This window comes from Theropithecus gelada, chromosome 16 (assembly GCF_003255815.1).
Source record: "Theropithecus gelada isolate Dixy chromosome 16, Tgel_1.0, whole genome shotgun sequence".
In the NCBI taxonomy this organism is placed as follows: domain Eukaryota; kingdom Metazoa; phylum Chordata; class Mammalia; order Primates; family Cercopithecidae; genus Theropithecus; species Theropithecus gelada.
In genome coordinates, this window is record NC_037684.1 from 47,811,749 (window position 1) to 47,954,210 (window position 142,462).

General features: G+C 48.3%; 5 protein-coding genes across 6 annotated transcripts; 1 reads left to right on the forward strand and 4 right to left on the reverse strand.

Moving 5' to 3' along the window:
• Nucleotides 1–7,409: 7,409 nt before the first annotated feature.
• CD300C (CD300c molecule) lies at nt 7,410–12,927 on the reverse strand. 2 transcript variants are annotated; one of them, XM_025362594.1, is made up of 4 exons: nt 12,485–12,927; nt 11,538–11,876; nt 9,205–9,316; nt 7,410–8,079 (listed from the first exon to the last, which is right to left on the reverse strand). In XM_025362594.1, exons 1-4 carry the CDS (start codon nt 12,543–12,545, stop codon nt 7,935–7,937), a joined length of 657 nt encoding a protein of 218 aa, XP_025218379.1. In that variant the 5' UTR covers nt 12,546–12,927; the 3' UTR covers nt 7,410–7,934. The 2 variants fall into 2 exon arrangements, with proteins under 2 accessions (XP_025218379.1, XP_025218378.1); XM_025362593.1 differs by having other exon boundaries at nt 9,205–9,339; nt 11,534–11,876.
• Nucleotides 12,928–26,617: 13,690 nt separating this feature from the next.
• Nucleotides 26,618–33,358, reverse strand: CD300H (CD300H molecule). The gene is made up of 3 exons (XM_025363622.1): nt 33,298–33,358; nt 29,823–30,179; nt 26,618–26,742 (listed from the first exon to the last, which is right to left on the reverse strand). The coding sequence occupies exons 1-3, from the start codon at nt 33,356–33,358 to the stop codon at nt 26,699–26,701; spliced, it is 462 nt and encodes a 153-aa protein (XP_025219407.1). The 3' UTR covers nt 26,618–26,698.
• Nucleotides 33,359–45,480: 12,122 nt separating this feature from the next.
• CD300LD (CD300 molecule like family member d) lies at nt 45,481–60,453 on the reverse strand. The gene is made up of 4 exons (XM_025363615.1): nt 60,391–60,453; nt 54,473–54,811; nt 47,994–48,084; nt 45,481–45,620 (listed from the first exon to the last, which is right to left on the reverse strand). Exons 1-4 carry the CDS (start codon nt 60,428–60,430, stop codon nt 45,509–45,511), a joined length of 582 nt encoding a protein of 193 aa, XP_025219400.1. The 5' UTR covers nt 60,431–60,453; the 3' UTR covers nt 45,481–45,508.
• On the forward strand, nt 60,275–61,081 carry C16H17orf77 (chromosome 16 C17orf77 homolog). The gene is given in 2 exon segments (XM_025363614.1): nt 60,275–60,580; nt 60,582–61,081. Coding segments are annotated over 2 exon segments (726 nt in total). The 3' UTR covers nt 61,002–61,081.
• Nucleotides 61,082–81,138: 20,057 nt separating this feature from the next.
• On the reverse strand, nt 81,139–92,661 carry CD300E (CD300e molecule). Its single transcript, XM_025363105.1, has 4 exons — nt 92,491–92,661; nt 85,996–86,343; nt 82,815–82,923; nt 81,139–81,664 (listed from the first exon to the last, which is right to left on the reverse strand). Exons 1-4 carry the CDS (start codon nt 92,651–92,653, stop codon nt 81,544–81,546), a joined length of 741 nt encoding a protein of 246 aa, XP_025218890.1. The 5' UTR covers nt 92,654–92,661; the 3' UTR covers nt 81,139–81,543.
• Between the last annotated feature and the right edge of the window lie 49,801 nt (nt 92,662–142,462).

Below are 142,462 nucleotides of genomic sequence, written 5' to 3' on the forward strand. Positions count from 1 at the left end.
CAAGCTTTGATATGCAAATACAGGCCATCAGAAACTGGGTCCACCCAAACATGGAGACTCCTGCAGTCTTCTTCTTGTCCCCACAAGTGCCTGGCAACATGGCCGCCCCTACAAATCCCCATGTGTGTAGAACATCATGGCGCCTGTATTTGCATATTAAAAGGCTAGGGTAGCAGGGCTAGGTTTTTCGTGGGCTACTTGAATGACATACCTGGTCAAACCAATCCCCTGGGCCCTATGCAAATCAGGTACCGCCTCCTCCAGCCTCCTCATATAACTGGCTGTTTTGCACCACACTTGAGGTTCCCTGTTTCAGCTTGGAGCCCGCCTCCTTCAGTCTCTGTACAGGGGGAGCCTCTTCCTTCCTTCTTTCTTGTCTATTAAATTCTCCACTCCTTAAAACCACTCCACATGTGTGCATGTTGTTTTATTAAAACCAGCAGGAGACCAAGGAACCTGGTGTTCCTCCAGTCATCAGAGCCATATCATTTTGGTGCATTGGCCGGAAATCCAGCATTCATCGGAGTGGTAAGTATGGGAGTGAGCTTAAAAACTGTTCTGTCATTCCAAGGCACTCTTAGCCTCTATTTTAAAATAAAATAAAATAAAATAAAATAAAATAAAATAAAATAAGTCAGTGGGCATCCGTCAGCCGGCTACCTACACTTAGTGTTGGCTGCCATACTAAAGACTCGAATGTGAGGCTTGCTGGTGAGAACACGGAGAACCCCCCAATACCCCTGGGTCATTGGGAATGTTGGCCATGTTTCAAATCAGCTTCTTTTCACAGGAAGACCTCGCCATTGTGCAAGGCTGGGAAAAGTTCTCAGGCAACTAAGAATTTCTGGGCAGAGCACACCCTAGCATGAATCAAACGCCCCTGGACTGGACCCAGCCTCTGGTGGCCCATTCTGGGTGTTGGCAAAGAATCCTCAATCTTGTCACAAAACTCTCCTTCCTTCTCTATCTGCGGTCTCTTTCACTTTCTCTGTGTGAAATGTGTAGCGATTTTTACAGCCTAGGAAAGTAATCCTGTTAGGCAAAATCAGGAAGATGCGGTTGCAATCTTCTAGGAACAGAGTTCTCCCCTTTCTCCCTACCACGTCTCTGTTGAGCACATAGTATTTCTAAGTCAACAGTGCCACCTAGTAGAAATAGAAATCCTCTACATAAAGCATATTTTTTTTCATGGCAAACCGCAGCTTCTTTTTGCATAATTAGAGATCAAGCTGGGCCGGGCGCAGTGGCTCACGCCTGTAATCCCAGCACTTTGGGAGGCCGAGGCGGGCAGATCATGAGGTCAGGAGATCGAGACCATCTTGGCTAAAACAGTGAAACCCCGTCCATCTCTACTAAAAATACAAACAATTAGCCAGGCGTGGTGGCGGGGGCCTGTAGTCCCAGCTACTCAGGAGGCTGAGGCAGGAGAATCGCTTGAACCCGGGAGGCGGAGCTTGCAGTGAGCCAAGATCATGCCACTGCACTCCAGCCTGGGCAACAAGAGCGACACTCTGTCTCAAAAAAAAAAAAAAAAGAAAGAAAAGAAATCAGGCTCTAGGCCTCTTCTGAAAGTTCTGCCTTTAGCATTTAGGAGTTAAGATGTCTTCCATAGACAAATTTTAGTCTCAGTATTGTCCCACCGGCAGGAAAATGGCCATTCGGTTCCTACATTCCTTTAAGTCACTTATTCTGTTTCCGATTAAGATGGTACTTAATTAGTAAGGGGGTTTTTAAGTCTAGAAGTTAACCAGAACCATTTTTCTAAGGGTAAATTCTTTAGCACAGGCCATAATAATAGCAAGATATAAAGTTCAATCGAGCATGCGCCTTCCCTTAAAGAGGCCTTGCCCAATTATGTAGTTTTTCTTTTTTCTTTTTTCTTTTTTTTTTTTTTGAGATGGAGTCTTGCTCTTGTCACCCAGGCTGGAGTGCAGTGGTACGATCTCAGCTTACTGCAACCTCTACCTCCCGGGTTCAAGTGATTCTCCTGCCTCATCCTCCCAAGTTGCTGGAATTACAGGCGCCCGCTACCATGTGTAGCTAATTTTTGTATTTTTAGTAGAGACAGGGTTTCACCATGTTGGCCAGGCTGGTCTCGAACTCCTGATTTCAGGGGACCTACCCACCTCGGCCTCCCAAAGTGCTAGAATTACAGGTATGAGCCACCTCCTCATACCTGTATGAGTCCTCATAGGACTGCAGCCTAAATTCCAAATACCAAAGACTGAAATTTTCAGCCTTGCTAAGGGAACACCTCAATGTTTGAACCTTTGTTGTGTTTTGTACAGGGCATTCTCTGTACTAGTTTGTTGTGGTTATAAAACAATTAGCAGAATAGCCTACATTTGTAATTATTTTCTATTCCATGCTTCTGCCCATGTTGTTTTCTCTCAAAATCCATTCCTTTAAAAAATCTGTTGCAGATGTGAAAAAAAAGAGAATGCTATTAAAAGACATTTTAAAAGCTCATAAATAATTAGAATTACATGCCATGTTCATAGAGAAATTATCATAAAGATAAATTTTATACATTTACATTTAAAGTCTCAACAGAGTTTTTTTTTCTTTTTTAGAACATTGACTCGTTAATTCTAAAATTTCTGCAGAAGAGGAAATGACCAATATTTGCAAAGACATTCCCGATATCAAAGAACAATGTATAGTGACGTGCCTTACCAGATGACAAGACATTTAAACACAGCTGTAGTAATTAAAACAATGTTGCCTGGGTTCCAAAATAGGCAATTAGGCAAATTCAACATAATAGAGTGGTTAGAAAAAGGTCCAAGCATATATAGAAATAAATACATGCCAGGGGTTTCTTTGCAGATTGCTGGGGAAATGTGGATAATGTTTATCCAAATGGAAGACAGAAAAATGGATTATTATCTCAGCCTAGAAACAAAATTATTTAGAAATGGGTCAAGGACTTACCTGTGAAAGGGAATATTTTAAAAATTTTAGAAGAAAATATAGGAGAATTTTTTTTTTTAATTTGGGAGTATCCATAATTGGTTAAACAAGATGAAAGTATAAACCATTAAGGAAAATGAATAATTTGTACATTAAATTGAAAATCCTATTTCTCAAAAGATATAAAGCCAATAAGCCAGGAAAGGATATGTGGAGCACGGTAACTAACAAAAGACTTGCAAAGAACTTCTACCAATCGGGTCAAGAGATCAGGAGATCGAGACCATCCTGGCTAACATGGTGAAACCCCGTCTCTACTGAAAATACAAAAAATTAGCCGGGCTGTGGTGGGCGCCTGTAGTCCCAGCTACTTGGGAGGCTGAGGCAGGAGAATGGCATGAACCCAGGAGGCAGAGGTTGCAGTGAGCCAAGATCACACCACTGCACTCCAGCCTGGGTGACAGAGTGAGACTCTGTCTCAAAAAAAAAAAAGAACACAAACAACAGAAAGTAGATGAAGATTAGAAGAGGCCTTTCTCAAAAGAGAAAATTAAAATAACGAAAAAACACATGAGAATGAGTTTAATATTAGTAATCAGATAAATTCAAATTAAAACAATGAGATATCATTTCATATCTATTAACTTGAAGAAACTTAGAAAGTCTAAGATTCAAGCAGGAGCACTGCTGATGAGGAGCAAAAGTTGGTGTAGTTACTTTGGAAAATAATTTGCAATTGCCTAGTAGAGCTGATTACACACATGCAGCAAAACCTAACAATTATTTGCTGAGAACTCTACTCTAGGAGACACTTTTGGACAGATAAAATAGGATATATGTTCACAATAACATAAGTAACGGCAACAAAAAAAGAAGAGGAGAAGGAAGAAAAGGAGGAGGAGGAAGAGAAAAAAGAAGAGGAGGAAGAGGAGGAAGAAAAGGAGGAAAAGAAAAAAGAAGAAAAGGAGGAGGAGGAGAAGTAGGCAGGAAGAGGAGGCAGAAAAGAGTAGGAGGAGGAGAAAGAGGAGGGAGAAGAGAAGGAGGAAGAGGAAGGAGAAGACGAGAGAGAAAGGATGGAGAAAGAGAAGGAGGAAAACAAGAAGAGCATAAAAAAGAGAAAGAAAAGAAACAAGCTAAACACCCGTTCAAGCAAGAGGGATGTGCGAGTTGTGGTATGTTCCTACAACAGAATGTAGACCAGTACAAAGAAGTGACACATCAATGCATCAACACATCAGCATGGATGAATCTCAAATATAAAGTGTTGAATGGTCCAGGCACTGTGGCTCACGCCTGTAATCCCAGCACTTTGGGAGGCCGAGGCGGGTGGATCACGAGGTCCGGAGACGGTGAAACCCGTCTCTACTAAAAATACAAAAAATGAGCCGGGTATGGTGGCACACGCCTGTAGTCCCAGCTACTCAGGAGGCAGAGGCAGGAGAATCGCTTGAACCTGGGAGGCAGAGGTTGCAGTGAGCCGAGATCTAACCACTGCACTCCAACCTGGGTGAAAGAGTGAGACTCCATCAAAAAAAAAAAAAGGGTTGAATGATAAAATCCAATTGCTTAGAAATAAAAATGCCTAATACTATTCACAGAAAGTTCAAAAACAAAGCTAAACAATATACTCTTTGGAAATCCATACACATGTATAAGGCAAATTCCTTAAAACAAGATGATGATGAACATAAAAATCGGAATGTGAGCCGGGTGCTGCAGTGCATGCCTGTAGTCCCAGCTCTCCAGAGGCTGAGACGGGACCATTGCTGGAGCCTAGGAGCTCAAATCCAGCCTGGGTAACATAGTAAGACCCATCTTTATAAAAAATAATAATAAAATAAAATGTAGGATGTGGTTTTCTGAGAGGAGGATAGAAAAGAAATTGCATAAGATCAGAAAGCGGTTTGGGGCTTCATGAGTATGAATTATGTTCTATGACTTAAACTGGACGGGGGGCACACACGGGTTAAAGAGTATTCTTGGTTGAAAGTGCATGTATTCTTTTGTGTGTCTGATACATCACGAGAAAAAAGCTTCCAAATCTTCTAATAGAAACATGGATTTGTTGGTCAGAAGGCCATTCCCATACGTAAAAGGGAGTGTGTTGCTTGGCAGGGTATTGATGGGCATCAGTTACTGTTTCTCACAATCCAGCTGACTCTGCCTCCCCACCGAGCTCCTCTGAGCCCCGTTCACCCACAGGACAGCCCCCAGCATGTTTAGGAGCAGGGGCAGCTCCAGGAGGGTCAGGAGCAGGATGTGGAGGCTGCTGAGCAGGGACTTGTGGGGACACAGTGACAGGCAGTGAGTCACCTCCACAGGGGAGGCCCTGGTGCCCTCCACCTTGCCCCATCGCCAGTGCCAAAGTACTGTGGCCACAAAAATCAAGAACTAACCTGGACATAGCAGCCAGACACATAAAACCAATGCCCTTTAATTATCACCCTAAGAATTGCCTTGAGACTCGGGGCTGTGGGCTGAGGCAGGGCAGGGCCATGACAGCAATCTGAGGGGACACCCAGGACCTGGTAGGACCTGAATCCACAAGAATCTCTACCAAAGCCCTTTGTGTGCAGGAGCACACCCTTCAGGGTGCAGAAATCAATAACCCAGATATCTGTTGAATGCCTGCTCCTCTCCAGATGGCATTTCCCGCAAAGGCAGGAGCCCTGTCTTGTCCTCTTCACAGATAAACTGGCACCTGCCCTGTGGCTGCAAACATCAGTCTGTAAAATTCACGGTTGTTGAGCAGCGGCCGCTAGTGTCTGTCCTGGGTCCACTGTGATGGTCACGTGCCTCCCCAGGGAGCAGACATGGCGGACAGGCCTTCCCAGGAGGCGGGGACCCAGGTCTGTCCACACTTAGCATGGCTGGTTCTCCTGACATGATGGGCTCAGGGTGTCTTTACCCTGGAAAGGGCAAGGAGGCTAGTCAGGTGCAGGGTTTGCCTCCTGTTTGTCCTGAAGGGCATCACCCCTTCTCCACATTCTTATGCCTTAAGCATATTCCTTGACTCTCCCAACCCTCCTGCAGATTTCTGTTCCTTTCTTCCTATCAGAGTTAATAGCACCAGTATGTGCACACAGCCATGAAGCCGAGTGGAGAGTGACAGGGGAATCTGGGTGGAGCCAGCACCATGAAGGGGTGACTGCACCCTCGTCCTGCCCTGTCGTCCCTCCATTTACACTCTCAGGGACACAGTGTGCACTGGAGTCATTGGTGCTGATGACCCCAGACTCACATCATGGGACTGTCATCAGCCCAGTGCAATCTGAGGCCCTCCCACCTGCCCAGTGTTCATGTCTGGCTTTGGCTCAGCTTGGCAGTAGCCAGCCCTGCCATGAGGAACTGACCTGGTCTCCCCTTCTGCTCATTCCATTCTCCCCAGAATCAGCAGCGTGATCCCTGACACACACACACACACACACACACGTGGCCCTGGGGAGGCGCTGCTCAACTCCCAATGGCTCCTGCTGTCACAGGATGGCACCCACCTGACCTGGCCTCGGCACACAGGTCCTGGCAGCCCCCAGTGCCCGGCAAGCGGCTCCCACCTGGAGCCACTGGATCCAGAGAGGGATCTGCTTCTTGTGTTTTCCAGATCCAAGTCTAAGATGTCCCCTGGCAGGACACGTGCACCTGCTGCTCTCTCTGCCTCAGGACTCCTCCTCCAGGGATCCTGGCGCTCACCCCCTCCTTTCTCCTGATCCCTGCTTGCTCATCGCCTATTAGAGGGGCTTCATAACGGACCCCTCCGCTCCTGCAAAGCAGTCACCCCACTTCTCTTATTTTACTCCGTGGCTCTTCTCACCTCTGTGTTTTACATTTACCTCTGGAACTTATTCGTGTATTTTTGCATGTGTTTATCATTTCTATCCCCCACCTGGAATATGGGCTCAATGTAAACGGAGTTCCTTGCCTGGTGTATCATGGTCTGATACACCAGAAGCTCCCATAAGTATCTGCTGAATGGAAAAAAAAGTAAGAACCCCCAGCGAGGCCCTCCTTGACCAGGAGGACTCATGGGAACCATCTGCCTCACAGGTGTTGGCCAGGTCATCATGGCGACCCTGGAACAGAAATGGTGGGCAAATGATAACATCTTCTTTCATCTGTATAGGCAGACATGGTCTACACTACTGAGCAAAAGACTCAGTTAACTACCACATCAAGGAGTCACAGCCCTCAGTCCATTTCCAAATTTGCACCAGTTAAAACCCACAGCCCTGGAATGAAGGAGAGGTCAGGTCCCCTTGAAGAAGGAGAAAGGGTAGACCTGGCAATGCTACCAGAGTTCACACGGAGAATCTTCTACCAGCTCTCCCAGAGGGACCTAGAGACACTGGCCAGGATGCGTCTACCTGAAGGAGGGAATAGTCAGGCTTTGGGGGAAATCCTGGATCCTTTTCTGCAGGGACTCCCCATTCTGAGAGGCCTAACATGGGGCTTGGTCCACTATTCTCAGCAAAGGCCTGTGGAGATCAGGGAACAATGGATTTCTCACTCAGGTCTGACTTAGTAGGCCTGATACATTCCAAACCTACACATTGTCATTTCTTAAAGTTTGAAAGCATCATGGAATCGACACACTCAGTAAATGGAAGCAGCCATATATTCTGCACTCCTGGACCCAGGGAGTGTGGGCGATTATGGTGGCAAAGGTGCAGGGGAGTCCTGGACCTGCCTCTCCCCGTAAAAACGGTGGAGGAAGCAATGCCAGGCTCCTGGAGAAAAAGGAAGGGTGCAGGGAGGGCATACGGGCACTCAGATGTGTTGCTGACAGCTTGAGGCTTAGCTGTCCAGGGCGTGCACGTGAGACGTGGAGTCACAGCTCAGGGTGTCCATGTCCATCAGGTTCACGTGTGACACATGAGGACCGGGCACAGGGAAAAGGCTGAAGGAGGCTCACAGAGGATTCCGGGAGATGTGGGGAGAGCAGCCCGGGAGGGAGCGGTCAGGTCATTCCAGTCCCGCAGCGGGGCTCTGTCGCAGCGCAGGGCCTTGATGGACAGCAGATGCTACTAGTTCTCACCCTCGGGCCACCTCTGCCTGCTTCTAGAGCTTCTCTGAGGTCTGTTCACCCAGAGGACGGCACCCAGCATGCTCAGAAGCAGGGGCAGCTCCAGGAGGACCAGGAGCAGGAAGCGGACGTTGCTGAACAGGGAGCTGTGGGGAGACGGTGATGGGCAGTGAGTCACCTCCCCAGGGGAGACCCAGGTGTCCTCCACCATCCCCTGACCCTTGCGTCCCAATCCTGTGACCACAGCCAACCACATAAGCAACCCCACTGGACAGTCCATCCCATCTCAGCATCACGGCCCCTAACCCTCAGCCTCAGATTTGCCCTTGACCTGAGGACTGTGACACAGGAAGGGCAGGACCGTGAGAGGATGTGAGGTCACGCCAGGGATCCAGGGAGAGTCTGTGTCCAGGACGCAGGTGTCTACCTCTGTGTTCCCCATGGAGGGTTACCCAGCTGGGGTCCCGGAATTCACAAAGGGTTATTTGTTTGGTGTCAACTCTCCTGTACACAGCGTTTCCAGGAGGGCAGGGACCATTTGTTTCATTCGCAGTGAGTACCTGGTGCCTATCCTGAGTCTCCAATAATCTGCCCTACAACTTCAGTGCTTGCTGAAGGAACGAATGAATGGACAGCTCAGCTCTCAGCTCCTCAGAGGACTGGGCTTATCAAACAGGATGAAACTCTGACAAGGGCTGTGAGGGAGGCAGAGGAGGGGACCGGGACCACCAGACCCCAGAGCATCTGTCCCCTGCCCTAGCCTGGCCAGGTCCCAAGGCTCCTCGCAGGACATTTGCCTCGCTCCTCCCTCTGCCTGGACCCCTCTTCCTCCAGACCCCAGAGTGCCCAGCCCCCAACCCTTCAGGTCTCCATGCTCACGTCCTCAAATCCTCAAACCCTCTTCTGACCATTGTCCGTGAAATAGCAACTCCAGCACCTACACACGCTCTCCCCAAACCCAAGAGACAAACATCTCATCCCAGCATTCATCACCGTTTGCTGTATTTGTACATCAGCCTCTGTGCTGACTTGGTCAATGCGTGAATTCACGCAGTAGAACTCAACTTCCACGAGGGCAGGACAGTGGCTGTGTGGTTCCCTGCTGTGACTCAATCCCAAAAGAAGAGCCCGACACTTCAGAGAACCTTCACATTAGGTGTGGGAGGTGTGAACAAAGAAGGGACTGGACGAAGGGAGACCCAAGTCCCCTAAACATCACACGCAGTGGAGAGGCTGCCCGCGAGGCCCAGTCCTGTGCACAGGCACCTTACCCAGGGTGTGGGCTGGGTTCGGGGCTGTCCTTTCTGGTCACGCTGGGCCAGGTGTGCACTGGTAGCTTCGGGGGAGGACCTGAGGTGCCCATGGAGCTCTTGGGGCTGGAGGCTGTGGGTGAAACACGGGTCAGCCTTGATGACATCACATGGGTCTCCCACTTACTCTCACCTGTTCTCGCTCCGATTTTCACAGACAAGGTCACCAATGATGTGCTGGACAGACACTCTGCGTCCAACATGCCCCACGGCCACACCCAGGCCTGACCAGGGTCCTGGGCCTCTCCTTGTCCCATCCCTAGGTGCTGCAGAGCCAGGACGCCATTTCAGATGTGAGAGCTGCCCTGCTCACCAGCGGGAAGGAAGAGTCTGTGGCAAAGGCACGGGGCTCCAGGTTCCTCCCCAGCCAGGAAAGGACAGGGTGACCTGGGGGAATGGGGTGATGTTTATTCTGCGAAGGGTGACCCAGAGTGACTGCGGCACAGCAGTGGTGGGAGAGAGGCTGGAAGCGAGGACAGGAAGTCAGCAGGGTCCTCCCTGAACAATGGGACCTGAGTCCACTCAGCCCCAAATGGCAGCCACGCTGCGGCCCCACAAGGCCATTGGACCATCCTCTTAGGGGGAGGGAATGCCCAGGAAGAAAGATCTGGAGAGGGGACACCCGGTGGAGCCTGGGCGGTGGCCTGCGGTGAAGACAGCTGGATAAGGGTCCTTTCCTCCTGCCCCTGGTGCCCTCAGGTAGCTCTTAGTTCCTCACTCCTAGATGGGAAGGCACAAAGGGTGCAGGAGGGACATGTCCCCCCCAGGAAATGGAGAACAAGAAGACGCTCAGAGGAACCTGGGACATTGTCAGAAGAAAACGATGGAAAAGCAACCACACTGAGGCCACTGGGTTTGTGTCTCGTGAGACAGGAGCGGGGCTTTGAGGGAAGAATGGTCTGCGGCACGGGGAGGGGCCCTCAGGTCCATGGCAGCCTCAGAGCTCATTTCCATCCGCAGGTCCCTCTGCCTGAGGCGGCAATTTCTGGGGTTTCCCTGGGTTCCCTCCTGTGGTAAAAGGTGTCAGAGAATAAGGGGGACACACAGGTCAGCCTGCGGGGCAGGATGCGGTTCCCAGGAGCATGGGAACCCCACCCAGGGCTCTGGGGCCCCTTCCTGTGGCCTCCAGTGGCTGCTGCAGGAGCTCCCAGAACAGGGTTGTGAGGCTGCGGCCTCAGGACCCTCCAGACAGGGCGGCTTCCATGCAGTCCCCAGGGCAGGGGCAGCCTTGAGTGAAGGGAGCCAGTGATCTGGTGGTCCCATTCCGCATGGGGAAGAGCAAGTCAGACCCAGGCAGGACAGTGGGTGCCCTTCAGTGTGGACCCGGCCCTTGTCAATACAGGGAGATAGCAAGGACCCCAGAGTCAGGGCTGGCCTCGCAGGCCCCACCCAGGAAAGTTTCAGGCCTGAGGCTGTGAGGGAGGGCACACAGCGGGGAGGTCTCCAGCCACAGGGCCAGGGGGCTTTTGTGGGTGCCCACCCTCCCAACACAGACGTGCAGGTGCACACACACACACACAAACCACATCACACTCCTATGCAGACACCCACACACAAAGACACACTCTCACTCATCCACACACAGCGGCACACAGTGTCCTGAGTCACTGACCCCCAAGCTCACACACTCCTGTTCCACTTCTTTCCTCAGGGACAGAATGACCAGCCCTAGACTCAGGCAGGCCTGGTGCTAAGAAAAGGAGGGGCTCACCTGGGAACACGGACACCTCAACCTGGACTGTGACCCTTCTGGGCCAACTGGGCATTTCTGAACAGGGCGCAGGTGCCACTCCCAATGGTCCTGATTTTCCATCCTGCTGATGAGGGTCCAGGTCTCCTGCAAGCCTCCCTGCTGCAGAGGAGTCTGCCTACACTGCAAATCTCACCTGTCTTGTGCTAAGGCTCCCCCTGAGGGCAGCAGCTTCCCATCTGGACCCCCAGCCTCTCTGTGCAGCCCCACCCTTCCCCCACACAGCTGCACTTCCGTGGGGCTGAGCCACAGGTGCGCTCCTGGCTCCGTCACAGGCAACGCTCTCTCAGCCCCCCGTCACCGGACCCTCCCCTTCTTCAATACTGGGCAGACATGTCGGCTGCTCCAGGAGAGATGCCTTGACTGTGTTCCCCTGGCCCCCACCTCTCTCTCTCTCTCTCTCTCTCTCTCTCTCACACACACAAACACACAGACACACACACACACACACACACACACAGTCGGCTTCACGTCTCTGATCTGATTCCTGCCCCAACAATTCCAACCTGAGCCTATTTAGGTGCTGAGGGAAGGAGGGGCTCACCTGGGAACACGGACACCTCAACCTGGACTATGGGATCCTGAAAGTCTTGGAACAACGGTATATCCACCCCACACCAGTATATGCCTGTGTCCTCCTCTGTGAGGTTCTCCAAGGTCACTGTGAAGCTGAGGTTTTCAGGACTGTCCCTGATGGACACTCGGCCGTTCATTTTTCCTGCTGGCCCTTTGGTCTCCACAATCTTGTCACATAGGAGAACCCGTGGTGGTCTGCACCAGTATTTGTTGAGAGTCTTGTATTTCTCCTCATACCAACACTGCACGCTCAGGGATCCCCCCACGGGGCCGTCCACGGTGCTGGGGCCTCTCAGAGCAAAACAGCCTGAAAAATACAAGCCCGTCTCCTTACCAGAGGGGCCTGGTCCGGGGTGCCCCGGTGTCAGGCCCTCATGGACCCTGGGAGTGTGGAGAAGCCAATGGCAGGCAGGCAGGCTTTATCCACCCAGGAGCAGGAACTGAGGGTCAGAGGCTCCCTCTGTGCAAAGGCGGGAAGGGCGTGGGAAGTTTCCATGGAGACTGGAAAGGCCAGGCTAGGGAAACACTGGATGTGTGCAGGCCTGTGTGTGCATGTGAGTGTGGCTGTGTGAGCGTGACTGCATGTGTGTGTGACTGTGTGTGTGAGTGCGACTGCGTGTGTGATCGTCCCAGATAAAATGTGTGATTTGATAACTTTGGCAACGACAGTCACAGCATCACCTCCCACCAGGGCTTCCTGTCTCAGGCACAGAGAAACAGGCTTCCCCCGCGATGTGCCCTGCGGCCTGCTGTCCCCTGGGGAGGCAGCTGCTGACCGCTCTTGGATGCTCCTCTGCCCTCCTCCCCTCTGCCCACCCCTGCTCCCCTCTGTGACCGCTACTCCACTACCTGCAGCCCGCCCTGCCCTCTCCCACTCAGGACAGAGCTCCCTGAGTCCAGGGCCAGACCACTCACCTGGGACAAGCAGGAGGAGCAGAGCTGAAGGCCGCCATGAGGCCCAGGCCCTGGCAGTCATTCCTGTAACACGGATGTCACCTGCCACTGTGCAAGACCCCAGGAGGAGACAAAATGGAGCCTCGTCCCAGCAGATCTGAGCTTTGCTTCTGCTTTTCTTCTGCTCTCTGCTTCCTTGTCCAGCCCTGTCTCAGGTCTGAGGCTGGAGAGGATCAGGGTGCAGGAAGCTCAGGGAGAGAGCCGCCTGGGCTGAGGCTGGTGCTGACAGCTCTGGGATGGTGCTAGTGGCTCCTCTCAACCCCGAAGTCTGGCAAAGTCCAGGGTCCCTTGGGTGGGAATGCAGCCACTTCCCCACAGCCCACAGCTTCTGGCTTCAGTGTGTTACTCACACAGCAGAAGGCAGAGCCAAGCCGGGCCATTTCCTACCACAGGGGCTGCTCCACCCTCCGTGACACGTCACTTCCTGGTCAGGATGGACAATCTTGTGGTTGGAAGCTAAATCTGCCATCTTCTTCAGCTTTGGAGGTGACCAGAGAGAGGCTGTGTCCCTTAATCTTCAGCTAGGTCCCCGCCGAGAGCTCTGCCCCTAAGACCCCCAGCTCTTCTTCTGGCCTCAGAAGTTAGCACTATGAACCCAGACACCATCTGCATGTCCCTTTTTGGTGCTGAGTCCCCAAGTAGGTTAAAATCCCACAGGCTTGGGGAGTTTTCTTCTTGTGCCCCTGCCCCCAGACCTAGACACAGAGCAGCATCACCCACCCGAGACTCTCCTTTTCCATCTTGTCTTCTTGCCGAAATCCACGCCCCAGTGAGAATCAGGGCAGAGAACTGAGAAGAGAGAGACAGAGAGTTCAGACGCGTGAAGATGCTGAAGTGGGACTTTGTGGTCAATATGAGGCTGCGACTGAGCCAGCACACACCCCAGGGCACACAGAGGGCGGTTTGGTGACTGAGAGGACAGCTTGTCATGAGCAGCGGCTGCTGGTGTCTATCCTGGGTCTACTGTGATGGCCAGGGGCTTCCCCAGGGAGCAGACATGGGGGACAGGCCTTCCCAGGAGGCAGAGACCCAGGTCTGTCCACACTCAACATGGCTGGTTCTCCTGACGTGATGGACTTAGGGTGTCTACCCTGGAAAGGGCAAGAAGGCAGGTCAGGTGCAGGGTTTGCCTCCTGTCTGTCCCAGAGGGCATCACCCCTTCTACACCTTCTCATGCTTTAAGCATATTCCTTGACTCTCCCGACCCTCCTACAGATTTCCGTTCCTTCCTTCCTATCAGAGTCAATAGCACCGGTATGTGCACATAGCCATAAGGCTGAGTGGAGAGTGACAGGGGAGTCTGGGTGTACCTGGCACCATGAAGGGGTCCCTGAACCCTCGACCTGCCCTGTCCTCCCTCCATTTACACTCTCAGGGACACAGTGTGCACTGGGGTCATTGGTGCTGATGCCCCCAGACTCACATCATGGGACTGTCGTTAGCCCAGTGCAATCCCAGGGCTTCCAATTCGCCCAGTGTTCAGGTCTGGCCTGGGCCTGGCTTTGAAGTATCCCGGCTCCGCCATGGGCTGACCTGGTCTCCTCTTCTGCTCATACCCAGCCCTTCCATTCTCCCCAGAATCAGCAGCGTGATCCCTGACACACACACGTGGCCCTGGGGAGGCGCTGCTCAACTCCCAATGGCTCCTGCTGTCACAGGATGGCACCCACCTGACCTGACCTCAGCACACAGGTCCTGGCAGCCCCCAGCGCCTGGTAGGTGTCTCCAGCCTCCTGGATCCAGGTTCACCATGGTGCCGCCGCCCTCCCGACTCGGACCTTTGTCCAGACCCTCAACCTCCCACTCCTCTGCCTGGCTCCAGCTGACAGGTTTGCCTGCGTGTTCCTTGACCTTCCTGGGTTATGGTGGCTCCCCTTTTAGGGGTCCTCATGACCCATTTCACACTTCCCTCTTGTCTTCCTCAGTCTTTCTGTTGGCGGGTCAATGTCTGCTCCCATCTAGACTGGCCACCCCTTGAGAGCAGGGGCAGCCTCTTGTCTCATTCACTGCTGCGCCCGCTATTATTCCAGGGTCTGCCAAATGCAATTTAACAAACTGGCTGTTGAACGGATGAATGGGTGAATGGAGGCATGGTGTCCTGATGTCCCACTGCCTCAGAGGACTTAGTCATCCAAAGTTGGTGCATGATTTCCTGCCTAGGCTGGGGAGGAGACAGGAAATGCTGTCTGGAGGCCCTGGAGCCACCTGACCCAGGGAGGTGTCTGCCCCTGGCAGGACATGTGCACCTGCTCCTCTCTCTGCCTCAGGGAGTCACCCCTAAAAGGGAGTCCTCTTCCAGGGACCCCGGCGCTCACCCCTCCTTTCTCCTGATCCCTGCTTGCTCAGCGCCTATTAGAGGGACTTCATAACAGACCCCTCAGCTCCTGCAAAGCAGTCACCCCACTTCTCTTATTTTATTCTGTGACTCTTTTCATCTCTGACTCTTATATTTCTTCTGGAACTTATTCATGTATTTGTGCATTTGTTTATCTTTTCTATCCCCCACCTGGAATATGGGCTCAATGTAAACAGAGCTCCTCGCATGCGTGTTCACAGCTGGACTCCAATGCCAGGTCAGTGTCTGATACACCAGAAGCTCCCATAAGTATCTGCTGAATGGAAAAGTAGGTGAGGACTCCTCGGCATGGCCCTCCTTGACCAGGAGGACTCATGGGAACCAGCTGCCTCATAGGGGTCTTGGGTGTGGCATCCCTGGAACCTAAACGATGGTCGGCTGATGACGTCTTCCTTTGTCTGTATAAGCAGACATGGTCTACACTAGTGAGCAAAAGACTCAGTTAACTACCACATCAAGGAGTCACGGCCCTCGATCCATTTCCATACTTGAGTCAGTTAAAAGCCACAGCCCTGGAATGAAGGGGAGGTCAGGTCCCCTTGAGGAAGGAGGAAGAAAAGGTCTGGCTACCATGCCACGATTCACACTGAGAATCTCCTACCAGCCTTCCCAGAGGGACCAGAAGACACTGGCCAGGACGTGTCCACATAAGAAAGGGAATTGTCAGGTTTTGGGGGGAATCCTGGATCCTCTTCTGCAGTGACCCCAATCTCGAGAGGCCCAGCATGGGGCTTGGTCCACTATTCTGAGCAAAGGCCTGTGGGGACCAGGGAACAATGGAGTGTTCACCCAGGTCTGACTTAGTGGGCATGATAGATCCAGAATCTATGTATTGTCATTTCTTAAAGTTCAAAAGCATCATGGAATCGACACACTTAGCAAATGGAAGCTGCCGCATATTCTGCACTCCTGGACCCGGGGAGTGTGGGCCATTATGGTGGCAAAGGTGCAGGGGAGTCCTGGACCTGCCTCTCCCTGCCTCTCCCTGTAAAAACAGTGGAGGAAGCAATGCCAGGCTCCTGGAGAAATGCAAGGGTGCAGGGAGGGCGTCAGGCACTCAGAGTTGTTGCTGACCGCCCGAGGCTTAGCTGTCCAGGGCGTGCACGTGAGACATGGAGCTCAGGGTGTCCATGTCCATCAGGTTCACGTGTGACACATCAGGATCGGGCACAGGGAAAAGGCTGAAGGAGGCTCACAGAGGATTCTGGGAGATGTGGGGAGAGCAGCCCAGGAGGGAGCGGTCAGGAGGTCATTCCAGTCCCGCAGAGGGGCCCTTGATGGACAGCAGATGCTACTGGTTCTCACCCTCGGGCCAACTCTGCCTGCTTCTAGAGCTTCTCTGAGGTCTGTTCACCCAGAGGACGGCACCCAGCATGCTCAGGAGCAGGGGCAGCTCCAGGAGGACCAGGAGCAGGACATAGGGGCTGCTGAACAGGGAGCTGTGGGGACATGGGGAAGGGTAGTGAGTCACCTCTCCAGGGGAGGCTCGGGGCCCTCCACCTTCTGCCTGTCTGTGAACCCAGGTGCTGTGGCCGCACAAACTCCTGTAAGGACAAGCTCTGTAAATGACAACTCCTCTAAAGGAATCGTTAGTCCCTGACCTTCAGCTGGAGAGTCCCTGGAGTCTCAGGACTGCCTATAAGGAAGCACATGGCCGGGAGAATGGTGCATGGGGACAGGGAGGGATCCAGGTGAGAACCACGCCCACAAGATCTCTACATCCTAGGGTTACTCACTGGCGCATGGAATCAGTCATGTAGTTTGATGTCCGTATGGCCATCATTTCCCAGGAAGGTCAGGACTATTCATGTTATTCACAAGTAACTGGCACCTGCCCTCTGGTTGCAAACATCAGCCTGTAAAATTCATGGTTGTTGTCAGCTCAGCTCTCAGCTCCTCAGAGGATTGGGCTCATCAAACAGGATGAGACTCTGGCCAGGGCTGCAAGGGAGGCAGAGGAGAGGGCCAGGGTCACCGGACCCCAGAGCTTCTGCCCCCTGCCCTGGCCTGGCCGGATCCCAAGACTCCCTTGTAGGACATTTGCCTCGCTCCTCCCTCCGCCTGGATCTCTCTTCCTCCAGACCCCAGAGTGCCCTGCTCTCAAACCCTGCAGGTCTCCACGGTCATGTCCTCTAATCCACAAACCCTCTTCTAATCATTGCCAATGAAATAGAGACTCCAACACCCACACACATGCTCCCCAAACCCGAGGCACAAATACCTTTTCCCAGCAGTCATCAGACTTTGCTGTATTTGTCTGTTGGCCTCTGTGCTGATCTGTTCACTGTGTGAATCCACCTGGTAGAACCCAACTTCCACCAGAGCAGGACAGTGGCTGGGTGGTTCCCTGCTGTGACCCTATCCCGACAGGAGTGCTGGCACTTAGTAGGACCTTCACATTAGATGTGGGAGGCGTGAGCAAAGAAGGGACCAGAGGGAGGGAGACACAACCGTCGCATCTCTCCCCAGCCTACAGGAAAGGCTGCCCATGTGGCAGTCCTGGGGGCATGAACCTTACCCAGGGTGTGGGCTGGGATCAGGGCTGTCCTGTCTGGTTGAGCTGGGCCAGGTGCACGCTGGGAGGTAACAGGAGGACCCAAGGTGCCCGTGGAGCTCTGGGACTGGAGGCTGGGGTCAGGGCTGCAAGGGCATCACAGGTCAGTCTTGGTGACCTCACTTGAGTCTCCCACTCATCCTCACCTGTTCAGCTCTGATTTCCACAGACACAATCACTCAGGACATGCTGGACAGATGCCCTGAGTCCAACATGTTCCATGGCCACGCCCAGGCCAGACCAGGGCCCTGGACCCCTCCTAGCCTTATCCCCACGTACTTCATAGCCAGGTGAGCACTTTCAGGTGCGAGAGTTGACCTGTTCTCTAGGGGAACATGAGAGTCTGTGGAAAGAACACCTGTCTGCAGACCCCACCCCAGCCAAGGAGGGAGGGGTGACATTTACTCTGTGAAGCATGACCCAGAGTGACTGTGGAGCCTGGGCCCTGGGCATGGCAGTGGCTGGAGTGAGGCTGGGATTAAGGACAGGCAGTCAGTGAGGTCCTCCCTGAATGATGGGACCTGAGTCCACTCAACCCCAAATGTCAGCCAGGCCGATGGACCCCACAAGGCCAGACACTTTCAGAGTGGGGCACACAGAGGAGTCTCGAACAACAGATGCAAATGTGCTTTTGTGCATGTCAGCACACACACACGGGTGCACACACACAAACACACCACACATCTGTGCATGCACACGCACACACACCACACCTGTGCATGCACACACACGCACTGCAAATACACCTCATACCTCTGCACGCGCACACACACACCTGTGCATGCGCACACACACCGTAAACCCATGCACGCACACACACTATGTCCTAAGTCACTGACCTGCAACCTCACACACTTCTTCCCATTTCTCTCTTCAGGGACAGAATAACCAGCCCTAGACTCAGACAGGCCTGGTGCTGAGTGAAGGGGGGCTCACCTGGGAACACCTCCACCTCCACCCGGAAGATGAGGTCTTGGAAGACGAGATCTTGGGAGACGAGATCTTGGGAGACGAGATCTTGGGAGACGAGATCTTGGGAGACGAGATCTTGAAATTCTTAGAGCAATAGTCTATTGACCCAACACCAGTATCCACCTGCATCCTCCTCTGTGAGGCTCTCCAGGGTCACTGTGAAGCTGAGGTTTGCAGGATGGTCCCTGATGGACACTCAGCCATTCCTCACTTCCTCTGACTCTCCGGCCTTTACGGTCTTGTTGCATAGTAGAAAAAGTGGTTGTCCGCACCAGTGTTTGTTGAAAGTCCTGTATTCCTCCTCATACTGGCACTGCACATTCGGGGATCCCCACCTCGGTGTCTGTCATGGTGCTGGGGCCGCCCACAGCAAAACAGCTTGGAAAACACAAGCCCAAGTCCCAGCTTCTCCTCAAATGGGCCTGGGTCAGGGATGCTCTGGGGTCAGGGCCTCTCGGACCCTGGGGTTGTAGAGGAAACAGTGGCAGGCAGACAGCCCTTGTCCATCCAGGAATCTGAACTGAGGGGTGAGTAGCTCCCTCCCTGCAGAGGTGGGAATGGGGAGGGGGGTTTCTGTGGAGACAGGAAGGGCATGGACTGGGAAAACACTGTGTGTGTGCATGCATGTGTGTACATTGCATGCATCTATGATTGTATGTGTGGTGCATCAAGATGGCATTTCGGATTGGATAACTGTGGCAATGACAATCACAGGCATCTCACCCAGGGCCTCTTCTGTCGAGGATGCAGCAGGACATGACTCGCCTGCGCTGTGCCCTGGAGCCTGGTGCTCAGCTGGCGAGGCAGCGGCTGACAGCTCCTGGGTGCTCCTCTGTCCTCCTGCCCTCTCTCCATGTCCTTACTACCATGTCCAGAGCGCACCCACCCATCTGAGACATTCAGGAGGAACGGAGCTGCCAGTATCCGAGCAGCCTGATCCCTGGTGGTCATTTCTCAGATGTCACTGGTCGCTGCACCAGGCTCTGGTAGGACAAGGTGGAGTCCCCTCTCCCAGGGCCTGAGCCCCATTTCTGCTTTCTTCCCCTCTCTGCTTCCTTGTCCAGCTCTGTCTCAAGTCTGAGGCTGGAGATGGGAGATTGCAGAAAGCTCAGGAGAGAAGCTCCCTGGGCTGGTGCAGGCACCCCCAGACTCAAAGGGCCGGGGACCAGGGGCCAAGGTGCAACCTGGGTCTGAAGCCCAATGGGCAGTTCCGACCAGAGCAAGGTTCATCCCTAAAGACAAGTGCCCAGGGCAGGGGGTGGAACCAGGTGCGAAAGAGGAGGACACATCTGATTCCGGCCCATGGCTTCCGCTGTACTGAGAAGCAGCGCACACACTGCATGTTGAACTTCTCACTTCTGGGAGAGGAAGAGACACCCAGTGTCCCTACTGAACATGTTCACCTAGGCTGGAACTTGATTTGCTGACAATCTTCAATGCTTCTTATTTGTGAACAAGGGAAGCAGTCTTTGAAGCACTAACTATAACCAGTGCCAGACCTAAATTAAATTATGCAACCTGTAAACCCAAGAGTATCTGAGACAAGTCTCAATTAATTTTGGAAGTTGATTTTGCCAAGGTTAAGGGCACATCCATGACACAGCCTCAGGAGGGCGTCACAACATGTGCCCAAGGTGGTCAGGGCACAGCTTGGCTTTATACATTTTAGGGAGACATAAGACATCAATCGGTATATTAGGTTGGTGCAAAAATAATTGCAGTTTTGCCATTACTTTTAATGCACTCCAGCCTGGGCAACATTAATTTTAATGGCAAAAACCGCAACTACTTTTGCACCAACCTAATATGTAAGATGTACATTGGTTCGGTCTAGAAAGGCAAAACAACTCAAAGTGGGAGGGGCTTCAGCTCACAGGTAGATAAGAGACAAACAGTTGCATTTTTTTGAGTTTCTGATTAGCCTTTCCAAAGGAAGCAATCAGACATACATTTATCTCAGAGAGTAAAGGGATGACATTGAATTACGTCTGTCCTTTATCCGCAAGGAATTTCCTTGTGAACAAACTGTGAGAGAGGTATTGTCAGGCCTCTGAGCCCAAGCCAAGCCATCGCATCCCCTGTAACTTGCACATATACGCCCAGATGGCCTGAAGTAACTGAAGAATCACAAAAGAAGTGAAAATGCCCTGCCCCGCCTTAGCTGATGACATTCCACCATAAAAGGAGTGAAAATGGCCAGTCCTTGCCCTAAGTGATGACATTACCTTGTGAAAGTCCTTTTCCTGGCTCATCCTGGCTCAAAATCTCCCCCACTGAGCACCTTGTGACCCCCACTCCTGCCCGCCAGAGAACAACCCCCCTTTGACTGTAATTTTCCTTTACCTACCCAAATCCTATAAAACGGCCCCACCCTTATCTCCCTTCGCTGACTCTCTTTTCGGACTCAGCCCGCCTGCACCCAGGTGATTAAAAAGCTTTATTGCTCACACAAAGCCTGTTTGGTGGTCTCTTCACACGGACGCGCATGACAGGTATATAGCTTTTTTTTTTTTTTTTTAATCTTAGTAGCTATCTTTTTTAGAAATAGAATGGGAGGCAGGTTTGTTCTAAACAGTTCCCAGCTTGGCTTTTCTCTTTGACTTGGCGGTTTTGGGGTCTGGAGATTTATTTTCCTTTCACAAACTGCAGGGCTGGTTGGCGGAAGTGCTGAACCCACACATTTGTACGTGTCCTTTTTCCCCCCCACTGCAGCAGACAGCGTCTTGCTTTGCTGCCCACGCTGGAGTTCAGTGGCACAATCATAGCTCCCTGCAACCTCAAACTCCTGGACTCAAGCAATCTTCCCACCTCAGCCTCCCAAACTGTTGAGATTATAGGTATGAGTCACTGCATCCAGCCACAATCTTCTTTTTTATAGCTCAATTAATGATACTTTATTGCTTTTTGTGTACCAAGAAATTGATCTGTGAACTTCCCTCATTGAAAATATACCACAATTTTTGTAACCTTGTTTTTTTCGTATCTCTCTCTCTCAAAAATAGAAGTGGCCCAGGCCTCTCTGGACCTTAGGGAGGCCCTGAGAGCCAGAGAGGAATAAAGTAGATGCTTCTGATTCCAGCCCGAGGAAAGACAGTAACTTTGGGCTTTAACTTTTATCTTTGATTAATTATTTTTTCCTTTGCAAAAAAGAAAGGGACTCAATTTCCTCAGTGGATGGCTCTATGATATTAAATGTGCAGCTTGTTGACTCCTTAGGCGTTATGTTCTAAGTCTCTCTATGGCAGGCCTTGAAACCCAAACAGTTTATCAACGCCAGGCAATGTCTGTGGGGAGGTCACTCTGCAGGTGAGAGGAGGGCCTCCCTGGCCAGAGTCTTCCTGAGTTTCTATGTGGATCTTCCTGAATCAGGTCCTCATGTACAGGCTTGAGAGTCGAAGAAAGAAATTCCCACAGGGCACGGTGGCTCACGCCTGTAATCCCAGCATTTTGGGAGGCTGAGGCAGGCAGATCACTTGAGGCCAGAAGTTTGAGACCAGCCTGGCCAACATTGTGAAACTCTATTTCTACTAAAAAAAAACACAAAAATTAGCTGAGCGCAGTGGCTCATACCTGTAATCCTAGCACTTTGAGAGGCTGAAAAGGGTGGATCACTTGAGGCCAGAAATTCGAGACCAGCCTGGCCAACGTGGCAAAACCCTGTCTCTACCAAAAAATACAAAAATTATCTGGCATGGTGGCATGCGCCTGTAGTTGAGGCACAAGAATTGCTCGAACCCGGGAGGCAGAGGTTGCAGTGAGCCAAGATCGAGCCACTGCACTCCAGCCTGGGAGACAGAACAAGAGTCTGTCTCAAAAAAAAGAAAGAAAAAAAGAAAAGAATGAAATTCCCACAGGGTCACATACACACATACTCAAACCTAAAGCCAAATGTGCACTCTCAAATCACCATTGCCTTTGCACTGGTTCCCTGATGCAAATTTCAATCTGTCAGCACAGCCAGGGACCAGCACAGGCTGCTTTCAATTGTGAAGTGTTTTCTGAAAAGCAAAAGGCACTGGGGAAGTGAGAGGGGAGGGAGGGAGAGTGAAGGGTGGAAGGACTTCGAAAACAGTGACTCCCTGGAGTTTCTCAGTTTCGGTCACTTTGGCCCCCTCTGCCTAACACACCCTTCTCGTTCTGTTTCCTGGGTCTGAGGATTCTGCTTTTCCCTTTTGCCATCCCTGAGCCACTCTGTCCTCTTCAGTGTCCTGGTCCAGTGAAGAGACTCTAGGGCATCAGTGCCAGAGAAATGCTGACACCATCACTTATACTGTATGCTTTTGGTCAGATTCTTTTTTTTTTTTTTTTTTTTTTTTTTTTTGAGACGGAGTCTTACTGTGTCTCCCAGGCTGGAGTGCAGTGGCGCGATCTCGGCTCACTGCAAGCTCCGCCCCCCGGGTTCACGCCATTCTCCCGCCTCAGCCTCCCAAGTTGCTGGGACTACAAGCGCCCGCTACCGCGCCCGGCTAGTTTTTTGTATTTTTAGTAGAGACGGGGTTTCACCATGTTAGCCAGGATAGTCTCGATCTCCTGACCTTGTGATCCACCCGCCTCGGCCTCCCAAAGTGCTGGGATTACAGGCTTGAGCCACCGCGCCCGGCCTGGTCAGATTCTTTACTCTCTCAGAGCTGTTGGTGAGGCAGCTGGAAGGAGGAGAGATTAATATATGTAAACTTTTCCTTAGGTAGAAAAAATATCAATAAACTATAACCAAAAAAGAAAGTCAAGCAAACTTTCAGAGGTATAACTTCAGGTTTTGGTTTTTAAATTCTCTGATGGAAGTATAACATACAAACAAAATAATGCGAATCATAAATGTACAGTTCAGCAAAATTTGAGGAAATGACTATCCTTGCCTAAGAGCCACCCAGATCAGACACCCACGCCCTTGACGAGTCTCCTTCTGTATGTTATTGGACGGGCTTCTGTGATCCATAGATATGGGCCATGGGCTATGACTTCTCATGCAGCAGGAGGAGCTGCAGACAAAACCTCTCAGACACTGAGTTGTAGAAGGAAGGGCTTTATTCAGCTGGGAGCATCGGCAAGCTACTGCCTTAAAATCCGAGCTCCCAGAGTGCACAATTTCTGTCCCTTTTAAGGGCTCACAACACTAAAGACTTCACATGAAAGCGTTGTGATTGATTTCAGCAAGCAGTGGGTACGTGACAGGGGCTGCATGCACTGGTGGTCAGAGAGAAACAAAACAGGGCTGGGAGTTTCACTACGTTCTTTTATACAATGCCTGGAATCTATGAATAATATCGGTTTCTACGTTATGGGTTGATTTTTAACTACCGGGTTTAGGTCAGACAGGCCAAGGTCTGGTTTTGGGTACCGGGCTGCCTGTCTTGTTTTTTTCTTAAAACAGGTACTGAGTATAAAACAATATAAAGCAATATGAGAGGGTCTCTCTCTCTGTCCTCACTAAGGATAAGCCAAAGGTGCTGTGCCTTGCTCTCTCTTGGATCACTTTCTCTGGGGAAAGCTGGTGGCTATGTCTAGAAGACACACAAGCAGCTCTTTTGAGCAAGGAGCTGAGGCCTCCCACCACCAGCCACGTGAATGCGTGACACGGGAAGCAGATCCTCCAGCCCCAGTCCAGTCTTCCGATGACTGCAGCCCCGGCCAACATCTTGACTAGAACTTAATGAAAGACAGATCTTGAGCCAGCACCATCCACCTAAGCAACTCCCAGATTCATGACTCTCAAAACCATGAGATAATGAACATTTGCTGTTTTTGGCCGTGAAGTCATGGGGGAATTTGTTATGCATCAACAGATATCTAATATAGTTGGGCCACATTTGCCCAGGGCCAACCTCTGCAGCCACATCCAATCCTTATTCGTTTACTCACTCAGCAAGTATTTTTTTTTTATGCCAACCATTACATCACCATACTCTGTAGCTAGACGCTGGGGCATTCGTGGTGAACGAAGCTGGCCCAAATGCTGCTGTGATGTAAAGGGAGATGGATAGAAACCACCCAAAGGAAACACATTAACAGCATTTGGCAAACTGTGGAGGAAATAAACAGGGACCCATAGTCAAGACAATCGGAGTGATCCCTCGAAGGATGATCACAGAGGCCTTTCAGAGGAGGCAACGTCAGAGGTGAAACCAAAAGGATAAGAAAGAACCAGAGGTAAGAAGATCTGGGGGAAGGGATTCAAGGGGAGGAACAGCAGGTGCTAAGGCCCTGGGGAGGGATGCACACTGTGGCTAAAACATAAAGACCACATGGGGACAGGGCAACAAGATGAAATGGAAGAACCAACCAGTGGCTGGGTCCCCTCAGATCAAGTAGGCCAAGCAATGAGAGTGGGTGCTATGATTTGGCTGTGTCCTCCCTCCAATCTCAAATTATAGCTCTCATAGTTCCCACGTGTCGTGGGAGGGACCTGGTGGGAGGTAAATAAGTCATGGGGGCAGGTCTTATGTTGTTCTCATGATAGTGAATAAGTCTCACAAGATCTGATGGTTTTACAAAGGGGAGGTCCCCCGCCCTGCACATGCTCTCTCTCTCTTGCTTGCCACCATGTAAGACATGACTTTGCTCCTCCTTTGCTCCTCCTTTGCCTTCCACCATGATTGTGAGGCCTCCCCAGTCACGTAGAACTGTGGTCAATTACACTTCTTTCCTTTATAAATTACGCAGTCTCAGTTATGTCTTTTTTTGGTGGGGTGGGGACGGAGTCTTGCTCTTGTCACCCAGGCTGGTGTGTAGTAGCACGATCTCAGCTCGCTGCAACCCCCAGGTTTAAGCAATTCTCCTGCCTCAGCCTCCTGAGTAGCTGGGATTACAAGCACCTGCCACCACGTCTGGCTGATTTTTGTACTTTTAGTAGAGGCGGTTTCACCACGTTGGCCAGGCTGGTCTCGAACTCCTGATCTCAGGTGATCCGCCTGCCTCAGCCTCCCAAAGTACTGGGATTACAGACGTGAGCCACCACGCTCAGCCTCACGTATGTCTTTATTAGCAGCATGAGAACAGACTAATACAGTGGGTTTCATTTGAAGAACATGGAACAAGAGGTGACATGATTATTGCAGAACCGTGTCAAGGTGCTCTCTTGTTGCATTATGTAGAAGAAAGAGAAAAGGTGGCAAGAGGGATTGGGAAGAAAGTGGGAAGTCACCGTAGTATTGAGAGGATAGAGGACTATGGTGGCATCAGGGAAAGCGAGGGAATGGGAATATTGGAGAGATTTATATAAGGATTGACGAGAGATAAAGGAGAGAGGAATAAGAGATTAAAGGACTTGGATTGCAGCAACTATCATGGAAAGAAAGCGTGGAAAAATAACAGATTTGTGGGACAGAGACAAAGATGTGGGGGAAAGTCAATAGACCAAGTTTGTGCATGGCAAGGTTGGGAAACTGTGGCACATCCAAGAGAGACATGAAGTAGTCCCTGGTCCTACCTTCCTGCCTTTTCCAGGGGAAAGTGATCCTAAGCCCATCATGTCAGGAGATGCTAAGCCAGGGCCAAACGACCCTAGGGAGCTTCCCCACCCCGCACGATAGACCCAGCCACTCCACCCACTTCCTGCCCCTGTACCCCTTTCTCCTTGTTTCTTATCCCCACAGCTGCCTTCCCTCAGACCTTTCCTGGCACTGATTATAGTTAGTGCTTCAAAGACTGCTTCCCTTGTTCACAAATAAGAAGCATTGAAGATTGTCACCAAACCAAGTTCCAGTCTAGGTGAACATGTTCAGTAGGGACACTGGGTGTCTCTTTCTCTCCCAAAACTAAGAAGTTCAACGTGCAGTGTGTGTGCTGCTTCTCAACACAGCAGAAGCCATGGACCAGGATCCAATGTGTCCTCCTTTCTCCTGCCTGGTTCCACCCCCTGACCTGGGCACTTGTCTTTAGGGATGAAACTTGCTCTGCTCAGAACTCCCCACAGGTCTCCACACCCAGGTTGCACCTTGGGCCCTGGTTCCTGGCCCCTTGGCTACCGTCCCTGTAGTCAACAATGCTGTATTGTACACTTAAAATTTGTTAAGAAATCACGTCGATCTCATGTTAAGTGTCCTCCCAAAGTGCCGGGATTACAGGTGTAAGCCACCGCACCTGGCCTACATTTTTTTTAACTTTTAAAGAGTATCCAGCGATAGGGTCAGGGTCAGAAGTCCTTTTTGCAGTCAGAAGGGCTGTGTCTCTGGACAGGGTTCCAGTGGGCATGGGGTGTGGCAAGTTCTCCTGTTCATGGACTCTGTCCAAGGAGTCCTCCAAGGCCTGTTCACCCAGAGGATAGCACCGAGTATGCTCAGGAGCAGAGGCACCTTCAGGAGTGGGAGAAGCAGGAAGTAGGTGCAGCTGGGCAGGGACCTGTGAGATGGAGAGAGTGACCAGTAGTAAGCTGCCTCCTCTGGGGAGTCCCAGGCTCTGCCTCACCCCTCCTTCCCTCGACGTCTGGTCCTATGCCCTCAAATCCAATGTCAGCATCAAGCCTGGTGGGTACCAGGGTCAGGCAGCTCCATGCTGAGGGTCACAGGCTCCTGACCTTCATTCAGCTCAGAATTAACCTTGAGTGTCAGGACCCAACAGATGCCGGAAGGTGAGGGATAGAGCAGAAGAGAGATATGGGAACCCAGGCAGGAACTGGCTCCCAGAAACAACTTCCAGAACAGATCCTTCAGCCACTGACGCCTGCAGGATCTCTGCTCTTGCTGGGAACAATCTCAAGGATGAAATATTGCTTTACAACCACCTTCACTCAAATTAAATATGATCACAAGAACAGCTCTTTCGCTTAAACTGCTTAACCATCTCAACCCCAAGGAGTGACCTCTCCGAGCTCAGCCCATGGCCAATCCTCCCATCCCTTGGGTCCCACTACACTGCCCCCATTCCAACTTCTCAAGTGCTGCATTTTCTCCCCAAAACGGGCCGTTGTGCCATCTCTCCACCTTCCCAGCCCCCCACCTGTAGGACTTGTCTGACGCCCTCCCTGATCCTCTCTAAGACGAGCCCCTGTAACAAACCCTGTTGGCGCCCTGCCCCATATCCCCTTTGCCCACTTGAGCTCCTGGCAGCTGCAGGCAGTCTTGGCCCCACCAAAGATTTCCCAGTTCAGGCTCCCCTTCTCTGCCTGAGGTTATCTACAGGAGTGCACACATTTTCCTGTGCAGAGCAGGCCAGATGGGCCACAGAATTCATGCCCCCAGGAGTGCCTTCTGCCTGGAAGATTCTGTCTCCAGTTCTGAGGAACTTTCTACACAATCTCTCATAGGGTGCCCAGAGGGACTAAGCTCCAGTGTGTCCAGTTACTACAGTGTTAACCCCTTCATTACAGTGCATTTCATTTCCCTTTCCCTTTCCTGGTCTCATTTTCTGCTCTCTCAATGTACTTCCTGAGATTACCTCTCAATAAACAAATTGCTCCTAAGTCCCTGTCTCAGGACCTGATTTGGAGGAAACCCAAACTAAGACAGTCCCTTTGTTCTTCGTTTCTGTGGAACATCTTGTATTTCCTTGATAGCCCAAATCATGCCCCACCAGCTTCCCACACACCCTGGCACCCTATCTCTTTACATCTGCTTTATTTTCCTCCATAGTTATTATCATTAGTTGACATATTTCCTTGATCTATCATCTATCTATCTGTCTCTATTACATATCTCTCTCTACCAGCGATCATCTCCATCTGTCTATTCAGCCAGCCAGTCAGCCATCTCTATCATCTGTCATATCATATCTCTATCTCTATCATCTGCCTATCTATCTATCTATCTGTCTGTCTGTCTGTCTGTCTATCTGTCCGTCCGTCCGTCCGTCTGTCTGCCTGTCTATCTATCTATTTATCTATCTGGCCACTGTCTGAATCTACCTATTTGCAATTTCCTCAAGAGCACAATCTTGCCCCTTTGTTCACTGCTGCATCTCCAGAATCTCCACCAGTTTCTGGCACATAACAAATAAATACCTGTTGAGTGGGTGAATAATCGAGGAAACCTGTGTCTAGGAAGCCCCACCCTACGAAAGAAGCTATACACATGGCAAAAGACAATGGGACATGTGCATTTTACCCTTCGCATTGGCTGGGCCTGGTGGGAGATCCAGGTGTCTTCACAGAGTTCTCAGTACTGGAGGCTGAAGATAAAGAACAGAGGCTCAGTGTCCTATGCCTGACTCTTCCCAGCTGAGTACCTGCCGCCTGCATGGTTCTGACTTCATAAAGCATAGGACGCTCAAGGAGGCAGCTGGACAGATGTTCTAGGACCATCATCTCCCCATAGGCAGACCGAAGCCCGGCTAGAGTCACAGAGCATCCCCCTCCAACCCCGTCCCAGTGGATGCCTTGCCCCGCTCTGGGGCCAGGTGGGCATTTTATAAACTCAGACCAGAGGACGACCAACGTCTCCCATGTTGGCATCCCCCATCTCGTTGAAAATCGACGTGCTGAAGGTCAGTTAGGCTTAGGTTCCAAAACCCCCCATCCTTGCCAGTGTATCCACACACCGCCACTACCCTCCAGTGCACACTGTCTCTCACACACACATTCTCACACCTGCACACACACTCTCACATGTGCACTCACGCAATGTGGTCTCATTGCGTGAGAGCTGCTCTCACACACTCTCACACATTCACTCATACACCTGCTCTCGCACACACACACACCTGCTCTCTCACACACTCACTCACACACACCTGCTCTCTCACACACTCTCACGCACTCACAAAGATCTGCTCTCACACACATTCACACACACCTGCTGTCACACACACTCTCACTCACACACACACCTGCTCTCACACTCTCACTCACACACACCTGCTCTCACACACTCACACACACCTACTCCTGCACACACTCACACACACTCTCACATACACCTGCTCTCACACTCTCACACACTCACACACCTGCTCTTGCACACACACACCTGCTCTCACACACACACTCACTCACACACACCTGCTCTCACACACACTCTCGCACACTCACTCACACACCTGCTCTTGCACACACACACACACCTGGTCTTGCACACACTCTCACACACACACACCTGCTGTCACACACACACACCTGCTCTCACACACCTGCTCTTGCACACACACCTGCTCTCACTCACACACACCTGCTCTCACACACTCTCACACACACTCACACACACCTGGTCTTGCACACACTCACACACACCTGCTCACACACATACCTTCACACCTGCACTCACTCTTACATGTTTGCACACCACTCACATTCACACACTTAAACACACTTACACTCTCTCACTCACTCACACACGTATTTCCCACACACATTCACACAACACACTCTGTCCTGCTCTGATGCACCACACTAGGCCCCCACACGAGGCCCAGTTCTTCTCTCCTGAGCCAAAATTTCCGTGGCTGCTCTGCAGAGATGGCCTCAGACGCCTGAGAAAAGAGGCTCTTACCCGAGGAGACCAGCACTTGAACCTGGAAGAAGGGATCAGGCAGGAAGCCAGACAGGCCGTCTTCCTGCAGTATTGTTGCAATCCCACATCGGTATTTTCCTGCATCGTCTGCCGTGAGGTTCTCCAATGTCACGGTGAAGGTGAGGTCCCCAGGATGGTCTGTGATGACCACTCGGTCACTCCTCACCATTCCCTCGGATCCTCTGGTCTCCACCATTTCATGCCAAATTGGCAAGCATGGTTGTCTGCACCAGTATTTGTTAAATGTCTTGTATTTCTCTTCATACTGACACTGAACGCTCAGGGACTCCCCCACGGTGCTCATCACAGTGCTGGGGCCACTCACAGTCAGACAGCCTGGAAAACACAAGTCCGTTTCCCCGTCTTCACCTGGAAGAGCCTGGACCAGTGGAACCTTGAGTGTTAGGTCCTTTGCACACCCAGTGTTGCCTGAGGCTGGAGGAGGGAGCAGTCAGGAACCAGGGAGCTATGGGCTATTTGCAGGGGGACACCCAAGGAGATGCCCGGTGTGGGATGCTGAGACTCCAGAGGCCATGCCCAGACTGGGTGGGCTCAGCCATCTTAGAGAGGGGAGAGGCTTAACCTCGATGGCCTCAGGCAGGTTCTGGGTCCCCCAGAAGTGTCAGTCCTGAGAAGAAACACCTGTCTTCATTGAACACCAAAGATTGAATGAAGCCACTAAGTACACTCTGAATAAATGGATGGTTGGAGAGATGGATGGATGGATGGGTGGATGGATGGAGAGATGAATGGATGGATGGATGGACGGACGGACGGATGGATGGATGGATGGATGGATGGACAGATGGATGGATGGATGGATGAAATAGGAAAGGAAATAATATTGAGAACCAGGAAAAACCAGAAGCAGCCCAGTACAGAGGGCAAAGAGGAAGCCTGGGGCTTCTGGCTCTGTCTCCTTCCCAAATCATCTGTGGGCCTCATACTTGCAGTCCCTGCCCATATAGATGAGACCTCCTGTTTCCAGGTCTGGATCACAAAGAATATGGGGGCTGCCCGTGGGGATATCAAGGAACCATGTAGAAAGGGGTTGTTCTTGTGATTCAAGGACATTTACGCCTGGATTTTTCCCCCGGGACAGAATCCTGTGGCAACACTAGCCATTGCCTAACATCTGTAGGGCTCAGCTCCACGCTGACACCCGTCAGAGCTTCCTTCCCATCCCCACTTCTCTGCAGCACCCACCCGCCTTGGCATGTCCTGGGCCTCTTCTCCAGATCCTCTGCCCCCTCCAATATTTTGACATTACTCCCCCTCTTCCAGTCCCCTCTTTCATTTGTCCACCCACTCTGCAGGCTCTGGGTCCAAATGATTAGGACCCAGCCCCATAAACTCTCTGTTTCCTGCCTCAGGGGCCTCACCAGTCCTAAACAGCTGCTGTCTCATCTGCTCTTAACAGGGAGGTGGTTAACAAAGGGCAAAACGCTATTGAGAAATGGTTTTGGCAAAATACCAAGCTCCTGAAAAGGAATTGTGGATGTAATCTGTCTGCCTATCATCTATCTATCCATCCATCCATCCATCTCTCATCTACCCACCCATCCATCTAGGTAATATATTGCCATCCAGTGATAGCGAGGCTTTGCTATGTTTTATTGTGAATTAAAAGAAAAATCTGGCCGGGAGTGGTGACTCACACCTATAATCCCAGCACTTTGGGAGGCCGAGGCGGGTGGATCACCTGAGGTCAGGGGTTTGAGACCAGCCTGACCAACACAATGAAACCCTGTCTCTACTGAAAAGACAAACAAATTAGCTGGATGTGGTGGTGGGCGCCTGTAATCCAGCTACTCAGGAGGCTGAGGCAGGAGAATCACTTGAACCCAGGAGGTGGAGGTTGCAGTGAGCCAAGATCGCACCACTGCACTCCAGCCTGGGCGACAGAATGAGATTGTCAAAAAGAAGAAAGAAAGAAGGAAAGAAGGAAAGAAAGAAAGAAAGAAGGAAGGTAGGAAGGAAGGAAGGAAGGAAGGAAGGAAGGAAGGAGGGAGGGAGGGAGGGAGGGAGGGAAGGAAGGAAGGAAAAAAAGCAGAAAAACTGTATCTTTTGCATCTTCATTTTCTTGTCTCACGTTTTCTCACTGTATTTCCCAGAAAGCAGGCTCAGGTGGCCCACTGACGTATTCTGCATTAGAACGCTGTCTGCCTCTCTGAAGCAGTGATTCTCACCTGGGTTGGAGGGCGGGGGGAACATTTGGCAATGACTACAGATATTTTTGGTTGTCCCAACTTAGAGTGGGGAATTGCTGCTGGCATCTGGTGGGTAGAGGCCAGGGATGCTGCTAAACATCCTACAATGCACAGGACAGCCCCCAACACACAGAATAACGCAGCCCCAAATGTCCACAGTGTTGAGGTCCAGGAGCCTTTTCCAGGGAGCTAACTGCCTCCTAGGCACAGGCTTGGGGGCAAGGAAGGGGTGGGCACCCCCTGTCCTCTCCTGCTATTGCTGCTGCTCTCAGCTCAGGCTCTGGGGGCGCTGTCAGCCTGCTCTTTCAGGTCCTTAAATTTCTCTCTTGATGATTTGGGACTAATTCCACAGATCTGGGAGGAAAAACACTGTGGGGCACACACTGAATCCCACCACAGAGTCTCCCTCCCCTTGGATATTCAGTCCCGACCCTGACCCTGAGCCAACATGGGCAGCCCCCTCCACCTCCACCCCGACCCCGCTGCCACCCAGCAAACTCCCCGCCTACCCAGCCTTGCAAAGAAACTCACTTTCTCCCTCCACCATCATTTACGGAAATTCTCGGACCAGGGCTGACCACGAGTTCCCAGCTGTCTCACCCTTCTGGGGGCCCATTATGTAGCAGCCCTGGGGCCAGCCCAGACCTGTGGGGACACCCAGGGTTCCCACACAGGGATGCAGCAGTGCCTCCAGATAGGTAAGTGAAGCTTTACAAGGAGGCGCAGCAGAAACTGACATTGAATTATAGAAGGAACAATGATCTTGGAAATAAAAGTATGTAGGTTTGGACCTTGACTGTGCCTTTTATAAACTGTTTAATCTAAATTATTTGCACCTCTATAAGCGAGCCTCAGTCTCCTGTTTTCATCAGGACTGCAATGAGAATTAAATTAGGTAATGGGAAACAAGACATGTATTACAGTGATTAGACTAGTAAGTACTGGTTTTCTGCCCCCATTTCCCCTTCTTTTTGATGGATCGTGGAGGCATTCCTGATCTTAATAATGACGGTAATAATGATTAAAGTTGCCAAATCTACTTAGGGCTTACTGTGTGGGAAGCAGTTTACCGTTTAATCCCCACCCTATCCCGATGAGAAGATTTGAGAAGCTTCTATGCACACCCCACTCCCTCTTTCTTGATATCATTTCTTCCTCTTGCCCCTTGCCAGCCTTTTCTCATGCCCGCCTCACCCTGACCCGCCAGAGCAGACCCCCCTGCACCCAGGACCTGCCCTGCTCACCTGGGACACAGAGAAGGAAGAGAGCTGACGGCAGCAGGGCAGCCCCAGCCCTCTGGGTCATCTCACCAGCATGGACGTCCCTTGTGGCAGCAGGGTCTGAGGCTGGAGCCCAGTCGCAGAAGGTCAGCTCGTCTGTCCCCTCTTCTGTCCCCTCTTCTGTCCCCTCTTCTGCTGTTCTGGACACTTCCTCTTCGTTTCCTTCTCCGGCCTCTTCTGGGTTTGGTTCTCAGAGCTGGTGCCAGGATGGAGGAAGCTGGGGCCACGGGGCGCTATGTGGTTAGGTGAAACAGTTTTGAGAACTTGGACGAAGTTCTTCCTAATAAGATATGTTTGCATTTGCTGTTCCCCTTTCTGTTCCCAGTAAAGACAACGCGTCCCTCCCACTACCCACAGCTGACAGGCCTGCCCTTCTCCAAATCACAGCACGGCCCAGGACCAGTGAGACTGGGCCAGCTGCCATCTGGATTTTCTGGGCAGGTCCTCCCCTCTGTGAATGGCCAGTTTTCTGTGGCCAGCATGAGCCGCCCCAGGGTATGGCTCAGCATTCACTGGATAAGACCAGCTATTTGCAGAGCCTAGTGTAAAATGAAACGTAGGGTTCCAAAATTATTAAGAATTTCAAGATGGTGACAACCAAGCATTAAACGTGGGACCCTTCTAAGAGCGGGGCCTGTGAGACTGCACGGGATAGGGGCACACGCACAATGCCCGCTGGTCTATCTCTGATCCTTGGTGGTACAGATAGGCTGGGTGCAACCTCAGAGCCTCTGACCTCTTAACCCCTTGGTCTTGCTCTGACCTCAGCAGACCCCAGAGGTCCTTGTCTTGGTCAAGTGCCTGACCGTTTCCACAGACCTGGCACCAGGCAGAGCTTGGTGGACCATCTATAAGCCTTGCTTTTGACCTGTGTGGCTCTTTTTGTCGCCCAAGATGACCACATATAACAGTTCCAATATATCAAGAGCTAACTCCGGGAACCTGGCCAGCAGTGTGCCCGATATACACAGAATGGCTGTGGAGGATTTATAAATGCAAGCACAGCCTCAGAATGCCTCATCCGGGGACTTAGATTCCTGGAACTAGGAAACTCTAAAACCCTGGCATTCTGTTATCAAATGTCTCCTCTTACTTTGGTGTTTCAGTAAATGTATTTCCTGCTTGTTCATTTTTTGCTGCATTCGGAGTCCTCATATTTCTGTGTGTGTATATGTGTGTGGTATGTGGGATATGTGTGTAGTGTGTGTGGTGTGTGTAGTGTGTGTAGTATGTGTGCTGTGTATGTAGGTACATGTGATGTATGTGCATGGTGTGTGGGATGGTGTGTGTGTAGTGTGTGTATGTGTGGTGTGTGGTGTGTGTGGTGTATGTGAGATGTGTGTAGTGTGTGTATATGTGTGTGGTGTTTGGGGTCAGGTGTGTAGTGTATGTGTGTGCATGTGTGGGGGGGGTGGCGTGTGTGTTGTGTGTGGTGTGAGTGGTGTGAGTGGTGTGTGTGGTGTGAGNTGTGTGGTTGTGGGAGTGTGTGGGGTGTGTGTGTGTACACGTGGTGTGTGTGTGGTGTGTGGGGTGGTGTGTACATGTGGTGTGTGTGTGGTGTGTGGGGTGGTGTGTGCATGTGTGGGTGTGGGGGTGTGTGGGTATGTGCGTGTACATGTGGTGTGTGTGGTGTGTGGGGTGGTGTGTACATGTGTGGGTGTGGGGGTGTGTGGGGTGTGTGTGTGTACATGTGGTGTGTGTGTGGTGTGTGGGTGTGTGTGCACATGTGGTGTGTGTGTGGTGTGTGGGGTGGTGTGTGCATGTGTGTGGAGGGGAAGCAGGAGCTGGGAGCGACAAAGATGTCTCCTCTTGCAGCAGCCACAGCCGGTTGCAAGCCCCACCCTCTGTGCCTTGCTCTGGGCACTAAGGAAAAGCTTGCCTGGTCCTCAGTCTCCCTGACTCTGTGTCAAGGGCTGCTCAACGCACCTTTCTTGGGAAGCAGGGATCTGAGTCTGTGAAGGAGATGATGCACAGCTGCAGACTTCTCCAGAAAGCACCCTCACCATCCTCGTCTGGGCAAACGGCCGGGTGCACGCGGTTGTATTAGTTAGCTCTTTCTGACTCACACTGCCATAGCAAAACTCCCAAATCACCGCATGCTGTAACCACAAAAGCTTGTTTCTCGCTCATCTATACGCAAGCAGTGAGTCAGCATTGCTTGGGCACCAGGCTGCAGGAGCCCAGTCCGCTAGAGGAGAGGGAAAGCACTGGGTGGCATGCGGAGCCTCTGCTCAGAAGGTGCACATGCAGCTCCTGCTCACCGTTCATTGTCAAAGGGTCAACCCCGAAGTCAGTGGGAAGGAGAAGCGCAGTCCTCTTACAGGGTGAGGCAGTAAGTCACTGCCCGCAACCACGGAAACCACTACCGGAGGTTCCCTAACCGGGCTGGAAGGGTCCCCCGCAGCACACCGACTCCGTGGCTTCTCGCTCATCCGAGGTCGGGACAGGGAGAGGCTGCAGGGTCTGCTTAGAAACAGCTGGTGTGTGTTCCATTTTTTTTTAGCTAGGACCAGACACTTTGCCAAATGCGAAGGACATGGCAATGCCACAGGGAACCCACCTTTGAAGCAGATGTGCTCTGAGCCCTGGTGTCCTCCAGGAGATGACAAATTCCTTGAAGAGATGGCCCACATCTGGGACTCCCAGGCTTTTTCCATGTCAAGGCCAGCATCTGGAGCCACTGTCCCCTCCCCAGGAGGTCCTTGTCCTGTCTCTGAAACCTGTCCTGGAAAATGCTCTCCTCTCCAGGAGGGCAGAGCTAGGGGAGGACTGAGAATAATGAACACTGGCCGTGCGGCACCGAAGGGTGGGGAGCCTGGGGCCCTGCCTGGCACTGCACCACACTGAGACGCCCACCATCGCTGCCCTGGGGGGACAGCTCTCGGGGCTTCCAGAAAATTCAGATCTCATCTGGGAGGGGTGCATTCTTAGGGCAAACTCTGGGCATGTGATGTGTAGGACAGTGTGAGCAGCCCACACACTTATCCCTGTTATCCCTGCCTTTCAAGGCTGTGCTTGTCTTTCTGCTTCCTCGAAGACCGTCATCCTCCCTTCTCATTCTCCCAGGATGAGCTCAGGCCACATCTCTCCTGGAAGGCATCCTTGACTGCTCCAGGCCTTCCAGACCCCTCCCTCTGGGGTCCTTGTTGCCTGCAGTGCTTATTTCTGTATTTAATCTCATGTCCCTATGTTGTCATTGTCCTGTTGCACGGCATCCATTTCCAGGTAAGGCTGTAGCCTCCACAAAGGCAGGACCGATCTGGGCACCCAGAGATGCAGATGGAGCTCGGCCCCAGCCTTGTGAGCTGAATTGGAGGGTGAGAGCTCTGATCCTTCCATATTTTCCAGGAAAGGGGATCAGGAATGTATGAAAGCATTGGGCCTCTCTTCTCTCACCTCTATCCATTTGGGGAGTGGTTCTCAGTATCCTGTGCATCATGGTGAGAATGGGCAAATGCCCAAGGGTGGTGGACCCCACTGCCCGCTTTCCTCCCTCCCCACTGGCACTCAAGGGAGACGTCACCAAGAAGGCAGCCTCCCGACCAGCTCTGGGCAATGGATGCCTTTTTGGGATCTTGTTACAAATACAGGGCTCTCTAAGGAGCAGGGTGTGGGGAGGGTCTTCCCAACATGGGGGCTGGGGCACTATAGGGAGCCTGGCTCAGAGAGGGTCTCTACTTGACTCTGATGATGTGGGCCATGTAGCAGAGTGAGGAAGGTTCTGGCCATGAGCTGGGAGCCCTGGCTCAGAATTTAGGGTCTGCTATTCACTAGTTATATGACTTCAGGCAAATCAGCAAAAGTCTCTTAGCATCAGTCTCCTCATCTGCGAAACAGGAATAAAAATATTCACCCTGCTGAGTACCAGGAGTTGAGCAGAGGTGTTTGAAGGTGGTGGCATCCCTCTGAGAAATCTTCCTCTTTTGATCTTCTACATACCATGCAGTCTGTATATTTAAATCCTGCACACCCATCCCAACACCCCTGCCAGGTCACTTTTAAATAGGATGACTGGAGCTGGAAAGACAAACTAAACTGTTGTGATGGGAAGTGGGGAGGTCAGGATTTGAACCCAGGTCTTCAGTCGGGTCCCACCTCTGGCTTTCATGATGCAAGGTAGGGATTGCAACACTCAGGCAGGGGTGCGATGGGTGGAGAGATGGCAAGTGGAAGAGGCCTCCCTCTAAGTCTTATTTCATTCAATATCTATTTGCAGAACAGCAGGAAGTATCTTCAGGGGAAGTTAACAACACAACAAAGCCTGCTTCTGGGTGTTTGCTACGGATTGATGAGCTCCCCCAAAATTCATATGTTGAAGCCCTACCTTGTAATGTGGTGATACTTAGGACATGAGCCTATGGGAGGTAAATAGGGTTAGATGAGGTCATGAGGATCGGGCCCTCGTCATGGGATTAGTGCCCTTATCAGAAGAGGAAGAGAGATCTCACTCACTTTCTTAGTCCATTTAGGCTGCTATTTTAAAATACCATAGACTGGGTGGGTTATGAACAACAGAAATGTATTACTCACAATTCTGGAGGCTGGAAAGTCCAAGATCAAAGTGCTAGCAGATTCAGTGTCTGTTGAGGGCTCACCTTCTGGTTCATAAAGAGTACTTTTTTTGCTGTGTCTTCACACGGTGGAAGGGGCGAGACAGCTCTCTGGGGTCTCTTTTATAAGGGCACTAATCCTATTCATAAGGGCTCCATTCCCACAACTGAATTATCCCCAAGGATCCACCTCCTAATACCATCACACTGGGGATAGGCTTCAACACATGAATCCTGGAGAAATGCAAACACTCAGACCATAGCACTCTCTCTGCCATACGAGGATACAGAAAGATGGCAGCCATCTGCAAGTCCGGAAGAGAGTCCTCACCAGACACCAAATCTACCAACATCTTGATCTTGACTTTTCAGCCTCCAGAACTATAATAAATAAAGATCCCTTGTTTATAAACCACTCGGTTTACGGTATTTTGTTACAGCAGCCTGAGCTGACTGAGACAACGTCCTGGTGTCTGTCCCAATGCTTCACTGTTCTGGCTTTTCAGCATGAGTCACCTGTGCTCCTTCTCCCTGGAGGAGCCCTGTCTGGGGCAAGACCTTTGCAGAAACAGTGAGGCTTCTTGTCACTTTCCTCATTTGGGAATCAGGGATTTGGATGACGATTGGATTCCACCAACTAAGGTGTCTCTGAGGCCATTTGAAAGGCCCAGTTAGACAGAGGTTATCCTCCATGGCTCTTGGCCATTGCTGTTGGCAAACAAGGATTAGAAGAAACAGGAGACTTTCATGAAACAGAGTTCCAGGATATGTTTTCCAGCTTCCTGGGTGACAAGAGGCAGTGAGAGCAGTGACAACTTCTTTATCTGACTTCCATTAGGAGGATTCCTTGGATTGCAGTTTCATAAAATTATTCTCTAGTTTCCTGGATGTGGAAGGCAGTTGCTTGGCAGATACCAAGACTTCATGCTCCTTGTGTAACCCTAGGGGCCTCAAAAGTAGGCTACTCTGGGTGTGAGGGAGGAGCGGGGGACAAGCTTAGGAGCAGCTTCTTCAGCCCTTTCCACAATATTATAAGCACCTAATTCCCTGAGTACCTTCCAGCTCAAAATACCTAGAGTGGGCACTAGACCTGAGTAGATACATGCTCTTGGAAAGATCCAATCCCAGCAATAAGGTTATTACTAAGATAAAGGGAGCCCACATTATACAGCTCTTCCTGTTTCTGGGTCAAGGGAGAGTGGGCAGGCAGGAGGGTCATCTTACAACCTCATGACATGTGTTCTCATTCCATCTAGCAGGTGACTTGTGCCAGACATTGCTATACGAGGAGACACACTGGTGAACAAGACTGAGGCCCTGCAGGCTCCTGATGGATACTAGAGGCTCTGGTTCCAACGTGAGGAGGGTAAATACTTCAACACAGTTTTCTTTTTAGTAGATGGACCAGGAAATCAAAGGAGCTCTGTGTTACTCCATAAGGGCTGTGATTCTCAATAATAATTAATGACTGTTGTTCTCAATAGTGACCAAAATCCAGCAGCAATGCATTATAATCAATGGTAGAACACTGCTGCATTTTGGTCATTCCTTGAAACTCATTTGCTTGAAACTCAGTTCTGCTACAAGTGCAGGGATGCATGCAGGAGAAATGTTAACTCAGCAGGCTTAGGTTGTCCAAACTCTGCATCTTCCCAAAAAAGGCTTAGCCCTTGCTTTGCTCCTGGGAGATAAGCTCTAAACCCTTGGAACATCCTGCCTGGTTAGAGTGTCTTTGTTTATCTGGGAGCTTTGACGCCATGCTGGATAGCTCATGTTAACAATGTGATTACGGCGGGGTCTTCTAGCCATGCTAGATGGTTGATGCCGTCAATGTAATTCCTGGGTGGGTGGCGGAACTCTGAGCTATGTAGTTTTAGTTTCATCTCTGGAGACTTAGGCACTGAGGTCAGTTCTACAGGTGTTCCATGACTATGTGACTGACCCCAGTGAACTCTCTGGATACCAAGGCTTGGGTGAGCTGACCCCAGTGAACTCTCTGGATACCAAGGCTTGGGTGAGCATCCCTGGTTGGAGCACTTCGTGTGTGTTGTGACACATTGTTGCTAGGATGGGAGAATTAAACACTGTCTGCAAAATCCCACTGGGAGAGGACAGCTGGCAGCTTGCACCATGCACTTTTTACCTTTGCTGGTTTTAATCCATATCCTTTCAGTGTAATAAACCATAATCATGAGCATAACAGCTTTTCTGAGTTCTGAGTCCTTCTAGTGTAGCCGAGTCCAAAGCTCAGACTGCTTGCCGAGCAATAGCCAGTAAGTCGAGAGACAAGCTGTTGGAGCAAGGAAGATGGCTTTACAAGCCAGCAAACCAAGGAGATGGTGGACTCATGTCCTAAAGAACAGTCTTAAAAGGCATGAATCTCAAGCTTCTTTTTATATTGGGGAAGGCAGAACAAGGAGGAGGTTGAGCCAGGAAATGACAGGTGACAACAGACATCTGGGCCTCAGTTGAGGAGGTTGCATTACCTTGTTTGTCCTTGGTCAGGTCATGATGCTCCTATAAATCTTTAGCATAACACTGTTACTGTGTGTATGTCTGCCTTATTGCTTCAGGGGTGTTGCAAAGGGACTATTATTATCCTTGTTTTAAAGTTAAACTATAGTGAGGAGCAGTGACTCATGCCTGTAATCCCAGCACTTTGGGAGGCCAAGGCAGGCAGATCACCTGAGGTCAGGAGTTCAAGACCAGCCTGGCCAATATGGTGAAACCCCGACTCTACTAAAAATACAAAAGTTAGCCAGATGTGGTAGTGGGCACCTGTATTCCCAGCTAGTCAGGAGACTGAGGCAGGAGAATTGCTTGAACCCAGGAGGCAGAGGTTGCAGTGAGCCGAGATCACGCCACTGCATTCCAGCCTGAGCAACAGAATGAGACTCTGTCTCAAAAAAAAAAAAAAAAAAAAAAAGGTAAACTAGACACTAAATTCTTCCCACAGTTAGTTTGGGTTATATGCTAAAAGACATTGCAGGGTAGGGGTGTGGTCAGGAGCAAAATGGAGTTAGTTATTCTAGACCTCCTTTTCATGGTTATGCTTGTGAATCATTAAGCCTGGGAGTGGTCTTGGGTACCCCCAACAAGAGATGGAAAGTTTGACTGAATTTTAGCGCAATATGATAACAGAGGGGAGAGCCAGCTGTTGTGATGATAGGGAAGTGGGATAAGGTACCATCAAGCTAGCTTCCAATGAAAAAGAGTGTTTACCTGGGAGTACTAGGTCCCACAGGTATAGGAAGGAGCATGGCAAATGAGGTGAGAAATTCTACTCAAATAGTGGCCAGGCACAGTGGCTCATGCCTGTAATCACTGCACTTTGGGAGGCCAAGGTGGACCAATCACCTGAGGTCAGGAGTTCAAGACCAGCCTTGCCAACATGATGAAACCCAGTCTCTAATAAAAATACAAAAAATTAGTCAGGCGTGGTGGTGCACATCTGTAATCCCAGCTACTCAGAAGGCTGAGGCAGGAGAATCACTTGAACCTGGGAGGCGGAGGTTGCAATGAGTCGAGATCGTGCTACTACACTCCAGTCTGGGCGACAGTGAGACTCCATCTCAAAAAAAAAAAAAAAAAAGAAAAAAGAAAGAAAAGAAAAAGAAAAGAAATTCTACTCAAATAGTGATCTTGTTGGGAAGATGACCAAGTTAATTCAGTTATAGAGGTCAACATCATATATCTTTCATTTCATTAGACTTGCCAACATCTTTCCAAGGAAATTGTTTTTGGATTTGTCATGGATATTCGATTTTGCTTTATTTGTTTGCTATCATTTTTGTAATTAGTTTCTGCTACACTAGACCCTTTATCCATCAATACCACAGTGTTTATTCAAATACATTCCCACTACTTGTCTATGAATGTTATTGATTATTGAGTATTGATTAGAGAAAGAAAGAATCTCTTATATGGGTAGCAGGAACAGAAAAGTTAGCTTATAGAAAGAATTAAATCAGTAAATTTAGATACAATTGTGCAAATTAGCTAGTCTTGACAGGAAAGAGAAACCCTGGGAGATTCAACAAAACAAGAAAGGAAAATGGCAGAATGAGAATCGATTTGTGTTCTTTCAACCATAAGAATGAGGATGTTGATCTGGTTAACTTCCTCTTGCTAGTAGGTCTGGGGAGAAATGTGAAAGACAAAGATTGAGATCGTGAAGGGCAAGAATAAGACAAGTAAAGCACAGTCACGTTGAGCTGCTGATTTTGGTGACCTATGGCTCCCCGGCGACTATGATTGGAGTCTGAAGCTGAGAAGTCATGAGGCTAAATGTCCCGATTGTCTTGCCCAGCTGCTTAGGCCTTGCTGCTTGGAAGGAGACAGCAGAAACCAGGAACCTGAGACTGGGATAAAGCAGATGCTTTCTCTCCTGGTGCTCTGGAAAGGGAGTTTGAAGTAATCTAGGCGCTTGCTGCTTGTGCCTTCATCTCGGCGGGTAGAATCACCTTGAGTGGAGGTAGAACACGTGTATCTGCCAAACTGTGATTCTCTAAGGGCAAGGATTACGTCTCTGGTTTTGTTGTTTGTTTGTTTGTTTGAGACAGAGTCTCGCTCTGTCGCCCAGGCTGGAGGGCAGTGGCACGATCTCGGCTCACTGCAAGCTCCACCTCCCGGGTTCATGCCATTCTCCTGCCTCAGCCTCCGGAGTAGCTGAGACTACAGGTGCCTGCCACCACTCCCAGCTGATTTTTTTTTTTTTTTTTTTTTTTTGTACTTTTAGTAGAGACGGGTTTTCACGTGTTAGCCAGGATGGTCTTGATATCCTGACCTCGTGATCCGCCCACCTTGGCCTCCCAAAGTGCTGGGATTACAGGCGTGAGCCACTGCACCCGGCCCCCAAAAGGAAACTCTTGATTTGACCTCCTGAAAACTCCCAGCCTGATCCTCTTCTCATCACAGTAAATTACACCCATGGTCCCCTTTTTCTCAGGTCAAACTCCAGTCACCTGGGCAACATCCTTGGCTCATCCTTTTCCTCATGCCCCAGCCATTGTGTTACCCCAAGACCCTCAGATCTGTCCACTTTTCTCCATTGCCCTCCCACCCCCCTCTTTCTCCCTGATTACCACAGGGCCTTCCCTCTTGAACAGGGACAAGAACTCCCCAGTCTGACTCTTGTCCCTGTTCACTTTGGCTAGATTGAACTTTTAAAAACAGTTACCAGAGGTGGGGCGGGTGGATCACCTGAGGTCAGGAGTTCGAGACTAGCCTGACCAATATGTTGAAACCCTGTCTCTCCTAAAAATACAAAAATTAACTGGGCATGGTGGCATGTGCCTGTAGTCCCAGCTACTCGGGAAGCTGAAGCAGGAGAATTGCTTGAAGCTGGGATGCGGAGGTTGCAGTGAGCCAAGATTGCCACTGCACTCCCACCTGGACAACGGAACAAGGCTCCATCTCAAAAACAAACAAACAAACAAAAAACCAAATATTATCAACACAAACACCACCATACCGACAATATTAGTACAGGTAAGGGGATGGTGGGAAAAGAGGAAGATATAGAAGTTCTCATATTTTGCTGCAGAGAGTCAATAGTAAGATTCAATATGTTGTTGGAAACGAGATGCAAACATGGGCGCTCAGAGAATGTTATGAGTTGGTGGGATGTCCACGCTGGATGGGGACTGGGGGCAGCGCTGGTCAGAGCCTGGGCAGCAGACAGGACACGGGTCAGCCCAGAGAGGAATGGCAGAGCTCATGAAGGGTGAGGTTGGGGGTGGGGGAGTCTGGAAAATAACCGTGATTTCATCATTTTCTAGCCAAGTGATCCTTTATCTTTGAGCCTGTAGACTGCCTTCACGGCATTTACCCAGGTCTTTTTCTTTATTTCGGTGATACCCATACTTGAACAGTGCCTGGTACTTAGTGGATGTTTAATAAATGTTTTTGTTTATTTTTTATTTATTTTTATTTATTTATTTATTTATTTATTTTTTATTTATTTATTTTTTTGAGACGGGGTCTGGCTCTGTCACCCAGGCTGGAGTGCAGTGGTGCAATCTCGACTCACTGCAACCTCCACCTCCCAGGCTCAAGAGATTCTCATGTCTCAGCCTCCCACGTAGCTGGGATTATAGGTGTGCACCACCATACCCAGCTAATTTTTGTACTTTTAGTAGAGATGGGGTTTCACCATGTTGGCCAGGTTGGTCTCGAACTCCTGGCCTCAAGTGATCCACCCACCTTGGCCTCCCAAAGTGCTGGATTACAGGAGTGAGCCACCACGCCTGGCCTTTTCGAATGAATGACGGTGGGGAGTGAATAAGAGTCTCACTTGGGTACAGAGATTGACCTGACAGAGGGCAGCTGGGTGATCCTGGTTCATGTTCCCAGAAGGGAATTTCTGTTACTTAACCTCTGTCCTAACCACCAGATGGTCCCTCTGGGCAGGGGGCTCAGTAATTAGAGTCCAAGATTGAACACCACCCCGGGGACCCAGGCAGGCGGTACTGAAGACCCTGCCAACCCCAGCTCACAGTTCTAGCTCTGGCATCTAGTTTATGGATTATGTCACAGTCCCCAAAATGTATGGGTGATCTCCCTATATACCTCAAATTGAGAGTAGCAGCCAACTGCAATGCTCTTAAAAGAGGTAAGAAAATGTAACAGTCGACAAAAATAGAAAGTGTTACAGTGACGAAAGGAGGCTGTGATGTCCCAACATCTTCAGTCATGCTCGTCTAGGAAGCTCCCGACTTCCCTTCCCCACAAGTGGCAGGAGAGCAGCGGGCACGGCAGCCCGGAAACCTCTGCTCTCTTCTGTACTCGTCTTTCCTTAAGTTGGCCCATTACCAGAGTTTGGTTCCGTTTTTCTGTTTTCATGGGTTTAGGATTTTGAAACCCATTATTGACTGGAGCCTTGAACCCCACGGAATGCAAAGACAGGTCCGTTAACATTGCAGGTGGCTCACAGACTTAAGATCACGAACATCCACTGTGGCACAGGCGCCTCAGAAAACACATTCTTCTTGTGTTTTCTTCTGTGTTGGAGGCCTCAGAAGGAAGAAGGGCTCTGTCGGGCCCTAGGGACTGTGCAGAGAAGGGAATAGCCCCAGGTGGCACGGCTGCAGGAGATAAGGGACTAGGGGGCTGTTCCCTGAAGCTGGGGCCAGCACTGCCTCTAGAACCAGTCACTTCTCCAAAGAAATGTTGTTTCTCTGCCAGGTGTGGTGGCTCACACCTGTAATCCCAGCACTTTGGGAGGCCAAAGCAGGCAGATCTCTTGAGGTCAGGAGTTCGAGACCAGGCTGGGCAACATGGTGGAAGCCTGTCTCTACAAAAATATTTTAAAATTAGCTGGGTGTGGCGGCATGTGCCTGTAACCCCAGCTACTCTGAAGGCTGAGGCAGGAGGATCGCTTGAGCCTGGAGGGGAAAGTTGCAGTAAACAGAGATCACACCATTGCACTCCAGCCTGGGTGACAGAGCAAGACTTTCTAGAAAGAAAATTAAAAAAGAAAAGAAATTTTAAAACAAGAAAGAAAAGAAAAGAAGAGAAAAGAGAAAAGAAAAGAAAAGGTTCTTTCTTCTGTGGGAGGGCCCTTCTCCCTGGACAGGATGTCAGTGGGCATCGGGCTTCTCATCATCGGGCTGATTCTTCCTCCCTCAAGACCTTCTTTGTGGCCTGTTCACCCAGAGGACAGCCCCCAGCATGCCCAGGAGCAGAGGCAGCTCCAGGAAGAGCAGGAACAGGAAGTGGGTGCTGCTGAGCAGGGACCTGTGGGAACATGGTGACAGGAAATGAGCTACGTCCTGGGTCAGAGGTCTCAGGTCTTCTCAACTCTATGCCCAGATCCTGGCTTCCAATGTCTATGTGAGGGCAAGCCTGGAACCCCAGCCAGGACAGCCCCCTTGGCGGTGCATGGTCATGCTGCTCACCAGCGAGGCCTCCAGTCCTCCCTACACCCCCAGTCAACTCAGCCTGGCATTCAAGGTCCTGTCTGCCAACTCCCATCCGGCCTTTTTGGCTGGTCTCCCATAACTCCTCCTCACCTATCTTAAAGGGGTTTAGCATTCCCTGTCTCTTCTTACCTCAGCTTCTGCTGCATTCTGCACCCAGAGGGCCTCCCCACCCTCATCGCTACCTGTGCAAATGTTACCTACCTTTCAGGTGTCAGATCTGACGTCTTATCCTTGAAGGCCTTGGAGGATGACCTTGCTCTGACCCTCTGCCTGTGGACCAGCACCTGACCCTGGGGTTCCTTATGTTCCCTGTTACTTTCTATGGGTGTGTAAGGCCCGGAACCTTATTGACCATCAATTCCACCCCCTCACCATCCTCCACTCACTTCCCAGGGTCTTGACCTCCCAACTTGTTTCTTTCACCTCAGCGCAACTTGAGGCCACTCTCAGCTCACAGATACATTTTAAAAATCAGACCAGGAGTGGTGGCTTGCACTTGTAATCCCAGCACTTTGGGAGGCCAAAGCAGGCGGATTGCTTGAACCCAAGAGTTCAGGACCAGCCTGGGCAACCTAGTGAGGCCCCATCTCTGAAAAAAAAAAAGAAAGAAAGAAGGGAAGGAGGGAAGGAAGGAATGAAGGAAAGAAGGAAGGAAGGAAGGAAGGAAGGAAGGAGAAAGAGGGAAGAAGGAAGAAAGAAGGAAGGAAGGAAGGAAAGGAAGGAAGGAAGGAAGGAAGGAAAAAGAAGGAAGGAAGGAAGGGAGGAGAAAGAAGGAAGAAGGAAGAAAGAAGGAAGGAAGGAAAGGAAGGAAGGAAGGAAGGAAGGAAGGAAGAAAGAAAGAAAGAAAGAAAGAAAGAAAGAAAGAAAGAAAGAAAGAAAGAAAGAAAAAGAAAGAAAGAAAGAAAGAAAAATCAAAATTATATCCAACCCCAGAATGCTGGATGAGCCCTCAGATGGGACTGAGGGTATTTGGGGGAGATGGAGGAGGGACTATACAGCAGGCCACAGGTCCAAATGCCCCCAAAGGTCCTTCCCAGCTTCTTCACTCTTGGGGCTCTCCCACTACACCTCTGGAGTCCCTTGTCCTCTGTCCCCTGACAGCTAAAATCCCATCAGTTTGCACAAAAGCATGGAGGAGGAAAAAAACAAAAAAGAAACAGTCAAGGAGTCCTAAAGCCAGCTCCGCAGGTGGAGCTCTGCAGACACATTCGCAGAACTCAAGATCGAGTGAATGAAAAAAAAAAAAAAAAAACAGAGTTGAACTGCAGAGGGAACTGGCAGGCCTTGAGTTCCAGGAGGACTGAGCCAGAGACACAGGCCTCTGCGCTGCGCTCTAGCAGGAGCAGGAGGGTCTGTGGTTTGGGCTTCCGCCTTGACCTGGGGGACTTGACCACAGCAGGCCGTGATGGAACCCAATAGCTAGCTCACAGGTGCCGACCTCTGGGGACTCCTCTGGACACCTCCAAGGTTGGTGAGCATCAGACTAATCCTCCAGACCCCTCTTCCAGCTTGGGAGGGCGAGAACACTGAACTTCCAGCTTCCCCCTTTCCCTCTAGCATTTTCCACTCCCCTACTCTGGTGCCTGGGGAGAGGGAGGCTGGAACAATATTTGTTCTTGGGCAGAAACTAGGAGCAGATGACAGAGGTGTCTCTCCTAACCCACTAGAGATCAAACCTCGATATGCCCTCTTGACCCCAGGAGGCAGGTAGGGCATGTTCAGGCCCCTCTCCTGCCACCCTTAGTCATGTGGTGGCTCATGCCTGTGTTGCAGAGTTTGCCTTCATGTTGCCAACGCTTACATGGGAAATCTTATTTTCCTCAAAGGTAAACTGAGGTTGGGGCAGCCCAACTGAGGTTTGCAGTGACTTTACTGATACAAAGATGCAACAGCGGGGGCCTATGGGGGTTTCAGCCTGAGTACCCCCAGAAGACAGGGTTATCAGAGTTAACAAATAAAAGCATAGAACGCTCAGTTAAATTTGAAGTTCAGATAAACAACATATGCTTTTTTAGTATAAGTATAGCCCATGAAATAGTTGGGATATACTTATGCTAAAAAATGTTTTGTTGTTTGTCTGAACTTGCAGTTTAACTGGGCATGCTGTTGCTGTATCTGGCAAACCGTGTTAGAGGAAAGGCCATGGGGCCAGACCTGTGGGAAAGTGGTGGGACCCGACTCCACCTACCTGGTGAGGGGGCTGCTGGTCTGGGTGGCTGCAGGTGTGAAAGCCAGGCTTGCTGTTGCAGTTGTCCATTCCAGGACTGGAGTTTTTGTGTCTAAACATACAAAGCAGAACACGGTTCACCCCTTCCATGGATGGCCCAGCTCTGGCTGTGGCCCTAAGACTTCTCCACCTAGGAATTAAGGAGCCTCTGCCTTGGGGTCCAAGACTCTCTGGTCAGTATCCAAAATATTACATGAATTATTTTCTAAAGAGAAGTTACTGAAGTATTACCATGTGAGAAATTCTGAGGAGCAGACTAAGGAGGGAATTTGCAATCACCAGTTGCATGGCACAGCTTAGCACACTCGACAGTGTTCTGCTCTCCTAGGGCTAGGCTAGCTCTTTTCTGAGTCTCAGCCACAGCCGAGGTGAACTCCTTATGGCCTGTTCTGTAGTGATTCGGCCACTGGGCTTGTGGCCCCCTCGCTGAGCCACCTCTGGGGATCCCGGGATTCCTGGCTCTCTGCAGCCAGGCCCAGCGCCCTCCACCTCTGCTCTTCCCTCTCTGGCCCTTTCCTGTCTTCCAGCAGCTTTGAGATCTCACCCTCCCTATCCCCATTGAAGTCTGGCTATATTAGATGCATCCCAGCCTCCACTGTGTGCCAGTTCCTGCTGCACCATACCCTTCTCACTCTGACGGTGTGTGGTGAGTTTTGACATTCAAAGTTTGCTTCTGGAGCAATCTAAAAATAAGAGATCATAGCATCATATTTGTCTTTTTTTAATATCATTTTCCTGTGATTAAATCAAGGTATAACTCACACATAATAAACTGTAAATATTTAAAGAGAACAATATGTGAAACTGATGTATGTGTATACCTGGTAACACCACCACCGTGGTCAGGACTGTGAGCATATTCATAATCCCCAAGACTGCCCTCCTCCTTACTCTGTCCCCAGGTGTTAGGGATTGAACTGTGGTCCCCTAAAAATTATATGTTGATACCCTAGTCTCCAGTACCTCAAAATGTGACTGTATTTGGAGCTAAAACCTTTCAAGAGGCAATTAAAATGAGTCTGTTAGGGTAAGTCCTAATGCCATCTGACTGGTGTCCTTCTCTGAAGAGGAGATGAGGACACGTGGGGAGACACCAGGGTGTGCGAGCACAGAGGGGCAACCTCAGGAAGGGGTAGCAAGAAGGCAGCCACCTGCAAGCCAGGGAGGGAGGCTTCAGGCTCAACTGAACCTGCCAACATCTTGCTCTTGGACTTCCAGCCTCCAGAACTATGAGAAATACATTTCTGTTGTTTATGCCACCCAGTCTGTGGTATTTTGTTGTGACAGCCTTAGCTAAGGGATGATAGCACTGATCCATTTTCTCTTACTATCAATGAGTTTGCATTTTGCAGAATCTAAGATAAATGGAATCCTACAGTGTAAATCAAGTTTTTGAGCTGGTTTCTTTCATTCAGCGTAACTATGTTATCATTGGTATATCAGTAGAATGTTCCCTTTTATCGCAAGTTGTATTCTATTGTATAGGTAGTTCACTTTTTTTGTTGTTGTTTGTTTTGTTGTTGTTTTGTTTTGAGACAGAGTCTCTCTCTGTCGCTCAGGCTGCAGTGCAATGGCATGACCTTGGCTCACTGCAACCTCCACCTCCCAGGTTCAAGCAATTCTCTGCCTCAGCCTCCCAAGTAGCTGGGACTACAGGTGAGTGCCATCACAGCCAGCTAGTTTTTTAAAAATTTTTAGTAGAGTCAGGGTTTTGTCATGTTGTCCAGGCTGGTCTCAAACTCCTGGCCTCAAGCGATCCACCTGCCTCGGCCTCCCAAAGTGTTGGGATTACAGGTGTGAGCCACCACGCCCAGCCCATATTTCACATTTTAAAAAAAAATTCCACTCACTTGAATTGTTTCCAGTTTTTTGCTATTACAAATAAAGCTACTATGAATGTTCACATACAAGTCTCTGTGTGAACATAAAACTTTATATCATTTTGACTAAATATGGAAGAGCTGAGGGGCTGGATCATCTCTGGCAGGCATACGTTCCATGTCTGAAGAAACTGCAAACTCTTTTCCCAGGTGGTTGTATCATGTGCATTCCCACCTGCAGGGTGCGAGGCTCCAGGTGCTCCAGAGTGTCTCCAACACTTGGTGTCAAGGTCACTAATGTTAACTTTTGTTACAGGCTGAAAGAATAAGAGTCATGACCAACTCAGTATATCACTGGAGGCTATGTGAGCGAACAGAAAACTGTTCTTTTGAAAGCAGGATGTTGGAAAACTAGCAACTGCATCTGCTGCCAGAAGGGGCGCTGAGGGCAGTCACACCCAAAGTGCAGTGTTCCTTGTGATTATCTATACGAACACCTGAAAACTGTTGTACAAAGAAAGCAATTATGTGAACCTGTGATAAATCAAGCAGCTAACCAACCGTTACCTCTCCCTCCCTGCTCTTTCTACCTAATAAATACGAAGGGCTGTAGAAGCTCAGGGCCCTCGTTCACTAGAAGCAAGGAGTTCCCTGACCCCTTCTTCAAAACAGATCTCTTTGTCTTTGTCTTCATTTCTGCATTCGTCCCCCTTTGTTCAATCCTGTAGCAACCAACAGCGACAAGTGGTGGCCGGGACAGGAACGTGAGCAAAGAAGTTCTGCTGGAGCAGAGAAAGAGAAACTGACAAGACGAATGAGAAACCCCGGCACAAGTCAGCCAGCAGCCAATATAAGGTCAGTGGCCTAGAGAGGTACTGGGAATGGGAAGTTTTCTGAATCAGGGTAACATGGAGCAGAATTTGTCTATTGAGGTGCAACATTATGTGCATTTGCTTAAAGTTTTACTTAAATAATCTGGTGCTCAGGTTAGTTCTCAAACATTAACTAAGATGCTAAAGAAGGTCACTACACATAACCCATGGTTTCCACAGACAGGCAGTCTCGATGTAGAAATCTGGGACAGAGTAGGAGAAGGATTAAAACGGGCTCACCAAAAAGGTCTTAAAGTTGATCTTTCTGTTTTTTCTGCTTGGAGTTTTATCCATACAGTCCTCCTGCCATTATCTCCTTCTTATTCTGCTAGACAGCAGAAGTCATATTCTGAGTCTAAAAATCTGAAAGAATCTTTTGTCTCACCCACAGTACCAATTAAAAATAATAAACAGCAGGAGGATGAAAATTGGCCTGTGTCGCCCCCTCCAGTAGCAGAAACATCTGTACCACCTCCTTCAGTAGCAGAAATAGAGACCCCAGTACAAAGAATTTTACGCTCTGCTGCTATAGCTGGAGAGCCCTTAGGACCCTGTGCTTTTCCTATTTCCATAAGGCCCGATCCAAATAATCCACAGCAGTTTATTCATGAACACACCCCACTACAGTTTAAGTTGCTGAAGGAATTGAAAGCTAGTGTAGTTAATAATGGAGTACAAAGCCCATTTACTTTAGGATTGCTAGAATCTATATTTGACACTATGCACCTTCCACATCAAATGCTTGATGTAAAGCATTTGGCTCGCACTTGTTTGTCTGCTAGTGCATACCTGACATGGAATTTAAATTGGCAAGAACCGTGTGCAGACCAGGCTAGACAGAATCGTGCTGCTGGACACAGAGACATTACAGAGGATATGCTGTTAGATAATGGTCCTTATTCAGATCTGGAACATCAAATGGCACTCACAGACGCTGCTTACAAGCGGTGTGCCTTGGCTGCTAAACGTGCCTGGGCCACAATTCCTGAGGAAGGGGTCCCACCCAGTACAATCTTTTTTACATATCATGCAAGGGTGGCTTATGCATATTTTCTTGCAAGATTACGAGAGGCAGTGAAGCATCAGATTCCTCATACTGTGCCTGCAGAAATGCTAACCTTAACTCTAGCTTTTGAGAATGCAAATGCAGATTGTAAATGTGCACTGGCACCTGTGAGATGTCTAAAAAACTTGGGAAATTTTCTCAAAGCTTGTCGAGATGTGGGAACGAGCTTTATGGCTCTACAAAGTTGGCTCAAGCAACGGCTAATTAATTTAGTAGCGGACAAATCTAAAAAGGGCCAAGGGGCGAATCCTAAAATGGAAAAATGTTATAATTGTGGAAAAATCGGACACTTCAAAAAAGAACACCGTCAGACCTCTGGGCAGAAGGGATCTTTTTTTTTTTTTTTTTTTTTGAGACAGTCTCGCTCTGTCGCCCAGGCTGGAGCGCAGTGGCGCGATCTCGGCTCACTGCAAGCCCCGCCTCCCGGGTTCCCGCCATTCTCCTGCCTCAGCCTCCCGAGCAACTGGGACTACAGGCGCCGCCACCACGCCTGGCTAATTTTTTGTATTTTTAGTAGAGACGGGGCAGAAGGGATCTTATAATGCAGTTCCCTGCACCCCCCAACAGAAAAAAACACGAGGATTTTGCTATCACTGCAATAAAGGAAATCATTGGGCTAGTCAATGCCACTCAAAATTTCATCAGAATGGCACCCCTTGTGGGGAAACGAGAAGGAGACCTGGACCCGGGCCCCACAAACAATGGAGGCATTCCCCATCCAGCCCACAGCCCCGTCTCAGGGATGGGTTGCCAGAGGCACATTGATTCCCACTCCCCAGGAACACCCTGAAGCGCAGGATTCGATCTCCCAGTCAGAGAACAGGTAACGTTAGTGGGAGGAGACAAACCCACCAACCTTCCCACTGGTATTTGGGGACCTTTGCCAACAGGATATATGGGATTAATTTTGGGTAAAAGCTGTCTTAATTTACAGGGCATTACTATAGTCCCAGGAGTTATGGAGGAGAAATTCAAGTAGCGGTAATGTCACAAGATCTTTGGGGTTTTGAACCAAGAGAATGTATTGCTCAGCTACTGCTTATTTCCTGCAAGTTACACCCTTCTCCATGGAGGTCGGGAGTTCGAGACCAGCCTGTCCAACATGGAGAAACCCAATCTCTACTAACAATACAAAATTAGCCAGGCGTGGTGGTGCATGCCTATAATCCCAGCTACTCAGGAGGCTGAGGCAAGAGAATCTCTTGAACCCAGGAGGTGGAAGTTGTGGTGAGCCGAGATCTTGCCATTGTGCTCCAGCCTGCAGCCTGGGCAACAAGAGCGAAACTCCATCTCAAAAAAAAAAAAAAAAAAAAGAATTGATATTATCTGGTCCTGAACTCACCAAAGGTCCATCTGAGCCTGACATTTTCTTTGTGAAAAGACTGCAAAAGACAAATTCTATTTCATTAATAGATACAGAGCTATTCTAGTTATCTATTTCTTCTTGTGACTGGTAGTTTGCATCTTTCAAGGATGTTTTTCCATTTCATTTAACTTGTTGAATATATTGACATAAAAGTTGTTTACGACACATATTCCTTTATTATTCTTTTAGTAGCTGTAAAATCTGTTGTAATGCTACCTCTCTCATTTCTGATGTTAATAATTGACGTCTTCTCTCTTGTTTTTCCTGATCAGTCTAGCTAGAAGTTTAACAGTGTTTTTGATGTTCTCACAATGTGTGAGATGTATCTCATTTCATTTTTTCCCCATTACTTTTGTTTGCGATTTCATTAATTTTTCACTGTGGTCTTAATATTATCTGTGTTCTGGTCTTTGCTTTGAGTTTACTTTAATCTTTTTTTTTCCCCTTGTTTCTTAAGCTAAGGCCATTGACTTGAGGCCCTTCTCCTTTTCTGACACAGGCACTTAGTGCTATAAAGAAGTTCCAAGAAGGCACTGGCAAGGACTGGGGTCTCTGGTTACCAGGGAAAGGGGTCCCTTTGGCCCATGGGCTGAAACTGGAACCATCACCCTGTCATCTGTGGGCAACAGACTCGGACACTGAGCTGTTCAGAGAAAAACAAAACATGCCTAGAAAGGCTTAATCCCATCCTGGAGGGAGCCCTGGGAGCCATGGGGGCATTGAAGAGATCCCCTCAATCCCAAGCGGTCCTTCAGGGTCCTATGAGACCTGTCTTAGTCTACTTTTTCTTGGTTATAACAGAATATCTGGAATTGAGTGATTTATAAAGAAAAGGAATTTGTTTCTTACAGTTATGAAGGCTAAGATGGCCGAGGTTGAGGAGCCACATCTTGGGAGGGCCTTCTTCATGGTAGGGACTCTGCAGAGTCCCAAGGTGGTTCAAGGCATCTCGTGGTGATGGAACTGAGTGTGCTAGGTCAGGTCTGTCTGCCTTTTCTTATAAAGCCACCAGTTCCATTCCCATTATAACTCATTCATTCTTTAATCCATGAATGGATTAATTCATTCATGGGAACTCTACCCCCATGACCCAGTCACCTTTTAAAGGCCTCGTCTATCAATACTGCCACATTGGGGATTAAGTTTCAACACGAGTTTTTGGGGGGACAAATATTCAAACCATAGCAAGACCTCAGGACTCAGCCACCCTCTGTCATAGGTGACTCTGAGTGACAGTTAATTTACTCAAGTGGGACCTCAGGGACCAGGACAGAGCAGGACCTGAGAGACACACACGTATATACACTTCCTCTTACCTGGCTTAATGGTCACTTGAACTTTGACCCCAAGATCAATTCCAGTTTTCTCAATCCCACACCAATAACTGTCAGCATCATCTCTTTTAAGATTCTCCATGGTCACGGTGAATATGCGGTTTTTCTGATTGTCCCTGATGGACACCCGATTCTTCTTTACCTCCTGCTCTGATCCATTTGTTCTAACAAGGATGTTACAGCCATTCCAATCAGCTCCTCGACACCACCACTTCAAGTAAGTTTCCCAGCCTGAGCCGTAAGCACACTGCACAGTCAACGAGCCCCACTCCGAGCCATTCACTGTTGTTGGACCAGTGATTTCAGTGGCAATGGAGTAGCCTGGAAAACACAAATTCATGTGCCGTCACCTCCCACCCCAAGGGCAGGGCCACAGCCTCCTGCATTGGGAGTAGTGGCCAAATCCAACTGCCTCATAACAGTCAAGGAAGGAATACATTTTCCACAAGACAAATCTTTGTCCTTCAAAATTCCACTGGGTCAAAGTCACCAGGAAAATCATTGAAGAGCACAATTGCAGATCCCCCAACGAAACACAAATGTTGACACTGAGCAATAATAGCTTCCTGCAGTTCACCCCTCTCCCTCTCCCTATGGCCAACAAATCATTATATTCCAAGGAACGCTCTTTTGCAACCATCTTTGTGTTATACTGGTCTGATGGGGAGGAAATTGCAGAAGACCCTTTTCCAGGAGAATGATTGCTGCCTTGACGATTGGCTATTCCTGGTGATTCTGATGGTTTCTGGTGGCTCTGCTGTAGTTAATCACCCTGAATGAATCCCTTTGAAATTGACCAAATAGTGATACCAACTGGTCTGTATGTGCTATGGGATCCACATCACACAGATCTCCATTTCGCCATACATTGTTATAAATTCCAGTTCCAAAATTCCTAGGAAAAGCTAACTTAGATAAACGCAAGTAAAGGTTAGGTATAAACAAAGCGGCACCCATTCCACACTCTCCTGCATCTTATAAGTTCTTCTCTAAACATAATGGACATGATTCAAGTCAGCTAAAGGGTGAGGGATGGGGCATACCTAATTAGCTCCACTTTTCAAACAATTTGCTCCAGGACAAGACTAGTCTGCATGAACTTGTCGGCCTAATCTTTCACTTGAAAACAATTCAAAACAGTGGAAATACCTTAAGTGAGACCTTTGTCAGAAAATCTTTAAATTCAACTGACCTAAAGGGAGACCCAGCTAAAGAAACGATTGATTTTGATTATTTGTGCACCGGTAATAAAGCGTAGCTGTGATTACTGCAGCATAAACTTGAGATCAAACTAGAAGCACATTGGAGCACTTGAAGAAGCCCTGGGAGCAATTCCCATGGAAGGAGAGAAGTTGTCTCTGAAACGCCAAGAGACACCCAAGGTCATGGTTAAGAGCTCAGGCTGTTCCAGAGGGCTTGGGTTTGAATTCTGGCTCTACCACTTACAAGTTTTGTGAACCTGGGCAAATTAACCTCTCTGTGTGATATGGTTTGGCTATGTCCTCACCCAAATCTCATCTTGAATTGTAGCTTCCATAATTCCCACGTGTTGTTGGGGGGACCCGGTGGGAGATAATTGAATCATGGGGTGGTTTTCCCCACACTGTTCTCATGGTAGTGAATACATCTCACGAGATCTGATGGTTATATAAAGGGAAACCCCTTTTGCTTGGCTCTTATTCTCTCTCTTGCCTGCTGCCATGTAAGACGTGCCTTTCACCTTCCACCATGACTGTGAAGCCTCCCCAGTCATGTGGAACTGTGAGTCCATTAAACCTCTTTTTCTTTATAATTTACCCAACCTCAGGTATGTCTTTATCAACAGCGTGAAAATGGACTAACACACTGTGCCTTCGTTTCCTATAAGTGGGAATAATAATGGCATCTACCTCTATGTTACTGTATTATGTTTGTTATTATTATTATTACCCCTGGAGGAATGAAAACTTTAGACTTCATTGGAATGTCTTGAAAAACCAGGGTTCATCATGGTAGGAGTGGAAGACAGTTTCACCACAAACAGGCAGAGCTGCACAACCCAAGGAATTCCTGGAACAGAAATTGGACTCCATGCCCAAATCTGCTTTCTATGGCATCCGAAGGGAACTAAGAAACTGCACACGACCTCCTGGGGAAAGATGGATTTGGGGGCTTCATTTGTTCACTCTGAAAAAAGTACTGCATCAGAATGGAAAAACAACAATTAAGGTAAATATTTAAAGAAAAAATACATCTGGAAGTTATATAGGAAATAAGAGCTGGGTGTGGTAGCTCACACCTGTAATTTCAGCACTTTGGGAGGCTGAGGCAGGAGAATCGCTTGAGCCCTGGAGCTTGAAAGCAGGCCTGGAAACATAGCGAGACTAAATAAATAAATAAATAAATATTAGCTGGGTGTTGCACTGTATGCCTGTAGTCCTAGCTACTTACTTAGGAGGTTAAGGTGGGAGGATGGCTTGAGCCTGGGAGGTCAAGGCTGCAATGAACCCTGATCCCAGCACTGTACTCCAGACTGGGTGACAGAGCAAACCCTGTCTCAGAAGGAAGGAAAGGAAGCAGAATACATCTGAAAATTTTTTACAGAAAATAAATTTGAAGCCAGGCATGGTGGCTCACACCTATAATCCCCACACTTTGGGAGGCCAAAGTGGGAGGATCACTTGAGCCCAGGAGTTTGAGACCAGCCTGGGCGTTAAAGTGAGTCCTCATCTCTACAAAATAATAATAATAATAATAATAATCGACTTTAAAAGAAAATAAATTCGAGATTGGAAGGAAAAATTTTCTTACAAAGCTTGATCTGAGTGTAGATAATATAAGAAGTACATAGATTTGTTACATTTTAGCAGAAATGAAAACACTGCATATCAAAATTTGTTGACATGACAGCCAAAGCTGTACTCAAATATATATCCTTGGAAAAAAATGTTTGATGATTCCTCAAAAACTTAAACATAGAGTTAACATAGGATTCAGCAATTATACCCCTAGATATATACCCAAAAGACCTGAAAACATATCTCCACACAAAACCATGCTATGAAAGCTCATAACATTATTCCTAACAATTTTTAAAAGGTGGAAACAACCCTAAGGTTCATTAACAAATGACTGGAGAAACCAAATGTGGTATATCCACTGTGAAATATTATGCAGCCATGAAAAAGAATGAAGCTCTGATTTGTGCTACAACACTGAGGAACCTTGAAACATAATGCTAAGTGAAAGAAGCCAGACATGAAATGTCACATGTTGTATGATTCCATTCATATGAAATGTCCAGAACAGGCAGACTCCTGGAGACAAGAAAGTAGATTAGTGGATGCCAAGGGCTGGGGAAGGGGTTAACTGCTAATGTGTATGGGGTTTCTTTTTGAGGTGAGGAAAATGTTCTGGAATTAGGTAGAGGTGATCTTTGTACAACTTTGTGAATATACCAAAAGCCACTGAGTTACACACTTTGAGTAAATTTTATGGTGTATGAATTATATCTCAATTGGACAAAACTAAATTCTTAGTCTTAACATAATTTAATTAATTTAGAAAGAAAAATAATCACAATATTTCATTTATTAAAGATAACAAGTGCTAATCCCAAGGAAATAAGAAGAAATTATACCTATAAGAAATGAATAATTAGATAATAAAATCAGTTAACATTAACCAACCAGATCTCAAGACTGACTAGTTCAATGTAGGAGAAAAGAGGATGTGGGAAAAGGAGAAGCAATAATAACGTGGAAAATCTTGTGGCACATGTAATCAAAATGAGCACCGTCATTCCTCGATATCCAGAGGGAATTTGTTCCAGGACCCTGTGGCTATGAAAATCTACAGATGCTCAAGTCCTTGATATAAAATGCCATGATATTTACATATAACCTACACACATCCTCCCATACACTTTAAATCTCTCTAGATTATTTATAATTCTAATGCAATGTAATTGCTACGTCACACATAGTTGTTAGACTGTACTGTTCAGGGAATAATGAAAAGAAAATGTCTGTACATGTTCAGCGCAGGTAGAGGGTTTTCTTTTCCAAATATTTTCCACCTGTAGTTGGTTAAATTGACAGATGAGGAACCCATGGATATATATGTAGGGCTGACTGTATATGACAACACATATTAAAATTTTAAATTATAAAAGGATGCTTTATAACTACAGAACTTTATGCTAATATATACTTAATAATATCGTTAGCTTTCTTGGTGGAGGGGGGGTGGAAATGATATAATTTATTCAAAAACAAGCAAAAAAAACCCTGAATAGATAATAATCATGGTGGGGGTGGGGGGGAATCCAAACTATTCAAAGAATTTACCCTAGATCAAGGCTCTGTTGTCAGATAGCCTTATAGGTAATTTTGCAAGATTCTAAGGGAAAAAAATCCTTTATGTTCTAATTCCAGAGCATTAAAAAATGGAAATCTGGCCAGGCACAGTGGCTCACACATGTAATCCCAGTACTTTGGGAGGCCAAGGTGGGCGGATTACGAGGTCAAGGAGCCAAGACCAGGCAGGCCAACATGGTGAAACCCCGTCTCTACTAAAAATACAAAAAAGTTAGCCGGGCGTGGTGGTGCACACCTGTAATCCCAGCTACTTGGAAGGCTGAGGCAGGAGAATTGCTTGAACCTGGGAGGCAGAGGTTGCAGTGAGCCGATATTGCGCCACTGCACTCCAGCCTGTGCAACAGAGCAAGACTCCTTCTCAGATAACGATTACGCACTGTCTAGCTGCCTGTCTTCCTCTTTATACTCTGAGCTCTTTAGAGGAAGTCTCTCAGCCGTGGCTAAGAACCAGTCAAGACCATGTATGGAGGCGTCTAAACCATCCAGATGCTTGAGCCCGCCATGACTGACTGAGTGGGTCTGAGCCGGAACCCGAGTATCCATGCTCTTTAAAAGTTCTTCAAGAATGGACTCATTCATTAGTTCCTTCCTTCATTCATATCTGTTCATTCATCTGTTTATATAGAAGGGTCAGGGTTGAGAACCCTAAGGTTCATTAAAGTGAGTCCTCATCTCTACAAATAGTAATAGTAATAATAATCAACTTTAAAAGAAAATAGGGCCGGGCGCGGTGGCTCAAGCCTGTAATCCCAGCACTTTGGGAGGCCGAGACGGGCGGATCACGAGGTCAGGAGATCGAGACCATCCTGGCTAACAGGGTGAAACCCCGTCTCTATTAAGAAATACAAAAAACTAGCCGGGCGAGGTGGCGGGCGCCTGTAGTCCCAGCTACTCGGGAGGCTGAGGCCGGAGAATGGCGTGAACCCGGGAGGCGGAGCTTGCAGTGAGCTGAGATCCGGCCACTGCACTCCAGCCTGGGCGACAGAGCGAGACTCCGTCTCAAAAAAAAAAAAAAAAAAAAAGAAAATAAATTTGAGATTGGAAGGAAACATTTTCTTACAAAGCTTGATCTGAGTATAGATCATATGAGAAGCACATAGATTTGTTACATTTTAACAGAAATGAAAACACTGCATATCAAAATTTGTTGACATGACAACCAAAGCTGTACTCAAATATAAATCTTTGGAAAAAAATGTTTGATGATTCCTCAAAAAGTTAAACATAGAGTTAACATAGGATTCAGTAATTATACCCTTAGATATATACCCAAGAGAACTGAAAACATATCTCCACACAAAACCGTGCTATGAAAGTTCCAACAAGAAGCTATTCCTGTTTTGTTTTGTCTTTGTTTCTGCAGCATCTAACACAGAACCTGTCAGATAACAAAAACTTGACTGCTATTTAATGAATATGGGCAGGGATGGATGAATTGGCGCTGTCATTTTCCCTGACGTGTCTCCTTCCTAAGAACAGAGTATCTCTGTCTCCAGCCCAGCCTCTGTCATTCCAGCACCTTAAAGCTCCACCCACACTCACCTGCGAGGATGAGAAGCAGCAGAGCCTGGGACAGCCACATGGTACTGTCTCCTCTCCTCTCCTCGGTGATCACAGGTGTCTGGTGCCCTTCAGACACTTGAATCCAAGCTCGGAAGTCAATGCCGCAAACCTACTTGAATCTCCTTCAAGTTTCTTGCTCACTTCCTATTATGTCTGTAGCTACTTCTCTATTTTACATATTAGGAGAAAAGAAGTGTCATTCTTTGCTATGGTACAGTGTGTGTTGCAAGGTGTGTCCAAACTTTTGTGCATGTAGGAAAGAAAATGGGTCCAGGCCTGGTCAGGTTTGCACGGCAGTGCATGTGGGAGCCAAGGAGCAGGAGGAGCCAGGAGGAACCCAGGCATTGAGGAGCTGTGGGATCTACTGCCAGGAGGAGAGGACAGACAAGGCTGGCCATGAGGAGTGCGGGGAGAGGAGCAGTTTGGGAAGCCCACAGTGCACAGGACTCACACCCAGCCTTGCTGGAGAAAGCCCATGCCCCAGGCTCCTTCCAGGCAGCCCCACTGTAGAACATCTCATTGCCTCTTCCTGCTCTGGGCTGTCTGACCCACTGCCCCTACCTCCAGGACCGCTTCCTCTGGGGTCGTGAGTCACTCTGAAGCCACTGTGAAGCCAAGGACGGGCTCAGTGGGGAAGGTCAGGAATGGAGAAGTTGCCTTTTCTCATTAGCTTCCTCTTACCCTGATTTCATCCTCTTCATCCCTGCACACTTTCCCCTGGCTGCTGTTGGAAATTACTTGTTCTGCTGACGCCCAGACGGACTTTCCCAGTCTCTCCCCACTTTCTTCAGACGGTCCCTTCCCTCTTTCTCTGTCACCTTCTCCCTCTCCCTTTCCTTCCTGAATTGATTCATTTTGTCTCTCCTGTTTTATATTTTCCATATCTGTGGGCTTTGGTCTACATCTGGGGAGCTTTTTATATTGTTTTTTTTTTTTTTTTTTTTTTTTTTTTTTTTTTTTTTTTTTTTTTTTGAGGCGGAGTCTCGCTCTGTCCCCCTGGCTGGAGTGCAGTGGCCGGATCTCAGCTCACTGCAAGCTCCGCCTCCCGGGTTTACGCCATTCTCCTGCCTCAGCCTCCCGAGTAGCTGGGACTACAGGCGCCCGCCACCTCGCCCGGCTAGTTTTTTGTATTTTTTAGTAGAGACGGGGTTTCACCGGGTTAGCCAGGATGGTCTCGATCTCCTGACCTCGTGATCCGCCCGTCTCGGCCTCCGAAAGTGCAAGGATTACAGGCTTGAGCCACCGCACCCGGCCTATATTGTTTATTTCATGATTTTACTTTCTCTTCCAATTCTTGGATCAAATATTTATTTTAGAGACTGGATTTTTATTTCAAAAAGTTTTTTTGGTTCTTTGATTGCTAATGTTTTTCAAACTCTCTTCTGTTCCTTGAACTGTATCCCACCACTCTGTGGTCATGTCTTTGTTTTGTTGTTTGGTTTTGTTTGGTGCTTCCTTATGATGAGCCGTCCTCAAATGTCTGCTAATTCTTGGTTATCCAGTCATAGTCAAGAATGAGCTAAAGTGTAGCTAACTGAGACTTCAGAGTATATAGGAGTAAATAATATATAAAATAGCTCTGGTGGCTCACGCCTGTAATCCCAGCACTTTGGGAGGCCAAGGTGGGCAGATCACCTGAGGTCGGGAGTTCGAGACCAGCCTGGCCAACATGGAGAAATCCCATCTCTACTAAAAATACAAAAATTAGCTGGGCAGTGGCACACGCCTGTAATCCCAGCTACTCAGGAGGCTGAGACATGAGAATCACTTGAACCCAGGAGGTGGAGGTTGCAGTGAGCCGAGATTTCACCACTGCTCTCCAGCCTGGGCGAAAAAGTAGTTCCAAAAAAGACACTTGTACACGCATGTTTACAGCAGCACAATTTGCAACTGAAAACATAAGGAACCAGCCTAAATGCCCATCAAGCCATGAGTGGATAAAGACAATGTGGTGTACATATACACCATGGAATAGTATTCAGCCATAAAAAGGAACAAAATAATGGCATTCACAGCAACTTGGATGGAGTTGAAGATCATTATTTTAAGTGAAGTAACTCAGGAATGGAAAACCAAATATTGTATGTCCTCACTTATAAGTGGGAGCTGAGCTATGAAGATGCAAAGGCACAAGAATGATACAACGAATTTTGGGGACTTAGGGGAAAGGATGAGGGGAATGAGGGAAAAAAGACTATACGCTGGGTAGTGTACACTGCTTCTGTGACGGGTGCACCAAAATCTCAGAAATCACTGCTAAAGAACTTATCCTTGTAACCAAAAGCCACCTGCTCCCCAAAAACTATTGAAATAAAATATAGAAAAGAAAAAGAAAATGAATAGTTCCAATTTATCATGCCAAATTATTTGAAACCTGAAATTATTTGAACCCTTGATTCTTTCTTGACTTACAAGCTACATTTTAAGGTGTGTGGGCACAGAGGGGCCTTCTAAATTCTAGAATGAAGAGGATTGAAGTTGAGCTCCAGCATTCTCACTGCCGTGGTTTCCCCAGATATTATATTAAACTAAATAACTCCTGCTCTTTTGCTTGGGGGTCACTGCCTGCCTCAGGTATTTGAGGTATATGCAAAGATGCACATTTTTGGCCGGGCACAGTGGCTCACATCTATAATCCCAGCACTTTGGGAGGCTGAGGTGGGTGGATCACCTGAAGTCAGGAGTTCAAGACCAGCCTGGCCAACATAGTGAAACCCCATCTCTAATAAAAATACAAAAATTAGCCCAGCATGGTGGCGCATGCCTGTAATCCCAGCAACTTGGGAGGCTGAGGCAGGAGAACACAAGAACCCAGGAGGCAGATGTTGCAGTGAGCCGAGATCACACCATTGCACTTCAGTCGGGGTGACAGAGTGAGACTCCATCTCAAAAACAAAACAAAACAGAACAAAAATGTGTTTGTGGAACTGCTCCATGAACAAAGCTCCAATTGGGTCCCCAGTCTCCATTCCCACTTCTGACCCACACTCTGCATCATACCTGCTGGCACTGAGTTCAAAGCCTCCCGTGAGTTTTATCAGGTGGGTCAATTAGAAGCAGGGGTTGCAAAATGCAATTTATTTTATCTGCCCTTTATTCTGAGGATACACCCAATATGCCCCAGACCAACATAACCCTAAACTTTTGACACGGCACGTTCCTAAACCAGTGTAGAGTTTATCTCCCAGTCTCTGGAGCACATCCAGTTGCTAGCCTCTTCTTGTTATCAGGTCCAATTCGCATGATGTCATAAACGCAGGGGACTACCTTTATGTTCTGGGCAATGGCTGGACGATTCAGGTTTCTTAGAATACTATGAGAAGACGAAAATTAACGCAGTACTGGAACAAGACTATCAAAGTATACTGTTGTCCATGCCGAGTGAATGTACCTGCCTCTGTTCCTCCTTCCTGATGGTAGTGGAAAGCATGCTTTTGCCAGATCAACAGTCACACACAACACACCAGGTTATGTTCATCTATTCTAGTAAACCTGTCACTGTTGGCACAGAAGCTGGAAATTTGGCTATTGCTTTAATATGGTGGTGGGTTTGCTGCTGTTTTGTTTTGGAGACAGGGTCTCACTCTGTTGCCCAAGCTGGAGTGCAGTGACACAATCATAGCTCACCGCAGGCTCCACCTCCTGAGCTTCAGTGAGCCTCTTGCCTCAGCCTCCTGAGTAGCTGACAGTACAGTCGTGCAACATTGCACTGGCTAATTTTTTTTAAAACACTTTTCAGTAAAGAAAGGATCTTGCTCTGTTGCCCAGGCTAGTCTCAATCTCCTGGGCTCAAGTGATCCTCCTGCCTCAGCTTCCCAAAGTGCTGGGATTACAGGTGTGAGCCACCACGTCCAGCCTCTTGGTTTAGTTTTCACTAGCCCATTGACCTTGGTAAATTAAAGGCAGATCTGGTGGGACCACAGCCTTGTTTTCTTTGTCTTGGAGGGTGGCACTGATCTCTGTGTTCCTGGCAGAATGTGACATTGTTTGAGATTTACTATCTTGGCCACAGCAGAGGGACAGCCTTGGAGGCTTCCACTTGGCCTTCCCCAGTCTGATCACTTTTACTGCACAGACCAGAGAGTCAATATTCATATGCACCAGTTGCTAAGTGTATTCACTTCTATCATTTCTAAAAATCGGGGCAAGAACCACTGGGCCGCCTCTCTTGGTCTCTAGGATCTTGATTTTGCCTCTGGTTCTAATCAGGACTCGCTGCCTGGTCCAAGTGCTCAGCTTGTCTCAGACCACCCAGTGACTCCACCTGCCCTCTTCCCTTCCGGAATTCTCTCAGCCCCGTTGCTCCTGTGGAGTTCAGTTATGTAACGGCATCTCCTCCCGTGAGCCTGGCCTACAGAGACAGTCACTGCTGAGCCTCTCCATAATGCTAATGCCCCATCACCAGCATAGTTCTCATTTCCCTGGTAATTGGAGTATCCTCCAGGGCATCCCAAGGATAATACTCATTAAATACTAATTTAATTTAGTATGCTAAAGTGAAACTAGCATATTTTACCTGAAAACACAATCAAATAATTTCATGTGAGTCTTTTTAAAAACAACCTTGCTTTTTTATAGCAGTTTTAGGCTCCCAGCAAAATTGAGCAGGAAGTACAGAGATTTCCCACATGCCTCCTACCCTCACACAGGCACAGCCTCCCCCATTATCAACATCACCAACCAGAGTGGGACATCTGTTACAACTGGCGAATCCATATTGATACCTGTGACCATTTGAAGTCCAAGTTTGCATTGGGGCTCACTCTTAGTGTTGCATATTCTATGGGTTTAGACAAATGGATGATGACAGCATCCTATAGAGTAGGTTAACTGCCCTGAAGATCCTCTGTGCTTCCTTGAGCCTTTTGATCCCTTCTTCCACACCCTGCCATGATATCTTTACATCATTGAGTGTGGGGTTTTGTTGCTTCCAAGCTTCTCAGGGCCATCCCAGCAGTGCACTAGGACCACTCTTCCAGCTTTGCAGGTGGTGAGTCCTCCTACATTGCATGGATGAGTACCTCTATGTTGAAAAACACTTCCTGGCTCAGCACTATAGTCCATTGCCCCAGGATCCACTCACACACACTCTTCTAACTGGTTCATGCCAGTGTATATTAGTTCTCCTGTTCCCTTAGCAGCGTGTTTCTAGGTGGGCCAGGCTGACACTCAACCTTAGTTATGGGTCAGAAAGAGAAATGAGGGCAGATTCCTCAAGTAGATCCTTAGGGGGCAGCAATGTCTAGTGAGGCATCTGCTTCATTGGAGACCTCAGCATCATCTTCAACATGGGAGCTGTTACCTTCTAACAAGTGCACCTGGCTGCTCCACAGTGGGAGGCTCACGGGCTCAGGTGAATTGTCAAATGTCCCGTCCTCAGGTTCCTACTTTTCCCTACAGGGGCCTGACTTGTTGAGGCTAAGGGTTGAGTTTTCACTGAAGTTTCACTTCTCTTAAACTTGGGTCTGGGCCTGTGTATTAGTCCGTTCTTATGCTGCTGAAAGAGACATACCCGAGACTGGATAATTTATAAATGAAAGAGGTTTAATGGACTCACAGTTCCACATGGCTGGGGAGGCCTCACAATCATGGTAGAAGGCAAATGAGGAGCAAAGTCACGTCTTAAATGGCGGCAGGCAAGAGAGTTTGTGCAGGGGAACTCCCCTTTATAAAACCATCAGATCTCATGAGACTTATTCACTGTCACAAGAACAGTATGGAAAACCCCGCCCCCATTATTCAATTACCTCCCACTGGGTCCCTCCTGGTGGGAATTATGGGAGCTACAATTCAAATGAGATTTGGATGGGAACACAGGCAAACCGTATCAGCCTGATCTACAGCACATGTTTTTCTCCAGATAAAGGGAATGGGGATCCTTTCAAAAGCTGCTAAGGAGGATACCAGATGCCCACCAAAGGCATGGCCTAAAATGTTCACAGCACACTATACATCATGGCCCCGAACTTGAAACTAGCTGAATGCCCATAAATAGTGCATTTGAAAAAGATCACAAAAACAACAAGAAAAGTGTTTCAAATTGTGCACTTTAAATATATGCAGTTTATTTTATCCCAATTATACCTTAATAAAACTGGGAAGGAAGGAAGGAAGGAAGGAAGGAAGGAAGGAAGGAAGGAAGGAAGGAAGGAAGGAAGGAAGGAAGGAAGGAAGGAAGGAAGTCTGTGGTCCCTGAAGTTCTGCTGCCTCCCATGAGTTCTTGGCTCTAGGCAGAAGCACCAGGGCTCACTGCGGCACTAAGATTCTGAGAGAAGGTGCAGCCTCAAACATAAACAGAGGGCCGGGATCACGCCTGTAATCCCAGCACTTTGGGAGGCCGAGGCAGGCAGATCACTTGAGTCCAGGAATTCAAGACCAGCCTGGCCAACATGGCAAAACCCCATCTCTACTAAACATACAAAAATTAGCCTCGTGTGGTGGCACACACCTGTAGTCCCAGCTACTCGGGAGACTGAGGCAGGAGAATCGCTTGAACCCAGAAGGCAGAGGTTATAGTGAACTGAGATCATGCCACTGCACTCCAGCCTGGGTGACGGAGCAAGACTCTGTCTCAAAAATAAATAAATAAATAAATAAATAAACAAACAAACAAACATAAACAGAGACTGTTTGGGGGCCTCCTCCAGCACTTCCTCCCCAAGAAATGACTCCCCACGCCCTCCTCTGCTCCCATTGGCAAAGCCTTCTGTTCCTCTGCCTCTAATCCCCCACCCCTGCAAAGCCCTTTGCAGGTGAAGATACGATGGGCTTTGTCTTAGGAAGTCTAAACTGACAGGGGGTTGAGTGGGGAATGCAGCAGGGAGTCAGGAAGCCCCAGGACCGTGAACCAGGCACAGTGACAGACCAATTTTAGAGTGAAGAGGACACGGAATTTAATTCTGAGCACATCTGAGCTGTTAACAAGGTGGCTGTCTCTATGAAACAACCATTAGGCACTGGAAGTGACAGCCAAGCACTGAGGCAGGAAATCAGGTGACAAACTGCTTTTGACAGTCTTGCACATAGAGGTGACTTTAGAGTGCAGGTGAGGACACTCCCTGGAGAGAAGGGCACCAGAGGAGAGCACCGGGACAGGCTCCTGGAGACGCAAGGTGGCAGGGTCGGGAATGGATTAGGCAGTGAGAGCCAGGAAGGGCTTCAGCAAAGAAGAAAGAGGAGAGGAAGAGGGAGCAGGTGACAGAGGAGGGAGGCGACCATCTGAAGGAAGATGGGAGAGTCTGGGAAAGTCACTTTGGGGATCAATAGAGTAAGCAGTTTTGGTGCAGTGAGACTGGCCAACAACCAACCACAGGGAAAATGTGCAGAGATAGGGAGGAAGAAACCAGGGCAAAGTGGGGCTAGAGAAGAAAGGCAACTTCCCCTTCCCGAGCTCCCTACTGGGAGCCTCCAATTTGGAGTGACTCGGGACCCCAGAGGAAGCTTTCCGAGGCAGGAGCACTGAGTCAGGCTCCGGAAGAGGCAACAGCCCAGTGGTTTGAGATGACCTGCTGGGGGCTGCCTGGAAAGAGCCTGGGGCACGGGCTGTTTCTCCAGCGAGGCTGGGTGGGAGCGTTGTGCTGTATTCTTCCCAAAGTGCAAAGCCAGCATGCCTCCATCAATCCCTTCCGTCCACGCTCTGAGACAAAGCCAGCATGCCTCCATCAATCCCTTCCCTCCACGCTCTGGGGCAAAGCCAGGGCGCCTCCCTCAATCCCTTCCGTCCACGCTCTGAGCCTCACTGTACTCCCTTCCCTGTGTTGCTGGAAGATGCTCCTAAATCACAGACAGCTGCAGACGGAGCCCAGGCCAGGCCTGGACTCTTTGCTTCCCCAGTTCATTGAAGACGTATCGTAACACCACACACAATCCCAAAGGACAGCACCACGTTTCTCTTAATTCATGAATTTAGGAAGTAACTAAAGAAAAAAAAAAAGGAAGCAGTTGAGAAAACAACAACAACAACAAAATGATTTAGACAAATAGAAAGCAGTTTGCCTCTGGACTCAGTTACAAGTTTCTGGAGGGCGGCTGGTATTAACTCATCACCAGGAAGAGAGCTCAGACAGGCAGGGGCATGTGGCACTCACTGGCCCTGCTCCTTCTCATCCTCCCAGGTAAGTGGGCCTGGGGATTGAGGAACCGGAACCCGAAAGGCTGGGCAGGAAACAGAGAGGGTCTGTGCTGGAAGGAAGGAGACAAGCTGGGGAAAATACACTCATCCATGCACACATAAGAAGGAAGGAAGGAGCCGGGCGCGGTGGCTCAAGCCTGTAATCCCAGCACTTTGGGAGGCCAAGACGGGGGGATCACGAGGTCAGGAGATCGAGACCATCCTGGCTAACATGGTGAAACCCCGTCTCTACTAAAAAAAATACAAAAAAACTAGCCGGGCACGGTGGCGGGTGCCTGTAGTCCCAGCTACTTGGGAGGCTGAGGCAGGAGAATGGCGTGAACCTGGGAGATGGAGCTTGCAGTGAACTGAGGTCCGGCCGCTGCACTCCAGCCTGGGCGACAGAGCGAGACTCCGTCTCAAATAAAAAAATAAATAAATAAAAATTAAAAAAATAAGGAAGGAAGGAAGGAAAAGAGAAAGAAAAAAAGGAAGGAATGTTTTGTTATCTGACAGTTACTAGGTTAGGTGTTGGGGAAAGAAAAAATAACATAAATGGTATCTGCTTTCTAGGATTCTGATTCTTCTCAACCCTGGCAGATGATAGATAGATAGATAGATAGATAGATAGATAGATAGATAGATAGATAATAGATGATAGATAGACAGATGATAGATAGATAGATAATAGATAGATAGATAGATAGATAATAGATGATAGATAGACAGATGATAGATAGATAATAGATAGATAGATAATAGATAATAGATAGATAGACAGACAGATAGATAAGAGAGAAGCAAACGGAGAGATGATAGGTGAGAGACAGATAGATGCACAGACAGGTGGACAGATAGATGAAAGGACAGATAAATAGGTAGATACATACATACATACATGCATATGTACACATATACACAAACTTAAATGCATGAATCCCTGAGGAACCTTCAAGGAGCACAGACACTCAGGTTCCTGCTCAGACCCACTCAGTCATGGCGGGGTTCAGACATCTGGTTAGTTTAGAAGCCTCCACAGCTTGTCTTGACTTGTAGCTAAAATGGAGCAGCTCAGAGTTACAGGAGGAAGACAGGCAATGAGGCAAGGATGTCATCGCTCCCTGGAATGTAAGTAAACCCCACACATCAGCCTGCTTGAGCTTCTGCTCTGGACCAGACCATTGTTCACAGACCAGACCATTGTTCACAGACCAGACCATTGTTCAATGTTGTAAGCGCAACAACTGAGACAGGTACAAAGTGGTCTGGTGGCACCAGGGAGGGGCTGAACCAACCCTTCGGGGAGGGGAATAAAAGTTTGAGTCCATCAGGCAAGGAAGAGAAAATTTCCTGGGCAAAGGGAGCAACTTGTGCAAAGGTATGGAGACAAAAATAGCATGGTGCTTAGGCAAAGAAAAACAATCATGCACTCCATGCATGCACGAGTGTGTGAGTGTTGGGTGTGTGTGGGTGTGGGTGTGGGTGTGTTTGGTTCCATGAAACTTTATCACATGTACAGACTCACAGGAGAGGGATTTTAGGTGTGTGGGGTGCAGTGCCAGTGGGCGGAGGAGTTGGGGGAAGCCAGGATGTCTACCTGTTCAGCTCTGGGATTTTAAAGTAAATCGGTGGTTGGCCGGGCGCGGTGGCTCACGCCTGTAATCCCAGCACTTTGGGAGGCCGAGGCAGACGGATCACCTGAGGTCGGGAGTTCAAGATCAGCCTGACCAACATGGAGAAACCCTGTCTCTACTAAAAATACAAAATTAGCCAGGCATGGTGGCACTTGCCTGTAATCCCAGCTACTCGGGAGGCTGAGGCAGGAGAATCGCTTGAACCCAGGAGGCGGAGGTTGCAGTGAATCGAGATTGTACCATTGCACTCCAGCCTGGGCAACAAGAACAAAACTCTGTCTCCAAATAAATAAATAAATAAATATAATAAGCTGGTGGCTACAATGAGAGCCAGGGATTGGTGGGGAACTGAGTGTCACCTCAGGGCAAAGGAGGGAAGGTTTCCAAAATGAGAGGGCATTCAGTGGTCACTAGTATGGTGCATGAACAGGCCACTGTGTTGGGCAGTTGGAGCCCTCAGGAGAACTTTGTCAGAGGGGTGACAACAAACGAAATACTGCCGGGGAATTAAGGAACAAATGGATGTGAGAATTTGACAATTTAGGGGCCGAGGATAAAAGCTCCTGGTCGGTCCCCAGGGAGGTGCCGGAAGCCCTTGGCGGTGCCCAGGGAGGGAAGATCTGGACGTTGCGTTCCGTCTTCCAGGGCGTTTCTCGATTGATGGTCCTGAGCTGTGTGGGGCACAGAATGGGACTCACTGACAGTGCAGTGTGATTATGACCAAGGCTGGGAAACCTACAGCAAGTGGCGGTGCCGCGGAAACAAAATCCTCATTACAATCACAGCATCAGAGCAAACAGCAGGGAGAGACCGAGGGTCCATCAGGGACAATCGGAAACACCGTGTGTTCACCATAATCATGAAGATGCTCCGGAGGTCTGACACTGACACCTACTGGTGTGGGATCGAGAGGACAGGCACTGACCTTGGGGTCCAAGTTGCAATGACCGTTTACCCAGGTAGGAGCGGCTTCCTCCTGTACTGAGCTCTGGTGCTGACCCAGGAGGATTCGGTGATGCTGTCTTGACATTGCCCTGGGACACCCGTGTGCATGTGCCCGTGCGTGCCTGTGTGTGCCTGTGTATGTGTGCCTAGGCTTGCCTGTGTCTATGTGTGTGCTGTGCATAGATGCATGTGTACAAATGGGCCAGTGTGTGTCCCTGTGTACATGTCTGTGTGTGCCTATGTGCCTGTGTATGTGCATGTGCACGTGTGTGTGTTGGGGGGAGGGGTTACACCAAGATTCTGGAGAGACTGGAAGACAGAGCAAGCCTCAGCGTCTTTGTACGTCTCTATCTGCTGTTATCAGAGGGAGCCAAGCAGAACCGTCTCAGCTTGGGCAGGCTCAGTGCAGGCTGAGAAAGAAGGCGGGTTCTCTTCTGCAAGTCACTTGGGGCAACCCGTGCCCCCTCAGAGCAGCCCCAGCCTGATGGGAGGACTTGTCAGGTGTACAGGGAGGGGAATGCAAGAAAATCGCAACCCCAGAGGTCTCAGCAGCAGGACAAGCATGTAGTGACCAAGAGCCCATTGGTGACCCTCTCCTTGGAGGCACCTCTCTCTCTTCCTCTCCTTCCTCTGGTGACATATGGACAAACGAGGGCATGGGAGACTGTGACCCATTCCTGAAAGAGGGAAAAACGGAGCCCAGCATAGTGCAGAGCCTTCCCACGGGCCTCCTCTGGCTGCCCTGAGTCTTTGAGGAGCCTGAGAACTCAGAACGGGGGGCTCCCAGAAAGAGAGTCAGGATGTCACCCTCACTCCACAGCCCAGCCCCCAGGGACATCAGTGTCATCTCCACCACAGGCACCAGGGAAACTGTCAGCTCCCCATGCACACACACAGATGCTATAGCTCAATCATATATCTGTTACCTGTGGGCCCATTTACAAAGCAGGGAAAAGTCATTTTCAGCTTAGTATATGCAGATGTGGTGTGCCTGTGTGCGAGTGCAGTGGGGAAGTGTGCTGGTTTTAGAATGTTTCAGAAATTGACTTAAAAAGAGAACAAAGGCATGAGTGGAAGGAAAGGAAGAGCTGGGGGAGAGTCCCTCCAAGCCTAGTGAAATAAGGAAGCTTTTGGGAGGCAGGAAAACCTCAGCTGGAAACAGATGCTCTGCCCAGCTGCAGGGGGGAGGAGTCCTGAGTTCCCATGCAGGGCCCAGGGAGGGGCAGCCGGCTCTTAGGGTCACTTCGCTACACAGCAGGCAACAAAGAGCCTGCTTGAACCCAGGATGAGACTCAAGAGAAGATCTGTTTGGCTCTGATGTAGAACTTCAAGAAAACAGAGTGTGATTCTCAATGCTCAGCTGTGCAACGCAGGACTCTGGGACTAAGCTGAGTATTTGTCAATTGCCTAAGCTGAGTATTTGTCAATTGCCTACGTAGCCTCTCACCACAAGTCCTTCATGGGTGGTACAGTGGTGTGTGTTTGTAAATGAAATAATGTTACATTTTAGATAAGATACCAAAAAGATACAAAACAAAACAACTGTGTCTGACCTGTAGTGCTAAGACTAAATGCTTCACAGTCCTTGGAGGGGTAAGGGGTGACGTGAGCCATGGGGAAGCCACCTAGGTCACCCTCAAAACTATCCTTCGTGTGTCCAGCAGCAAATCCAAGAAAATCATCTGAACCTACGACAACAGACATAGCTGCACCTGGGACAGCAGACACAGCTGCACCTGGGACAGAAGACACAGCTGGGTCTGGGACAATGGACACAGCGTTACCTAGAAAAGCAGAAACAGCTGTGCCTGGAACAGCAGACACAGCTTCACCTGGGACAGCAGACACACAGCAGAACCTCTGAGAACAACCACTCCAACAGTTCTGGCCTCCTGGCCTTCTCTCACCCAGAGCACCAACAGCACCCAGCCCACGGCTCTTACCAGCCCCTCACCAGGTGAGCAGAGCTGGGCTCCCGCAGACCTTTCCCTAGGCTACCCCACGACCACTCCTTCAGGGGCTCTCACCAGAGACCCTCATGTGGCACTGGTCAGGTGAGAGACAGTGAAGTGTGTAGTGGGCCTTCCCCTCCCCGTCTATACCTGAGCACTGCAGGAGATTCTCCTCAAGGAGCTGCAACAGGCTGAGCTCCAGAGAGCAGGCTCTGGGCTCCATGCTCCGCCAAGTCCCTCAAGCCCCAGGAGGCAAAAGCGAGTTGAAGCTTTGGGTGTTCTGGAAGGGCGGCTCTCTGTGTGGTTTTCCTGTGGCTACTGTAACTGATCATTACAAACTTGGTGGCTTAAAACAACACAATCTCATGATCATACAGCTGTGGAGACCAGAAGTCTGAAATGGGTCTCATCGGGCTGAAATCAAGGTGTTAAGAGGGCTCATTCCTTCTAGAGGCTCCAGGGGAGGACCTGTTCCCTTGCCTTTTCCAGCTTCTAGAGGCCACCCGCATTCCTTGGCTCATGGCCCCTTCCTGCTGAAAGCCAACAAAGGTCAGTGGAGCCTCCCACAGTGCATCGCTCCACTGACTCTCCTGCCTCCTTCTTTCATTTATAAGGATGCTGGTGATTCCACTGGGCTCAGCCAGATGATCCAGGATAATCCACCCTGGGTCAGCTGACGAGCAGTCTCAAATCCACCCACTGCCTTAACTCCCCCTTGCATGTAATCAAATATATTAACAGGCTCTGGGGTTAGGACATCGTTGGTGGTGTTCACTATTCTGCCTACCACAGTCACAGGCAGGGGTGTGCCCATCACTGCAACTCCCCAGCCAAGGCTAGGGAAGGGCAGGGCGGGAGAGCAGGAAGCTGGGCCCCTTGCTTTTCTTTCACATTCCCAGCATGGTAGAGGGATGTGGACATCAACCTGAAGCCCACCTCCCTTCGAGGGATCAATAGGATGTCTCGTCACAGCGCAAACGCAGCTGCCCCTGTTTAACCCCATCACAGCCCTGGTGCTTCAAGATCCCTCAAAGTCCAGGGTCAAGGCCCATTCTCTCCCTGGATCCTGCCTTCCGTGCTCCACTGGCTCCCTTCCCTTCTCCAGTCCAACTCCCTTCCTTTCAAAGGGTCTCATTCCCTGGAGCCTGCCAGCACCGAGCCTGTGTTCCCTAGGAGTCCGGAAGAGGCGAGGCGCTGGGGATGCTTCCTGACCTGGCTTTCGTCCCGCTCCACTGTTTGCAGAGTGGTTGTTCTGCTGAGAGGAGATGGCAGTGCCAGGACTTCTAGCGAGACAGGAGAGGCACAAGGAGAAACTTGGCAGGGAGAGACCAAGGGTGCAGTGAAACTTGCAAGACCACGGGGAGTGGAACTTACAAGAAGAGCACAGTGGTTTAAAGGGTATTTTTAGGATGTGCAATATGGCAGGCCTGCTCTTGCTCAAGAAAACCCTGAGCGAAATTCACATGACTCATCACTGCTTCCTTGCCTGGGCTGGAGGCCAGCTTCAGGGAGAGAACAGGGGTGGCCTGCGGGGAGGGGCCCTGGCACTGGGTGTTGGGGAGTGGATGAGGAATAAGATTCGGAAATCAGACTCTTAAACACTGATGGGGACTCCCCAGAACCCGCTAAGTTAGCTAGACCAAGTATTAAACATGTGGGCGATATGAGGCAGCAGGTCTCAGGTCTGCGGTCATAAAGTGGGTCCCCAAGCAGGAAGAAATGCCTCACGGGAGAACCAACTAGATAAATAGCCAGGTTGATGAAAGTGGGGGAATATCTTCCTCTGCTTCAAAAGGGTAATAATAAATAGATTTGAGCTTGAAAGATGGGCAGAAGTGACAAAGGGAGACACAAGGCAGAGAGAGGAACAGAAGCAGGAAGACAGGACGCAGCAGACCCTCGAGCTTGGCGGGACACAGGTGAGCAGCAGGGACCGTGGGATAGAAGACCAAAGGCAGGCCTGGCTGGGCTCAGTGGTTCACGCCTGTCATCTCAGCACTCTGGGAGGCCAAGGCAGATGAACTTGAGCTCAGCAGTTCAAAACCAGCCTGGGGGATATAGGGAGACACCATCTCTGCAAATAAATTTAATGGCAGGGCAGTCACAGCCAAGGGCAGCGAAGAGGCCGGGCCTCAAACTGAGCCTGTGGGGAGGCCCCTGGAGGCTGAGTCTCCGGGTGGCATGACTTTGCCCCTTGCAGGGGGCTTCCCTGTTTGGGGACCAGGCAGCTGAGCAGGGTGGCAGGTGTTGGTTGGGGAAGAGGCGGCTCACTCTTGGCATCTTGACCGCTTTGTCCAGGATCCTGCTCTGCAACATCCACTTCCTGCTCCCGATCTCCCTGAAGGGGCTGCTGCTCCTGGACCTGCTCTGCACTGCGCGGTGAGTGAGTAATGCTAAGGGGCCTCCGGGGGGAAACAAAGTCACAGCCTGAGCCGGGGAACCAGGGAACCGCAGCTCCCACACCATCGACACCCTTGGAGGAAACAAGTAGAACCTCTGGCCTCCTATCGGGTAATAAGCAGCAATTACAGTTCCCCAGGAGACAAGGGTCCCTGCAGAGAGGAAGCATCCCTCATCCTGGCCTCAGGAATGCAATCCCACTCCCGGCCGGTGCTACACAGCACAGGGATGCTGAGGGGGCCTCTCTGCCTTCCGCCACCTCTGCCTCAGGAGCAGATAAAAGAAAGGACAACCCCTCTTACACACTGATTCCTTGGAGGCATCTGCCTCTCACCTTCACGGATCCTCCCTCAGGCCTCCTTTCCTTGTGGCTCCAGGATGACCCTGTCAGAGATAATGGACTATCATTCAGTTGCAGAGGCCCCAGGGCCCGTCTGGACTTTTCCATCCCAAGAGAGGCTTGGCTCTAACCCCTTTGTGCCTATGATACTCTCCATCCTCCACCTGGCTCAGAACTGGCACAGCCACCACCACTCACTCCTGATTCAACCCAAGCTTGGCCCGTTCCACCTCTCGAGCTGTACGACAGCAAATGCAGGATGCTCAACCCTCATGTTTCAGTCCCCCCAATTCACTCATAATTAAATAACAACACACTTCTTTTTCTAACTTTCAAACGTATATATATTTCCTCTCAATAAAGTTGTTAGGATTATTATTCTCTTCCGCTTACATTCTTCCTGAGCTCTGTCTGCTCATTTTTTCCTCCATATTTTACTTTAAATACTTTTTTTAAAATTACTATATTTCTTTTCTTAGCTCCTTTTTTTGGAGAGATCTTGTTGTCTGTAATTTCTCTAAGGAGGGGAATTTTCCATCTGAATTCTTCCTCTATTGCCTTGAGCACTTCCTCTCCTGAGATGGATTCTTCAACTGCCATTTGCTAGTGTTCATTTCTTCTCCTTGACCTCATCAGCTGTGAACAGCTGCTGGTTCGCTTTATAACTTTTCTTTGAATGAGGTTGAAGATTTGCCAAGAGTAGTGTCAGGAGCCATGGAGGGCAGAGCGTGGAGGGTAGAGCATGGAGGGCAGAGCATGGAGGGCAGAGCCATGGAAGGCAGAGCATTGAGGGTAGAGCATGGAGGGCAGAGCCATGGAAGGCAGAGCATGGAGGGCAGAGCATGGAGGGCTATTGACACAGTGGAAGTTTGTTTTCGGGAACACTCACCACTTGCCACATCTTGACTGCCTGTGTCCATATGGTTCATGTGTTGAGAAAGGGCAAGACCTCAGGCTCTAGCAGCCTGCGTGCTGCTAAGCATGGGAGAACAGCCTGAGTTGTAGCAATGTGTGAACCCTGGCCACACAGGCTGGTTGCTATTGTCCTCTGGAGGCTTCTTCACCCATGAGTCTGGAGCATGGGCTGGGGTGATCCAAGACAGCTCTGCTGGGACCGTTGCCCAGAGGCCCTACATGTGGCCTTTCTGTGACAGCTGGGTTCTAAGAGGGAATATCCACAGACCATCCAGAGGGCAAGCGTTTCAAGAGACTGAGGAGGGAGCTGCAGGGTTTCTTCTGACTTAGCCTTGGAAGCCATACAGAGGCCCTCTTGCATGCATTCCTCATAGGGGCAAATATTGGTTCTTTCAGGGTGAAAAAATATGTTTATGCTTTTTAGATATAAAACGCAGATATAGATGGATGGATGGATGGATGGATGGATGGATGGATGGATGGATGGATGGATAGATGGATGGATGGATGCACGGATAGATGTACAATATGTCTTTGGTATTAACATTTCATGAGGGGAGATATTTAGGGATATTCCTTTTTAGGAATTTTTTTTAAGGAATATTCATTGTTATCCTAGGATAACAATGAAAAAAATGTTGAGAAACACTGTTCTAGTCCACTGGTTGAAACAGTCACAACTCACTCAGACCCAAGGGGAAGGGACATAGCCCCAACTCTTAATGGAAGTAGTGTCAAGAAATTTGCAGCCATGTTTTTAAACTGCCTCGTGGAAGAATCATAATTTAGTGCCTTCATGTCACATATAAGAATAGCAGGACCTGAAGGGGTGAAGCCACCTGGTCCCCAGTCACAAGGCCAGAGAGCAGAGTTGGTTCTGCCTCTGAATGGCAGCCTGGAGCTGGCCCACACAGCATCCCTGCAGGCCCATCTGTGCGCTTTAGAAGGTCACTTCCCAAGCCTGCTGGGGGCACCATATGGTCCCAAGCATAAAAATGAGGCTCTGAAACACGTATCCTTTACTCAAAGGTCACAGTCCAGCAGCCATTACTTGCACAGACATGTCTTGCTTGGGTTCAGTGGGTGAATGATTAAACAAATTATTGTACACTCACGCAGTGGAATCCAGCTGAGCAATAGGAAGGAATCAACTATTGATTGTGGTAAGTGCAACAACTTGTATGAATCTCAAGGCTCAGTGAATAAAAAAGTCAATCTCAAAATATTACATACTACATAATTTCATTTGTCCTCAAAAGGACAACACTGTAGACATGGAGAACAGATTAGTGGTTTCCAGGGGACAGGAATGGGATAGGTGTGCAAATACATGGGACAGCATGAGGGAGATCCTTGTGATGATGTATGGTTTCTATATTTTGACTGGGGTGGTAGTTACCTGGATCTATAAAATTGCGTGGAGCTCTACACAAACACATCCATAAACCAATGTATGTTAAAAATGGTGAAAACTGAATAAAGTCTGCAGTCCAGTTAACAGTATTGTAACAATGCCAGTTTCCTGGTTTGGGTATTGTCCTACAGTTATATAATATGTCACCATTGAAGGACACTGGATGAAGGATTCACAGGTCTCTATGTTATATTTGCAATGTTAAGCCTATAATTTTTTCAAAATAAAAATTTCAAAAATTAAAACCTCCAGGGGCTCCCTGTGGTCTCCAGAACTCAATTCAAACTCCTTGGTCTGCCATGAAGCCCTTTCATAACGAGGCTCCAGCCCCATATCTCACTTCTCCCTCGCGTGCACTCTGCACACATGGTAATGGTAATGTGGCTCCTGAAGGTCCTGGTTTCCAGCATGCTCTATGACTCTCCCCTACCATTGTCCGGGACAATCATCCCCCAGTCTTCTGCCTTATTTTTATAAATCAAGCCCTCAATTTTCCTTCTCCGCCTCACTTCTGTGTCTGCGCAGAGCACTGTGCAGACCCCTGACACAGATTCTAACACACTAACTATAATAGTTAGTTATTAACTAACTATTACTATTGTTACTCTACATCTTAATCTTCCCTTCTAACGGAGTAGGCACTCTGCATAGTTTAAGTCCTTATCTGTAACGCCCAGAACAATGCACCATAGACACACAATAAAAGTTTATTGAACGAATGAGTAAATAAAGGGAAAAAGGAATGGAAGAATAGAGGGAAAAAAGGGAGTAAGGGAGAATGGAAAATTCAAAGCATGCAGAAGCCGCTGTTTCTTTCTCCTGCACCTGCTGTCTGCCATCTGTCTACTCTTTCTTAACTCTTCCCTTCTGGCTTCTGCTCACATTGCTCTGTTGATATGCTCTTCTGAACTTCATTAGTGACCTTGTGAATGGTAAGTTCAATAGCTGCCTCTCAATCGCGGTCCTCCTCCACCTCTCCAGCTCTGCTTTCCTCCTTGAAACATTCATGGCTCTTGACTTCTCATCTTCCACCTGTTTGTTTCTGCTCCAGCTCCTTGTTCAATGTCTCTTCCTCCTACCCTTTGTCTTTAAATGTAGGTGCCCCGAGGGCTCTGTCCTTGGTTCTGACCTCTTCCCTCCATGCTTTCACTTTTTCCTGGCCTCCAATTAATCTTTCTACACACATTCCTCTCCAGCGCTCCACACTCTGCTAACCCAGATCTCTAGCTATCTGCTAGACCTCTCTGCCAGATAATTCCAAACACACAGAAAACTAAGCTCTGCATCAACCAAACCTGCTCTTGACTTTCCTACTTCTGTCAATGATGCCCCATTCCTCTGGTTTTCCAGGCTTGAGACTCCGGACTCCCAGATTCTTCCTTTCAGATTTTGCTACATCTGCTAGGTAAGTCCTCCTAAAACACATCTGCAATCCCATCTTGTTCTGCTCAAATCCATCCCACCGTAGCTAATCAAAGTTTAAGTAAGAGTTGAGTCCTAAGCCTCCTGAACCTGCCACCACCTGAGTTCTTCCAGGTTAGTTCCATCTGGCCTGGCACAGAAAAACTTCACTCCATTGGAATCTTAGACACATCCTCCCATGAGCATCTGTATGTGAACAGTACAGTCCATTTGCTGATAGGTCTTCTATGAGTGACTCTTGTTACAAAGATTATTTCCTGCCTCTCTGCTTTCACTTACGCTGTTTCTCTGTCCTCCCTCTCTCTCTCTCTGTTGCTCCATCCCTGCCCCACTGGAACCCTATACCTCCTTCAACATCACACACGAATATCACCTTCTTTCTCTGACCTGGCCAATTTAACATGATATTCTCCTCACCAACCTCCTGACATCAGGAAGCATCTTCTGTGGCTCTAGAGTTCTTCCTATGCTGTAATGACTTGGGAGCTTATCCTTCTCATAAAATGAATCATAAGCTCCTTTCTTGCTCATCATGATATTTCCTGGGTTAATATAATTAATATGGGCCTTGTTAGATTGAATTTCTCTTTCAGCACGAGTCCTGGGCCAGCCCCACCTTTCTCTGAGTCACCATGCATGATGGAGCTGGGAGCCCCCCAGAGATCAAGTTCAGAGCACGGCAGCTCTGCCTGAGCACTCGGCAGTCATAGGGGCGCTCCATGTGCTCTGGACACTGGCATCACTAGCTGAGGATGAGGTCGGGCCTGGGGGCAGAGGGAGAGCACTGGTCCAGATGCAGGTAGCAAGTGGAGATGGTGATGCTTGCTTGTGGCAGATTGTGGGAGTCCTCCCCACAAACTTTAGGGAGATGGAGTAATTAACAAACATTCAAAAAACCAACTGAGCTCGTTTCTGAACCAGGGGTCCCCAGTAGTGATGATGACACTGTGCACTTCAAGTGTGGACAAGTATCCTTCACCTCTGCGTCCTCCATCCTGTCTTTGAAAAACGATGTCTGCTCCACCTGTGGAAAAGGTTAATCGCTAACAGATGGTCTCAGCCAGACTTCTAAAGTGGACAGAGCTGACTCTGTTGACCCTGTGCACAGGACACCCCCAGGTAGGGGAATTCCAGGAGTAATATCAGGGGCACCCACCAGTTCTTTCTCCCATTACTGTTTCAACTTGTCCCAGAACTTTAACCTGGAGCTGCTGATCCACGGCTCACCCAGGCAGAGATGTTCTGAGCCCAGCCACACACTGCCTGGTTACAGGGAGAGAAGGAGCCTTAAAGCCAGGGAGACCCAAGGGGTGACAGAAGAAGAGAGGAGCCCTGAGCATGTAGGACACTGGGTAACTGCATGAGCAAGCTCTGCCGGGACCAAGCTCCCTGGGGGTTGTCCCAGAGAAAGAATGGAGCCCTGTGAGCCCAAAGGCTGGGACTGTGAGGACGTGTCCTCAGGGAGCCTCCTATCTGCAGGAAGGAGGTAGTTATTGCCCTGGGGGAAACTGGCCTGGGAAGCATTTATGCCAAGGAGAAGAATGAAGGGCCAGACTCCTCCAGAAAATTTTTTCCCTTCCTTCCTCCCTCCTTTACTCTCTCTCTCTCTCTCTCTCTCTTTGAGACAGGGTCTCTCTATGTTGCCCAGGCTGGCCTGGAACTCTTGGGTTCAAGCGATCCCCCTGCCTCAGCCTCCTGAGCTGGGATTACAGGCACTCATTATGGTGCCCGGCCAACTTCCAGGGAATTCTTGCCCTTGGGAAGTGGGCATGAGGGCAGGGAGGCAGGGAACTGAGGAGGAGAAAGGAAGACCCCCAAGCTCCACACTGAGGCCTCCAAAGGAGTGTCCTCTAAGAGCCAGGACCCTCGTTTGAGGCACAGGAACAATAAATCCCTCCAGAGTCCACAGGTCTCTTGCATCCAGTCTGAAAGGTTGACTCCCTGCACAGGGAGGGCACTCCTGGGGACAGGGCTCTGCAGGGCTTCAGGTCAGCCTGGCTCTATCTCCCAGCAGGAGCCCGCTGAGGCCTGTTCACCCAGAATATAGCACCCAGCATGCTCAGGAGCAGGGGCAGCTTCAGAAGGACCACGAGCAGGAAGTGAAGGCTGCTGAGCCGGAACCTGCGGGGGACACGGTGAAAATGAGTCACTTCCCCGGCAGAACCCCCAGGACCCTTCTCTCTTCACCTCTTCCTGGGCTCTGACTCTGGAGGCCAAATAACCCAGGAGCAGCCGGGGAAAGGACCTACACCAGGGCAGCCCCTTCTGTGGCCCCCATCCCTCCTTGTCCCTCCATCAAGGACTGCCCGGGGGGTCTCATCAAGGAGAGGTGATGGAGTGAAGAGAGAAGAAGGACCCACTTCCAGGCGCACACGCCACAGCACCCTCTCTGTCCCTGTCCCACTCGCAGCCTCTGCTTTATCAACTGACTTCTTAAAACCAGTCCCAACTCTCGCTTTTTTTATTTTCTGAGACAGGGTCTCACTCTGTCACCCAGGCTGGAGTGCAGTGGCGCAATCATGGCTCACTGCAGCCTTGACTTCCTGGGCTCCAGTGATTCTCCCACCTCAGCCTCCTGAGTAGCTGGGACTACAGGCGCGCCACCACGCCTGGCTAATTTTGTGTTTTTTAGTAGAGACGGGGTTTCATCATGTTGCCCAGGCTGGTCTCAATCTCCTGGACTCAAGTGATCCACCCTCCTCGGCCTCCCAAAGTGTTGGGATTGCAGGCGTGAACCACCACACCTGGCCGCCACTCTCACTGTTTCACTCCAGCTCCTTGTTCCCTCCCCTCAGGGTCTGGCCGCAATATCACAGCCCTTTCTGGGTATCTTTGGGAGAGGAAGGAGAACAGACTCAAACCACAGCCTGAAGCAGGCCCATCTCCCCACAGACCCAACAGACAGCTCCTGGTGGCAAAATCCCCAGCTGAGCAAAGACCTTTGAAAGGGGCCACAGAACCGGGACCCCAAGTCCAGAGCTGGATGGGGAAGGAGACAGAAAGGGATGGGGAGGGGACGAGGGCTGCACATGCACCTGAACTCAACCTTCGACCTGAGTCCCACTCGTTGCCCCGTAGGGAAAGGTGTTCACAGCACAAGTGACATTTCTCACTCAGCATCCACATGCAGACTCAGAGAGTATGAGAATCAGGACCAGAGATGGAGAGAAACAGCAGCCAGTGATGATCTCAGGTCATGGTGCGCCACCACCACCACCGGCTTCCACCCCAGAGCTGCTCCCTCCATGGCCTCCAGGCCCTAGGCGCTTACCCTGAATTTTTGGTCAACACCTCCCCGGTGCTGAGGTTTCGCCCAGGGTTCACCACCAGGAAGATGGGAGTTGTGGCTGGACGTGTGGTCCTTCTTGGGGTTTTGGTTGCTGTTAGAGATGAAAATGATGCATCGGGCCGTGCCTGGGCTCCCAGCCATGCAAGAAGCACCAGTAAGGAAGTCACACAGAATCACCTACTCACAGAAGAGGCTGGAGAGACCTCTGAAGCCAGATCCAGGGCACCTCCTGGGTGAAACCCCCCAGGGACAAAAGGAGCCCTTACCAGAACCAGCCATGAGAGTTCCCTCCAATAAGTGCCAGGTCTTTCTCCGCATCTCAGAGAAAGACTCTTACCACTCTGCCCACTCTGCCTTCATCCCGCTCTGCCTGGGCTTCTGCAGCCTGATGTGGAGTTCCAGGAGGAGGAGGGGTAGGAGGAGTCTAAAGGAAGATGGTTCAGCCTGTGGCCCAAGAAGCCTTGTAGAGACCATGAGAGGGGGGCCCCGAGCACCCTTCAGGTGGACGCTTTTTTTTTTTTTTTTTTTTTTGTGACAGAGTTTCACTCTTGTTGCCCAGGCTGGAGTGTAATGGCGCAATCTCAGCTCACTGCAACCTCTGCCTCCCGGGTTCAAGAGATTCTCCTGCCTCAGCCTCCCAAGTAGCTGGGATTACAGGCATATGCCACCACACTTGGCTAATTTTGTGTTTTTAGTAGAGACGGGGTTTCTCCATGTTGATCAGGCTGGTCTCCAACTCCTGACCTCAGGTGATCTGCCTGCCTTGGCCTCCCAAATTGCTGGGATTACAAGCGTGAGCCACCGTGCCCGGCCCATGTGGAAAGGCCACTGTAGGCCGCCCCTAGAGAGGGGATAGGTTGTCACTCGGCTCCTCCTGGGGACTTCAGGTGACCACCAGACTATTGACATAGTCTACTCCCTCATTGCCACTGGACCCCCAGCTCATGATCTCCCTAAAGCAGTTGTCCTGGAGGCTCAGCCCTTCACCAAGGGCCCGACATAGGCTTGGTGTGATCCGATAAGCAGCCTTCGACCGCTCTGTTGCTGGAGATTCGCTGATGGATGTGACCTGAGCCCCACCCCGTTGGAGGGGCAGAGACACATAAACAGATGGACTCACTTCAGCCGGAAGCAGCCCTGGGAAGGAGCCCCAGCAGGTGCAACAGGAGCACAGGGGAGGAGCTTGATCCACTCCCAGGCCAGCAGGAAGGAGGGAAACATGAGCAGCACCTAGCAGAGGCAAATGCCAGACCATGGGTTGCTTTTGGAAAGTGAGAGACGTGAGCGTGGTGATAGAGTCTGAGTCTGAGGACAGGAGATGGTGTGGATGGCTAAGGGGCAGGGGGCAGGGGAATTTGGTTGAAGAGGGATGGGGAGTCAGAGAACCACAGGACAAGGAGCCAGCCCCAGGAGGATCACCCTTGGACAGGATGGGGAAGCCTGTCCTCAACCTGAAAGGGAAGGGGGAAGAATGAATGTAGATTGCATGGAAGTTTGCAAGTGGGGAAGGAGAGAAACTGATGTCCTGTGTGTTCTCAGGAAGGTAGATGTACAGGAGGTAACGTTGGAAACTCTGAACTTCTACTGGCAGCCACAGGCACCATTTTCTTACTTTGTTTCCCCCAGCAGCGCTAGAGCAGGTGGATTTTAGACAGGGTGGCCAACTTTCCCAGGACTTTTCTAGCCTTAGCACTGAAAATCCCACATTCAGGAAACCCCTTAGTCGTGGGCAAACTGGGATGGTTAGTGGCCTTAATTTTAGGATTGATCCAGGGATGAGGGTTTTGTCAGGTAGATAAGGAAATACAATATAGGAGTTATGGGTGCTACTAAGAGAAGAAAATGTCAGGTTGGTCATGATCTCACGCCTATAGTCCCAGCACTTTGGGAGGCCGAGGCAGGTGGATGGCTTGAGGCCAGGAGTCTGAGACATGTCTAGGCAACGTGGCAAGACCCTGTCTCTACTAAAAATCACAAAATTAGCCAGGCATGGTAGTGCACACCTGTAGTCCCAGCTACTCAGGCTGGGAGGATCACTTGAGCCCAGGAGGCGGAGGTTGCAGTGAGCCGAGATCACTCCATGGCATTCCAGCCTGGGCAACAGAGTGAGGCCATGTCTCAAAAAGGAGAGAAAAAAAGAAAATGTGATATATTTCAGGGGCTCAAAGTGGCCTAGGAAGGAAGTGAGGTCAGAACAGGAATGACTGGGACAATAAATTGGGGAAAATGGAGGGAAGGATCAGAAGACAGAAGGTCACTACAAGGTTGAGAATAGGGACAGTGGCATGAGGATGGGGGAGAGCTGATCGATGAAAAGTTGTCAAAAAATAGAATGTATGAGTGTAAGACTCTGAGCAGCAACCAGGTTGGGTGATGACAAGCTCTGAGATGTTTCCTTGGGGTGCGATTCTGAAGAGAGTGGAAAATAAAGGACACCAAGGTTGAGAATGTTAAGGAACCCAAGGCAAGATTGCCAAGTTATTCATTAAAACCTGCCAAGATAATGGCAGAGGTTGAAGTGGAGGCACTGGCAGGTCCCCGCTGAATGAGGGGGAGCAGCCTGGAAGCTGATGGACAGCCTTGTCGAGCACAGATAGAAGGTGTGTGTGGCCATCTGGCACAACATTTAAAGGAAGCAAGTGGAAAGTCACAGGGCAGAAGTTGTGATGGGGGCAGGAAGAATTGAGGCATGGCTCCACAGCCCTCTAGCATATGGGGAGTAAGAGAAAGAGTAGCTTCCACTCAAGAAGCTACTAAACAGGAAGGTCTTCCCAAGCAAGACATATTTCAAAACAGCATGGTAGGAGGATGTTCTGTGAGGAGGCTGCAAATGTACAGGAGTGTTTCTTCTTTGGTACAGGCTTCCCAAAGGGCACGGTGGAAACAGCTTTGGCTCAGCATGGAGGGGCTTCCTCCATGCTGGGTAATGGGGTGAGGCCCGGGCCCCATGGGAGTGACGGCACCTGAGCTGTGCACCCCCCAGTCCACCTAAGGCTGAAGGATCAGCCGCCTCTCTCCGTGCCCATGCTATGGGCTCCTCCCAACACCACTGTGACTGAGGACAAGACAAGACTTGGAGGCACACTTCAGTATGCCACCCACCCTTGTTCCCTTGTCCTGTCACACCCTAAAGTCCTGCTGCCAAAGTGAGGGGAGCTCTTACCTGGGGAAACATACACCCTAACCAGGGCTGAGGGATCACGTGACCATGAATCCAGGATCCACACTGTCTGAATTTTGCACCAGTAAGATCCAGCATCATCTTCATTGAGGTTCTGCATGGTCACAGTGAAGGCAAGAGCCTCCGGATGGTCTCTGATGGACACGTGGCCATTCCTCTCCACCTTCTCTTCTCCCTTGGTCTCCACAATGCTCTCACATGATGTGTCATACTGTCCTCGGCACCAGTATTTGTTATATCCCTTGTACGTGCTCTCATACTGACACCACACTCTCAGAGAGCCCCCCACGGTGCCAGTCACAGAGTCGGGGCCCGTCAGAGACAAACAGCCTGGAAAACACAAGCCCGAGTCCCAGGTCTCCATCCAGATGGCCCTATCAGCAGCCATCTGTCTGAAGCTTGAGGGGAAGGTTGCCAGGGAGACCTGGGTGTTTCCTGGGATGGGGACCTGGAGGAATACCTGAGCTTAGGACCTAAGCCGAAGAATCCCTGTGAGAGAAGAAACCTGTCCCCTGTGAGAGCAGTGACACCAAGTCACAGCGCAGGGGCCCTAGCACTTGGAAACCAAAGCTGGAGGTAGGAGCAGAGAGGAGCTGTCCCGCCTTGTCCCGGGCCCTGCAGCCTCTGCCAGGCATGAGATTTGGTCATATACAAGATCACTTCCCTTCAGAGTGAGACCCACGTATTCTGGGGTCTTCTGCAACTCAGGCTTATTCTTTAAAAGCACAACGTGTGGTTTCCTCCACTCTCAGAGTGTTCTTGTGGGAGGGAAAATAACTCTCCTGCTCTGATCTTAACCACTCTCTGGGAAGAATCAACATGGCCCTGGGAAGAGGGGTTGTGTCCAAAGGAAGCCCTGATAAGCTTCTTTACATGAATTTGGGACACAAGATCAGCCTCCCCGATAATAGTCCCCAGGTCTTGGGTGTCAGAGGTCACCACGCATTCAGAGGAAAGAGGGAAGCTGCTCTCTGTAACCGAGTGAGGTGCTTTGGGTCCTGGGGGGAAAGTGGGGCTTAGAATCTGGGAGGCAAAGTGCGAGAAGTTGATACGGAAGGAAAGAGAAGGGAAAAGAAAGGCTGTAGGTAGGCAGAAGTTCAGGCATTATGGGATGTGATGCTCAGCAGAGGCCCCAATATCTTGAGCGAGTGCTGACAAACTTACAAGAGGCTTTGACTGAACTTGAGTGCATGTGCACGTGCACGTGTGTATGGGTGTGAGAGAGGGGGAGAGAAAGACAGTCACGAGACTGAGCTTTGCATCCCCCAAAGTAACCTGAGTTAGCAATAAGAGGATGAACACACACAGGGGCCACGGAAGCTTAAGCTGTTGGAATGAGCAGAAAGTGTGAAACGACCCCTGGTATCTGCGAGTCCTACGACCATCTGGGCTCCTGAGCTAATTACATCTAGATCCGAGGTGACTGAGGACGGAGGAGTCCCTGACTTCTGGCTTCATTCATTTCTCTCCCCTCTTCCCACCACCTGCCTTTCCTCCCCACTCTGTCCCCAGCTGGCTCTGTCTGTCATATGCCTTGGCAGATGTGTGAGCCGCCACCATGCACACCTTCCTCACCCCACCAGCCATGCTTGGTCTGAGACAATCTCACTGTCACTATCTCTTCCCACCCTCCTGGTCCCTCCCACACTCAGTAGCACCTGTCACCCCCACCCTGACCCCTTCCCAGCCCCTACCCCAAACCCTGCTCCAAACCTGTGTTCTCCCACTCTGTGCTCCCTTGACCACAGCAAAGCTGCTCCTGACCCCGCATCTTCTGAGCGCTTCCCATTTCTCTGTTGTCCTAATTGTCGTAAGAACCTTCCTTGCCCTGGATGCTGTACCTTCAGGAATCTTCCCATTCCCAAATCCCTGCTCCCCACCTACGTTCTCCCCCAAGAACCTGTTGCCCACAGCTGCACACCCCTCCTGAGATTACAGAGCTGGTCCTTACCTCCTCCCTTCCACCTGCCCCCAGCACCCTCCTAGAGGTGGCACATCCCAGCAGCACCTCCTTCCAGGTTCTGGACAGAGCTCAGGACTGCATTTCCCACATGGGAGTTTGACAGGGTACAAAGGGCTCGTCACAGCCAAGCGTCTGGTGGTGGAACCGAGGCCTGCTTGTGCTGCTTCCGAAAGGGATCATTCCTGGAGAGCTTGGGGTTCTTCTTCTGCCAGGATCAGAGCCAGCCCCTTCAGAGCTGAATGTGTCCTAGAATCCCTGCCACCCCAATCAATAAGATGCCAGCTTCAGATGGGAAGTCAGACTCAAGAGAGCTTTCCAGGTTCCTTCCAGCCCAAAAAGTCTTTAATTCCTCAATTGCATAAGAACTGCCCTGGCCTTCTGCCCCTGGCCTCTGGAAAGAGGCTTTCTCCTCTGGAATCTGTCCTCCACATTCCTGATTACAACCTGGACTCTTCCAGCCCTGCTAGGAAGCAAATGTTTCACCTTCCTCTCAGTCACACACATACAGACACACACACACACAACACACACACACTGGGGAGAGCACAGCTGAGAGAAGAAACCATGGGACCATTTCGTCCCTTCCAGCGCCCAGAGCCACTTACTTTTAGCTCCTCTGGACTGAACTGTTTCCTTTCCCAGGTCTCTGTTAGGTAAACCTCCAGGTTTAGGGGTCTTTCTGGCTCACAAACTTTACAACTTTTCAAGCCATTCTAAGTCAAGCAAATAGCAGTCCCTTTGCAGAGTCAGAATCTCATCCTGAAAAGCCTAAAAGTGCTATGGGGAACCCCAAACCTAGCAAATCTGGAAGGTCACCCTAGAAAAGAAAGGGCCTTCTGCATTCATGATGGCTATTCTCTCCAGTAGGCAACCTTCTCATTGAAATGAAACCAATGCAAATGAATCTTCTGAAAAGACAAAAGATGGTTCTTAAAATGTGGAAGTCATGGCTGGGCGCTGTGGCTCACGCCTGTAATCCCAGCACTTTGGGAGGCTGAGGCGGGCGGATCACAAGGTCAAGAGATCGAGACCATCCTGGCCAACGTGGTGAAATCTCTTCTCTACTAAAAACACAAAAATTGGCCGGGCGCAGTGGCTCAAGCCTGTAATCCCAGCACTTTGGGAGGCCAAGGCGGGCGGATCACCAGAGGTAAGGAGTTTGAAACCAGCCTGGCTAACATGGTAAAATGCTGTCTCTATTAAAAATACAAAAATTAGCCAGGCATACTGGCAGGCGCCTGTAATCCCAGCTACTTGGGAGGCTGAAGGGGAGAATCACTTGAACCTGGGAGGCGGAGGTTGCAGTGAGCCTAGATCATGCCATGCACTCTAGGCTGGGTGACAGAGTGAGGCTCCATTTAAAAAAATAATAATAATGCAAAAATTAGCCAGGCATGGTGGTGTGCACCTGTAGTCCCAGCTACTCAGGAGTCTGAGGCAGGAGAATCGCTTGAACCTGGGAGGCGGAGGTTTCAGTGAGCCAAGATCGTGCCATTGCACTCCAGCCTGGCAACAAAGCAAGATTCCAGCTCAAAAAAAAAAAAAAAAAAAAAAGTGGAAGTCACTCGTAAAGACTTATATTTCAGAGGCACGACAGGAGTGTGGATAAGGGTATTATCTAAAGCCCAGTAAGCAAAGCCACCTCCAAAATGGAGGTAAAGCAAGGCAACTTGCAGAGGGGAGAGCCTGGATAGGTGAGCTTAAAGAAAAAGATAAAGTTCAAGGCAGGCAGATCACTGGAGGTGAGACCAGCCTGGCCAACATGGTGAAACCTTGTCTCTACCAAAAATACAAAACTGAGCCAGGTGTGGTGCCACATGCCTGTAATCCCAGCTACTCAGGAGACCGAGGCATGAGAATTGCTTGAACCTGATCAGCGGAGGTTGCAGTGAGCCAAGATCACCCCGCTGCACTCCAGCCTGGGTGACAGAGCCAGACTCCTTCTCAAAAAAAAAAAAAAAAAGAAGAAGAAGAAGAGGGAAAAAAAGATGAGATGAGGGGTGTGGCTGATTAAATCACAGACCCTCAGATGTAGATCGTGGCTTCTAGTTGCTTAGCCCAATTTTCTACTTAAAATAAAAATACAATGAAAGCAACTTTTCATGCAAAGTATTGGCAAATGACACCAAATTACTGTTGTTTGAAAGAAGAACCAGGATTGGATTGGGAAGGAGTGGGGAGATCTTTGTGGTTGATAACATTCTAGTTCACGGATTGGCCAGTGAGTTCACAGAAGTTTAAGTTACATATAATTAAAATAAAAGAGGGTCTTGAATGGACCAGTGATGAGAGAGTGTTCCATGACCCATGATCTAATCCTGGGCACCTGAAGTTAAGGAAAAAGAAGGTTATGCTAATTCCAAGATACTTTCCTCTGTCCTGCTAGAGTGTTACCTGAATGCAAGATTAGCAGGTCTCAAGGAAATCCAGCATGTTCCTGGAAATGATTGATGGAATTATAAAAATGCGTCTGCGCCTTTTTTGAAACATGTGCTTGCTGGTTGCTTGAGGTTAATGGGAGCTAGTAAATATTGGACAGCAACAGTTCAGAATGGAAATACCAGATGATGTTGCAGAGAGATCAGCTATTCCGTGACTATTACTCGGTTAGCCTTATTCTTGACACCTCTATGGCCAATGGGAAGAGCTCTGTGGAGGACACAGATCTGGACTTCATTTCCAGCTTGTCTATTTAGTTCTTATGTCATCAGATATCCCATCATCAACTTACTTATAAAGTGGAGTCAATGCTATTTGCCCTGCCTAGGTCACAAAATTGCTCAGAGGGTTAAATTCTATCATCTGTTTGGAAGTGTTTGTAGGCTATAAAAATGCATAATAAATAGAATTCTAGTTTTGCTCTTTCTTTATTTTTTACTATTTTGTAGAGACGGGGCCTTGCTATGTTGCCCAGGCTGATCTCAGACTCCTAGGCTCAAGCATTCCTCCTACCTTGACCTCCCAAAGCACTGGGATTACAGGTGTGAGCCACCACACTCAACCAACGTTTGCTTATTTTGTATTTGAATTTGCTTCCTTCCTCTTTGTCATTTATCCTCCATGCTAGAATTGCCCCTTTCCATCTCTCTTTCCCAGTTAAGATTTTCAGAGGGACCTGTGAAGGTCACTTGTGAGCCTGAGGATGGGGAATGAGATAGGAGTGGAAAGAGAGATGGAAAGGGCAAAGAAAAAGGAAGCAAATTCAAATACTAAATGAGCAAACATTGGTTGAGTGTAGTGTCCCATGCCTGTAATCCCATCACTTTGGGAGGTCAAGGGAGGAGGATTGCTTGAGCCCAGGAGTTTGAGTCAGTGTCATCTACCTGGTCTTCTTCCCTTAAATCTCTGTCATTTTCACTCACCCTTCTAGAAAGAACCTTGTCATTACATTGGGAGGTTTCTATGTTTTATGAGGGAAATCAACCATAAAATTCATTCTGCAAACATGAAGAATGTCCTCTAATTTTTAGCCTAAACTTATTTCCCCACAGACAAATGTGTTTTCCTGCATTTTGCATTTTGAATGTCTACTAATAAGAGTTTCTCTTCTGAAAATCCAACCTTTGCAGGACAGTTTCATTTACTTGTTTACACCACACCTTGTTCCAGGAAGGATTTAAGGTAGATGTTGAGGATGGCATTTTAGACCCTTGGTTAATTCTTTTTTTTTTTTTTTTTTTTTTTTTTTGAGACAGGGTCTCACTGTGTCACCCAGGCTGGAGTGCAGTGGTACAATCTCAGCTCACTGCAACCTCCGCCTCCCAGGTTCAAGCGACCCTCCTGCCTCAGCCTCCCAAGTAGCTGGGACTACATGCGTACATCACCACACCCAGCTAATTTTTGTATTTTTAGTAGAGACAGGGTTTCACCTTGTTGGCCAGGCTGTTCTCGAACTCCTGACCTCAGGTGATCCACCTGCCTTGGCCTCCCAAAGTGCTGGGATTACAAGTGTGAGCCACTGCATCTGGCCCATTAATTCTTTCTCACAAACCATTCCAACCCCTTTACACTAAGCTTTGTCAAAACAGACCTATTGTTAATTCTTGAACTCTCCATGGTCTTTAATATCCTCACACTTGTCCATAAGATATTCCTTTCTCACTCAGCCAACTCATTCATCCTTCAGGATGAACTTCCAGTGAAGCCTCAGTGACATCTCCCACCCTTCAAAGAGCAAAGTGAGGGGTCCCTGTTGCATACTCTCATCACCACATGAATAAGTCTCTACAACAGTAACTTCCACATTGTATTGTAGTTAGTTGATTCCCTCAATTCAGAAATTACTCTTAATTACAGCACCCAGAACAGTCCTGGCACATATCTGGTGCTTAGTAAGTGTTTGTAGGATCCATGGATGAATGATTGAATGTACAGAAGGATGCACAGGTGAATGAATGGATGTATCTTTCCCTTTTCTGTGGACACTTTACCTCTGGCTTGAACCCAGGATAGCTCTTATACCTACTATCCTGCCCTCTGCAAAACCAAGTCCCCAAAGCCACAGCCCCACTCACCTGAGAAGCAGAGAAGGAGTAGAGCTGGGAGCAGCCACATGGTCCTGTCTCCCTGGCTGCCGTCCTCAGCAAATCTAGGTCGCAGTTGGAATCCAAGTATGTGTAACAGAGCCTGGGTCATCCACTTTCTACTTGTCCAAGTCTCCTTTGTGTTCTCTCTCATCTGTTTCCTTTTTTGCCTTTTAAAGGATGCTTCCTAATTTTAAGCCTTACTTAGCAGAAGGGGAAGGGTGGCAAGAGACGCTTCTGAGAATGGACTAAGCACAAAGAAGAAAATCTGTTGACCTTCCTGTAATGTGAATATAATGGTTGCATCACCCTCTGAGATTTCATGACTCGGGACTTCATGAAAGTCAATCCCAGTTTACGAAACCTCTCCAGCAGAGGAGACTCTGTTCCCTGCCTCTTTCACTCTTCTTCCAATCTGGGATTACTTTATCAATCTAAGTAGCTTCCCTTCTCTATGGCTGCCTACTTTTGAATCATAAAACACCCTCTGCTTAAGGAGCTGTAGTGAGCACTCCCCTTGTCTTTCTCAACCGTTATCTCCATGCGGATGACTTCACACCTCTTCCTCTAACCCAATATCCCAATATCCCTCCTGGGCGCCAGATCCTACTTTCTAACTTCCTGTAGGGAAGCTTCACCTGCTTGTACACTACTAACCTAGTTCAGTATGTGGGTCATGGTCCACACCACAGATTCTGAAGTCACACAAACTCAAATCTCATCTCCATCATTCATTAATCATCTGACCTTGGGCATGTTGCTATATCACTCTCATCCTCAGTCTCCTCATCTGTAAAATAGAGAACTCAGGACGATTCTTTCTCGTAGGGTTGCCATGGGAAATAAATGAGTTAATATAAGTAAAGTGTTTGGTACAGTACCTGGAACATAGTAACTGCTCAGTTAACGTTAAACACCTTTAGAATAGTCCTGGACCATTGAAATAGCTTCTCATCTGGTCCTTCCACTAGCTATACATTCTCTCTAATCCAACTTGCACATCAGAAGATACTCTTCTTTAAGACAGGTATCTGAAACTACAATTTCTTTCCTTCTCTTCCCCCAGAGATACCCATCCTTGATACCCACAGCCTCTAATCTTTACTATCTTTTAGAACTCTACTGGATCATCTAATATTTCAAATTTTGTTGTAAGAGCACAAATTCTTATCTTTTATGTACCACTATATCTGATGAAATATTATATAGCCAGGCATGGTGGCACATGCCTGTAATCCCAGCTACTTGGGAGGCTGAGGCAGGAGAATCACTTGAACCCAGGAGGTGGAGATTGCAATGAGCCAAGATCGCGCCATTGCACTCCAGCCTGGCGACAGAGCGAGACTCCATCTCCAAAAAATAATAATAATAATAAAAGAAAGAAAGAAATATTATATCTAGAATAGAGCCCTGGATGGGACAATAAAACACCAGGATCCTGGTCCCATGTGTGACACAAGCCACACACTTGATGGACCCAGAATGAGCAGAGCTGACAGTAGCTACAACATTGTGTCTTAGTCCATTTTCTTCTGGTATAACAGAATACTACAGGCTGAGTAATTTATAAAGAAGGAAAGTTCGCAGGTGCAGTGGCTCATGCCTGTAATCCTAGCACTTTGGGAGGCCGAGACAGGTGGATCACTTGAGGTCAGGAGTTTGAGACCAGCCTGGCCAACATAGCAAAACCCCATCTCTAATAAAAATACAGAAATTAGCCCGGCATGGTGGCAAGAGCCTGTAGTCCCAGCCACTCAGGAGGCTGAGGTGGGAGAATTGCTTGAACCCAGGAGATAAAGATTGCAGACGCCACTGCATTCCAACCTGGGCGACAGAGAGAGACTCTGTCTCAAATAACAATAATAAAAAGAACAAATTTGTTCACCTTCCCAGCTTTCTGAAGATGAGAAGTCCAAGAGTATGGTAGTGGCATCTGACAAAGGTCATACCATGGCAGAAGACAAGACAGCAGGCAAGCCTGCTAGACAGAGAGAAAAAGGGGGCTGAACTCACCCTATGAGGAAACCACTCTCACAATAACTAACCCACTCTGGAGATAACAGCATTAATCCACTTATGAGGACTGAGCTCTCAAGACCTAATCACCTCTTAAAGACTTCACATCCCAATACCATTACATTGACAGTTAAGTTTCAACACGAGTTTCCGAGGGAACATTCAAACCACAGCAACCCTCGTGCCATTTATTCAGCAGAGACAACAGTTGGAGGCTTCAGTTCTCTCCACCAAGAGGATCAAACAAATCTTCAGCCTTCTTGGTTCTGCTTTTATAATGTTTTCTTCTGGTTCCTTTAAAAAAAATCTTATCTCTAGAGTTGTTTATAAAATAAAAGAAATGGGAATAAGCAAAGGCATGTGCTGATGGTTGAAAAAATATAAACTCACCATGTCTAATATAGGCACATATCACTATAATCCAATTAGAAAATCCAAACTCCAGACTACCTGGTAAGACAGAGTCGATATAGAAGCTATCATCTGGTGCCAAACTGAAGTCAAATCCAATAAAAGGAAATTCCAGGTATTAGAAATGTAAAGGGAGCTAAAAGCCAGGTCTGTGAGCAGGATCCGATACCAAGAGGCTAATGGGGACCAGTCAAAATGAATTTGGGCCTTCGGAGGAAAGGGACTGCTGTTTAAATAGCCACTCAGGGGCAGAAGACAATGTCTCAGGTCTATACAAGACAGGGAGCGGGAGCAGAGTCCCCTGCCAAAAGCTAGGATCCATGAAGGGTCATTACGCTCAGGGAACAGGGTGAGGGGAAACCCCATTGATGGGCTCATGGGAGCATCAAGGCATCTCAGCTTCCTATAGTTGTAAGGAGTTAGAGCCTTCCATGAGAACAAGCACCTAAGTTGCATTACATACGGGTGTGAGATCCAAAGTCACAACTTCCCATCGTGTGGGAGTGGTAGACAAAGACATCAATACAAAACAGGTTGGCAAATGATGAGACTTGTAGGGCCATGGAAGAGATGAACACAAACCAAAACCACACCTCCAGTTCACCTTGTGGTTTTGTACACCCCTTGAGCTAATGATCATTTCCACATTGGTAATGGTGGGAAATTTTTTTTTTAATTCATGACACATGAAAATTGTCTGAAACTAAAATTTCAGTGTGCACAAATAAGTTTTACTGGAATACAGCTACACATGTTCATTTATGTATTATCTATGGCAGTTTTCAAGCTACAACAGCAGAGTTTGTTACAGGACCAACAAGTTCATATGCCTGCTGCACTGGAACAAACCAATACACCAAGACAGCAGGGTTTGCAGCAAAGAAAGAGTTTAATGGTCACAGGGTAACCAAGCAAGGAGATGGGAGGGACCCTCAAATCCATCTCCCTGAGAAGTTCTGGGCTGGGGCTTTTAAGGGGATGGTGGAGGGCAAGTAACTGGAAAATTAGGATCATTATTGGTCAAGGTAGGATGGATGAAATCATCATGATCTGGAAACAGCCTTCTTTGGTGAATCAGCTTCTCTTGGGTTTCTCTAGACCAGCTGGCATCAGTAGTTTCACTGGTATGCAAGACCTGATAAGAATATCTCAAATGGAAAACTTAATGTCTCACAATGCTTAAGATGTTACCTATGGTGCAATTAAGGGGAACTATAGTCTTACTACAGGGTCTGTGTGATTCTGGGGGAATAGGCAGCAAATATGAGGAAGCAGGTAAGAGAGCAGGCTGACCTCATGATTAATGCCAAATGTGCTGCAAGCTTGATTTATTTTCATTTCTCTCCTTCCCTTCTTCCCTGATTAATTTTATAAAATTTATAGGAACAATTCCAAGTTGACTAGTTGTGACAGAGACCACAGAGCCCACAAAACCTAAAATCTGTAATAGCTGGCCCTGGCAAAAAGAGTTTGCCATCCTCTGGCATTGACGATGGACCCCTCCCCACTTGCAACTAGCAGTCTTTCCCACTGGTAATTGGAAGCAGAATCCTGAAAGCAGAGCACTCTTGGGCTAGTCTTCTTGAGGGTTATAGAAGCTACTTTAGGTGGCATGAGGATTTACCAGGGCAGAGACAACCTAGAGAGTGATCTTAGGCCAGAGGGAGGGTCCAGGTAGAGTCTAGCTTAGCCCTGGTGAAGATACAGATGCTCTCGCCTGGCCCCATCTGCCTCATTTGGCAGCCTGACAAGTTGGCACTCTCCTGCCTTCCACTTGGTGCAGCCCCACAGGTTCCCAGAAGAAGCAGGTAGCTTTCCCCTGAGGACCTCCCCTGGCCCCCTAAGCAGAAGCTCTTACCAGCTCCTCCAGCCACACATGGGATTTCCTACAGGACAATTCCATTCCCTGTCCCAGCTTTAATCCTACCTCCACCCTGACTCCACCGACACCTCAAACTCAACATGACGGACATCTAACCCTTCTCTCTCGCTGACCTCTCCAACAACTACTAGAACAACAACAGCAACGTGCTTTTCTTCCTTAACTCCCCGGACTGCCCCAGCCCAGAGCTTTCACCTCCTGCTCTTCAGGCTGTCACTAAAGCTGCTGCCCCTGGAACTGCACAGAGCTCAGGAAATTCCCTCCTCCATAGAAAAGCGAAGTGAGCAAGTTAAAAGACGATTCTTACCAGCTTTAAGGTTACTTCTGATATAATTAGAATAGTAGAGAATTATAAAAGGGAGAAGTTCATAAAGAGGGCAGCGATGTGCCATATTAATGTATATAGAAAAGATGCTCCTAAATTAATCAATTTATAAAGACTTAGAGTATATTTCTGCCAAGAATGGGAAAAGTATCCTGTTTCTCAAAGACATAAGCTGGAGGAGGCTGCACCCTTCAGGAACCTTCTTAGCAGTTAATTTTTAAACACATACTCATGCAATTCTAATCCTCTAAACAACCCTGTGAGGTAGAACTTCTATTATCCCCAGTTTCAGGGGGAAACTGAGGCACAGAGAGGCCAATCAACCTGCTGAAGGCCTTATGACCCATTAGTGGTGAGGCACTATATGATTGCGTTCATATGAAGCTAGGATTGGAGGGCCCAGGTTGCCTGGCTCCAGGATCTGTGCCCTTATCTCCCACTACCCAGCTGCTTGTAGTAAATTAATGCAGAAACAAGGCACAAGAGGTCACGATGGTTGCTCCGAGAGAATTAAACAGAGTCATAGACCAAGAACCATCCAGGACGGTCTGAAAAGACTCTGAGAAGGTGACGCTCAGAATAAGACTGCGCTGGCATTCAGAAGAGTGCACCAGATGCAAAAGAAGAGGAGGCAAGGCCAGGCACGGTGACTTCTGCCTGTAATCCCAGCACTTTGGGAGGCTGAGGCAGGCAGATCACCTGAGGTTAGGAGTTCGAGATCAGCCTGGCCAACATGGTGAAACCCCATCTCTACTAAAAATACAAAAATTAGCCTGGTGGTGGCACACGCTTGTGTGCCAATCCCAGCTACTAGGGAGGCTGAAGCAGGAAAAGTGCTTGCACTTGGGAGGCCAAGGTTGCAGTGAGCCAAGATCACACCACTGTACTCCAGCCTGGGCGACAGAGTGAGACTCTGTTGAAGAAGAAGGGAAGAAGAAGGAGGAGGAGAGGAAGAGGAAGAGGATGAGGAAGAAGAAGAGGAGGAGGAGGAGGAGAAGAAGAAGAAGGAGAAGGAGAAGGAGAGGAAGAAGGAGAGGAAGAAGGAGAGGAAGAGGAAGAGGAAGAAAGAGGAAGAAGAAGGAGAAGGAGAAGGAGAAGAAAGAAGAAGAAGAAGAAAGAAGGAGAAGGAGAAGGAGAAGGAGAAGAAGCCGGGCGCGGTGGCTCAAGCCTGTAATCCCAGCACTTTGGGAGGCCGAGACGGGCGAATCACGAGGTCAGGAGATCGAGACCATCCTGGCTAACACGGTGAAACCCCGTCTCTACTAAAAAATACAAAAACTATCCGGGCGAGGTGGCGGGCGCCTGTAGTCCCAGCTACTCGGGAGGCTGAGGCAGGAGAATGGCGTAAACCCGGGAGGCAGAGCTTGCAGTGAGCTGAGATTCGGCCACTGCACTCCAGCCTGGACGACAGAGCCAGACTCCGTCTCAAAAAAAAAAAAAAAAAAGAAGAAGAAGAAGAAGAAGAAGAGGGGGGGGGGGGGGGGGGGGGGGGGGGGGCGGGGGGAGGGGGAGGAGGGATGGGAGGAGAAGGAGGGGAAGCGTAGTAATAGGAGAGTGAAATTGGGAGCACCTAGTGATGCAGGAGGAAACCAGGAGAGTCTGGGCTGTAGACTGAATGCTTATGTCCCTCCAGGGTCATACGTTGAAACCCTAATCCCCAAGGTGGTGGTATTTGGAGTTGGGGCCTTTGGGATATGATTAGGCCATGAGGGTGGGGCTTACATGAATAAAATTAGTGCCCTTATAAGAAGAGACACAAGCCAGGTACAGTGGTGCAAGCCTGTAGTCTCAGCTACTTAGGAGACTGAGCAGGGAGGATCACTAGAGGCCAGGTGTTCGAGGCTGCGGTGTACTATGATAGTACCTGTTAATAATCACCACACTCCAGCCTGGGCAGCATAGTGAAGCCTGTCTCTTAATTTTTTTTTAATTAAAAAAAAATCATAGAATCATAGAAGAGATACAAGAGAGCTTGCTTTCTCTCTCCCTTTCTCTACCATGTGTAGATAGATAAAGAAAGAAGGCAGTCATCTATAAGCCAGGAAGACAGCCCTTACCAGGAACTGATTGAGCCAGCATCTTGATCTTGAACTTCCAGCCACCAGAACTGGGAGAAATGAATTTATTTTGCATGAGCCACCCAATTTACCGTATCTCTGTTACAGCAGCCTGAGCTGACTGAGGTAATCTGAAAGCAAAGAAAGGAGAAAGAAGGGAGGATGAAGTGCTCAGCTGAGTCAAAGGCTGCTGAGGTCAAGTAAGATGCAGAAAGAGAAGATGCATTTGGATTTGACTGACGGTAAGGTTGTTGGTTCCCTTGTCAAGGGCATGTCTGTAGAGTGGTGAGCAGAGAAGACAGGTGGGCGTGACTGCAGAGTATATGACAGATGAAACAGAGTCAGAAAATGCAGACACTGGCTGGGCGCGGTGGCTCATGCCTGGAATCCCAGCACTTTGGGAGGCCAAGACAGATGGATCCTTTGAGGTCAGGAGTTCGAGACCAGCCTGGCCAACATGGTGAAACCCCGTCTCTACTAAAAATACAAAAATTGCCCAGGTGGTAGTGGTGCACGCCTGTAATCTCAACTACTCAGGAGACTGAGGAGGAGAATCACTCGAGCCTGGGAGGTGGAGGTTGCAGTGAGCCAAGATCACACCACTTTACTCCAATCTGGGTGAGAGAGTGAAACCCTACATTAAAAAAGAAAGAAGAAAGAAGGAAGGAAGGAAGGAGGGAAGGAAGGAAGGAAGGAAGGAAGGAAGGAAGGAAGGAAGGAAGGAAGGAAGGAAGGAAGGAAAAGAGAGAAAGGAAGGAAGGAAGGAAGGGAAAGGAAGGAAGGAAGGAAGGAAGGAAGGAAGGAAGGAAGGAAGGAAGGAAGGAAAGAAAGAAAGAAAGAAAGAAAGAAAGAAAGAAAGAAAGAAAGAAAGAAAGAAAGAAAGAAAAGAAAGAAAGAAAGAAAGGAAGGAAGGAAGAAAGAAAGAAAGAAAGAAAGGAAGAAAGAAAGAAAGAAAGAAAAGGAAGGAAGGAAGGAAGAAAGAAAGAAAAGAAAGAAAGAGAAAGTACAGATATTTCTTTACAAGAAGCTCTGAGAAGGAAAGTGGAGAGAAAAGAAACAACAGCTGGAGAGGGCTGGAGAAAAAGGGGAGTGTTTTTTAATCAAAATCCTCCAGTATGCTGAGAGGTGAGTGGGCAGATCTTCTGGAAAACCTGTCCTGGTTGACGGGCGGATGTCACAGGGACATCATTGTGGTGCTCACAGAACTTGAAATCCAAGCACAAAGATGGAGTTAATTACAACAAACTAAAATTATTCGGGTGTAAAAAAAAAAGACAACAAAACTGAAAAAACTGAAACAAAATTATCAAAAACATCAAGAGCTTATACAGATCAAAATGAAAAATACTCAAACTAAGAGAAAAATTGGCAAACACTATCAACCCACAATTCTCAACAGAAGAAATACAGATGACTGACATTCAGAAGAAAAGGCACTTAATCTCACTGAAAATCAAGCACATGGATATACTAAAACAATAAAATTATAAATTTTCCCAGATTAGCCAAGAGGTTTTCTAAGGTAATGCTCAGCAAAGGCAGGCAACAGCCCGGTGGAATCCGTATGCTGTCTATAGGTGACGTAGTGTTCTAATTCTGCAAAGCAACTTAGCAGCAAGTTAGAAGAACTCTAAAAATGGCCTTTCTCTTCGCCCAGTAATTCCACTTTTCATATTCTATTCTAAGAAAAAAAAAACGAAAATGTGAACATATAGTAGTGAAAAATGTAAAAGACCCTAATTATCCAACAAAAAGAAACTATGTAACTATTGGGCTAGGTGCAGTGGCTCACACCTATAATCCCTCCACTTTGGGAGGCCAAAGTGGGCAGGTCGCTTGGGATCAGGAGTTCGAGACCAGCCTGGTCAACACGGCAAAACCCCATCTCTACTAAAAATACAAAAATCAGCCTGGCATGGTGGCAGGCACCTATCATCCCAGCTACTTGGGAGGCTGAGGCAGGAGGATCGCTGGAATCCAGGAAATGGAGGTTTCAGTGAGCTGAGATTGTGCCACTGCACTCCAGCCTGGAAGACACAGTGAGACTCTACCAAAAGAAAAGGAAAAAACAAAAAACAAACAAACAAAAAAACCCTCTTGAGAAACAATCAAAAATGAGAGAAATACGTGGGATTTGACTAAAACATTAGAGATGAAGAATAACGTGAGTGAAATCTTTGAGAACGTGATGACTAAGGAGAGAATTTTCCCAAGTCCAGGGTAGCTCTTGAAAAAACACAAGCAAGCTTTGAGAAGCAACTGCCAGAGAAACAGAAACTAAGAGAGATGATGCCCTCAGCCATGTCTGAAATCCAGGCACTCGTGTGGGGAGATTGCAGAAGTTGGTGGTACGGCTGAAAGAAAATGAGGAAGCTTTGAAACATGATTCAGTGGCTTCCTGCTATAAAATCTTCACTGTCTCCTCTTAGCTGTGATCAAGTCCAGACTCCAGCATGATTCACACAGCCCTGCAGGACCCAGTCTCCTCCATCCTCCCGGCTCACACTTTTGCTCTAGCCATTCCAAAGCACAGTATTTCTGATTTCCCAAATAGCAGCTGCTCCCTCGAGCCACCACGCCTGCATATATGATGTTTGGTCAAAGCCCTTCCAGTCTCCCACCCACCTTCCTTGGTACCTGAAGCCTCTACATATCCTTCAAGATGCCGGTAAAGCTTCCCCGCGAAGCCGGCTCTGGCAGAGTCGATGCGCTGCCTCTGTGCGGCACAGTACCTGGGTTGCATCATTCTGTCTTAAGCCCGCCCCAACATTCTTTTCCGGGTGAATCTGCCTCCACTGTTGCTTTGTGTAGGGCACCACAGGTTGAGTTAATGAGTCCAAGCAAAGTCCTGTCCCATATCATTTCTCTATTTAGACCTTTCTATCTCATTTCTCATTTCCACTCCCCTACCCCAAAGGCAACCATTCTAATGCTTATAAGTGCACATCCGTACGCTTGTGTGATTGTCAGGTGTACATGCAGGCTTTGTAGGAGTGTGTGTAAGTTTACATAACTGACTGGGCACAGTGGCTCACAGAGGCTGAGGTGGGAGGATCCCTTGATGCCGGGAGTTCAAGACCAGCCTGGGCAGCATACTGAGACCCGATCTCTACAAAAAAATTTAAAACTTAGACAGGCATGGTGGCACACGCCCATGGTCCCAGCTACTCAGGAGGCTGAGGCAGGAGGATTGCCTAGACCCAGGAGTTTGAGGATGCAGTGTGCTATGATTACACCACTGCGTTTCAGCCTGGGCAAAAAGAATTTACATAACTGGCTTTATGCCGTCGATCTCATTCTGGCTTTAGCTTTTTCACTCAGTACTGGATTATTTTTATTTTTTTAATTAATTTTTTTTTTTTTTTGAGACAGAATCTCACCCTGTCACCCAGGCTGGAGTGCAATGGCGTGATCTCAGTTCACTGCAGCCTCTGCCTCCCAGATTCAAGCAATTCTCCTGTCTCAGCCCCCTGAGTAGCCGGGACTACAAGTGCACACCACTATGCCCAGTCAATTTTTGTATTTTAGTAGAGATGAGGTTTCACCATATTAGTCAGTCTGGTTTCGAACTTCTGACCTCAGGTGTTCAATCTGCCTCGGCCTCCCAAAGTGCTGGGATAACAGGTGTGAGCCACTGTGCCAGGCCTCAGCACTGGGTTTTTAAGCCCCCTCCATGTTGCCATGGGGCCACAGAGTTTGTTGACTAGAACTGGAGCTTGTACACTACAGGAGGTGCCAGGTTTACTTGTCAGCTCCTCCCCCATGTTGCACACCTGGGCTGCCCCCAGCTCCCTGCTTCCCAAACAGCACAGCACTGAGCATGCTCTAGCCCGGCCTCTGTGAGCCTGCATGAGAGTTTTTCTGGGCTCTGCCTGCCTGAGCAGGATTGCTGGGTCCCAAAGTAAACACACACTTAGCCTGACAGATTTCTCTCCAAACAGGCCACACTTGGCTTGTGAGCATTCTTTCCTGACCAGGGCCTACAAACAGAACCTGTTTCATAAAATAGAGCAGACTTTTCGCAGACTGCTCCCAAAGTGCAATCTCCCTTTGATCCTGGCATGAGTTTGTTCGGTCAGCTGAAAATGCAGTAAGTCCTCGGGTCTTCCTGAGAGCCCCCAGTCTAGATCCTCGAGTCTAGCTTAAGGCCAAGCCAGGATCCTCTGTTGGACCCTACAGCAAGAGCTGGAGCCATCTTCCCCACATTCCACTGCATGGCCAGCAATGACTTCTTGCTGCAAACACAACACCGACGGTTATGGAGGGGAACGGGCCCTGAGGACTCTCAGCCACCCCCAATTCAGACCCCAGGCTTCTTCCTACAATAGCTCCTTTGAAGGACCAGCTGTGCTCTTCACTTAAAGTGTTTTGTGGCTGGGCGCGATGGTTCATGCCTGTAATCCCAGCACTTTGGGAGGCCGAGGAGGGTGGATCTCCTGAGGTCAGGAGTTCGAGATCACCCTGGCCAGCATGATGAAACCCCATCTCTACTAAAAATACAAAAATTAGCCGGGTGTGGTGGTGCACCTGTAGTCCCGGCTACTCAGGAGGCTGAGGTGTGAGAATCGCTTGAACTCAGGAGGCGGAGGTTGCAGTGAGTCAAGATCGTGCCACTGCACTCCAGCCTGGGCCCAGAGTGAGACTCTGTCTCAAAAAAAAAAAAAAAGAAAAGAAAAGAAAAGAAGAGATCTTAAATGATCTAGGGTCTGGATAGATAGTGCTGTGACAAGCAACCCTAACATCTCAGTGGCTTAACATGATAAAGGTGTATTTCTCAGTCAGATCAGAGACAAAGGAAAGTCAGGCAGATCTCTAGGTGGCAACTGGAGGACCTGGACTCTTCTATCAGCATCATCACCTTCATGCTGGTTTCTATGGTCACCATGGAGCATGTAAGAAATTGCACAGGTGTCTAAGGCCAGGCCCAGAGTGGGGTACCAGACTTCCACCACATCCAGGAGAACCAGGACACTGAGGCTCTCTGGTGGGATGTCACAGAAACAATGTGAGCTGCTTGTATGCCTGGCCCTTAAAACCATCCCATACACTTAACATTTCCAGGAAGGTGAAGTAGCCAGACTTTTCCCTATCCTTCCCACCAAGTAGAACTAAGCCCTGATCTTGGGTATAAAACAAGCATGAGGGCCAGGCATGGTGACTCACACCTGTAATCCCAGCACTTTGGGAGGCCAAGGCAGGTGGATCACCTGAGGTCAGGAGTTCGAGACCAGCCTGGTCAATATGGCAAAACCCCGTCTCTACTAAAAATACAAAAAATTAGCCAGGTATGCTTGGTGGCAGGCACCTGTAATCCCAGCTCTTCTGCTGAGGCAGAAGAATCACTAGAATCTGGGAGTCGGAGGTTGCAGTGAGCCAAGATCGCACCATTGCACTCCAGCCTGGGTGACAGAGTGACACTCTGTCTCGAAAAATAAAAAATAAAAATAAAACAAGCATGAGAAGGGACTGAAAGGTGGACAGACAGTAGGGTCCACGGAACGATGTAGCAATGAGTTATCCGGGTTTTCTCTTGCCTTTATGTATCCCGGATTTGGAGACAGCCCCGATGGAGAGGCCACAATGCAGAAACAATAACAGGCACAGAAAAACAATAACGAAAGCCATACCTCTCTCTCTAGAAAAATAAATAAATAAATAATAAATTAAAAAACAGGGAAGGAGCAGCCTAGCAAGACAGAAGACTTAGACAATGAGTTCTCCACCCTACAGAACACCCCAGAAAACAATGATGGCCCCACCACTCAGGCCAGCAAAGGCAGAGTGGGAGCTTAGACGTCCACCTCCACCCAGCTGTAACCAGGCACCCAATCCCCTGCCAGGTGCTGTCAGGGAAGGCTGGGTAGGGAATCTGGACTTCCACCCCCACTCAGCAGTGAGAAGCACAACTCCCTCACGAGGGGGTGGCCTCAGCCAGGCCACATGGGGAGTGACGAGAAAGCAAAGGGACCTTTTATCTGAGGAATGCAAGCCCCTTTAAATGAGCAGACTCAGAGAGGCATTCAGATGTGACAGCAGTTACCTCTCACTCCCTGCTTGAGCGAAATAATTATCTCTTGAAGCCACCTGCGATGCAGGCCCTAGACGAACAGACACCACATAGCCCCGAACACCGTGAACACCGCGCACTGGATGCCACAACTCATACCCGAGCTCAACAATGCACAGTCACCAACAGATGTGATTTCTGTAAACTAGTAAGAATTCCCATCAGACAACTCCGTGTCAGCCCCTCCTAGCTCCCTTTTGCCTTTCAAAATTTGCTAGTAGGCTGGGTGTGGTGGCTCACGCCTGTAATCCCAGCACTTTGGGAGGCTGAGGTGGGCAATCATTTGAGGGCAAGAATTCAAGACCAGCCTGGCCAACATGGTGAAACCCCATCTCCACCAAAAATACAATGATTAGCCAGGCGCGGTGGTGCACACCTGTAATCCCAGCTACTCGGGAGGCTGAGGCAGGAGAATCGCTTGAACTTGGGAGGCAGAGGTTGCAGTGAGCCGAGTTCACACCACTGGACTCCAGCCTGGGTGACAGAGCAAGACTCTGTCTCAAAAAAACAAAACAAAACAAAACAAAACAAAGCAAAACAGAACAAAAACCCTGCTTGTAACAAAGGCCAAGCAGACCGCTCCCAAAGGCAACCTGGAAGTGTGTTTCCGACAGCTGTTCTCACTTCAACTCAAGTTAACTCTTTAAAATTATATTTTGTGCCTCAGTTTCTTCTGTAGGTCTTTTGCCCTCTCCTGGCCAGGGGCACATCAGTGGAGGCACAGTAGAAGCTGGAATTCACATCCTCACCCACTGGGGTCCATGAAGTCCCGCTTGCAAGCCCATCTCAATGCTGGGCTATGCCACCCTTCTATGCATTCCCACGGTCCCCTGTACATTTCCACCAGGAGACCGGGTTATTGTAATCATCAACGTCCTTGTCTGCGACCCACACTGCACCCAGCAGAACTGTGCCTTGTTCACTCTGCTGTCTCCAGTACCCACTGCTTAGGGGGGCTTTTTGAGCATGTTGTTCTCGCTTCAACTCAAGTTAACTCTTTAAAATTATATTTTGTTGGCCGGGCGCGGTGGCTCACGCCTGTAATCCCAGCACTTTGGGAGGCCGAGGCGGGCGGATCACAAGGTCAGGAGATCGACACCATGGTGAAAACCCGCCACAAATACAAAAAAAAATAAAAAAAAAAAAAAAAAAAAAAAAAAATGAGCCGGGTGTGGTCCCAGCTACTCAAGAGGTTGAGGCAGGAAAATCACTTGAACCTGGGAGGCAGAGGTTGCAGTGAGGTGAGATCGCGCCACTACATTCCAACCTGGGCAACAGAGTGAGACTTCGTCTTAAAAATAAAATAAAATAAAATAAAATAAAATAATAAAATCTATGTATACGTGGCTGCGTTTCTTACACAACACCTCACATTTATTCAAAGAAATCTGAGACCCACCCCCCGCCCCCATTGCCTTGCTCTCAGGAAACAAGAACAGGAAAACTAAATCGCTGCATGCCATCAATGGGGGAGTGGGCGAATGACAGCAGATGTGGTGCTTCCAATGAGGCCAAGGGATAGGGACACTTGGAAAATCCCAAGCTGGGACTGACCTGCCAACTACAGCCAAATGGAGTAGTGCCTCCTCCAAACACAGACGGGACTTAGATGGCAGCCACTGGTCTTTCATTTTGTTTTGTTTTTTGGGGATTTTTTTATATGGAGTCTCGCTCTGTCACCCAGGCTGAAGTACAGTGGTGCGATCTCTGCCTCTGCTTACCGCAACCTCAGACTCCCAGGTTCAAGCAATTCTCCTGCCTCAGCCTCCCGAGTAACTGGGATTACAGGCACCCACCACCAGCTAAAAACTTAGCCCAGCTAATTTATTTCATATTTTTAGTAGAGACAGGGTTTCACCATGTTGGCCAGGCTGGTCTTGAACTCCTGACCTCAGGTGATCCACCCGCCTCGGCCTCCCAAAGTGCTGAGATTATAGGCCTGAGCCACCACACCCAAACTGGCAGCCACTGGTCTTAAGCAGGGAAGACCTAGGTCACCTCAAGTGTCCTGTGAGACACCACAGTCTATGCTGACAGAGAGGAAGTACCCGTGCAGGCCCCAGCGTAAAGTCCTTGAATTAGGAATTCCTGCTGACTTGCTTTTGTTGGACAGCCCTTCCTCCACAATTAGATGAGAGAAACTTGCCTCCTTGTGAGATGAGACCAAGTTATCATTAGACCTCCCCATGGGTGGAAATTGCGTTTGAGTCCTATGATTCCCTGCACTAAAAAAAAAAAAAAAAAAAAAAAGATTAATGTAAAAAAAGGAGAAAGGTCAGAATGCTCCTTTCCCCTGCTGGATCAAGGCTCTGAGACAGGCTGAAGGCAGAAATCCTCTGTCATTCCTGTCCCCCTCTCAGCCGCCAGGGGAGCGTGACCCGTTCTGGAGCTCCAGACACTGTTATCACAGAAGATTTGCTCTTTCTGGCAGGCAGCAAAAATGATGAGACCAGTGTTGTCCAAACTGAGGATTGCAACCTGGTTGTGGGTCTTAAGCAGATTTTTTCCTTGCAAATAGTGTGAGAGACCAATGGAATCTCAGATTCCCAAATTCACTATGCCAAAGGGAAAGAGAAGCTTCGGAACTGGGTCACCAATGCTGTTTTCCTTTTGTTCCCAAACAGATGGCTACAAGGGCACAACCCTGGGCCATGGCCTCTTTTTCCGCTCTTCACATGTTTACTTTATCTTAAGTCAGATGCAGATTTACTGAGCTGCGCACAAGATATCATTGACTTTTCCCTCCACTTCCTCTTTCCAGGTGTAAAATGTAGTTTTACCAAAGCTAATCAGAGCCTCACAAGAATGTAAAAATTTGCTTCCCTGCCTCCCCTCTCTCCCTTTTTTTCCCCTCCTGCTTTCTCTTTTCCCTTCAAAGACCGAAGTTCCCAGTCGGTCGGGCACTGGCTCACACTTGTAATCCCAGCAGCTTGGGAGGCTGAGGCGGGCAGATTACCTGAGGTCAGGAGTTCGAGACCAGCCTGGCCAACATGGTGAAACCCCGTCTCTACTAAAAATACAAAAACATTAGCCAGGCATGGTGGTATGTGCCTTAATCCCAGCTACTCGGGAAGCTGAGGCAAGAGAATGGCTTGAACCCGGGAGGTAGAGGTTGCAGTGAGCCAAGATCGCACCATTGCACTCCAGCCTGGGTGACAGAGCAGGACTCCATCTCAAAACAAAAAAAAAAAAGTCCCTAAAACCTCCTTTGGAAAAAGCATCTGTGATCACAAGAGCATCTGTGATCTGTGTTTTTTTCCTGGACAGCCTTGGCTAAACAAACCTCTAATGCATTGAGACCTGCCTCAGTCATGTTTTGGTCTATAACAGGGTGTGTCAGGACCAATCAGAGCACATCTCAGGTCATAATGATAAACACTGAGACTTTTATTTTTTTTCTGCATGTGCATACAAGTATTGCAATGTAACTAAATTTCTTACTGTGAGTCATGGTCAAAAAATACTAAAAGTCACGACATGGGCTAAGTGAGGGGCTCACGCCTATAATCCCAGCACTTTGGGAGGCCAAGGCGGTTGGATCATCTGAAGTCAGAAGTTCGAGACCAGCCTGGCTAACATGGTGAAACCCCATCTCTACTAAAAATACAAAATTAGCAGGGCATGGTTGCGGGTGCCTGTAATCCCAGCTACTCGGGAGGCTGAGGCACAAGAGTCACTAGAACCCGGGAGGTGGAGGTTGCAGTGAGCCAAGAACACACTACCATACTCCAGCCTGGGTGACAGAGTGAGACACTGACTTAAAAAAAAAAAAAAAATTCATGACATCAGTTACGTGTGAGCATTTTACTTCAATCGGGAATAAAGAACAAGGAAACTCTGCCACCACCCTCCGTCTCTTGGTGCCCAGAATCTCCATCAAGCACGTTCTGGTCCAGAAAAAAGAGGGGGCCCTGCAGTAGCCCACCCTATGTCTTGGTCCATTCAGCCTGCTGTAACTAAAATACTACAAACTGGGCAGCTTAAGCAGTCATTTATTTCTCACAGTTATAGACGCTGGACATCGAAGATCAGGGTGTCAGCCTGGTCAGGCTCTGGCGAAGTCCTCTTCTGGGTTGCAGACGACTGCCTTCTCTTTCCATCTTCACACGGCAGAGAGAGAGGTCTACAAAGCTCTCTGGGGTCTCTTTTATAAGGGCACTCATCCCATTTATGAGGGGTCCAGTTTCAAGACCTAATCACTTCCCAAACCCCCAATACCATCAGCTTCATGGTCAGGATTTCAACAGATGAATCTTCGGTGGGGGAAGAAGGGGGACACAAACTTTCAAACCATCACCCCTGGAACAGGCAGATAATACCAGCATTTTCATCAGTGTAATGGACTTGGCATTATGCAAAAGCAGTGTCTATCAGGAACATGAAACAAGAAGGTTTTTGCGGTTATGACCGAAACCATCTGCTCCCATCAGCCCCTTTGTGGTTTTATTTCTTTTTTTAATTCTCAATGTGAGCAGAGAGCAGGCTGAGAAAGGAGTGCTGGCATTAGGAACTGGCAGCGTTGGAAGCACCTGTGCAGAGGGACAAAAGCCCCAAAGTGAGCGACCACTGGGCTTCGAGCCCCAGTGCCGCCCACCTCACCACGCCCGTGACTCCTGCATCTTCCCCCGCGACCCACCCTGGGCAGCTGACTCACTTGCCTTTGTCCATGCAAATAACTTCCCCATGGGTCTCCTTTTTCATTTGCTTCTCTCCCCTTTATTTCAGGCTACTAAGGGATACAATGCTGATGGTGCTAAGCAAAGCCTAGAATAGGAGAGAGAGCTCTCCAGAAAAGACCTGGAATGTTAGAGATGAGCAATGCCACTGTTAGGAGCCCATAGGTCCCGCCCCAAGCCTCTGAGGCCTCTCCTTCACCTTCGTATCCACACCAGACAGGGCTGGTGAGCGAATTCTGGGGGATTCAAGGCGAGAGAGAGGCCCCTGTGTTCTCAGCTTTGGGCAGTTGAGGTCACAGATACCTTTGAGATTGTAACAAAAGCTATAGACCCATGCGGCAGGAAAACACACACTCTGAGTTTCACATCTACATTAAAGGAAGCTCCAGAGTCCTTCTATGTATTCCTGGTGAAGAACCCCCACCCTGGCCGGGCGCAGTGGCTCACCCCTGTAATCCCAGCACTTTGAGAGGCCGAGGCGGGTGGATCACATGAGGCCAAGAGTTGGAGACCAGCCTAGTCAACATGGCGAAACCCTGTCTCTAGTAAAAATACAAAAATTAGCTGAGTATGGTGGTGGGCACCTGTAATCCCAGCTACTCGGGAGGCTGAGGCAGGAGAATCGCTTGAACCCGGGAGGAGGAGGTTGCAGTGAGCTGAGATTGTGCCATTGCACTCCAGCCTGGGCGACAGGAGCAAAACTCCACCTCAAATAAAAGAAAAAAAAAGAAACAGATGAGAGAGATATGACTCTGATACTAGAACAGAGGAGGAGCCTGCAGAATGTGTGCAAGCACACATGTGCGTGTGTGCACACACACACCAGCTCTCAGACACAGTCTGTGCTCTTTGGGAAGGCGGGTGGGGGTTACAGGACACTCCCACATGACAAAACAGCAATCATCTCATGTCCCATGGGTGCTTGAAAACGTCTCTCTTTGCACACCAGCACACAGCCACATCTTCCTTGCTGGGGTTCTCTGTGGTCAGTGTGAAAAAGCATGTGCCAGGGCTGTCTTGATGGTGCACGGCGCTCCTCTCCTGACGTCAGGTGATCCACCCGCCTCAGCCTCCCAAAGCGCTGGGATTACAGGCGTGAGCCACCGCACCTGACCCAGCCCCTGCATTCCTTTCCGCACTTGGCTTCTCTAAAGTTCAGAGCAACTCGAATCCATTTGTGCAGTCTGCTGCCACATACGGAGGCCCTGTTAAGTGTGAGACCTACTTTGTGTTTCCAGCTGCAGACCTCATGCTGAGCGAGACTTCGCCTGGCCCTGGAGGGGGTTCCCCACTACACCCTGGGTTGCCTCTGTGCCTTCTGGACTACCAGGCCTGGCTTCGTGGCTTTCCTTGGGCCTCTGGTTATTATCAGCAGAGACCACCCATCTGAGGCTGAAGCCTGAAACTCTAGTCATCCCTCTAATTCCCTCGTCCTCTCCCCAGTGCCCCTCAGCCCCACCCACCTCCCCTTCCGCAGCCACCAGGCCTGCTGCTCGTCATGCTCCCACCAGCCACCCCCCCGCCCCCTTCCCCGGACCCAGGATGTCAGGAGGGGCAGAAGTGTCACTGTGTCTCTTTGCTCTCTCTGCCTCATCTGCCAACATTTGGGGAGCTTCTGTCAGCTGGACTGAAACCAGCTTTCATGTTTCTTACTACTCCCTTGCGTCTCTCTTTTCTATACCTCAGTTTTGTTTGTTTTCCCATTGCATCAACGTTTACATATAGAGCTGTTCAGAAAAAGCAGAAACTGGAGACAGCAAAATTGCTAATAACAACAGAAACTTTGTGGCTTTAATTCTCATAATAATTAGCGTCACAGGGCACCCAGTTTCTCAAGAGCCTACAACTCCCAAAAACAGACAACTCACATTTTTATGTATCATTGTGTCTTCAAATATACTGATCCAGCAGATTTATCTGACATCAGAACCGGAAGTTGGATGTTCGGAGGGCAAATCTTACCCAAAAATTGCTGACACAGCCCCTAACATGTTACATTATTATTAATTGGACAGTCATTTACTGGGCGTCTACTAAGTAAAGGCGGCCGTGTATACAGAGGAGAGATCATGATTCCATCAGGATCCTGGGAGTGGACCAATGGCAGGCTCAGTTGGTATAACAGGATAATCCAATGCAGGGGAAATTTACAAAGAGAAGGAAAGAGTTAAGTGAAATCAACAAGAGACAGAGAAAAACACAGGACTAGCAACAGCAGCGGGGCCACTACACCTCTAAGTCTAAGGCAGGGAGAGGTGTCAAGAATAACCAGAACCCACAGGAACTGTAGGACAGGACCATGCCACAGGGCCTGTGGCCCTCAAAGGAGGAAAACAGACACTCCAGCCCAGCAGGGTGGCACCTGGGCAGGAGAAACGCTCACCTTCCTTTCTTCCTGCCTTCCTTTCTCCTGTTGGTGCTGCCCATTGCCATTCCTTGAAAGGAAAATAAATCCTGGGACCCCAAACTCACTAAGCCAAAGGAAAAAAATCAAGCGGGGAACTGAGTCATGCAAACCTACCTCCCATGTTGGTTCCAAAATGAGATGGTGACAAGGATGACAGGCTACCAACCTCCCTCACATTGTGATCTTTACCCTAAAGCGTTACTGTTAACTTTCACCATGTCAATGTAAACTGAGAGCTTATCTTCGGTGCGAGACACAGGACAGAACTCAAAGTCATCCCTCTGCCCATCTGAGACAAACGCGTATCTGACTGTTTCCTCTGCCCTGTTGTTTACGTGATCTTAGGTAAAAACGCAGATTCACTGAGCCAGACAAAGGCATGAATGGCTATTTTCCCCAATTCCCCTCTCACAAGAAAATTGTGTGTTTCTCAATATCCCGCCCTTTTCCCTTTAAATATTGAAGCCCCCAAAATCATCTTCAGAGAAAGGTATAGACCTGTCTCCCAGGCACGTTTCCTTAACTTCGGCAAATAAACCTTCTAAAATGATTGAGACTTGCCTCAGTCATTTTCCTCCATTGACAACCTGAGCCCAACCAGAAGCCAGAGTGAGGTTATCTATGTTCCCCTCTCCAATAAGAACAGAAACCCCACTCCAGAGCAAGCGCAGTGTCTGACTCATCTTCATATCCCAGCAGTGAGTACAGTGACCGGCTCAGAGCAGGTGCTCGGTAAATGCGGGCTATGTGAAGAGACGAATGAGTGAATGTCCCTCCACTCGGCAACCAGAGGCAGGGATCAGCATTCAGCTGATAATGACCTTCCAAAAGCTTGTGAGATGGTGTAGCAGCCCCCAGGCATGCCCATGGAACTAGATCGAGACACTAGTTGTGCTACAGTAATAGGTGGTTCTGACATTCGTCCCTGGACCACCACTTAATACAAAAGTACCAGAGATCCCAGCTCAGACTGTCCAGGGGTGGGGTTCATACATGTCCAGTCATGTCTGATGAACCAAGAAGCAGGCCAACTCCAAGTGTCCATTTACACTGGGGAAAAGGAGCCTGGAAGCCGCCAGAGGTCAAAGTTCCTGCTCCCGGGATAGGGCCTGAGCCAGAGGAAAGATGGCTACAGGCAGCAGCTGATAGAGCCTGTTTCACAGTGGGCAGGTCTGTGCAAATCTATCCCAAAGTCTGAGGAAGCTGAAAGGCCAAAGAAAGCCAACATACCCTGTTCCTTAGAAAGAAACATTTAATAGTGAAACTGTCAGAGGTGTTGAAACCAGAGCAACTCCACCTTGGGTGAGGGCTAGCAAAATGAGGCCAGGACTTGCTACGCTGCATTCCTGGAAAGAAAGGCATTCCTAGCCTCCAGATGTTTACGGTTAAGAGAACAGATTGATAACGTTTGCTGAAGTGACCCAGACTTGGAGTCAAGTCCTTGAGAACAGAAGCATTCCTAATTGTGCTTAGAGTCTTCGAGCCTCACTCTCTTACCCAGGCTGGAGTGCAGTGGTGCCATCTCAGCTCACTGCAACCTCCGTCTCCCAGGTTCAAGCAATTCTTGTGCCTCAGCCTCCCAAGTAGCTGGAATTACAGGTGCGCCACCACGCCTAGCTAATTTTTGTATTGTTAGTAGAGACGGGGTTTTACCATGTTGGCCAGGCTGGCTGGTCTCAAACTCCCAACCTCAGGTGATCCACATGCCTCAGTCTTCCAAAGTGCTGTGATAACAGGAGTGAGTCACTGCACCTGGCCTATGCCTCTACTTTCTTAACAAACTTTCTTTCACTTTACTCTATAGACTCACTCTGAAGTCTTTCTTGCACAGGATCCAATAACCCTCTCTTGGGGTCTGGATCGGGACCCCTTTCCAGTAACAAAACTGCCATTGCGAAATCATAACTGGAACAGTGAAAGAGTGCTGATGTGACCAGCTCCACCTTGCTTCTAACCTCCAAGCTGTCCATGTTCATTCCTGGGCATAGGCTGAACTAACTTTGGGAGGAACTTAATTTATAGCTTAGAACAAAGATGATAATAGGCCTTTCCCAAAACAAACCCCCTTCTTGCCTGAGGGCTGGGCTGCCTTCGTAGGACTAACAAATTAGCCAAAAGATTAGAAATTACGGTTTAGGAGATTCCGGTTTACAAGAGATTCATGGTTTACAAGTTTCTGATCCTCCCGGAATTGATCCTGGAGATAACATCACTATTGTAAACCAAAGATCAGTGCTACAGACATTTTGCAGACCCTGCACTCAGTGAATCAGCTGGCATCACCCAGATCCATAAACTGGTTCATCTGAGCTTGTGGCCCCCACCTAGGAACTGACTCAATGCAAGACAGCTTCAACCACCTATGATTTCATCTCTGACCCAACCAGCCAACACTCCCGACTCACTGGCTGTTCCCCACCCACCAAATGATTCTTAAAAACTCTGATCCCTAAATGGGAAACTGATTGAGTAACAATAAAACTCCGGTTTCCCACACAGCCAGCTCTTTGTAAATCACTCTTTCTCTATTGCAATTCTCTTGTCTAGATACGTGGGCTCCATCTAGGCAGCGGGCAAGGTGAACCTGTTGGATGGTTACAATAGGGACTTACAAACAGAAGCCATGTCTGTGTCTTTGGCGGTGGTGAGACAAGACAGTGGATTCTTGCACCATTACCCTTCAGACTACTGCTTCAGAGGGAATGGATAGGAATTTGCCCTAAGGGCAGGACTCTTACTCAAGAAACAATAGACAAACTGGAAATCTCAGAGGCATCCCAGAAGTGGAGCTGATCAGAAGCGACCATGCTGGATTAGCAACTAAGGTAGAGTTTCTTCAGCCTAGACAGAGCCATCCTCACCAGCTCTCCCTCTCTCTCGTGCTAGAGGCACAGGCAACCCGGCCCCAGGGCCCAGGGACAAAACATAATTCCAGAGGGGAAGAAGGACACAGTGTGGCCCCTCTGGACCTCAGGGACCTGGGCTCGCTTGGAGATCACACCCCGGGCACAGACAGATGTTTGGGCATCCCAGCAGCCACGGCCGTGGGGTTCACTCAGGCAACTTCGAGGACAGTGGGCACTGGCAAACAGGCCTGAGCGGGAGCAGAACTCAGCCAAGGCTGTGCTCACCATCCGAAGAGGACTGAGTGAGCCTTAACAGGGATGGAAGCCTAGTGCCAAAAATGAAATATGGAGGAGCCTCACTGCTCCTGCCAGGCTAATTTTTGTATTTTTAGCAGAGACAGGGTTTCACCATGTTGGCCAGGCTGGTCTCGACCTCCTGACCTCAGATGATCCACCTGCCTCTGCCTCCCAAAGTGCTGGGATTAGGCACGAGCCACTGTGCTCAGCCGAAAGGCACAATTATTATCCCAGTTTTGCAGATGAGGAAACTAAGGCTTAGAGAAGACAAGTAACTTATCTGAGACCAAAAAACTAGCAAGTGGCAAAATCAGAGTTCAAGCTCCGATCATTCTGCTCCCAAACACTCTGCTTTTAAGCAGTTTACTCTCTGATTCTATTGGTTGAATGAGGCCCATGAAGATAAAAGAACAGACTTTCTCCCTTCCCATGCTTTCTTTCTGTGCTCTGAATCCAAGGTTCTTTCAACAAGTCCCCTGTGCATTCTCCTCCTTCCTGGAAATTCCAGAACGCATCAGAGATGAGACTCAGAAGACCACAAAGGGGTTCTGCGTATCTCCAGGCAAGTGTGCAAGACCTACCTGCAGATGCCAACTTCCTAGTTGGTGAACCCCATAGACGAGCATATACAAATGCTCACCATCAAACACAAAGACCTTCCGCACATTCGTTCACACACACACACTCAGCTGGTCCACAACAGAACAGAAAACAAGCTTCTAATTTAGGAACCACAAAGAACTGTACTGCGGTCACTCATAGGAACGGCCCAAACTTGCACAGTTCCTCCTAAAGCCAGCCTGCAGTTTCGATCCCACAGACGTTTCAGTGTGAGCTCATGTATGCTCGGGATGGGGAAGGGGTGGGTCATGGGATGGAAGTTCATGCTCAGATGCAGCCCCCAGGGCAGCCCCAGGCTTTCTGTGGCCTCTGGTTAGGAAGTTTTGGGTTGAAGAGCTCGTTGTTCCCCTAAATCGTCTTCCCCTAAATCTACGGGTAAAATTAAACAAAGACCAGTGGAATTGTACAGAGAGTCCAGAAACAGATTCACATAAATGTGGTCGATTAATTAGTGTCAGTTAACCAGGACAGTCCTTGTTTGAGCATATTGCCCCAGAGTCATGCTTTTAAGTTCCCTTTTCACTTTTAAGAAAATGTGTGTGTGTTCTACTATAGAGCTCACCGACTGGACTATGCAGTAAACTATACAGTCATCCTAGCCCCAGGGGGTTCTTATGCACCCAACAGTTTGGGAACCAGTGCACCTAGATAACGAGGTTCCAGGTTCACAAGCCAGTTCCTGTGTTTCCTTGCATTCCACCATGTATCAGTGTAAACCTTCTCAACCACGCTAAACCACCTACAGCTTCTAAAACGGCAACCTCTGTGCCTTTGCCCATGCATTTTCCACTGCCTGGTGCACACTCCTTCCCAAGCCCTTTCTTCTCAAGCTGCAAGATCATCTCAAGTGTCACCTCCTCAATGGAGTTCCCTTGACCCCTTGGGTGAATTAGGGGTGTGGTTGCTGGGCCTTAATAGCACCCAGTACACACTTTCTTAACCTCCATTGTAACACTTGGAGGCATTTTGTACTTGTTGAGTTTTCTATTCTGTCTCCCCAGTAGACTCAAACCTTTGGAGGGCCCTGATTACGTTTTACTCACCTCTATATCTCCAGCACCCAGTGGGGTGCCTCACAGTAGCAAGTACTCCAAGAATGTTTAATACATGACCAAGGCCATGATCTTCCACGGACCAGCTTCCCAATTCAGCCAAGTTATTTACCCATATAGGCCTCCATGGCCTTGTCTGAAAAGTTGGGGGATTCTTACCTCATTACTGTAAGAATCTTGTCCTGTGACCTCTTACTTTGTAAAACTAATGACAAAAGGAATCCCCACCCAAGAAATGGAGCCCACAACTCATGATCCCAGGCCATGATTTGCTCACGGTTTATGAAGTTCAGTTGGCTCCTGAAATATGACCAGGAAGTAACTAGCATAAAGCAGATATAACTTGGAGAAAGACGAAGAAAGAAGGAATGGCTGTAATGTTGACTGAACCCCTGCACGAGGACTGTCCTGGGTTTTTTGTTTGTTTGTTTGTTTGTTTTTTTGTAATCTCAGCCCTATGATGTTATCCTCCTTTTACTTAATCTTCTTACACTGGACTTCAGATGCATAGAATTGAATTAATCATAAACCTCAGCTTGTGACTTTTAACACCACACATAAATCCTCTTTTGTTTTTTTATTTTTACTTTGTTTGTTTATCTTCTCTTCCCCTAACGCCAATCCCGTTCTTTTCCCCTTAGAAATACCCACTCTTGCATATTTATTTTACATAAAATTCAAATCAATCAGCATCCCATCCAGGTTCTTGGTTCAACTGAACAGCAAAGTTCTGAGATCCTCCCAAGAAGCTGAAAGTCCTTCCTCTGATTGCTATGGACTTTTTCACCATTTCCAGACCCCACATTTTATCAGTCCTTTCCCCATTCATACAATTTCTGATGGGTTTCCAACCCAATCCATGTTAGGGTGATCCACGTACTCATCGCCCTATGTAGCCGTAGGCAAGCCCACTCCATGAATTTCCTTGGGAATAGCCTCAGTCCCAGTTATAGAAGAAGAATTGTAAGTTACATGGTTTTGCATGTGTTACAAGGAGTGGCAGGGTCAGGACCCACATGCTGGACCACCAGATTCCAGAACCTTTATGAGTCCCACCCACAGGCACTGTATCTGAGCCATGAGGCTGAAGATGGCAGGACGGGCATGTCTAACTACCAGGAAAGACTCAAGAAATAACTGGGAGTAACGAGTGTTCGTGTTTCTCCAGCAGAAAGTGACAGCCTGTTATTGAGGCACACGTAACGCACAATGAAATACACAGAAGACTGGATTAGCTCAATCCAGGCAACCCTGGACAGGATCTATTCCTGGCGACTAGTTCTTTTTTTTTTTTTTTCCCCAAGTGATGTTCAGAATGAGCATTTAGTCTCCTGAACAGATCTTCCACCTGGTAGGTGAAAATAACTAATTATCATGCCAGGAATATCTCTTATTGCAAACCAACAAGTTGGAAATCTGGTTTATAAATTTGTCTTGGATAATTTGGATGGGGTGACAATGAACTACTCTGGTTGTGAAAGTAAAGTTTATGGGCCAGGCAAGGTGGCTCATGCCTATAATCCTAGCACTTTGGGAGGCCGAGGTTCAGGAGTTTGAGATCAGTTTGGGCAACATGGTGAAACCCTATCTCTACTAAAAAATACAAAAAATTAGCCAGGAGTGGCAGCGTGCGCCTATAGTCCCACCTATTTGGGACACTGAGGCAGGAGAATCGCTTGAACCTAGGAGGCGGAAGTTGTGATGAGCCAAGATCACGCCATTGCACTCCAGCCTAGGTGACAGAGCAAGACTCTGTCTCAAAAAAAAAAAAAAAGTAAAATTTTCTCCCTTTTCTCTAGTACAGGACCTGAGACTTGGGGAGGTAAATGTTTGCTGAAATGGAAAACACAGTTGAGTTCTCAACCCTCAAAGCCAACTTCCACTCTGAGGTATAGTAACGCCCACTGAACTGAAACCACTCACCAAGCCCAGCCCCAAAGAGGTGACCATTCTTGGCCATGATCTGCTACCACTGAGCACCCTTCTCTGTGCATGCCCCCTTGGAGATGCTTCCTCACCACCCACTAACCTCCACCCTGGTCCCTTGGCTTCCCTCAATTGCCCCTGGCCTCAGACAGTTGGGAAGAACAGTGAACTGGAAGTCAGGGCCCCTGAACTCTAGTCTCGGCTCTGCTGATCACTTTTTAGATGACCTTGAGCAGGTCAGATAACCACTGAACCTCAGTTTTCTCATCTACAGAAATAGGCCCAAAAAATGTCTACTTTGCCTTACCTCCACAGAGTTGCTGTGCAAGTTAAATGAGTTGATGAATAGGAAGTTCCTTACAGGCCAGGAGAGGTGGCTCATGCCTGTAATCCCAGTACTTCGGGAGGCCGAGGCAGGCAGAAACCCCATCTCTACTAAAAACACAAAAATTAGCCAGGCGTGGTGGTGCATGCCTGTAGTATCAGCTACTCGGGAGGCTGAGGCAGAAGAATCGCTTGAACCTGGGAGGTGGAGGTTGCAGTGAGCCGAGATCGTGCCACTGCACTCCAGCCTGGGCAACAGAGCAAGTCTCCATCTCAAAAAAATAAAAAAATAAATACAAATAATAAGAAGAAAGAAAGTTCCTTGCAGCCAGGTGCGGTGGCTCACGTCTGTAATCCTAACACTTTGGGAGGCCAAGGCGGGTGGATCACTTGAGACCAGGAGTTTGAGACCAGCCTGGCCAATATGGTGAAACCCTTCTCTATTAAAAATACAAAAATTAGCCAGGTGTGGTCGTGCGTGCCTGTAATCCCAGCTACTTGAGAGGCTTGAACCCAGGAGACAGAGGTTGCAGTAAGCCAAGATTGTGCCACTGCACTCCAACCTGGGTGACAGAGCAAGACTCTGTCTCAAAAAAAAAAAGAAAAGAGAGAAAGAAAGAAAGAAAAGTTTCTTGCAAACTATAAGATACTAAATTATCTAAAATTATTTCAAAATACAAAAGGAGTTTTTGATGCTATATGCAGGGAAGAAGGGTTGGAATTAACAATCTCTGGAATAACGCACATGATTTTCTCAACTCCTGTACTAAGCACATATACATGGCTCCAGAAATAAGCAGAAAGTCTTTGCCATTTCAACTGTCCCCCCCAATACTTACTATGTTAACCCACTTCTCCATCAACACTTCTGCCCCAGGCAACTAGAAGAGATAGAAGGAAGGTGGTGAAAAGCAGCTTCATGGTTCTACCTACTGAGCTCGTTTCTCCCCTCCATACAGCCCAGTCCTCCTAGATTCTGGGCTGACCATGCTGCAGAGAACAAGGGCTGCATGCTCTGCCTTCTGCTTTGGTGTCTCCCCATCTCTCCTTATTGTGCTCTCCATTCACACCTGCAATCATTGTTTATTCTACTGCTTTTTTTTTCTTTTAAGGAAGAAACAGAGATGATAAGCAGCAACTACTTGACAAGCAAGTGTTGGAACACAATGCTATGGCAATCTCCTTAACATGCTTGAAATAAATGAAAAGATAGAAAATCTCAGCAAAGAAATAGACACAAAGAAGCAGCAAGTGGACATTTTACAAATGAAAAATACGATAACTAAATTTTTTAAATTCAGCTGATGGGCTCAACATCAGGAGGGAGAGGACAGAGGAAAGAATCAGTGAACTTGAACACAGACAATAGAAATTGTCCAATCTGAACAAAAGAGAGAAAATAGACTTTAAAAGATGAACAGAGCCTTAGGGAGCTGTGGGACTGTAATAAAAGAGCAAACATTCATGTTACTGAAGTTCCAGAAGGAGAAAAAAAAGTGGAGTTGAAAAAAGGTATCTGAAAACATAATGGCTAAAATTTTCCCAGTTTCAGCAAGACATAAACCTACAGATCCCAAAGATAACTATCCTCAAAGTCAGTCAGAGCCTGGGTCTAAAAACAATTTTGAGCAGATTCCCAGAAAACTCAATCTCCAGTCCAAACATTCTTCTAACCTCAGAACTCCTTACCATCCGTCTCCTTGATATCTGCACTTGGGCCATCTCAAAGATGTGTCCAACTCAACAAGTCCAAAGTAAACTCACAATTATGCCCTCTAGAAAGGAGTCCCATCACCTTACACTGTTTCCTAGTCTTCATTCCTGACCCCTCTGTCTCTTCATTCCCACACTCTGTCCTGCCTGGAGCCCATTCAATGTTGCCTCCTGTTAAAGCTTTCAGATTTGTCCATCTCTCTATCTCCTTCTCTGCCAACCTAGCCCAAGCTACCATCATCTGTCAACAGCCTCCCAGTTGGTCTGCCCATGTTAACTGTTAGTTTTTCGCCACCATGCAGCCAGAATGGTCTTTTTGCAAACAAATCTGATCTTGTCACTCCCCTGTAAGAAACATTCAACAGCCTCCCAGGGCTCTTACAACTCCTCTACTGGACCTCAGTTTGGCCCCTGCTGACCTCCAAAGCCTCAGCCCATAATAAGCTCCCACTTAATCCCCAAGTGGCAACCACAAAGATTTGGTTCCTCAGACAAAACACATTCCTTTGATTATAGTGACTTTTCACACACTGTTTCCTGGACCTAAAATGCTCCCTCCCTTCCTCTCTTTGCTTGGTTAACTCATACTCTTCCTCCAAATCTCAAATAAATTATCATTTATTCAACTCAACAAATATTTACTGAACACCTACTACATGCCAAATACTGTGCTAGGTGTTGGAATGCAGCAACAAATAAATCAAGCTCCTGTCCTCAACAAGCTTACATTCTCCTAGGGGGAGGGGGAGAGGAGAAAATAAACCAATATAAAACGTACCAGGTGGTCATAAGTGCCCCAAAGACAAAAAGGGTAGAGGGAGTGAGGGGATGCAAATGCTATTATATTAATATCTTTAGGGAAGGTATCTATGATAAGGTGTTATTTTAACAGAGACCAGAAAGAAGGGAGGGAGCCACACTAACAACTGCGGGTAAAAAGTGCAAGGTAGGCCGGGCGCGGTGGCTCAAGCCTGTAATCCCAGCACTTTGGGAGGCCGAAACGGGTGGATCACGAGGTCAGGAGATCGAGACCATCCTGGCTAACACGGTGAAAACCCGTCTCTACTAAAAAATACAAAAAACTAGCCGGGCGAGGTGGCAGGCGCCTGTAGTCCCAGCTACTCAGGAGGCTGAGGCAGGAGAACGGCGTGAACCCAGGAGGCGGAGCTTGCAGTGAGCCGAGATCGCGCCACTGCACTCCAGCCTGGGCTACAGAGCGAGACTCCGTCTCAGAAAAAAAAAAGGGGGCAAGGTAGAGGGCGCTGCTGTTCAAAAGTCCTGGGGTGGGAGCAGAGAGGCCAGCATGGCTCAGGGAGAGGGAATGAGGGCAAGAGTGGAATGAGATGAGATCAAAGAGGAAACAGCGTCATCATTTAAGGGCCCATAGGCCTTAATAGGGAGTTGGATTTTACTCTCAATGATGCAGGGAGTCATTGGAGAATGACACCATCTGGCTTACTTTAAAAGGATCACACTGGCTGCTGTGAGGAAAAAACAATAGACAGAGGCAAGGCAGGAAACTGGGAGACTATGAAGAAGCAATTGCAGCCTTCCAAGTGTGAGACGACGGTGGGCTAGGCCAGGTGGGGGACGTGGATGGGGTGAGACATAGCTGGAGCCCAGATGAGTCAATACTCCTGATGAGTTCCCAGAGCACCTCCTTCTTCTACGGTGGTTGTAATGGGACATTTATTGGTGCACATTTGATTAATGTCTGTCTCCCCCTACTGGGCTATAAGCCTCAAGAAGGCAAGAAATGGATTTTCTTTGCTCACCATTGCATTTCCAACTTCCAGTCCCCATAATATATGCTCTATATAGTTTTCTTGAATGAATGAATCAATGAATGAATGAATGAATCAATGAATGAATGAATGAATGAATGAACAAATACCAAAAAAACAAAAGCACGAACACACACAATCTGTTAAGTCTGCCTGGGAAGCCCAGCCTTCCCTGATCTCTTGAGGCTCTGCAAGAAGCAGTTATGTAACGTCCACTCCGTGCCCAAGCACCTTCCAGGCACAAATATGGTGAAATAGGAAAGTATTGTCACCAGAATATTCGCAATAAGATAATGAAGTTGTGGCGATACCTGTTTTCTCTCTTCCAGATCTTGCAAAATTTCTATAGTCAATGTATGTTACATTTAAATCAGGAAACAAAAAAATAAATTAACTAATTAAAGTTATTCTCTTTCTTAAGCTGGGCGGGGGCACATAGGTGTGCATTTTATTATTCTTTATAACTTGTTTATAGGTCGTATATACTCTTTGTAGAAAATATTTAGTACTCTAGTTTTTTGGTTGCAGAACCTCTTGTTGAAATAAAATGTAATCTGGAGGCCTGGCACAGTTGCTCACGCCTGTAATCCCAGCACTTTGGGAGGCCGAGGCATGTGTTTCACTTGAAGCCAGGAGTTCAAAACTAGCCTGGTCAATGTGGCGAAGCCCCATCTATGCTAAAAATAAAATGTAATCTGGAAGTTGCATTAAGTGATGCGGGGGTGGTCCTGGGGGCTGGCTCCCTGGTTCGCCCCTCCAACACCCAGAGACAACCCTATGCACAACCAGGACCTCAGGTGAGAACAGTGATGTCTGGCGTGGCCTTCTGCAGGTGGGAACACTCAGGTCCCAGGTGAGTGGTGAGCTGGGACCAGAATCCGGTCCTTCTAACATCTTGCCCAGCTTCTCCCCCTTTCATTGCCTCTCTTCACTCACGTTTCCTTCTTGATTTTTCCCTCTTTAAACTCATCAATGCTCAAAGCCTAAGGGATAAAACTAATGCTACATTTCTCTTCCCCGAGGTTCTGTATTCACTCATTTTCTAGGATTCGTGCTTAAAATTTGAGTTTTTATTTTGGTAGATGGCAAATGGCAGGAAAGGGGAGGAAGGGGGTGATGGAGAAGTGAGGAGAGAGGGCTGGGGGCTGCCTGCAGCTTCAGCCTGGTGGCTTGGTTGCCTGGTGGCTGCAAGGGTGGGTTCTTGGATCAAGCGTGGTGACGTTTTCTGGCTGCTGCTGGGTCAGATGGGAGCCGACTGTTCCCAGAGGCTAAAACCACAAACAGGACAGTCCGTGGAGGCTCCTTAGGGACCTGGAACCCTGCCAGGTCTAGTTGAGGGCTCTTGGCATGGCTGGCCAGGAAGAGGGAACTTGTTTCTGATTCTCAGCAGGCAGAGTCCTGTGGAGGAAGTTATTCTGTTTCTATCGAGACAAGCTCTGGAGCAGCTCAGCTCTGGAGCGGTGAAAGCCTGGTGCATGCACCCCAACCCTCGCTTCCCTCTCTCATCAGCTGTCACTCTTCACTCAGTACTCAGTGGCTGCGATAGCCCAGGAAGCCCAGGCTCAGCCCCCACCCTTCTCAACTCACTTTTCCAGGCGCACCTCCAACTGATTGGAGGGGAAAAAAGTAGATTTTTCCATCCCTGGGAAATGCAACGTGCCAGATGCTATCACCCAGTGGATGCTGGGTTTCAGGCTTCAAGTGAGGCAGTGGGAGCCCTCCTCAACTGCTACCCTCCCCTACCGCCCCCCCTCCTTCCCCATGGGATCTGTAGGGTCCGCAGCTCTCAAACACACCAGCCTCAGGGTGCAGCTGCTGTGCACTGGGTGACTGCTTGCTGCCTCTCCTGTCACTGCGAGTCCTGGCATCTTAGTTCTCAAACATGCAGTTGAGTCAAGAAGAATGATGGCCATTGCTTCATCTCCTGACTTTTAGGATCTGGGCTAAGCCAGGACACAAAGCAGGCTCAGAAATGAGACTTTGGCTCCTGGCACCCACAGCTCTGGATTTGCAGGACAGATAAGACACGGATCCTGCCCCGGAACTCTTTCAGCCAGCTTCCCCACAGACAGCAGTTTGAGCTGCTGGGCCAGGCTTTGCTGGGTCCATTTAGCCTGGGGCATCTGAGAGGGAACGGTGGTGTCCTTTATCTCCAGGACTCACACAGAGCCAGTGGACTCTGTAGCTGGACTCTGGGTACCTTGTGGCTGTCCTTGGGAGGCTGCCACTTGGCCAAGGGAAGGAGATGGAGAGATAGCCTGAGATTTGGGGTGTGTAGAAGCTTCTCCCACTGATTGCCCTGAATTTAGGTGAGATTTCAGTGGCATTGGAAATCTAAACTTAGGTTTGGAAAGGAGCCAGGCCAGGTGCAGTGGCTCATGCCTGTAATCCTAGCAGTTTGGGAGTCCAAAGCACGCTAATCACTTGAGATCAGGAGTTCGAGACCAGCCTGGCCAACATGGCGAAACTACCTCTCTACTAAAAATACTAAAAAAAAAAAAAAATCAACCGGGCATGGTTGTGGGCACCTGTAATCCCAGCTACTTGGGAGGTTGAGGCAGGAGAATCGCTTGAACCTGGGAGGTGGAGATCGCAGTGAGCTGAGATTGCACCACTATACTCCAGCCTGGGTGACAGAGTGAGACTCCATCTCCGAAAAATAGAAAAGAAAGGAGTTTCAGAGTGTGGTGGCCCTCCTAGGAGGTACCAGAAATGTATGATTGTGCCATATAGTTTATGCATCTGGATAATAATAATACATACTTTATTTGACTTGCATGGGATTTAAGTAAAGTAATAACAGAAAGCATCTAAAGTGGTCTCTGAAACAAAGTAAACTTAGTAATTGTTAGCAATTATTATGTCTCTGGCCATGGCTGGCAGACCCTGGACCTGAACCTGGGTGGCAAATGTCACACTGCCCTGCTCTTCTTCTTCCTTTTTTGATGGAGTCTCTCTCTGTCACCCAGGCTGGAGTGCAGTGGTGTGATCTCCGCTCACTGCAACTGCCACCTCCCGGGTTCATGTGATTCTCCTGCCTCAGCCTCCTGAGTAGCTGGGACTATAGGTGTCCTCCACCATGCCCAGCTAATTTTTGTATTTTTAGTAGAGACAGGGTTTCACCATATTGGCCAGGCTGGTCTCAAACTCCTGACCTTGTGATCCACCCAACTCGGCCTCCCAAAGTGCTGGGATTGCAGGTATGAGCCACCGCGCCTGGCCCCTGCACTTCTTTAATATTGTGCCTAGAAGGTGCTGGGCACGGAGTGGACGTTGCATAACTGCTTCTTGCAGAGCCTCAAGAGAGCAGGGAAGGCTGGGCTTCCCAGGCAGACTTAACAGATTGTGTGTGTTTGTGCTTTTGTTTTTGGGGTATTTGTTCATTCATTCATTCATTCATTCATTCATTCAAGAAAGCTATTTATCTTTTTTCTGAAATTGAGATCCTATTATGCAAATTGTCCCCTTTTTTCCATCATGGCCATCTTCCTTGAATCAGCTAATTTCTTGGCACCGTTTCACCTCCAAGATTTCAAGTTAAAAAGGCCCGGATTTTTTGTGGGGGTAGGATTCAGAGTTGATTTTCCAAAAAGAAGCAGTAGCAGGAATTGATAGATTGGGGAAAATCTGTCCTGTCTGGCTTCTACCTAAAACATACACTAAATTAAGAGGTTGATAAAATGCATCCTGTCGTATCTGGCCCAGGACGGTATCTCAGGATTAATGTTGATTGATGTTTGTGTCTCATGAGGCTTAAAGCATGAGGCATCTCTGGAGATAAGAAGGAAAATGAAAGCAAGTGCTTTCAGGATTTTTTTTAAAATGCCTTAGAAGGCTTCTCTGCAGCTCCAGGCCAAGCACCGGGGCCTATGGTAGATTCTCAGCACACTCTGAGTGCTCGTGTCTCATCACTGTGCCTGTTCAGTCACCATTTATCCAGAGGACAAGGCACGGATCTATGAACCTACCTAGAACACACTTAGGCAAAAGGGAACATACATTAGAGGAATACAAGGCTATCGCCCATCATTCAAAGAAAATCCCTGGGAAAGGCAAGGATCCTGTTGGGTGTCGGGGTCAACTGGAACCAGGCAATCAAACAGCCCCTAGATTCTCTCTTCCTTGTCCTCCCTGGGCTCTATTCTCTCACCCTGGAGACAGCTTTCTCCAAGAGGAGGGAAATATGGCCGCTGACATCTCTCACGTTTTCCATCTTAGGAGTTTTATTCCCAGAGAAAGCCTTACTCCCTTGCTTAGCCTCAGTTAAAAGAAAAAAGAAATCCTGCCTGGGAAGAACTGAGACTGGCCTGACTTTCATCAAGTGCCTGGACCATTCCATTGTGTCCAGGGTCAGTGAAAGTGGCAGCACACCCCCTGCATTGCAGCCATGCCGTTGGGGGATATCTGAGCCTAAGAGCAGTCACTGATCCTAAGCAGGAGTTGAAACCACGAAAGTGGCTGCAACCACCCGGTGAGTGTATAGAAGGAAAAGAAGAAAGCAGGGCAGAACGCTGGGTGTAAACATAATTTAAAGAATGAAAAGAAGACAAGGAATCCAGGAAGAAAAGAGGAAATGGCTAAAAATCATATAGGTGGAAAATCCAAAGAGCGCAGAGCCATGGGAGCCAAGAAGGCTGGAGTTTGGAGGAGGAGGGAGTATCCACCAGCATCGAAGTCCAGGAAAACATGCAAAGGAGAATAGCCCAGGGATCTGGAAGCAGGAGGGGCAATGGTGGTCTCTGCAAATGCCATTTCCGTGGAGGGTAGAAGTGGAAGCCCGGGGAAGACCAGCAAATGCAACCTGAGGGTAGTTCTTGAAGAAAGTAGTTAGGGAGGGTGGGACAGTGGTAGAAGAGGAAGCAGGAGAGGCAAAGGGGACAGTCCCTTCCACCTTAACCACATGGGTTTATAGATCAGACCTCCCTTGACATTAAACCTTTTGCATGCAATCCCCTGTTACTTAATCCAATGTCACATTAAATGTCCATGCTATACACTATAAGAAACTATTTCTAATAATAATAGCTAATACTTATAATGTATCACACAGGCCTGACTCAAGCTCACATTCTCACCCATTCTTTCTGCTCCTTCCCCACTGGTCCACTAAAGTAAAGGAGTACACTTTTTTTTTTTTTTTGAGTTGGAGTCTCGCTCTGTCGCCCAGGCTAGAGTGCAATGGCATGATCTTCAACTCACTGCAACTTCTGCCTTCCAAGTTCAAGCAATTCTCCTGTCTCACCCTCCCAAGTAGCTGGAATTACAGGCACCTGCCACCATGCCCAGCTAACTTTTGTATTTTTAGTAGAGATAGGGTTTCACCATATTGGTCACGCTTGTCTCTTGGCCAGGCTGGTCTCGAACTCCTGACCTTGTGATCTGCCGGCCTCAACCTCCCAAAGGGCTGGGATTACAAGCATGAGCCACCGCGCCTGGCCAGTAATGGAGTAATTTATCCAGAGGGAGATGATAGAGCAACAGAGGTCAGCTCCTCCCAGACTTACAGCCTTCCCCTAAGAAAAATGAGTGCTCTCTCCTTCTATTTCTACCAATCACCTACCTCCATTCTACCAACACTCTCTCCCAGCTCTCTGAAGGAAATAAAGCCCTATCTCAGTTATGTTTACAGGCATAACCATTGCTGTTTTGGACCAAACAGCAATTCTAGATAATTGCAACATTCAGGGTGTCTGCTCCCTATGATGGTCCCTCTCCGGAGTCCAAATCTCCCCTTCTCTGCTTCATGCTGTAGCAAACTGCAGTACTGACAATGAGGTTATGAAATGGCTGGGTGTGTAAAAGGCAGACAGTGCTAGACTCTGGGAGACTATTTGAGGCTGGCTGTATTTAGTGTGTCTCACAGCCACTAATTACCAGGCAGATCCTGATGCCATAGCTGATAGAGCAGCACAGGGCAGCTAGGACACCCGCAATGTGGCCTTCTGGAAATGGGACCAAAGGCCCATTCTCATAACTTGTCTTAAAAGTAGGTTCCCCTCTGGTTCAGCCACATCCACTGCTAGTGACCTCACTTCAAACCCGGCTGTGCTGCACTGGGGCTGCTGAGACACACCTGACTATCACAAGGCACTGTCCTTTGTCACATTCTTCCTGTTGAGTGCAATATTTTTCCCCTGCCTATGGCCTAATTTTTAGGGCAGGAAGATGAAAATACGATCTTCCATCTGTTTCCACTTCTAAAATATTAGGTGTAAAGAAATATTCTCTCTGAATTAAAAACTTACCACACTGAACCACTAACTTGAAGGTTACTTTTTACTTTTTTCTTTCCCCTTTCCCCTCTTCCTTTCTTCTCCTTTGATTCCTCTTTCCTGAAATCCATCCCCATCCTCTCCTCTCTCTTCACATTACCCCTATCCCTCTTCTTCAGTTCCTATCCCTCTATTACCCATCTTCTCTCCTTTCCATGGTCCAGACCACAGCAAGGCAAGAGAGGCACCTAGGGCACAAAATCTAAGGAGGCTTCCCTAGGTGCAGGCATGACCCTGAGACAGACTGTCCGTAGACACCTCCGTCACCTCACCCTAGATCAGCCCTGTTCCCTCCTTCCCTATGTCTCTTACTTTACATCATTCAAATAAGGATTTGTCTTCCAACTCTCCCTATTCCTTTGCTCTTTTGGCCACCTGGTAGAACATTTATTCCTTATACATGTAACAACTCTATTATCTAGAATACTTATTCATCTATTGTATTGAAAGCCTACTTATGTAGGGCATACACAAGATAGGAATCTATTTATTTTTCCTCCAACATTCGGGGGTAAGCAGTCCAAGGCTGATATGGCAGTTCCACAGCCTCAGGTTTCTTCCAGCCCATGGCTCTACCATCCAGCACCAGGCTTCCATCTCAGTGTTGGATGGCTGCTCCAGCACCCACCACCACCCCTACATCCCACCCAGAGGAAAGGAAGAGAGGAAGAGGAGGCTATGCTCCAATATCTCTCTGGGCTTGACTTCTGCTCTCACATCCCATTGGCCAGAATTCAGTTATGTCGCCACACTTCCCTGCAAAGGAGGCTGAGAAATGTTTTTAAATTTTGTGCCCAGCCAAAACTTCCATTACTGAACAGGGGAGAGCTGGAGGATAACCAGCAATGTTTTCCATGTTTTTATTGTACTGAGAAATTGCATCTTTTCTTACTCGAAATATTAGGGAGAGGAAAACAATAGTTATCCCTCTCCTATTCTTTTTCTTAATAGTGGTGCTTGCATTTTAGATGAAGCGCATTTAGATGCACTTCTATAATAAGTGGAATTTGTGGCAGAATAGTGACGATGATGATGACGATGAAGACAAAGACAAAGATGAAGGCAATAGTCAACACCTACATATCACTGTCTAAGTGTGGACACTATTCGAAGCCTTTTTATTAAGCCCTCCATATTAACCCACTTTACCCTTAAAACAACCTGAGATATACATTATTATTATCCCTATTTTACAGATGAGGTCATTGACACAAACAGAAGTTGTAGTGACAGAGTCAGTAAGGGATGAATCTAGATTCAAACCTAAGCAGTCTGGCTCTAGAAGGAAACACTGTAAACAATATAAATAGATGTTGTTCCTGGTGTTGACACTGGAATATGTTGCACAGTTTTAGGAGACCCCATGTCAGACGGCACCATGCTGTGCTCTGCAGGTGACACTGGGGTCATTAACACCGTCTTCTACACGAACGTGCAATGTGGCGGTCTAGGTCATGTCCTTCCTTCTCCCCTAATAAGTCTAGGTTATCTTCTTAATTCTGTCCACTGCTCTTCTCCCACTCAACTAAAGTTCTTCTTCATCTCTCTTGGGAAACTAAAGCCCTTTCTGAATGGTTTTCCAGGGCACATTGGTTGATGTCATCAGTTCAGGAGTTCCTGAACTTGTCTTCGTGTCAGAGTCACTCTTAGAACCTTATAACAATGCAAACCCCCAAGCCTCACCCCAGGATATTCTGAATAAGAAAGTCTGGGCCAGGCGCGGTGGCTCACACCTGTAATTCCAGCACTTTGAGAGGCTGAGGTGGGCGGATCACTTGAGGTCAAGAGATCGAGACCATCCTGGACTACACGGTGAAACCCCATCTCTACTAAAAATACAAAAAATTAGTTGGGTGTGGTGGCGGGCACCTGTAGTCCCAGCTACTCGGGAGGCTGAGACAGGAGGATGGCGTGAACCTGGGAGGTGGAAGTTGCAGTGAGCCGAGATGGCGCCACTGCACTGCAGCCTGGTGACAGAGCAAGACTCTGTCTCAAAGAAAAAAAGAAAGTCTGTGGAAATCTGTATTTTTGATACCTGATATTTGAAGTCTGTAAAGGAAAATAGTAGTATGTTCCTTATTATGTTAAATAATATTAATATGCTGAATCTGATATTGAATCTCCTCTGCAGTGTCCCACCCTGGTGACACTCAGTCTGTGTACGGAGTGCATGCTAGTCCCAGGTCTGCAACAGCAGCTCACGTTGACTAAGTATCCCAGGCACCAGGACACGGATGGATGGATGATCTCATCAAAGCCACCCAAAAGCCCTCAGAGCTCAGTGCAATTACCACCGACCAGAGGGAAACAGACTCCAATCGTTAAGTGTGTGCCTCAGGTCACAAGCTAGTAAGTGAAGTGCTCTGGTGCATATGAGCCTGGTGTGCTGACTTTAAAGTAGACATGCTTACCTGCTGTGCAGGCCTGCTCCTGGGCTGCAGTGCCTCCTCCCAGCTGTGCTTTGACCTCTCCTTGTTTCTTGTACCTTATTCTTTTTTATTTTTCCGACAAAGTCTCACTTTGTCTACTAGGCTGGGGTACAGTTTTGCAATCTCAGCTCACTACAACCTCTACCTCCCAAGCTCAAGCGATTCTCCTGCCTCAGCCTCCCCAGTAGCTGGGACTCCAAGTGCGTGCCACCACACCTGGCTAATTTTTGTATTTTTAGTAGAGACAGGGTTTTACCATGGTGGCCAGGCTAGTCTCGAACTCCTGACCTCAGGTGATCTGCCTGTCTCAGCCTCCCAAAGCGTTGAGATTACAGGCGTGAGCCACCAGGCCCGGCCTCCATTTTTAAAATATGAAAACTGCAACTCAAAGGAGTCAAGAAAGTGGTCCAAGTCAAATAACTTAAAAGTAGCTCAGGTAGACCTTGAAACACATTTGTCTAAGCCAAAATCCCAGGTTCCTCTCCATAAGTCACATGGTTTTCCTGCAGAGCCCCGCAGCCCCACCACCCAGGCATGTGTGACCTGAGCATAGGCAACACATGCAGCTGACCTTAAGTAAATGCTTCTGGCTGGATGCGGTGGCTCACACCTGTATCCTAGCACTATGGGAGGGAGAGGCAAGCGGACTGCCTGAGCTCAGGAGGTTGAGACCAGCCTGGGCAACGTGAAGAAACCCCGACTCTACTAAAAATACAAAAAATTGGCTGGGCATGGTGGTGCACACCTGTAGTCCAGGCTACTTGGGAGGCTGAGGTGGGAAGATTGCTTGAACCCGGGTGGTGGTGGTGGTTGCAGTGAGCTGAGATCACACCACTGCACTCCAGCCTGGGCAACAGAGCGAGACTCTGTCTCTAAATAAATTAACTAACACTTCTCACATGGGAAAATGGAGAGAAACTCTTGCACACAGATGACAAGAGACATGTACGTGAAAGTTCCCTGCAGTGCTGGTCACAGCAGATAAAAACCCGGCATAGCCCACATGCCCTTCAGTGGAAGAACAGATTAAAGAAATGTGGGCTATTCACTTGGCAGAACATTATGCAGCAGTCAAAACAACAAACATGCCACACAATACAGAAGAATCTAAGCAATGTAATCTTAAATCAAAAAAGCAACCAGCCAGGCACATTGGCTCACACCTGTAATCCCAGCATTTAGGGAGGCAGAGGCAGGAGGATGGCTTGAGCCCAGGAGTTCAAGACCATCCTGGGCAACATAGCAAGATCCCATCTCTACAAAAAGAAAGAAAAGGCCTGGTGCAGTGGCTCACACCCGTAATCCTAACACTTTGGGAGGCCAAGGCAGGTGGATTACCTGAGGTCAGGAGTTCAAGACCAGCCTGGCCAACATGGTGAAACCTCATCTCTACTAAAAATATAAAAATTAGCCAGGCATGGTGGCACATGCCTGCAGTCCCAGCTTCTCAGGAGGCTGAGGCAGAAGCATCGCTTGAACCCGGGTGGCAGAGGTTGCAGTGAGCTAAGATCGCGCCACTGTACTCCAGCCTGGGCAACACAGAGAGACTCCATCTGAAAAAAAAAAAAAAGAAAAAACTAAAATTTTTAAAATGCATCTTTAGGAATGCATATAGATGCAATAAAACTACCTAAAAATGAAAAGAAAGGACTGATGGACAGAGGAATCAGAATGATTCCCAATTTGGGGAGTGGGGTGGTAGGAGGATATGGTTAAACGTAAGTTATTGCCAAGGCCCTAGCTTTTGCTTTGAGTTTACAGGGCCAATTCCTATTACATTGGAATAAACGAATGAATGAAAGTGCACTGTCCGTGGGTGAATGATGAGTGTGTCAGAATTCCATTATGACGATTAACCCAATTCTGTGCATCCTGAGGTCCAATTTAAAGAAAAGCTAGGTTAACAGATGAAGAAATGATGTGGCATGATGCATTATCAGCTCTTGGAAGGAGGGATTGAATTCTCTTCCCAGTTTTGATCCTCAGCTGCGTGCCTTGAAGAAAACAATCCCAAACAACAGCACAAAGGAGCCCAGAGAGAATACATGAACTTGAACCCACTGATCACTGCAAGCAGGGCAGGTTAGTTAAGAGGGGATTCCTTGGCCAAGTGAAGTGTGACTTCAGCAAAGGCTCTCAAAACTATGATGCCTCCCACACAGAGAGCACACACGCATGCATGCACACACACCTGCTGCTGCTATGGAAAAAAAAAAAAAAAAACAACACCTGTAACACCCACAGTCCAGGAGAAAACCTGAAACGCAAATGCTTCCCCAAAGGTGACATGTGCATTTAAAATCACAGTACGATGTCAATGACGTATCTTCTCTCCTAGAAGTATATTTCTCACATGGAAAGAGGGCTATACCACATGAGAGAGAAGAAACAGAGCAGAAAGAGTGGCTGAGAGAAGTCCAGGTAAATTTTGCTGGCTTTTTATAATTTCTACTGGCTCCCTCTGAAGACTGGGCAGTAGAAGTTCCTCCTCCCTGGGGATGTTGAGTTTATCAATTCTCCCATGACACAGTCACCAAGTTCTGAGACCCTGCTGGAGACAAATGTCCACAAGGAGGAGGCAGCGAGCTGCAAAGAGCCTGGCACTCAGTGAAGGAGCCTGCCTGGACGCGCAGCTTCACCCACAGCCTGTAGCTGCTGTGCTCCGTGCTACAGGAGAGCACTACTACGCTGACGACCATTGGAAGGACCACAAGGTGAAATCCCAGCTACTTGGAAGGCTAAGGTGGGAGGATCGCTTGAGTCTAAGATGTCGAGGCTGCAGTGAGCCGTGATCACTCCACTGCACACCAGCCTGAGCAACAGAGACAGACTCAACCTCAAAAACACAAAAACCAAAACCAAGAAGGACCACAAGCTCCTGGAGTCTAGTCCATGGGGACAGTCTCTCTCTCTTTTTCTTTTTTTTTTTTTTTTTTTTTGAGATTGAGTCTTGCTCTGTCACTCAGGCTGGAGTGCAGTGGCTCCATCTCAGCTCACTGCAACCTCCACCTCCCAGGCTCAAGCGATTCTCCTGCCTCAGCCTCCAGAGTAGCTGGAATTACAGGCGCCCACCACTATGCCCCGCTAATTTTTTGTATTTTTAGTAGAGATGGGGTTTCACCATGATGGCCAGGCTGGTCTCGAACTCTTGACCTCAGGTGATCTGCCCACCTCAGCCTCACAAAGTGCCGGGATTACAGGCATGAGTCACCGCGACCGGCCCCATGGGGGTGGTCTTAATGCCACAGATTCCAGGTAAGAGTGGCTATTGTATGTCCCAGGAATTACAGTGTTGGGGCAGATATGGCGATGTCACCGAGCACTTTCTGTACACTTCTGGAGAGACAGATCCCCTTGGCGTCTCCTCCTCTTGATCCTGACTGAGTGGCAGGATAGGCTGGAACTTAGTGTCAACAAAGTTCTGTGTGCCAGAGAGTTTTTCCAACTATGGAGCTAAAAGCACCAAACAAACCTCCACAGTCCCCTCCTAAGCCACAGCTCTTGGCTGATGATTCTACAAGCAGAAGGCAGCTGCAGGATGGCGGAAAGTGTATCAACATGGGGCCAGACCACTAGGGACTGAATCTTGGCTCTGTCTGCCATCTGCAGGATCTTGGTGATTAACTTACTGTCCCAGAGGCTCGCTTTCATCATCTATAAAATGGGAAGAATTAGAGCCTCCTCCAGGGGAGAACTGGATAAGATTAAGTAGATAATGCATGCAAAAGAGTCTATGACATCCTGTGACACATTGATGTCACAATAAAGGTTCACTTGTTCGTCACGCATCCTTGTATCTCTCAGAAAGCACCCAATGGTGCAAACAACATGGCAGCAGAAATCTGGCATCATGGGCAGGGCCTGGGCAGCCTTATAGAGGCTCTCTCTTACTAGAGGCTGCTTTTCAATGGTCAAAAATGTGGCTCCTTGGGGTGCTGGGACAGGAGAAGGTATCACTGGGGGACTTCTCTAGGGAAGGAAATGTTGGTGCCTAGCGGCCACTTCCTGGGTGAAGCCCTCCCCAAGTCCCACCTTCCTCCTCACCTCCAGGCAGAGCAAGCGGTCATCCTCTCCTCCAGACTTCTGGCACGCTCAGCCCATATTATTCACAATGACAGCTCCTATATTGAGCACTCAGTATATACCAGGCACTTACCGTGCATTCTTTTTTTTTTTTCTTTCTTTCTTTTTTTAGAGACAGGGTCTCGCTCTGTTGCCCAGACTGAAGTGCAGTAGAGCAATCTCAGTTCACTGAAGCCCTTGACTCCAGGGTTTAAGCGATCATCATGCCTCAGCCATCCAAGTAGCTGGGATTACAGACGCACACCACCACGCCCGGCTCATTTTTGTATTTTCAGTAGAGATGAGGTTTACCATGTTGGCCAGGCTGGTCTCGAACTCTGGACCTCAGGTGATCCACCTGCCTCAGCCTCCCAAAGGTCTGGGATTACAGCCGCATTCTTTCATTTAATCCTCATAATGATGCTTTGAAAGAGGAAAGTGAAGATTAGCAACATGAAATAATAGACAAAGCTGCACACATAGCACGCAGTGGAGTCAGGATGCAACCCGAGTCTGCTGGGTCCGAGCTTGAGCTTTCAGCCACTGCACTGCACTGCCTCCCTCATGTACCATCATGACTCTTATCCCATGATATGATCTTTCTGCACCCGTTAGTCACAAATGGTAGACTGTCAGTTGTTTAGAGTCAGGAACTGTAGCTCTTCTGTCTATTTATCCTGAGTGCCTAGCACAGTACCTGGCTAAGAATGAATGAATGAATGAATGAATGAATGAATGAATGAATGAAGAATAAATGAACAGATCTTCTCCAAAGCCCCAAGGAAGGAGACAGCACCATTGTTCCTCCTAGGTCAATACAACTCAAAACCTCCATCCCCATCCAAGCATGCCAGAGGGGGAGGGGACAGGTGGCTGCATATGGAGGCTGCCCCTTCCCTGCAGTGCATCCCTCACCCATTCCAACAGCCCAGAGCTTAATCATGGGAGAAATGTTGCTTTGAGCTGAGATTGCGCCACTACACGGGCAACCGAGCAAGACACTGTCTCAAAAAAAGAAAAAAGAAAGACTACAATATTATTGTATTGTATTGTATTGTATTGTATTCTTTCTAAGATTACAATATAATATATTGTATTTAATATATTGTATTTAGGAAAAAATATTATATACTATACTATAAGAAAAAGAAAGTTATCTAAATACAAAGAAGCCATCCTATGTAATATTATATGTTAATATATAATATCGTCTTCTCAAATATAATATAGTTCAGCCTTAGAAATAAATGAAATTCTGACACATGCTACAACATGGATGAACCTTGAGAACCTTATGCTAAGTGAAATTAGCTAGTTACAAGAAGAAAAATGCTGTGTGATTCCACTCGTATGAGATACCTGTATTTCCTAAGATATTCCACTCCTATGAGATACCTAGATTAGCCAAATGCATATAGACCCTGAGAGTAGAATAGTGGTTGCCAGAGGCTGGGTGGAAGGGGAATAAGGAGATGTTGTTTAATGGGTATAGAGCATTAGTTTCACAAAACAAAAAGAGTTCTGGAGATGAGTTGTAAAACAATGTAAATGCACTTAACACTACTGAACTGTACACTTAAAAATAGTTAAAATGGTATATTTTATATTATGTATATTTTACAATTTAAAAAAATGTAAATGAGAATATATATATATATGTTTTTTGTTTTTTGGTTTTTTTTTTCTGAGACAGAGTCTCACTCTGTCTCCCAGGCTGGAGTGCAGTGGCGCGATCTCGGCTCACTGCAACCTCCACCTCCCAGGTTCGAGCAATTTTCCTGCCCCAGCCTCCCAAGTAGTTACAATTACAGGCACACGCCACCACACTTGGTTAATTTTTGTATTTTTAATAGGCACAGGGTTTCACCATGTTGACCAGGCTGGTCTGGAACTCCTGACCTCAAGTGATCTGCCCGCCTCAGCCTCCCAAAGTGCTGGGATTAGGCATGAGCCACTGCACCTGGGCAACAAAAATATAATTCTTGGAAACTGAAAGGAATTTTGCTAAAAAGTAATGCATTGTGGCCGGGCGCGGTGGCTCAAGCCTGTAATCCCAGCACTTTGGGAGGCCGAGACAGGCGGATCACGAGGTCAGGAGATCGAGACCATCCTGGCTAACACGGTGAAACTCCGTCTCTACTAAAAAATACAAAAAACTAGCCGGGCGAGGTGGCGGGCGCCTGTGGTCCCAGCTACTCGGGAGGCTGAGGCAGGAGAATGGCGTAAACCCGGGAGGCGGAGCTTGCAGTGAGCTGAGATCCGGCCAATGCACTCCAGCCTGGGCGATAGAGCGAGACTCCGTCTCAAAAAAAAAAAAAAAAAAAAAGTAATGCATTGTAAGGATTTTAAAGATGAGAGTAAGGAAATATCCTAGTTCATAGCGCAAAAAAGACAAAGAGATGGAAAATGATAATATCTGACTACTTGGGAACTTCAGAAAATAGTAGTAACAATTAAGGGGAGAAAAAAATTAAAGGAAGAGAATTTCCCAGAGAGGAAACGAGACACACATCTTCAAATTGAAAGGGTAGACTGAGTGCCCAGCACAATAGATGTAAATAGGCATATGGTTATATAAATTCATGCAGAATATCAGAAAACCATAGATTAAGAAAAGATTTTAGAGGCCAGGAGCAGTGGCTCATGCCTGTAATACGAGAATTTGGGGAGGCTGAGGCGAGTGGATCACCTGAGGTCAGGAGTTCAAGACCATCCTGGCTAACATGGTGAAACCCCATCTCTACTAAAAATACAAAAATTAGCCAGGCATAGTGGCATGCGTCTGTAATCCTGGCTACTTGGGAGGCTGAGGCAGAAGAATCGCTTGAACCTGGGAGGCGGAGGTTGCAGTGAGCCGAGGTCATACCACTGCACTCCGGCAAAGAGAGAGAAGAAGGGAAGAAAGAAAAAGAGAGAAAGAGAGAAAGAGAGAGAGAGAGAGAGGGAGGAAGGAAGGAAGGAAGGAAGGAAGGAAGGAAGGAAGGAAGGAAGGAAGGAAGGAAGGAAGGAAGGAAGGGAAGAGAAAAGAATAGAAAAGCAAAGCTTCCAAAACAAAAAAATAAATACTAAAATAGACCATCCCCAAAGGCAGAGGAATTAATCTGGCAAAAGACTTTCTGTGAGCAGCGCTTCAATCAGCAATGTTAGCTCCTAAGAGTACCCAGGAAGACAATGCAGTGATGTCTTCAAACCCCCGAGAAGGAGCCTTCAACCTGGAATTCCAAATCCAGCCAAAATTGAGTAGGAGCAGAACAAACACATTTTCAGATATGTAAAGAGTCAGGAAGTTCACCTCCCATGCTCCCTTTCTCAAGCAATTATTTACGTAAATTCTTAAGTCACTTCTTTGAATACTTATTCATGAGGAATAAAGCAAGAAAAGTAAACCAAGTTCATGAGAGAGTAGACCAATAAAGCAGAATAAATGAGCCACAGAAATACTGAATCTGTGTAAGAATAGAACTAAAGGAAAATGTCAGAGCTATAGCTACGCAGCAGGCCCGGAAAACAACCAGTTCTCAGAATAAACAGATAGAACACTGTGTCAGAGAGGTTTGTGAGATGATGTAGCTGAGAGCTTAGAAAATGAGCCTTGAGCATCTGTTGAAGGCCCTGAATTCAATGTTTAAAAACAAATTAGAGCCAGGAACAGTGGCTCATGCCTGTAATCTCAGCACTTTGGGAGGCCAAAGCAAGGTGATTGCTTGAGCTCAAGAGTTCAAGACCAGCCTGGGCAACATGGTGAAACTCCATTTCTACAAAAAAATTAGCTGGGCGTGGTGGCTCATGTCTGTGGTCCCAGGTATTCAGGAGGCTGAGGTTGGAGAATCTCTTGAGCCTTGGAGGTCAAGGATGCAGTAAGCCATGTTCGTGCCATTGTACTCCAGCCTTGATGACAAGGTGAGACCCTGTCTCAAAAAATAAAAACAAAAATAAAAAATTTGAAAAGTAAATTAGAAACTCAGAGGGAAGAAGTAAAACAAAGTCATTATCTAAATACAAAGAAGCCAATCCATATCAGAACATGAAGTCACTGAGATTCAAGGAAATAATGGAATGCATACCAAAGAGTGGAAAGCTGGAAGACATGAGGAACATAATAAAGAAGACATGCATTTTCTTTCTCAACAAGCAAAAAGAGAGGCAATCATAAACTTAAGAGAAAACAGTAAGTATATATTTAAAAAGTGCAGATTAAAACAATGCTATGATTTTGAGCAATGGGTGTATTATTAAAAAGAGTGAGTGTAATGTGATACCTTAAATTAGATCCTGGATCAGAATTAGGAAATTGGGTAAAAACTAAGGAAAGGCAAGGGAAAAATAGACTTCCGTAATAGTGTATCAGTATTGGTTCATAGCTGTGACAAAGACACCATAATAATGTAAGATGTTCCTAGCAGGAGAAACTGGGTGTGGGATACACAGGAGCTCTCTGTACTAACTTTGCAACTCTTCTACCAACAAAATAATTCTAAAATTTTTAAAAAAAATTAAAAAGCTAGGCACGGTGGCTCACGCCTGTAATCCCAGCACCTTGGGAAGCCGAGATGGGTGGATACCTGAGTTCAGGAGTTCAAGACCAGCCTGGCCAACATGGTGAAACCCTGTCTCTACTAAAAATACAAAAATTAGCCAGGTATGGTAGTGGGTGCCTATAATCCCAGCTACTTGGGAGGCTGAGGCAGGAGAGTCGTTTGAACCCAGGAGGTGGAGGTGGCAGTGAGCTGAGATCGTGCCACTGCACTCCAGCCTGGGCGACAGGAGTGAGACATTGTCTCAAAAATAAATAAATTAATTAATTAGTTAATTAATTTAATTAAATAAAACTTGGTTTTTTAAAAAAGCATATCTGAAAGAGGTTGGGAAATGACAGGGGAAAGAAGTGAAAAGAAGGATAGGAATGCTAATGCTTCATCTTAGACCTTGGCAACTCCAAAAATACAATCTACAGTTCACAAAGCAAAGAATGGAGGTTGGAGTCTGTTGTGTGAAATTGCAGAGTCGACTGGTGGAAGAACAGAAAATGATGGCACAACTATATTGAAAAGAATGTGCAAGGAAATATAAGGGTACTAGTCAACAGATGTTTGTAACTGGTAGACCAAAAAAATGGTGTTATAGGAACTAAAAACAGACAGAGCTAAAAAAAAAAAAAAAAAAAGGAGCAGGGGCAGGGGGAAGTTTCCTTGGAGGAGAAGGACTGGGGGTAGGGATAAGAGAGATGTCTAAGACCTTCTACACCATTTAAATTTTTGACAATATGCATTTGTTACTTTGATTAAAATTTTCGAAATGAAACAAACAAAAAAATTTACCTATCCAGTTTACATCATGACAGATATGGAAACAGAATCCATCATAGTGATGATAATTCTCAAAGGGCTGAAAGCTTCTGTATTAACATGTAAAGGAGCACTCTTGGCAGGCACAGTAGCACATGCCCGTAATCCCAGCACTTTGGATCACCTGAGGTCAGGAGTTCAAGACTAGCCTGGCCAACATGGTGAAACCCCTGTCTCGATAAAAGTACAAAAACTAGCTGAGCATAGAGGCACATGCCTATAGTCCCAGCTACTCAGGAGGCTGAGGCAGGAGAATCACTTGAACCGGGAGGCGGAGTTTGCTGAGTCGAGATTGCACCATTGCACTGCAACCTGGGCAAAAATAATGAAACTCCATCTCAAAAAAAAAAGAAAAAAAAAAGAAAGAAAGAAAAAGAAAAAGAAAGAAAGAAAGGAAAAGAAAAGAAAAGAAAAGAAAAACGGAGCACTATTGAGAATCTCACATATCAGGGAGATACTGATAGAGACTAATTTATCAGGGAGGGCAAAAACTACTATTAAAATGGAAATGTGGACTATAAACCACAAATGTAAGAAGGAAACTGTCAACTGAACCATGTGACTCCAAACTGCTGATCCCTGGGCTGCAGTTATGCAGGAATGGAGCATACAAATAAAGAAGGGGAGGCCAGGCGTGGTGGTTCACACCTGTAATCCCAGCATTTTGGGAGGCTGAGGCGGGCGAATCACAAGGTCAGGAGTTTGAGACCAGCCTGGCCAACATGGTGAAACCCCGTCTCTACTAAAAATACAAAAAATTAGCTGGGCATGGTGGCGGGCACCTGTAATACCAGCTACTCGGGAGGCTGAGGCAGGAGAATCGCTTAAACCCGGGAGGCAGAGGTTGCAGTGAGCCAAGATCATGCCACTGTACTCCAGCCCAGGCGACAGTGTAAGACTCTGTCTCAAAAAACAAACAAACAAAGAAGAGGAACTGAACACAGGAAAGTCAATATTCACACGCTGATAACTAGGACTGGAAGAGGAAACTTAGAGACACACCTTAGGACTCCATATGCAGAAACATCTCCCAGGCAGAGGGAGCTGAGGCAAGAGGCAGCTACAGGAGAGGGGAGTTAACAGCTGGCAAGAAAGCGGCCCCTCCCTGTCTGGGGGAACATGCATGAGACAGTCCTTATCCGTACAAATGACCTCCCTAGCACATGGAGACAGGATTAGAAAATGTCACTTCTAAAACTTTTAGATCAGAAGCCCTGCAGAATGAGCCACACATCCTGAGAGATGGTCTGCATATGTACTTACCAATGACACTTGAATGGCCCCAAATCTCAGAAAGACATCAATCCAAAATGTAATTACTATGAGAATAACTTGAATTTTAAAATTACTGTGTTAATTTAGAATGTCACAAAAAAAAAAAGGTCCAAAGGACATGAAGCAAAAAAAAAAAAAAAATGATTAGAGCTTGAAAAAATTTGGGTATTTTTTCA

Coding starts and splice junctions, on each gene's coding strand:
- CD300C (XM_025362593.1), bottom strand. CDS start 12,545: ATGACTGCCAGGGCCTGGGCCTCATGGCGGCCTTCAGCTCTGCTCCTC. Junction 11,877..12,484: donor GCTCCTCCTGCTTGTCCCAG/GTGAGTGGTCTG, acceptor TGTATTTTTCAG/GCTGTTTTGCTCTGAGAGGC. Junction 9,340..11,533: donor GTGTCCGTGTTCCCAGGTGA/GCCCCTCCTTCC, acceptor GATGTCATCAAG/GCTGACCCGTGTTTCACCCA.
- CD300H (XM_025363622.1), bottom strand. CDS start 33,358: ATGACCCAGAGGGCTGGGGCTGCCCTGCTGCCGTCAGCTCTCTTCCTT. Junction 30,180..33,297: donor CTTCCTTCTCTGTGTCCCAG/GTGAGCAGGGCA, acceptor TGTGTTTTCCAG/GCTGTCTGACTGTGAGTGGC. Junction 26,743..29,822: donor TCAAGTGCTGGTCTCCTCGG/GTAAGAGCCTCT, acceptor TCCATCTCACAG/GTCCCTGCCCAGCTGCACCT.
- CD300LD (XM_025363615.1), bottom strand. CDS start 60,430: ATGTGGCTGTCCCAGGCTCTGCTGCTTCTCATCCTCGCAG. Junction 48,085..54,472: donor TCAAGTGACCATTAAGCCAG/GTAAGAGGAAGT, acceptor TTGTATGTTTAG/ACACAAAAACTCCAGTCCTG. Junction 45,621..47,993: donor ACCAGCAGCCCCCTCACCAG/GTAGGTGGAGTC, acceptor ATGTTCCCACAG/GTCCCTGCTCAGCAGCACCC.
- CD300E (XM_025363105.1), bottom strand. CDS start 92,653: ATGAGAGAGAACACAAAGGAGACTTGGACAAGTAGAAAGTGGATGACC. Junction 86,344..92,490: donor ACTCCTTCTCTGCTTCTCAG/GTGAGTGGGGCT, acceptor TGTGTTTTCCAG/GCTGTTTGTCTCTGACGGGC. Junction 82,924..85,995: donor TAGGGTGTATGTTTCCCCAG/GTAAGAGCTCCC, acceptor CATCTCTAACAG/CAACCAAAACCCCAAGAAGG.